This window comes from Carya illinoinensis, chromosome 13 (assembly GCF_018687715.1).
Source record: "Carya illinoinensis cultivar Pawnee chromosome 13, C.illinoinensisPawnee_v1, whole genome shotgun sequence".
Classification (NCBI taxonomy): Eukaryota; Viridiplantae; Streptophyta; class Magnoliopsida; order Fagales; family Juglandaceae; genus Carya; species Carya illinoinensis.
In genome coordinates this window covers 6,135,735-6,279,913 of record NC_056764.1, presented here as the reverse complement: position 1 = coordinate 6,279,913, position 144,179 = coordinate 6,135,735, and the positions used below count along the sequence as shown (strand labels likewise).

Below are 144,179 nucleotides of genomic sequence, written 5' to 3'. Positions count from 1 at the left end.
TTATTTCAATATGCTTAGTTCTAAAATGTTGTATTGGGTTCTTTGAAAGATTTATAGCACTTGTATTATCACATTTGATTGGAATGTGATTATACATGAGTTTAAAATCTTCAAGTTGTTGCTTCATGTAGAGAACTTGAGCACAACAACTACCCGCAGCAACATATTCTGCCTCAGCAGTAGATAGTGCAACAGAATTTTATTTTTTACTAAACCAGGAAACTAATGCATGACCTAAGAAATGGCATGCTCTACTAGTGCTTTTTCGATCTATTTTACAGCCAGCATAATCTGCATCTGTGTAGCTGATTAGATCGAAAGATGTGTGCTTAGGGTACCATAACCCTAGGTTAATTGTACCACTAAGATATCTAAGAATGCGCTTAACTGCAATTAAATGTGATTCTTTTGGAGATGATTGAAAACGTGCACATAAGCACACACTAAACATAATATCTGGTCTACTGGCTGTTAAATATAATAAGCTACCAATCATACCTCGATATATCTTCGAGTCAACTGGCTTACCGGATTCATCTTTATCAAGTTTAGTTGATGGGCTCATTGGTGTTCCAATTTCCTTAGCATTTTCCATCCCAAACTTCTTCAGTAATTCCTTAATATATTTTGATTGATTGATGAATGTCCCACTTTTTGCTTGCTTAATTTGCAATCCGAGAAAGAATGTAAGTTCACCCATCATGCTCATCTCAAATTCTTCCTGCATAGTCTTAGCAAAAACTTGACACGTATTTTCATTAGTAGCACCGAATATTATATCATCAACATAAATCTGAATCAAAAGAATATCATCATTTTCATATTTAATGAAAAGAGTTGTGTCGATTTTTCCTCTTGAAAAACCTTTTTCAATCAAGAAACCACTGAGTCTCTCGTACCAAGCTCTAGGAGCTTGTTTAAGTCCATACAGTGCTTTTGTGAGTTTGAAAACATGATTTGGGGAAATATGATTTTCAAAACCTGGAGGTTGCTCAACATATACCTCTTCATTTATAAAACCATTTAAGAAAGCACTTTTAACATCCATTTGAAAAAGTTTGAAATCTTTATAACAAGCATATGCAAGTAGCATTCGAATAGCTTCTAATCTTGCGACAGGTGCATATGTCTCATCATAATCGATTCCTTCTTCTTGATTAAAACCTTGGGCTACAAGTCGAGCCTTATTTCTAGTAATGACTCCAGACTCATCTTTCTTGTTTCTAAAAACTCATTTTGTTCCAATAATAGTATAATTTTTGGGTCTAGGAACAAGTGTCCAAACATCATTTCTTTCAAATTGATTCAACTCTTCTTGCATAGCTAGAATCCAAGATTCATCAAGAAGTGAGTCATCAATATTTTTGGGTTCAATTTGAGATAGAAAAGCAGTATGATTACAAATATTTCTAAGAGATGATCGAGTACTTACACCTTGTGAAGGTTCTCCCAAAATTTGTTCCACTGGATGATCTTTCACAAATTTCCACTGTTTGGTTGCATCTTGTATTAAATTTTGATGATCTTTCCTGATGGCTCCATGTTGAACTTCCTCTATTGCTTTCTCTTTGTTGAGATTGAGACTTTCTGTGTTATTTATACCTTCTGTTTCTTCATCAATAGATTTCTTGGAGAGTGGAGAATTAGATTCATCAAATACTACATGCATAGATTCTTGTACAGTCAAAGTCTTTTTGTTGAATACTCTATAAGCTTTACTATTAGTAGAATATCCGAGAAAAATACCTTCATCAGATTTTGCATCAAACTTGCCTAAATTATCTCTGTCATTCAAAATAAAACATTTGCATCCAAATACATGAAAGTAACCAATGTTGGGCTTTTTCTCATTCCAAAGCTCATAGGGGGTTTTATCTAATTTAGACCTTAACATAACTCTATTTATAACATAACATGCAGTACTTACCGCTTCGGCCCAAAAATAACTAGGCAAGTTGTTCTCATTGAGCATTGTTCTTGCCATCTCTTGAAAAGATCTATTTTTCCTCTCTACTACCCCATTTTGTTGAGGAGTTCGAGGAGCAGAAAAATTATGAATAAAACCGTTTTCATCACAAAATGTTTCAATATTTTTATTAACAAACTCTTTTCCCCTATCACTTCGGATACTTGAAATAGTATAGCCATTTTCATTTTGAATTCTCTTGCATAACTTGGTAAAGGCATTATGTGCCTCATCTTTATGAGCAAGAAAGATGACCCAAGTATATCTAGAGAAATCATCAACAATAACAAATGCATAATATTTTCCTCCTAGACTTGCAACTCTATTTGGTCCAAAAAGATCCATGTGTATCAGTTGCAATGGTCTAGTAGTGGAAATATGTTTCTTAGTTTTAAAAGAAGTTTTTGTTTGTTTACCAAATTGACATGCATCACAAATTTTGTCTTTAAGAAAATATGTTTTTGGTAAACCTCTCACAAGATCATTTTTTGAAAGTTTGGAAATAAGTTCCATGTTGGCATGACCTAATCTTCTATGCCATAACCAACTAGTTTCATTTTGAGCTGACAAGCAAATAGCATCTTGTGAGGTAATTTCTTCAAAATCAATTGTATAAACATTATTGTTTCTAAAAGCAATAAAACAAATATTACAATCATGATCATTCAAAATAATGCATTTATCCATTTTAAAAGTAACTGTAAATCCTTAACACATAATTGACTTATGCTCAAAAGATTATGTTTTAAACCTTCAACAAGTAGAACATCTTCAATTATGAGAGAAGATTCATTACCAATTTTACCTATTCCCACGATCTTCCCTTTCGAGTTGTCTCCAAATGTCACGTGTCCTTCTTCTTTAGATCTAAGATCAAAGAACTTAGTCTTGTCTCCCGTCATGTGTCTTGAACATCCACTATCTAAAAACCACTTATTTTTGCTTGTGGATGACTTCATGCATACCTATAAAAACAATTAAAATGATTTTTCTTGGTACCCAAGTTCTTTGGGTCCTTTATTTATTAGTATTAGAAGAAACAAGATTTTTAGGTACCCATATGGCCCTAATAGTCATTGTATGATTTCTTCTAATAGGACAAGTATGATAATTATGACCATTTCTATTACAAAAATTACAAATAGCATGTGACATATATGAAAAACTTGAATGATTATAATAATATCATTTTTTGACAAAATTATTTTTATGAAAAGAATTTTGAATATTAGTCTTTGAGGTAGAATGATTATCAAAGAAATTTTTATAAGGTTTGTATTTTTGTTTTGGCATATATCCCAAACCTGTCTTGTCAAAAACACATCTTTGACTACCAAGAAGTTTTTCAAAATTTCTTTTTCCATTCGTAAAGTTTTCAACAATATTTTCTAAATCGGTTTTCTTCTTATTCAATTCAAGATTTTCATCTTTCAAAATGATACTTTCTTTTCTTAAAATTTCAATTTCGTTTGTTAAAGAAGAATTTTTCTTTTTCAAAGCAGTATACTTGATACCCAATTTTTCAAATTCCTCATAAATCTCTTCTAAAACATTTTGCAATTCTTCATATGAAGGATTTTCAATATTATCAAGATTTGTTACCTCAATGTCATCTTTAGCCATAAGACAAAGATTTGCTGATTCTTCATTGCTTGCTTCACTATCTGAACTACTTGAATCATCATCCCATGTAGCTTTCATTGCTTTCTTACCCTTGTTTCGATCTTTCTTTAGCAGAGGACAATCTGGCTTGATATGACCAGGTGTATTGCATTTATAACAAATTAAAGTGTCGTTTTTACCTGAATCTTTCTTGGAAAACTTTTTGAAAGATTTCCTCGGAGGAGTTCTATTTTTCTTCAAGAACCTCTGAATTCTTCTTGTTATCATCGCAACTTCTTCATCTTTATCGTTATTTTCCTCATCTTCATCACTTTCACTTTCATGAGGAACAACTTTAAGTGCTAAGCTCTTCTTTGGCTTTCCTTCTTCTTCTCCTCTTTTCAATGTATACTCATGGGTGATAAGTGACCCGATGAGTTCATTGACTTCGAGCTTCTTGAGATCTCTAGCTTCAAGAATTGCTGTAACTTTTGATTCCCAACGTTTTGGTAAAGAGTTGAGAATTTTTCTTACTATCTCCACCTTGGAATAAACTTTGCCAAGAGCTGTCAAGCTGTTTATGATGTTAGTAAAACGAGTGTGCATACTAGAAATAGATTCATCATCATTCATCTTAAACATTTCATATTCATGAGTAAGAATATAAATTTTTGATTCCTTGACTTGCGAAGTTCCTTCATAAGTTACTTCCAAGTTATCCCAAATTTCCTTTGCCGTAGCGCAATTCATTATTCTATTAAACTCATTTCCATTAAGAGCATTATATAATAAATTCATAGCAGTTAAATTTAAAGTATAAAGTCTATCGTCTTCACGATCAAACTCTTCTTCTTCCTTTTTGACCTTTACTCCACCAACCACTTTTGTTGGAATATAAGGTCCATTTACAATACATTTCCATATTTCTCTACCTTGAGCTTGAAGAAATATTCTCATTCTAACTTTCCAGAATGAGTAATTATCTCCACAAAAGAGTGGAGGCCGACTACTAGATTGACCTTCACCAAATGAAGCTGCAATGTTAGCCATAAGATCTTAACTCAAAAGATAGTTAATCTTATAATAGAGCTCTTAGCTCTGATACCAATTGTTGCCCAGATGACTAACACAAGAGGGGGGGTGAATTAAGTTGTATTAAAAAAAATAACAATTATAAATCAAATATATAATATAAAATATAAACAAAATATGAAATAACAATAAATATAAAGAGTAAGGGTAAGAGAGAAGCAAACTCAGTATGTTAACGAGGTTCGGCCCCACTGCCTACGTCCTCGCCTCAAGCTACCCCTTGAGGATTCCCAAATTCACTATTCAACCTCCTTCAGGTGGAGATAGAAACCTATTACACCTTTGAACAATACCGCTACAAAGGATCCGTGTAGAACACCCTCTACACTTGCAATCACCTTACACGTGGTGATTCAACTATTCCCCGTGTAGAATACTTTCTACACACACAAGGGTTATACACACCCTTTTTCTGATACAAAAGCTGATAGTGGGTAAGTTATCAGAAAACACTCCTCAACGAGTGAAATAAGAACAATACAGCGCAAACTATATCTCTCAAAATGAATAAGGATTAAGGCTCAATGTTTAAAGAAGAGAGAATGAAAGCTTTGAATGAATGTTGTATGCTCTTGGTGTTGTCAATGTGAAACTCTCAAATGATCTATTTATAGGCATATGAGACTTCATATTCAAATTTAAAAAGATTCACATGTCAAAGACAACATCATTCACTTTTTCAAAAAATTCAAATAAAAGGTTATTCTTTTTCAATTGTCAAAGACAACATCATTCACTTTTTCAAAGAATTCAAATAAAAGGTTCTTCTTTTTCAATTGTCAAAGATAACATCATTCACTTTTTCAAAAAAATCAAACCTAATCTTTTACTTTTGGCATATGACAAAATGAGCACACTTTCATTTTCAAAAAATTCAAACATAATCTTTTACTTTTTGTATAAGTCTAAAAAAGCATCAATCACTTTTGAAAAAATTCAAATAAAACATGCACATGTGAAAGATGATAATCAATCATCTTTAATATTTTCAAAGTTCAACCCTTTAATCAAGGCATGCACATGCAAAAGATGACAATCAATCATCTTTAATATTTTCAAAGTTCAACCCTTTAATCAAGGCATGCACATGCAAAAGATGACAATCAATCATCTTTCAAAATTTTCAAATTTAATTTTCAAAAATATTCATGCACATGTGGAAAATGTATTTTAATGCTTTATGATAAAATATTAATTTTGAGCATTAATCCTAATTTCGAATTTTGAAGAGATTTACAACATTACTCTATAATTTTAATGTGAACTTGTTCCCTTCTTGCTCATGCTTGTTTCCTTGATGTGCTTGACTCCATTGTGTAAACAACTTGAGCTTGAGACTTCTTTATTCTTTGAATTCATTTGTTATCATCAAAATCCATGTGTAAATATATAATTACACAAAACTTGAAATCTTGGGTTCAACAATGGGAGGTCAAGTAGTGGGGGATCTGCAAAAAGTAATTCGTAACTGTAATGGGTGGAAGTTGAGCTTTGTTCATAGGGAATGTAATCAAGTGGCACATAGTCTTGCTAAGATATGATTAAATATAGAAGAGGAAAATGTGTGGATGGAATGTGTCCCACCTGAATGTTATCAGAAAATTATAGATGAAAAATACTGTAAACATACTAATTATCAATGATATGAATACAAACAGATGTTTATTTAATAAAAAAAAATTGGTGTTTATATAAATAACCTCATTTAGATATAAAGAAATTATAAAAAAAGTAAATTCATAATATGATGTGATTTTATATAATTTGTTATATCTATTTTATGATAAAAAATAATTTAAAAAATTTAGCATATCACATTAAATCACAATATTATTCTTTAAATTTATTTTTATATAAGTTCTTTATAGTTTAAGTCTTTACTTATTAGTATAATTGGGCTTAGTTAAATGAGGCCGAGCATCCTAAGCCCAATTATAAGCACGTCATGATCGTGCTAACAAAAATACTTATGTTTTCTTTTGTTTATGTGTTAAGAAATCATTTTAATCACAAAAATATTATATAAAAGTAAACTCATTAATTGATATAATTTAATATGATACGTTAGATTATAAAATTATTTTCATTACAAAATAAATCTAACAGATTTTATAAAACTATATGAATTTATAAATTTATTTTATATAATATCTTTATATCTATAACAGTTTTTTAAAATATTTAAATGATTTAATACATAAGAATTTTAAAAAAATTATAACCACGAAACGAGACCATACGAATTAGCCTTATAATTTAGTTGACCCAAAAAGTTGATTTGACCTTTGGGTTATTCCAAAATTTCGCAACTGTCAACCGAGTTAATCCAATCGTCGTCACCATTCAGCTCGGCTTAGGTTGGGCCACCTAGTTGTGAATTTTCTTTCATTTCATCACGTGCCTTGAATATTAGCTTATGTCTATCTCGAGCTTTCCTCTCTCCCACCTGTATTACCATCGCACTGTTTTTCTCTACTTTTTAATGAACCCTTTTAGTTTCGCCAATGCTGAAGCATTTTGTATTGCTGAATAAGAGAAATCATGCATATAAATTACCGATACTCTGACCCGTCTCTGTAGCCAATTAGCTAACCCTTTTTAAACCGTTTTCGCTGAAGCTTCTCCCGCGGGGTTAATATTCAAACTCTTCGGTGAGTGAAAGAGATGGCAACAATCTGCATCAGCAGCAAAAGCTTGAGCATTTCAAATGGCGACCTGGTCAGAAAGATACAAAGATGTCGTACTTCATAGGGTACGTACTTTCAAACCCATTTGTTTATTGCACAAGTTATCTCCGGGTTCATATCAACTGTCCATTAAATGCCGTATATGCTTCCATCATTCTGAAACGATTTTCAACTATATATATATATATTCAGTCTTCTTATTGTAAAGGTTTCTCCATTTTTCTCGCAGTTTGATTCGTTTGCTTCTCCTCAAGCTGTATGCAGGATTTTTTTAGCCTTTTTCTTTATTTTTGTTGCCTGGAGACTGGAGCTTTTTCATTGTTTCCCAGTGTTCGAAAAGCTAATATTTGTTTTCCTTCGTATATATTCCAGCTTCTTGGATACTTATTTCCTATTATAAGGTGGAGAACTCGCACACTACAACAATTCCAAAACTTGGATACTTTGAAGTCCGGCAGTCTTTTTAAGATGTATCAATCAACAGCCTGGACTTATGGAATATTTTTTATTTCATGGTTGTGTTGGTCTTCACTACTCGCCAGAGCACAGAATCTCATCACTCATCCGGAGGAAGGTGATTTTCCTTAGCTTCTTTTGGCAATGACGCTCTTGAGAAAATGCTTGTTTCAAGGGCTCTCACTGCACATCGAGGCGTGTTTTAGCTATGTTTTTTTTTTTTTTTAATAAGTAAAACGATTGTGTTGATAAGAATAGGCATCATATCCCAAGGACAAAAGATGGTATCCAAGAGGTTACACCTATCTAGGAAGAAGAAATGGAAACAAGAAAGTCATCAAAACCAAGGCCATTAAAATCTACAGCTATGGCCCAAAGAAATAAAGTTCTAACAACAAGTGATCTTAGCTATGTGAATCCTTTAACAAGTGATTTGTAGTAATTTCACATATCAAATACTCACTTCACTCTAGTGAGTGGTGAAGAGCGCTACATATAGTTGAGTTGTAAAGTGTGTATGCTCAAAATTGGGTCTGCTAACAATTTTGATTATATTTTTTAAATAAATCTGCTTTCTTTGCAATATTCAAGCTAATGATGGTTAAAACTTGTATTAATTTGCAGTGAAGGCATTGGAGGAAATCAAGAGAAGCTTGATAGATCCAAATAACAATCTGAGAAATTGGAATCGAGGAGATCCATGCACATCAAATTGGACAGGGATTGTGTGCTCCAATGGGACTTCAAATGATGGATTTCGACATGTTCTACAATTGTATGATTTTAGCCTTTTCCCATCTTTTATTTATATCAGGGAGGACCATTGATGCAAATAATTTTCATATTTATTTCACTTTACTCAATTGTTCTTTCTTTCTTTCTGTGGTCCCCTTGCATGATGAAATACATATTATTCCACTTACATATCTACGCATATTAGTTGGTGCCATGGAACAAACTTCCTTGGTTCTTTAGTTCATTGAATGTTACAGAAAATTGTGGCTATGTTCATTTTTTCTAATATTGGACACATGTTTCTCAATTTTGCTAGAAAATATCCCCAACATGTCTAATGAATCCGTACTTTATCCTTGTCATATCTCAGATTCATGTCAATTCCCATGTTAGGTAGGTGACTTGTGATATAGACGAATTCCATACAGGATGTTTACCAAGTGAAATTGGGCTTTACAAGTGATTGTAGGGAGTTTCAACTATAATTTTGACTTGTGTTTAGGACTACAATGCAGATATGGTTGGCGAATCCTTGATTTCGATAAATGGTAAGCTAACTTAGCACTGCATCAAGATGTGTGGCCTGATGGGGATGCCAAAGAGTTAAGTAGGAAGTCGGGTAATTGTGACATCCCATATTGTATTTAGTGCCACATTGGGTGTGAGAATTGTAAAGGCATTGCCGAGCATCGTGTTCAGTATAAGATATTCACTAGGTGGAACTAGCTTTTATAGGCGATTCCAAGGAGCTTTAATTATAACTTTGACTAATTCTTTGGAGTATGGTGTAGATGTGGTTAATGCATCCATATTATCCACAATTTTAGTGTTCTTTCCTTTTATTCAAAAAATACTTATGACTAGCATCAATAATGATTGGCCATTGACTCAATCATTATTCATGACTGGCATCATAATATTTATCAAAAAAAAGATTTGTACTAGTCAAAAGTTCAAATATAAGATTATCAGCTTCGACAAAACTTGGCATTATTAATAAATGGGCAGTTCTATTGAAAAACTTGTATTGATGCTTTAATAATTTTCCTTTGGACCTCTCTTTGCAGGCAACTTCTGAAAATGGAATTGTTAGGAAATTTATCGCCAAAGCTTGGCCGCTTATCAAACCTGACAATATTGTAAGGCGAAGCATCTCTGAAATATACTTTTTGTGCTTCACATATTTTTCTGGATAAAAGTTTATGGATACCTCTTTCAGTTGATATTCTGGGAAAAAAATTTCTCTACCCTGTGGTGGCTTTTGATTTATGTATCTTACTTTCTCTATCTGCTCTGTTAAAGGGACTTTATGTGGAACAACATAAGTGGGAGTATACCCAAGGAGATAGGCAATCTTGCGTCTTTGGAACTATTGTAAGTTGTTTGTTTTTTTATTTGTGAGAGGTTAGATACTCAATATCGTTATCACATGATTTCATGCTTATTCCATTAAAAAAAGCAGATAAGGTAGTAGTTAATGTATTCCAAAATTTTGATTTCTACTTAGTATTAGAGATAATCCGTGTGTGAACTAATTTACTTGATATGTTGGCATGATTCTGAATATCTGGTATTTTAATATTCCAAATTTATAATATGCAATACATTGGCTTTTTCTCTGATTCCATATTTAATACTCCTTGTGTCCAGGCTTCTGAATGGAAACCAATTAACAGGTCCATTACCTGAAGAGCTTGGTTATCTTCCAAAGTTGGACAGAATACAAATTGACGAGAACAACATATCAGGACCAATACCCATATCATTTGCAAATTTGAACAAAGCAAGGCATTTGTGAGGGTTTTCACATATTATCTCAAAATTGTACCGTAATGACTAATCCTACTTCACTTATTATTTTTTTTTTTTCCCTAAATTCTGTCCTGTTTTTCTTTTGTCCCATGTGAGCAGTCACATGAACAACAATTCAATTAGTGGGCAAATCCCGCCAGAGCTATACAAATTGCCAAGTCTTGTTCACTTGTAAGCCAGTGATTGGTCATATTTTCGTATTTAATGATGATTCATCTTTCTGTACAATTCATAAGATCAGTGACCATCTTCAGCTCTGCTAATGCAGGCTTCTTGATAATAACAATTTATCAGGGTATCTGCCACCAGAGCTTTCCCAAATGCCACTATTACGAATACTGTATGGTTCCTACTACCCTTCATATATTTATGTCAGATATGCTTCAAAATGGCAAGTTTTGAATTTTTTGTCCTTTTCTTTTGCTTCCCAACTTGAACAAGGTTATGATTTCTAAGCTTTCCTTCTCCGACAAGATAAGATTACTTAAATACTCTGGATATTACCTAAGTTCTCTGGTGTGAAGTTTCATTGTGTTTGTTTTGCAGTCAACTTGATAACAACAACTTCAGTGGGTCTACAATTCCAACTTCTTACGGCGATATGCCCTGGTTGTTTAAGTTGTAAGTGCATATCATTATTCTCTGTTTATAACTAGGTTTCAGAAGCAAAGGCAGAGCAAGGTGCTAGCCTTGAGTTGTGAGGCTGAAACTTTTTATTTATTTTTGCCAAATCATATTAGAAGCTCTTTTTCCCCTAAAGTAAAAAACTAAAATAAAGATGAAAACACTGGCTATGTATAAATAATTTAGAACAGCTAGAATGATATTTTGTTTGATAAATTAATTAGTCAAACGTCGATTGAAAAGGGATATAACTTATAAGTGGGAATGTTACTGAATGAAGATGTGGAGTTGCTCCAACCAAGTTGGCAAGAAGGCATTGCATCTTTTGAAATATCACTCACTGGTATACTGAACGTGTCAATATTTTCCTATGACTAATCTTATGCTGTTTGATATCTAACATGACTTTACGTAATCTACCTGAGTTGTAAAGAAGCTACACTATTTTCATCAGCTGTCACAAACCTTTCATGTTCTTAGAAGCTTTATATGCAAGTGGGAATCATGAAATTTGCGCATTTTCACCTGTCCATGTTGAGAAATTTTGATTTATGTCTTGGTTGGTTTACCAGGAGCCTTAGGAACTGCAACTTGCAAGGAGAAATGCCCGATATGAGCAGAGTACCAAAACTTCTTTATCTGTAAGTCACCGTGTTTTTTTTTTTTGTATTTTCAAGTCATTATAAGATGGTCATGGATGAGCTTCTCAAAAATACCAAATGCTTCATGCTGAATTCTCTTTACTTGTCAAATACAACTCTGCTAGTTACTTCTACTTTGTTTATACCATATTTATTTGAATTTCAGAGACCTCAGTTCAAACAAGCTAAATGGATCCATTCCGCCAGATAGGCTATCTGAGAATATTACAACTATGTAAGATTCTGCAACTTCCTAATAAGATGTAATATGCATGCTTTTTATGTTTGTTTTAATTTATTTTTCAGATGTCGCATAGTTTTACAGATTTTTCTTTCAGTTTTTAAAGATAATTTGTGCTAAGATTTCTCTTGACTTCTGAAATCTATTATTTAAACAATATACTCAGTGATTTATCCAACAACCATCTTACTGGAGAAATCCCCATCAACTTTACGGGCCTTCCTCGTCTCCAGGGACTGTGAGTAGTACTTGCTGTTTCATCCTTTTGTGTTCAATGTTATTGTAATTTACTTCATATTTATACAACCTTTTGTTTCCACTTACCTTAAGTTATATTTAGTCCATATACGTCAATGAATTCAAGGTGTTAATAGAATAAATGACATTAATTCTGGAATTGTTCCCCATGGCAGGTTAATTGCAAACAATTTATTAAGTGGCTCTATTCCATCCAGCATTTGGCAAAATAGGACTTTGAACAATACGGAAAAACTTACAGTGTAAGAGCTGAATGACAGTGTTACTATTACCTTGGTTGAAAGTGTCTTTGTTTGGGACTGCATATTCATTCTCTCAAGTGCCTTGTTCTTAAATAAAGTTGCTTCTTTGTTCTGATTTTCACATGTTCCCTTGTGACATTCAAAGTTGTAACCTATTGGATTTTCTAAGCTATCGATTATGCCTCGTCCATATTCCAGGGAGTTGCAGAACAATGAGCTTTCAAATATTACAGGCAGTACTGATCTACCTCCAAATGTCACTGTCTGGTTTGCTTCTAGACTTGCTTCCTAATTTAAATGTCCCAATTCATGGCATGTAGATCTTCATGTGTAATAAACGCCATGCTCATATTAGGGTGACTACTTGGTAAAAGAGTGTAGATATGCTCTTTTTTGTTTTAGTGTTTTCTGGGGGAATAGATATACTTTTATATGTATTGTTAGGTGGAATAGATATGGTAATTGAATAATGATCATGTGATATGTTTTGATTCTTGACTTCCAGGCTTCAAGGGAATCCCTTATGCTTGAACGCAAACCTAGTCCAGTTTTGTGGATCTAAAAGGGAGGATGAAAGTAAAAGTCAGAGTCCAACCAATAGCACTTTGCCTTGCTCTTGTCCACCCCCTTATGAAGATTCCCCCACATCTGATGGTTGTGTCTGTGTTGCCCCTCTGCTCATTGGATATCGGTTAAAAAGTCCTGGATTCTCAGATTTCTTTCCGTACAGATTTGAGTTTGAGGACTACTTGACATCTGGTCTCGAGTTAGTCCGTCATCAACTGTACATCGATTCGCTTGAATGGGAAGAAGGACCACGGCTGAAAATGTACTTGAAGCTCTTTCCGGAAAGTTTTACTTTCAATGATAGTGAGGTCCAGCGAATCGTGAACTTGTTTGAATCATGGAAAATACCTGATGCTAAACAAACCATCTTTGGACCTTATGAACTTCTGAACCTCACCCTGCCGGACGATTACAAAGATGGTTTGTCTCCAAACCCTTATCTGAAGTCGTTTTTGACATTTTTGTTGAATTTAGAATTGTTGCTTATTTTAGAAGTTGAAGAATGTTCTTGTGTATTTGGGTTAGGCCTATTTAATTTGTTTTAATAAAATTTATTTAACTTATAAAAAAGAAAAAGAAAAAAGAAGTTGAAGAATGTATTCTCCAGAACACTTAGTGAATTCCATCGAATTACTTTATACTTTAAAAAATATTTTTAGTATATGGCATTATTCACTGTTACTGGTCTTTGTTTGCATAGAATGCTTGCCTATTCTTGTCACTCTGAGTGACATGGGCTTCATCTTGCCAGTTCAATGCTTTCATCTTAGTTATATGGTTGCACTTCTGTAATCCAGCACATAAACAAAAAGCTGCAATGCTTCATCTTGTTTAAGATGATTTTTAGTTTGCATGGTCGATTAAGACATGGTCTAATATTAAAAAGAAAGGCATCTACAAATTCACACCATATATCACTTATGACTTGACCCCACTCAAAGACAAACTATGCCAGTCATATCTTATCACCTTTGATGTGTTCATATTTGAGGTGAATATTGAGGGATAGTTTGGAGTCAGTTTATGCTCATAGTATTCACTAATCGCACAGCAATTCCCACCCCTCAAAGGTCTTCTTTAAGCAAAGGCGCATTGGCTGGCATAGTATTGGGGGCCATTGCGGGTGCAGTAACATTGTCCGCAGTTGTTTTTCTTCTGATACTGAGAAGGCATGTGAGGAAAACCCGTGCAATTTCAAGAAAACGTCGTGGTGAGTATCTTTTCTTTTTCTTCTCTCTCTTTTTTTTTTTTTTTTTTTCCCTGATGTTCAGATTTTTTGGTAGATATGTAATATTTCTCACTGTTTCTGCAATTGTCTCTATTTTGCACCCAAATTGGGCCTGTTAATCAGGCCAGAGAGATGCTTGTCCAATCCTGTCCTGAGGTGGGAAGGCCTCAGCCTGGCCTGAAGTGCTCAATATGTTAGCTTTTCTCAGCTAACACTGTTGGGCAACTTTCCGCCAAGTTTGGACTGGGCTGCGATTAGAAACATCATTAAGAGAGGAGGTCTCCTGAAACATATCGTAAGACTTGGGTTCTAGATATCGTAAAACATATCTAGGTTCAAGAACAACCAGTTATTACCATGTTAACAATTTTGGTGACAAAGTTGTTGACTTATAAGATGCAATATGTGTGTGTATAACATTTCCGATAATTCATACATATACAATAAACCTATTTTGTCAAATTAATTCTACTAACTTGAGAGCGGCCTGACTTCAGCCTAAACTTAAAAGCATTCTAAAATCCCTGATAAGCTCAGTGCAGAGCTCAAAATAAAGCTTGGCCAAATGGGCTCGAGGCTGCTCAACCCCATGACAGCAGTCTAGGGGTGAGTTCGGTCCGGTCCGGTCCAGTCCGGGGAGGTTTTGTGGACCGGACTGGACCTATTCGGTCCAGGGTTTTCCCACCCTGGACCGGACCGAATTCCATCAGGACCGGTCCGGTCCGGTCGGTCCATTCGGTCCAAGGTTGACTTTTTTTTTTAATTTTTTTTTATTTTTTTATTTATCTATTGACATTTTTTTTAATATTTATGTAATTATATTGTAATATATTTAATATATATACATATAGTATTATATATATATATTAGTAATATGCTAATACTATTAGTCTATTAGTAATAATACTATAACTAATAAATATATGTAATAATAACTATACTATAACTAATAACTATATGTAATAATAGTAATAGTGATAACTATATATTTATGTAATATGCTAATATTTAATGACATTTTTTTTAATATTTATGTAATTATATTGTAATATATTTAATATATATACATATAGTATACTATTATATATATATTAGTAATATGCTAATACTATTAGTCTATTAGTAATAATACTATAACTAATAAATATATGTAATAATAACTATACTATAACTAATAACTATATGTAATAATAGTAATAGTGATAACTATATATTTATGTAATATGCTAATATTTAATGACATTTTTTTAAATATTTATGTAATTATATTGTAATATATTTAATATATATACATATAGTATACTATTATATATATATTAGTAATATGCTAATACTATTAGTCTATTAGTAATAATACTATAACTAATAAATATATGTAATAATAACTATACTATAACTAATAACTATATGTAATAATAGTAATAGTGATAATTATATATTTATGTAATATGCTAATATTTAATGACATTTTTTTTAATATTTATGTAATTATATTGTAATATATTTAATATATATACATATAGTATACTATTATATATATATTAGTAATATGCTAATACTATTAGTCTATTAGTAATAATACTATAACTAATAAATATATGTAATAATAACTATACTATAACTAATAACTATATGTAATAATAGTAATAGTGATAATTATATATGTAACTATATGTAATACTAATAACTAATACTATTACTATTAGTCTATTAGTACTAATAACTATACTAGTATTAATAACTATACTAGTACTAATACTATAACTAATAACTATATGTAATGATAGTAATACTATATGTAATACTATATTAAATAATAGTAATACTCTTATTAATAATACTCTATGTAGTTATAGTGATTTAATACTAACATATTATATATTAAGCTAACTATACTAATACTATTATAAATTTACAAATATATGATATATTATAATTTATTCTATAACTTTTATAATATGTTAATACATTAATATATATACTAGTATTATATATATATATATATATATATTTTTGATCGGTTATACTAGTACTATATATTATAGTTAATAGTTATACATTAAAGAATATAGTAATACATTGATACTAAATATATATAATTATAGACTTATAATGATTTAGTTATTATGAATTTATGATTAGTATAACTATATAATTGTATTAGTATTAGACTATTAGTAATTCAATTTGGCTATATTATATTAGTAATATTAGTTATGTTGAATCAATTAGTTAGTATAACTATATTCTACATCATTAGTATTAATATAAATATTAGTATTAGTTATAACTATATAGCCTATATTAGAATTGAGTTTTAGAGTAAATAATAGACTAATAGTATTAATACAACTATATAAGTATATTGTATAGCTATATATTAGTTTTAATTATAGTGATTAGTATAATTATATAATAGTAGACTATTAGTATAACTATATATTAGTATTAGTTATTGTTATGGTGATTTAGTATATTATAATTTATATATTATATTTATACTATAACTCTTATAATATATTAATATATACTAGTACTATATATTATAGTTATATATTAAATAATATAATAATACATTCATACTAAATATATATAGTTATATTTCTAGTGATTTAGTTATTAACTTATTATGATTAGTATAACTATATAAATTATAATAGTATTAGACCATTAATATAGCTATATATTAGTAATATTAGTTATGGTAAATCAGTGCTTTAGTATAACTATATAAGTATTAACTATAATGATTTTTATATATTCATTAAATATAAGTATAGTGATATTTAAATTATATTAATTAAAGTGATAAATATACTATATAGCTATACATAGTATTAATTATAGTGATTAGTATAACTATATAAATTATATAATAGTATATTAGTATTAATAGTAGACTATTAGTATAGATCACTATAGCTATTGTTGAAGTATTAGTTATAGTGATTTAATATAACTATATTAATATAACTATAGTCTATATTAGACTATTAATATTTTTTTATACCATATATAATTATATAATTAATTATATACAACTATTATATAAATAATATATATAAATAATATTTTTATTTTTTTATTTTTAATTCTATTCGGTCCGGTCCGGGGTGAAAAACTCTCGGACCGGGACTGGACCAAATATTTTCGGTCTCTTAAAAATGGGACCGGACCGGACCGGACCCAATTCGGTCCGGTCCGGTCCGGTCCAAACAGTACCGGTCCGGTCGGTTTTGCCGGTCCGGACCGGCCGATGCTCACCCCTAGACAGCACTATTTATTTTACTGTTTTACTTGTTAGTAATTGATATGTAACAAAAGCTGTCTTAATGCTTGATGTAAATTCATACGGTAATTAAGAGCTTGACCAATTGTTTCTTTCGTTAGCAAAAGTTGATGAGTGAAATTGTATGACCCATCCTTGTTGATTTGGGATGCGGATTTGTTTGGTTTTCCCGTCATCATTTGTTCATTGAATTATCAGAGAGATGTGATACCTGTTTCCCTCCTATTTTATTGAATTCTTGAATATGGGAATTAGGTTACACCACCTATATCAGAGCAGTGAATGAAGTCCAATCACAAAATGAAGAAAAAAAATACTATAGTATAGACGCATCTGATTGAGGCCCTTTGGCATGAATGAGTTCATTTTTTATATGTATGCTCATTGCATCTTGTCAAATCCTGAAAAGGGTTTTAAAGAGTCAGTGTTTATGAGCTTCAAACTCTGCATCCTGTTCTGCTTTAGCAGGAAATATCTCAGGATAGTATGTAGTCATATCAATGGGGTTTTTAATTTGCCTAAGAATTGGTTATTGGATTACATTCACTTGTTTTAAGGAACTGTAACATGCTCATAAGTTTTCTTCTGTACATTGTTATCACATCTGTATTTGCACTTGTACTGAAACTATCTGAATCTTGGAAATATGAATGGAAAATTACAACTGTATTCACAACTGTATCGATCATTTTTAAACAATGGGGACAGCATCTGTGCTTTCATTTTCAACGTTTGATCTTTATTTAATATGCAGCATCTAAGGCCTCCATGAAAATTGATGGTGTGAAGTTTTTCACTTATGGAGAATTGGCTACGGCTACAAACAATTTTAACAGCTCCACTCAGGCTGGCCAAGGAGGGTACGGAAAAGTTTATAAAGGAATTCTGGTTGATGGCTCAGTAGTGGCCATAAAACGTGCACAAGAGGGATCCTTGCAGGGTGAGAAGGAGTTCTTGACAGAGATAGAATTGTTGTCAAGGTTACATCATCGAAACCTTGTGTCTTTAGTTGGATATTGTGATGAAGAATGGGAACAGGTGCCTTTTCTCATCTCAACTGCAAATGATATCGAAAGAAAATCAATAAATTAGAGTATTTATTAATCTTGTTCCTGAATCAATGAGGAGATAGTTCTTTCCAACCAATGGCGGGTCTGGGGTGGCTGACCGAAAAAGGTCATTTATGTTTTTATATCTTTGAAAAAATTATAAAAATTATATTCCACATTTAAAATTTTCAAACAACCCTAAACTATCCAACAATATAAGAATCTTATCATCTTTTAGGAAACTTAAAGATATGTAGAATTTGGTTTTTATTAGAATGGTAATAGTACACCTACAACTCTTATACAACTCCTTTTACAATTAACCAATTCAATCGTACCAAAAAATAATTTTAATTTTACATAACTACCATCTATTTGAAATAGAGATGTTAGATAGTTATAAAGTTGTAAAAGAGTTGCAAGTTTATCATTTTTCTATTAGAATTCACAATATAGCCCCAAATCTGGTAAACTTTGATCTTTTCTTAAAAACTTCAGATTTTGACGCTAAAAATTTTAAAAGCCAAAAGTTATATATTAAAAAAACTCATAGTAATCTTTTTCTATTCTTATTTGGGTCTCCTTCAAACTTTTTGTTATTTTTAGTACTTTTTTATGCATGGCCTTTGGCCTTTTTCTACCTTCCTTCTAGTTAATGATAAATTATTAAGGGTTTTTTTTTTTTTTTTTTTTAATTAAAGAAGGAAAACTCTTATCTATTTTAATTACTATAAATGTACCTCATACATGTTTAATTGATAGATATATTGATAAATTTTTTATGCTCCAAAATATGTTTATAATATTATTGTATTATATATTAAGATATACATTACAAAAATATAAAAATATATTTTAAATATCTTAATAATAATTCAACCCCCTAGGGACATTACATGACTGGTGCAGCTTTTTTCATTGATAATATAGAAGCATATTCAAATTCCTCATGAAATAAGGCCTATTTGTTTTTAAAAAAGTGTAAAAAAAGTTGGATATCTCCACAATACCCTCAGGACAATAGAGTCATTCCTCTCTTTTTATAAGCTGTACTTTTCTCCCATAAAATTCTTTTGACTTTCATGACAAAAGGACTAGTTTTTCTTGCTCTCTGTTGCTGAAGTTGCATTGATTTTATTTTATTTTTAGCCTTTGGGAATGGCTTCATCTGAGTATTGTTGTGTATGCAGATGTTGGTCTATGAGTTTATGTCAAATGGTACTCTACGGGATAACCTTTCTGGTATGCCTTATAATCCTTAAGCTTACTTTTCTTGATTTTCACCATTGAGTGCTCTTCATTGCATATGAGTGCAAGTGAAAACTGCAATATAGGATTTGCAACGGCACACTTCCCCTCCACCTCTGTCTTTTTTGTCTTTTTCTTTAAGAGATAAACAGAACAGCCTTTTCTTTTCTCAGTCTTTGTTCCATACAAATGGTCTAATTGATTTTTTATGTGTGTAAAACAATACAGCCAAGGCTAAAGCTCCTCTGAATTTTGCTATGAGATTGAGAATTGCACTGGGTTCAGCTAAGGGCATCCTCTACCTGCATACAGATGCTAATCCTCCGATATTTCACCGAGATATCAAGGCTAGCAATATATTATTGGACTCTAAGTACAGGGCAAAAGTTGCTGATTTTGGACTTTCGCGACTTGCCCCAGTTGCAGATATTGAAGGGACCGTTCCTAATTATGTATCCACAGTTGTGAAGGGAACACCAGTAAGACTTGTATAGATGATATTCAGCAAATAGAATTTGATCTTTTGCATAAGTTGAAGTTATAGTTTTATACAACAATTTGTATCAATATCTCTGTTTTTAATTAGAAGGAAGTGGAGCCTAGACTAGATGAAAGGCTTAATGGTATGCCATAAGAGATGAAAGTAACTGGTGTCTATTTCTTTATCTTCTCATTCTTTGTTATAACTTTGCATGCAGGGCTACCTAGATCCAGAGTACTTCTTAACTCATAAGCTGACGGACAAAAGTGACGTTTATAGTCTTGGTGTTGTTTTTCTAGAACTCCTGACTGGGATGCAGCCAATCTCCCATGGCAAAAACATTGTTAGAGAGGTAAAAATGTAGTTCTGTAATTTATGTTATTCCTACAGCATAAAAAATAATGAAGCAGCTTTTACTTTCTGTCTGTCTGTCTGTCTCTCTCATTTTATATAGTTATAATTACTTGAGAGGGATATCTCCTTTACAAGTTTCAGTTTCAGCTTCAATAAGTCAGCAGACATGAATTTCTTAAACAATCGTTACCATCAGCCTTGAGTGAGACCTTTGTCCAACACATACTTCTTAATATCTTGCATACTAGATTTAAATATCTTGCATGTGGTCAGTATTTTATTATAGAACATAACATTTTAGATGCCCTGGCTGCAGTGTCTAATATAATAGTATGTTATATGTATATTTTTTACGGAAATAGTTTTCATCCTTTTCAGGTTAACGTTGCATATCAATCTGGTATGATCTTTTCAATCATTGATGAGCAGATGGGGTCTTATCCTTCTGAAAGCGTAGTGAAATTTTTTACCTTGGCCCTCAAGTGTTGCCAAGAAGATACAGATGCACGACCTTCAATGGCAGAGGTGGTTCGAGAACTTGAAAGCATTTGCAGTATGACGCCAGAGGCTGACTCCATAACAGCAGATCACATGTTCACAGATGTGGAAAAAGTTGTGACTCCACCACCATCATCATCATCCTCTACAGTGAAGTATCCTTATGTGTCATTAGATGTATCTGGAAGCAACCTTGAAAGTGAAGTCACGCCAACCATCAATCCTAGGTAGAAAGCATTTGGGAAAAAACTGGTTGTGAGGTTGTAATATCCTGGGAAATCTTTTCTCAATGATCCTGGTTGTTGTATTCCTTATAGTCTCTTACTCTCTTAATTCAATGTATTTAGACCAGTAGATAATATCATAATGTGGTGTATAATGACCACAAAAAACTAATGATAATAAATAAATAAAGCATGTGTTGAACATAAGGTTTCAAGTATTGTGTAATTATATATCTACACATGGATTTTGATGATAACAAATGAATTCAAAGAATGAAAGAGTCTCAAGCTCAAGTTGTCCACACAATGGAGTCAAGCACATCAAGGAACCAAGCATGAGCAAGAAGGGAACAAGTTCACATTAAAGTCATTGAGTAATATGTAAATCTCTTAAAAATTCGAAATTAGGATTAAGGCTCAAAAATTAATATTTTATCATAAAGCATTAAAATACATTTTCCACATGTGTATGAATATTTTGAAAATTTTGAAAGATGATTGATTGTCATCTTTCACATGTGCATACCTTGATTAAAGGGTTGAACTTTGAAAATATTAAAGATGATTAATTTTTATCTTTCACATGTGTATGTTTTATTTGAATATTTTCAAAAGTCATTGATGCTTTTTTAGACTTATACAAAAGGTAGATGATTTTGTTTGAAAAATTTGAAAAGTAAAGTGTGCTCCTTTTGTCATATACAAAAAGTAAAAGATTAGGTTTGAATTTTTGAAAAAGGAAAGTGTGCTTCTTTTGTCATATGCCAAAAGTAAAAGATTAGGTTTGAAGTTTTTGAAAAATGAATGATGTTGTCTTTGACAATTGAAAAGGAAGAACCTTTTATTTGAATTTTTTGAAAAATTGAATGATGTTGTCTTTGACATGTGAATCTTTTTAAATTTGAATATGAAATCTCATATGCATATAAATAGATCATTTGAGAGCTTCACATTTACAACATCCAGAGCATACAACATTCATTCAAAGTTTTCATTCTCTCTTCTCTAAGCATTGAGCCTTAGAGATATAGTTTGCGCTGTATTATTCTTATTTCACTCATTGAGGAGTGTTTTCTGATAACCTACCCACTATCAGCTTTTGTATCAGAAAAATGGTGTGTATAACTCTTGTGCGTGTAGAAAGTATTCTACACGGGGAATAGTTGAATCACCACGTGTAAGGTGATTGCAAGTGTAGAGGGTGTTCTACACGGATCCTTTGTAGCGGTGTTGTTCAAATGTGTAATAGGTTTCTATCTCTACCTGAAGGAGATTGAATAGTGAATTCGAGAATCCTCAAGGGGTAGCTTGAGGCGAGGACGTAGGCAGTGGAGCCGAACCTCGTTAACATATTGAGTTTGCTTCTCTCTTACCCTTACTCTTTATATTTATTGTTATTTCATATTTTGTTTATATTTTATATTATATATTTGATTATAATTGTTATTTTTTTTAATACAACTCAATTCACCCCCCCTCTTGTGTTAGTCATCTGGGTAACAGCATGTTTCTATATTAAGGTTATTCAGCGCCTGTTAATCCCTCCAGTGTTATTACCTAATCTCTTCTCTCTCTCTCTCTCTCTCTGTCTCAAAATTTTCTCTGTTTGGGCCATTACTCATTAATCACCTCAATTTTAAGACAATTGGGCTTTTCAAAAAATGTAGGCTCAGTTAAATGAAGCCTAGCATCCTAAACCCAATTTGTTGGGCTTTCCTCCAGTTAGGCCTAAATAAATCAAGAATTCATATAAGAAATCTTATTTTTTAATAACAGGCGAGAATATTTTTTCAAAGAATACAGTAACAGTAATTTTTTAGTTTTAGTCATGGGTGTGCAGGTGTTATGTAATTACTTAAAAAAATAAATAAATACAGAATCTATATGAAAATAATAGTGAACTCTTTTTTTCAAAGCGAGTTCACGATACTTACGCATTTTTCAACCGTATGTAGGGTTACTTTTTTCTCATTTACGCGCAAAACTCGTAAATGATGGGCAATTTACTTTTCATTTACGATGGTACGTAGCATTATGTTTTTTTTTTTTTTAAAGAAGATGACGGTACTCCAATTTTATTGAAAATCCTCACTTATGGCTCGAGAAAAATAATGGTTACAACCTTAGATACTTGGGGGTTGTACAAATAATCCTATAAAACCAAACCCAGGCATCGAAAAGAAAAAACCTAAATCTCCAAAGCACAATACAATATGCCCAAAAGGGGAAAACAATACCCAAATAGAAGAACTAAACAAAGAACCTGCAAAACAAAACAAAGACAGAGAAACTACATGCATATTAAGAAATGAGCAAAACAAAAACCAAATGCATCTTACCAGGAAAGGCACTACAAAATTCGTGGGATACCAATTTTATCCATGCGAAGGAGGCCTCTTAAGTTGCTTGGCAGACCATCATCACCTTGCCCAGCTCCGAACCAGTCCGCCTTGGCCATTGCTCCAGGTCATCTTTAGAGCACATATCCAGTAGTCCACAAGATTGAGTGCATAGATTAAACTCTTCCATTGTAGCAAACGGTCGGGGATGCCTACCTCTTCTTTCTAAATCATCTTTGATAATGTTGAAATCACCACAAAGAAGCCAAGGGAGATTATTATTGCCAGTAGATTCCAGATCCGCCCAAAGAGTTCTTCTTTCTATCTGATTGCACTTGGCATACACAATGGTCAGAATAAAAACTTGCCCATTCTCCTCTACTTTCACCGTCACAAATTGATTAGACCCAGCCAACCAATGAATAGAAACAGTTGAGTTCCACAACAGCTAGATTTTTCCTCCCATCGCTTCATTAGTAAGAAAGGACTCACAACTAAACCGGCTCAAAAAATTTGGAATTTTATCTTCCAACTAAAAAGGCTAAGCCAAAGCTAAAATATTGGGCTTGTATTTTTTAATAATTTTCCTTAATCGCAACTGAGATGTTCTCACTCCTCGAATATTCCAAAAAATAATAGGACTAATCATAGATTAAGTTTTGATGGGCGTATTACCGCCCTGGTATAACTTCTCTTTTGAAACTTGCCGATTGTCATGCTTGGAATTTCTGAATCTCTACTATAGTCCTTTTGCATGTGTTTTTAGCTTGTCTCTCTCAACTTCATTTTCGGAGTGAACTTCCTTAGGATTTAGGCTCAAGACCTTGTCCCCAGCGTCATCATGAATAGCATAATCAATATGCTCAATCACAACTTGCTCCACTTGATAGTGCAAATTAGGCCCCACTTGATCCACTTCCTCAACCGTGTATTCAGACACTAAAAGTGCATCAAGCACAGGGGCTGCTGGCTCAACACAAGTGCCTGCATTATTTTCTTCAGGTAATATTATGGACATAAGCCCAGCACTAGTATCACTTACACCCACGTCTTGCACCTTGCACCCACGGCTTACATTGTCAATAATGGATTCTACAAGCACTAAAGGCGCAACTCCTGCACTCACTTCATTCACTCCAGCTGGCCCATCACCTTGGTTTATTTCCCCTGCATCGAAAGAAGAAGTAGATGCCACCATCGTCTCCATTTGAACCTGCATGGGATTCCTTGAAACAACCACCAAAGCGTTTTTTTCCAATGTCTTACATTTTTGTTTTGTTTTGGTTTTTGCAAGATGGGTAGCGTAGTTGTCACTAGACGTTGGCCGACTTTTGAACTGTGTTCATTTGAAGAAGTCAAGAGAGACGATGCATTAAGAGAATTACTTACAAAACAATTATTGAGCTTTGGAGTCTGTGTTACAGTTTCTGCTCTCTGACCGTTATTATCTTAGCACTGTTTCTGTTTAGATTTTAATAGAAGCCTTATTCCACCGATGATCAAGCATTTATTGCTACTCTCACTTGTCAGAAGTAAATTACCCAACTCTTTTAAACTCTCATTTCTTGCCGAAGTTTCTCCCCAAGGTTTACTATCTAACTCGTCGGTGAGTGAAAGAGATGGCAACAATCTGCATTAGCAGCAAATGCTTGAGCATTTGTAATGGCGAGCCGGTCAGAATGATACCACCACACTTCATAATATACTCGATTTCAACCCCACTTATTTATTGCCCAAGTCCTTCTCGGGTTCATTCTCAACTGCACATTATATACAATACATGCTTCCATCATTCTGAAAGGTTATCAACGATATATTCAAGCTTCTTATAGTAAGGTTTCTCCGTTTTTCTCGAAATTTGGTTCCTTTGTTTCTCCTCAAGTCGTATGGTACAAGAATTTCGAGTGTTCTTCTTTGTTTTGTTGCCTATAGATGGGGGCTTTTTCATTGCCCTTCTTTTTGGTTATTCATTGTTTCCCAGTACTGTTAGAAAAGCTAATATTTATTTTGCTTATGACAAATTCAGCCGCTTTGAACTCAATCCAGCAAGTTCCAATACTTTTTCCAATTATAAGGTGGAGAACTTGCATACTAGAAAAATTCCCAAAGTTGGATACTTGGAGAAATTTGAGAGTCCGGCTGTCCTATTGGGATGTATCAATCAACAGCCTGGACTTATGGAATATTTTTTATTTCATGGTTGTGTTGGTCTTTGTAAAGTCAAAAGTTGACTAGGATTAGATGACTAAATGATAAGATTTATCTTATCATTGTATTTGTAATTTTTGGATGAATGTAAAATAATTATCGACTTTATCTCTAAATAATATTGAGTTTATCTAGAAGTCTTAGAGGTTGTTTAGATAAGTCATTTAGGTAAAAATTGAGTCCATGAGAATCTGCATTTATCCAGAATAGAAGATGAACAGAAATCAGTCACTGCAGAAGAGAGTTATTGCAAAATGTCAGCAATTTGTCAGGAGACGTCCTCGCGACAGATTCTATCCGTCAGCAGAATCCTACTTCAACTGGAACTCTTTCCAGATTGTTTATTTAAGAGATCCTATTGGTTAAGATCCAGAGAGATTCAGATCTACATATTTTCGAGAGCACTTTCCAGTGCATATTTTGGTGAGAAAATTCATTAGTGAATTTTTATATTTGTGATCTCTTTTTGAGCATAATTGTGCTTCAAGTGTGAGGGATCATCAATTGGATTTTAGCCACTGAAGTTCCAGGAGGGAAGTCAATAGTTTGAAAATCGCCAGAGGTTCTGGCCGCTACTGCAGTAGAAGAAAAATGGGTAATTTGTCTAGACAAGTAAGAGAGTCAAAATACAAAAATTTTGTAATTGAGAATTACTTGTAATTGATTTTCTAACAATAAGATTGACTTTCCTGAATTTGGCTATCCTGTAGGATTTTACGTTTAAAGAGTTTCCCTTTGTAATCAATCGTTGTGACTTGCATGTTTGATTATTTTTTTTAAGTATTTGATACATTTAATAATCATAGTATTGAGATCTAACCAATTTGTTCAAAGAAATTGGTAGACAATTTTGTGGTTTTACAGAAGTACATTGAAAATTTCAGTATTCACTTCTCACCAGAGCACAAAATTCCATCACTCATCCGGAAAGAAGGTGATTTTCCTTAGCTTCTTTTGGCAATGACAATATTCTTGAGAGAATGCTTGTTTAAAGGCTCTCACTGCACCTGGAGGCATGTTTTAGCTCTATGAATCCTACAACAAGTGATTTGTAGTAACTTCACATGATATCAAGTACTCACTTCCCTCTAGTGAGTGGTGAAGAGTACTGCCACATATAGTTGATTTGTAGAGTGTGTATGCTCAAACTTGGCTCTGCTAAAAATCTTGATGTAAATAAATTTCTAAATGAATATGCTTTCTTTGCAATATTCATGCTAATGATGGTTAACACTTGTATTAAATTGCAATGAAGGCATTGGAGGAAATCAAAGAAGAATTTGAGAAATTGGGATCGAGGAGATCCATGCATATCAAATTGGATAGGGATTGTGTGCTCCAATGGGACTTTAAATGATGGATATCTACATGTTCTAAAATGGTATGATTATAGACTTTAGGCTTGGTTTGGTTACTAAATACTAAACTATTTCATCTCATATTATCTAATTATTACAACTTTTTTAAATTCTTACATAAAATATAATAAACAACTCAACTATTTCAAATTTCAAAACAAAATATTAAAAAATTATATTATAATAATATTTTATTTAATTTTTTAAAAAATATCTCATCTCATCTCATTCGAAGTGTGTAACCAAACGAGGCCTAAGTGATGGAATAAATTTCCTTGGTTCTTCAGTTTAATGAATATTAAAGAAAGTGTGGCACTACAGCCACCTCTCTCAGCTCCAGCTGGGAGCTACCGTTAGTATAAAAGTTTGTTTTACTTTTTGTGTGTTTTTTACATGTATTTTTTAACACTTTTAACTATATATTTTTTAAATTCACAATATCATTAAAAAATACTTCCTTAATCACGGAGTAAAAAAAAATAAAAAAATAAAAGTTGGCAGTGGTATCTCCGAGCAAGAGCTGGGAGTTGTGTGTTTAGCATTTTCCTTAAGAAAATGGTGGCTAGGTTCATTTTTTCAATATTGGACAAGTGTTTCCCAATTATGCTAGAAAATATCACCAACAAGTTGATGAATCTGTACTTTATTCTTGTAGGAGTAATGCTAGATATAATTATTTTTATATATTTTTTATGCATTTTATTGATATGATTCGCTACATTAAATTTTTTAACACATAATTAATCATATCAATAAAATATATAAAAAAATATATAACTATAACTACACATAAAATTTTTATTCTTGTAATACCTCAAATATCTGAGACTGATGCTCAGACTCATGTTAGGAAGGTGAATTGTGAAGGCATAATGGGGGTGCCAAGTTCCACACAGGTCCAAGTGAAGTTGAGCTTTACAAGTGATAGAAGGGTGGCCCACGCGAATCGATTTCTATCCAATTAGCAAGTGGTATGGAAACACTCGGCTTGTTCATTCGCCTAGCACAATTCAGATATCCACCAAAAGAACTAGTTTAATTTTACAAAACTTCCTATCTCATCTCATTTTATCTAATCATTATAATTTTTTTAAATTTATATACAAAATAAAATAAAAAATTCAATTTTTTCAAATCTCAATACACAAATAATATTAAAGCAATATATTCTAATAATATTTTATTCAACTTTTAATTTTAATATCAACTTATTTCATCTCATATTTGAAAACAAATGAGGCTATTCCGAGTAGTTCTACCGCCACCACCCAATTGTCCCGATTGCAAATCCCCAACTGACGTGTTATGACTTTTTTTTTTTGTTAAAAAAAAGAACAAAAACAAAACAACACGACAAGCCAAACTTCAATATCTGAACAATTCTGCTATGACCTTTGCTATGTATAAGTCTACATACCACATATTTTTATTTTTAGTTTTTTTAAAGTTTTTTTTTTTGAGTTTTTTTCTTAAATTAATTGAATTCTTCTACTCATTATCCGTATATTAAATATTTGGTAAAAAAAAAAAATAATAATGTATGGGCTTATATTTAGAATTTTTCTTTTGCTACGGGTAGGAGACTTTGTGCAGGAAAGCTGCGCAGGGATGCCCCATTAGCATGAATTAAAAAAATAAAAAACTAAATAAAAGATGGAAAAAGCATACGGAATAAAGATGAAAAAGAAAACATGAGGGAAATTGCAGTTCTCCATTGCGACACTATAATCCATCATGTCTATTATTTTCTGACCCCCAACATTTCATAGAGAACCTCCACCTCGCCAATCATCTACATCGGTGTTATCTCTGGCATATCCAAATATGTGACCTGGTCACCAGCACCAATCTCCTTAAGCCGCTTGGTGAGATGGCCATGGACACCCTCGGCTGTGATAAAACCAAGCATTTATAACCCATCAATTACAAACTCCAGACTAAAAGAAAAAGACTCATGAGTCTGATCACCCTGTCTCACTCGAGACTAAAAGAAAAAGAACCCATGAAATATCTGGAGTTTGTGTACACAATAGCCCACATATAACCCTTCTAGAGCAACTCCAGACTTTAAAGAAAAATACTAAAAAAAAAAAAAAGACTCATGGGGGAGATGAAGGAGGGAGATGGAGCGGGTCGCAACATGGAGGAGATGGAGGAGGTGTTATGGTCCTAGCAATTCAAATCAAGAGAATTTGGCAATTTGAGGAGCTAGAAACTTCTAGAGATACAGTCAACAAATTTGGGATTCAAAAGCATGAATTCATTAATAATGAAATCAGACTTAAATATACATTACAATCTAGAAATAACTGAAAATAACTTCCCTATGTGCACAGATTAGTGCATGACTGGTAACTTCTCACTAACAGGTCACGACCCTTTAACACTAACAACCCATTGACTAATTCTAAGACCCAATTGAAAATAAAGACATGGAAATACGAAAGTGACCCCAACAAAATAAATAACTCCTTAACCTACGTAGCCCTTACAATCCCCTTGACTTAGGCGTGTAACATGGGCCCCTCCTTCAAAAGAACTCGCCCACGAGTTCTGGATATTTCCTCCGCAGCTCCTCTTCATCTACCCAAGTTGCATCTTCCCTGTTAGATCCTCTCCACTGAACTAAGAGATTCGCTCCCGCTTTGTTCCCCTTTTTCTTGAGCCTCCTTTCGATTACTTTCTTCGGTTCGGGTGCTAATGTGCCTTCCTCCATAACGGATGGCAGCTTAGGGTTAGGGTTTATCTAACCCCCGAGCTTCTTTTTAAGGCAGAAGATATGGAATACCGGATAGATCTTGGATTCTTTGGGTAGATCTAGTTTATACGCAACCTTCCCGACCCTCTGAGTGATCTAAAAGGGTCCGAAGTATCTCGGAGAAAGCTTCAAGCTTCTTCTCAAAGCAATCGTCATTTGCTGATAGGGTCTTAGCCTCAAATAGACCCAATCTCCTACATTGTATTCTCTTTCTGTCATCTTCTTATCTGCATATTTTTTCATCCTTGTTTGAACTTCCTGCAGGTTTTCTCGCACCAAAGTCAGAATGAAATCTCGGCTTCTCATCTCTTATTCGACTGCCTGCACTGCCGTTGAACCAGCTCATACAGAAGAAGCCGAGGTGGCACTTGACCATACACAACCTTGTTGAGAAGTGTTCCAAGGTATTATGTGACCATTCGGCTAAAGCTAGCCAACTAGCCCAATCCTTGGGTCTATTACTGGTAAGGCACCGAAGGTACCCTTCTAACCATTTGTTCATTGCTTTTGTTTGACCATCCGTCTGAGGATGGTATGCCGAACTCATCAGTAACTTTGTCCCACTTAAATGGAAAATTTCTTTCCAAAAGAGGCTTGTGAATATTACCTCTCTATCACTAACTATGCTCTGTGGAATACCATGTAACTTGAATATGTTATCCATAAATGCTTTTGCGACTATTGTTTCTGTGTATGGATGAGCTAGTGGTATGAAATGGCTATATTTGCCTGAACCTATCTACTACGACCATAATTATACTGTAACCTTTGGACAGAGGCAAGCCCTCTACAAAGTCCATACTGATATCGACCCATGCTTTGTTTAGTATGGGCAATGGCTATAGAGCCCCTGCTGGTTTAAGATTCTCTGTTTTGTTTCTTTGACATATCTTGCATTCTCTGATATATTTTCTGATGTCTTTTAGCATGCCATGCCAAAAGAATTCTTTTTTGATTCTGGAGTGTGTCTTATGTGATCTAGTGTGTCCTCCCATAGGGCTGTTGTAGAACTGTTGCATTACTTGTTATTGTTATGCCTTTAGGTTCCAAAGTGTAACCGCCCTTTATAAAATATAAGCCCTCCCTTGACTTAGTACTTGAGAGGGTCCAGTCCACCTTGATGGTAGTTGCTGAGTAACCTCTGCAACTGGGGGTCTTGGTTGTACACTTGATAGAGCCCTTCCCACTAGTTAACTAGAACCATGCTAACGGCTTTGGCTTCTCCATGAACAGTCAATTACATCTGTTGACTTGGGGACCTCTTCTTCATTAGATAACCTGGAGAGTGCATCTGTTGCCTTGTTTCCTTTCCCACCGCTATATTCCACACTGAAATCAAAGCCTAATAGCTTTGCAACCCACTTTTGTTGGAAGGGTGTTCCAACCCTTTGCTCCAATTTGGTGTGGTAGTCTTGGTATGGGATTTGGTCCAGGTAATCTAAGTGAAGGTTGTTTGGATGGGTTTGGATAAAAACTGTTTTGGGTTTGGATGTTTCGGTACTGATACTGTCTTCTTCCAACCTTTTCTTCTTGCAATTGAGCCAAACCAAACGCAATTAAGAGGGTACTTGGTTTAAACAGGGTAACAATAATTCTCAGTTCATCCTTTAAGCCACTTAAAAAAGTACTTATACGGAACTCTTCACTTACCCCATTTATTTTGTTTGATAGGAACTCAAAGGCAGTTTGATAATCTTCTACACTCCCGGTTTGTCTCAACTTGGTGAATGCCCTTACTGGATCCTCATATGCCGAAGGTCCAAATCTGATGCGAAGAGCCTTTAAGAAATCCTCCCAACTTGCTACCGGGCTGGATACCTCAACCAATAATACCAAGTCAGCACCTTCCCCTCCATGTGGAAAGATGCGATCTCCATCTTATGATCCTCCAGAGTTTTGTCAATATGTAAAAGAATTGTTGCGCCTTCAAGATCCATTCATTGGGATCTCCCCCATCAAAACGAGGGAAGTCCAACTGAAGGGCCCTTGCTTGAATTCCACCATGTCCATCAAACAAGGGGTTAACATTAACCTTTACATTATGTGAAGGTCCCTCACCCGAACTAAGCTTAGATGTAATCTGCACCATGCTATCATAGCTTGATGCCAAGTCGTTAAGTTGCTGTAATACTCCCTCTATAAGTCTTCCGTGCTTGACCTGCTCCTCCTTCAATGTGGCAGTCTCCCCGTGTAATGTATTTACTGCTTCAGATAGTTGCGATAAATGTGTACCCTCAGCCATGTCACAGCATGAAATGAGCAGATAATGAAATGCACCAGTTTAGGAAAATGAAAAATCTAGTTGCAAGTATAATTGTGCACTAATATGTGCACCAATTTAATATGATTGGTAAAAAAGTAAATTTTATTGAAAACAGTGCTAATTTAAATTTTAAATATAAAGGAATCAGTATTGGTATGCAGATTAGTACACAACTTTGCTTGTATATAACAAAACTCCTGAACGAAAAATCTTCTTACAAGCACACTTTGTGCACCAATTCTGAAACACCCCCACCAATGCTAAACACCCAAACCCTATACCGACGCCTGTCTATCCGAGCCACACTACAACCATGGCTTCTTTCTTGGCTAACGTTACCATTTCATGCTTATCTCCCAAAGGACCCAAACCCAACTATGAATCACCTAAACTCCCAAGAGCGTTCCACCCAAAATCCCCAATTTCCAAGTTCCAAAACCCCAAAATCCCAACTTCAAGGCCCTTCAAGATTCCAGTGGATGTCGGATATTCGGGTTCGAATTCTTCTTCTTCACCTAGTAAGTCCTCGATTTCAACTACTACTATTGCACTATCAACATCTATGGCCAGTGAGAAAATCCAAGAAATTCTTCGTAACGTTGAGTATGATAAGAAATTCGATTTTAAGATGGACATCGATTCGTATTCGATCCCTAAAGGGCTTTCGAAGGAGACGATCCGATTGATTTCTTCGCTCAATGAAGAACTTGATTGATGCTTGAGTTTAGATTGAATGCCTTTGAGAAATTCTTAAAAATGAGAGAGCCCAAATGGTTTGATAACTGATACTCACCTATTGATTTCCAAGATCTATTTTTTCCTTCTTGGAGCAGAGCTAATGTTGATGGAGGCCTCGGTGTGGGAGAGGGCGAAGTTTGGGAGTGGAAGCTTGAAGTAGATCTATTGTTAGGGAAATGGTGGAATACAAGAGCAAATCTATCTTTTCCTTCTTGAAGAAGAAGAATTTTTTTAATTTTAAGATGTGCGTAAGTTGAGATGGAGTATAGGGAGGATTTATCGGTGGGTGTAGCTTTTTCCAATCCGAATATGTTTTGGAAGTATGCTTAATGGAGAAAGAAAATGTCCGAAGTATGTTTAGTTGTAGAACTGTTACAAACACAAAGAAATTATACAAAATAAACTTATAAACTGATGTGACTTTATGAAATCTGTTAGATCTATTTTATAATAAAAGTAACTTTACAATTTAATATACCACATTAAACCACATCAGTTTATAGGTTTATTTTTGTGTAATCTCTTTATAGCTAAAGTATTTTCCTTTCAATCATGCCGTATCATATAAAATAATAATAATAATAATAATAATTAATATTACTATGAAAAGTATTATTTGATCTTCTCAAAAGAAACTGTATGCTATAGATATCACATCAATGTATCATATACGGGACATCATTGGCAAATTTATAGATTGGGGGCATAGCCGCATAGAATATATAACTGAAGGATACAAGCACATTATTAATACTTTTTTAGGCCTTTTTAATTATTGATATACATGTAACTTTTTTTAAATTCATCTTATTTTAAATGAGAGATATTTTAATAAAATAATTTATTAAAATATATATATTTTTTGTTTGTTTATGGAAATACACTCGATTTAAAATATAATTGTGGAAGAACTAAAACAACTTCCAATACAAACATCAAATAAGAATACAGCAAAATTGTCACTATCTTGATTTGCAGTTTTTTGGGAAATGAAATACTTTTAGCTATAAAAAATTCTACAAATTGGTGTACTTTAATGAAGTATATTAGATTATAAAACTATTTTTATTGTAAAATAACTCTAACATATCATATAAAATTATGTCAGTTTGAGTGTTTCTTTTTAAGAGATATATTTGTGACCGTAGTACTTCGCTTTTAGATATGAATTGAAAGTCAAATATTATTGATTGTCACATGAATGAAAATAATGATAATATGAGATAAGTATTATGGCTAGACTCTTTTTTGTTTTGTTTTAATTTCACTATTATATGATGGATAATTGTTGCTAGAATTTGGATAAAAAAAAAGGGAAGATTGCGATAACACACACTTAGAAAAAATTAGTTGTTGGAGGAAGTAATGCAAGTTTGAAGCATAGATGAAGTGGTTGGGGAATAGACAAAATGAGTTGATGGTATCAAGGGACGTTGCATGGCGGGTGGCGACATTTAATACAATCTATACTAGCAAGTTGCAAAAGAATACAAATTCAAAGAGAGAGAGAAGAAAACCCAAAGAAAAGAAGAAGGAGAAGCTAACTGCATAGGACAAAAGATAAATGGTCCCCACCAAATCTAAAATTCGAGATATGCCAAAGGAGGTGGCCATGTTGTTGGAAAAAGAAATGTTACTTCCCGAAATTATTACATGATTTTAATATTAAAACTGAAATATGGAAAATGAAATATTCTACGATTGAATTCTATGCTAATTAAAACTGATGTTTATATACATAATCTCATTTAGATATAAAGAAATTATAAAAAAATAAACTCATAATATGATATAATTTTATATGATCTGTTAGATATATTTTATGATAAAAAATAATTTTAAAATATAACATATTATATTAAATTACGTTATTTTTTAAATTTATTTTTATATAATTTATTTATAAGAAGTATTTGTCTTTCTCTTTATTTATTAGTATAACATTGCTTAGTTAAATGAGGCCGAGAATCCTAACTCAATTGATTGGATTTGAATGCAATTAAGGATTAAATAAGGAATGGTATACCAGGTCGGGGGGACTCGTGGTCGTGCCAACGCAACCTTTTTTGTTGTTTTGTTTTGTTTTTGCAAATGTGAAAGATCGGTCATTTTGATCCAAAAAGTTGATTTGACTTTTGGGCTCTTCCAAATTTTGGAAATGTCAACGGAGTTAATCCAATCAGCGTATTACAAAACTACTTTTGAACATTTGACCTTATCGCCTCCGTCGTCGTCACCATATCTGCTCGGCTTAGTTTGGGCCATCTAGTTGTGAATTTTCTTTCATTTCATCACCTTGAATATTAGCTTATGTCTTTCTCGCGCTTTCCTCTCTCCCACCTGTATTATCGTCGCACTGTTTTTCTCTACTTTTTAATGGAACCCTCTTAGTTTGGCCAATGCTCAAGCATTTTCTATTGCTGAATATGAGAAATCATGCATATAAATTACTGATACTCTGACCTGTCTCTGTAACCAATTAGCTAACCCTTTTTAAACTGTTTCTCCCGCGGGGTTAATATTCAAACTCTTCGGTGAGTGAAAGAGATGGCAACAATCTGCATCAGCAGCAAATGCTTGAGCATTTCAAATGGCGACCTGTTCAGAAAGATACCGTACTTCATACGGTACTTACTTTCAAACCCATTTGTTTATTGCCCAAGTTATCTCCGGGTTTATATTCAACTGTACCTTATATGCCGTATATGCTTCCATCATTCTGACACGATTTCAACTATATATATATATATATATATTCAATCTTCTTATTGTAAAGGTTTCTCCATTTTTCTCTCAGTTTGATTCGTTTGCTTCTCCTCAAGCTGTATGGGGCAGGATTTTTTGAGCCTTTTTTTTATTTTTATTTTTGTTGCCTAGAGACTGGAGCTTTTTCATTGCTGTTCTTTTGGTTTTTCATTGTTTCCCAGTGTTCGAAAAGCTAATATTTGTTTTCCTTCGTATATATTCAGCAGTTTTGAATTCAATCAAATAAGTGTTGATACTTATTAGTTATTTCCTATTATAAGGTGGAGAACTCGCATGCTACAACAATTCCCAAAGTTGGATACTAGGAGAAATTTGATAGTCCGGCAGTCTTTTTGAGATGTATCAATCAACAGCCTGGACTTATGGAATATTTTTTATTTCATGGTTGTGTTGCTCTTCACTACTCGCCGGAGCGCAGAATCCCATCACTCATCCGGAGGAAGGTGATTTTCCCTTAGCTTCTTTTGGCAATGACACTCTTGATAGAATGCTTGTTTAAAGGGCTCTCACTGCACATCGAGGCATGTTTTAGCTATGTTTTTTTTTTTTTTTTTCTATTTTTCCTTTCTTTTTTTTATAAGTAAACGATTGTATTGATAAGAATAGGCATATCCCAAGGACAAAAGATGGTATCCAAGAGGTAACACTTATCTAGGAAGAAGAAATGAAAACAAGAAAGTCATGAAAACCAAGCACATTAAAATCTACAGCTACGGCCCAAAGAAATAAGGTTCTAACAACTAGTGATCTTAGCCATGTGAATCCTTTAACAAGTGATTTGTAGTAACTTCACATATCAAATACTCACTTCCCTCTAGTGAGTGGCGAAGAGTGCTACATATAGTTGAGTTGTAAAGTGTCTATGCTCAAACTTGGCTCTGCTAACAATTTTGACGTATATTTTTGAAATAGGTCTGCTTTCTTTGCAATATTCAAGCTAATGATGGTTAACGCTTGTATCAATTTGCAGTGAAGGCATTGGAGGAAATCAAGAGAAGCTTGATAGATCCAAATAACAATCTGAGAAATTGGAATCGAGGAGATCCATGCACATCAAATTGGACAGGGATTGTATGCTCCAACGGGACTTCAAATGATGGATATCGACATGTTCTAAAATTGTATGATTTTAGCCTTTTCCCATCTTTTATTTATATCAGGGAGGACTATCAACGCAAATAATTTTCATATTTATTTCACTTTACTTAAGTGTTCTTTCTTTGTTTCTGTGGTCCCCTTGCATGATGAAACGCATATTATTCCACTTGCATATCTACACATAATAGTTGGTGCCATGGAACAAACTTCCTTGGTTCTTTAGTTCATTGAATGTTACGGAAAATTATCGATAAAAAAAGAACAATATTACAGAAAATTGTGGCTATGTTCTTTTTTTTTTTAATATTGGACACATGTTTCTCAAATTTCCTAGAAACTATCCCCAACATGTCTTAATGAATCTGTACTTTATCATTGTCATATCTCAGATTCATGTCAATTCCCATGTTAGGTAGGTGACTTGTGAAGGCATTATAGCCGAATTCGTCACAGTTTGTTTACCAAGTGAAATCGGGCTTTACAAGTGATGGTAGTGAGTTTCAACTATAATTTTGACTTGTGTTTAGGACTACCACGCAGATATGGTTGGCGAATCCCTTGATTGCGATAAATGGTAAGAGTTAACTTAGCATTGGATCGTGATGTGGGGCCTGATGGGGTTGCCAAAGATTTAAGTAGGAAATGGGGTAATTGTGACATCCCATATCGTATTTCGTGCCACTTTGGATGTGAGAATTGTAAAGGCATTGCATGAGCATCGTGTTCAGTATAAGATATTTACTATATGGAACTAGCTTTTGTAGGCGATTCTAAGGAGCTTTAATTATAACTTTGACTAATTCTTTGGAGTATGGTGTAGATCTGGTTTATGCATCCATAATATCGACAATTTTTGTGTTCTTTCCATTTATTCAAAAAATACTCATGACAAGCATCAATAATGATTGGCCATTGACTTAATCATTATTCACGACTAGCATCATTAAGATTTGCAATAGTCAAAAGTTCAAATATAAGATTATCAACTTCGACAAAACTTGGCATTATTAATAAATGGGCAGTTCTATTGAAAAACTTGTATTGATGCTTTAATAATCTTCATTTGTACCTCTCTTTGCAGGCAACTTCTGAAAATGGAATTGTTAGGAAATTTATCGTCAAAGCTTGGCCGCTTATCAAACCTGACAATATTGTAAGGCAAAGCACCTCTGAAATATACTTTTTGTGCTTTACATCTTTTTCTGGATAAACGTTTATGGATACCTCTTTCAGTTGATATTCTAGAAAAAAATATCTCTACCCTGTGGTGGTTTTTGATTTATGTATCTTACTTTCTCTATCTGCTCTGTTAAAGGAACTTTATGTGGAACAACATAAGTGGGAGTATACCCAAGGAGATAGGCAATCTTGCGTCTTTGGAACTCTTGTAAGTTGATTGTTTTTTTCTATGTGAGAGGTTAGATACTCAATATCGTTATCACATTATTTCATGCTTATTCCATTAAAAAAAGTCGATATGATACTAGTTAATGTATTCCAAAATTTTGATTTCTACATAGTATTAGAGATAATCCGTGTGTGAACTAATTTACTTGATATGTTGGCATGATTCTGAATATCTGGTATGTTAATATTCCAAATTTATAATATGCAATACATTGGCTTTTTCTCTGATTCCATATTTAATACTCCTTGTGTCCAGGCTTCTGAATGGGAACCAATTAACAGGTCCATTACCTGAAGAGCTGGGTTATCTTCCAAAGTTGGACAGAATACAAATTGACGAGAACAACATATCAGGACCAATACCCATCTCATTTGCAAATTTGAACAAAACAAGGCATTTGTGAGTGTTTTCACATATTGTCTCAAAATAGTACTGTAATGACTAACCCTACTTTTTTTTTTTTTTTTTTCTAAATTCTATCCTGTTTTTCTTTTGTCCCATGTGAGCAGTCACATGAACAACAATTCAATTAGTGGGCAAATCCCGCCAGATCTATACAAATTGCCAAGTCTTGTTCACTTGTAAGCCAATGATTGGTCATATTTTCATATTTAATGATGATTCATCTTTCTCTGTACAATTCATGAGATCAGTGACCATCTTCAACTCTGCTAATGCAGGCTTCTTGATAATAACAATTTATCAGGGTATCTGCCACCAGAGCTTTCCAAAATGCCACTATTACGAATACTGTATGGTTCCTACCATCCTTGATATATTTATGTCATATATGCTTCAAAATGGCAAGTTTACGGATTATGGTTCCTATTATCCTTGAGAGTCAATATGTTTATTTTTATCTCAAGTGTTATTACTTCCAAAATATATGAATTTGTTGTCCTTTTCTTTTGCTTCCCAATTTGAACAAGGTTATGATTTCTAAGGTTTCCTTCTCCGACAAGATAAGATTACTTAAATACTCTGGGTATTACATAAGTACTCTGGTGTAAAGTTTCATTATCTTTGTGTTTTGCAGTCAACTTGATAACAACAACTTCAATGGGGCTACAATTCCAGCTTCTTATAGCGATATGTCGCAGTTGCTTAAGTTGTAAGTGCATATCATTATCTTCTGTTTGTAACTAGATTTCAGAAGCAAAGGCAAAGAGGAAAAGGTTTCAGAAGCAAAGGTTTGTAACTAGTTCTTTATTTGTAACTAGGTGCTAGCCTTGAGGTGTGAAGCTGAAACTTTTTATTTATTTATTTTCCAAATCATAGGGGAGGCTCTTTTTCCCCTAAAATAAAGAACTAAAATAAAGAGGAAAACACTGGCTATGTATAAATAATTTAGTACAGCTAGAATGATATTTTGTTTGATAAATTAATTAGTCAAACGTCGATTGAAAATGGATATAAGTGGGAATGTTACTGAATAAAGATGTGGAGCTGCTTAAGCCAACTAAGTTGGCAAGAAGGCATTGCATCTTTTGAAACATCACTCACTAGTATACTGAATGTGTCAGTATTTTCCTATGACTAATCCTATGCTGTTCGATATCTAACATGGCTTTATGTAATCTACCTAAGTTGTAAAGAAGCTACACTATTTTCATCAGCTGTCACAAACCTTTCATGTTCTTAGAAGCTTTATATGCAAGAGGGAATCATGAAATTTGCACATTTTCACGTGTCTATGTTGATAAATTTTGATTTACATCTTGGTTGGGTTTAATAGGAGCCTTAGGAACTGCAACTTGCAAGGAGAAATGCCCGATATGAGCAGAGTACCAAAACTTCTTTATCTGTAAGTCACCGTGTTTTATTTTAATTTTTAAGTCATTATAAGATGGTCAAGGACGAGCTTCTCAAAAATACAAATGCTTCATGCTGAATTCTCTTTACTTGTCAAAGACAACTCTGCTAGCTACTTCTACTTTGTTTATACCATATTTGTTTGAATTTCAGAGACCTCAGTTCAAACAAGCTAAATGGATCCATTCCTCCAGATAGGCTTTCTGAGAATATTACAACCATGTAAGATTCTGCATCTTCCTAATAAGATGCAATATGCATGCTTTTTATGTTTGTTTAAATTTATTTTGCAGATGTCACATAGTTTTACAAATTTTTCTTTCAGTTTTTTAAGATAATTTGCACTAAGATTTCCCTTGAATTCTGAAATCTATTATTTAAACAATATACTCAGTGATTTATCCAACAACCGTCTTACTGGAGAAATCCCCATCAACTTTGCGGGCCTTCCTCGTCTCCAGAGACTGTGAGTAGTACTTGCTGTTTCATCCTTTTGTGTTCAATGTTATTGTCATTTACTTCATATTTATACAGACTTCATGTTTCCACTTACCTCAAGTTAGATATTCCAGTTACTAGTCCATATACCTCAATGAATTCAAGTTGTTAATAGAATAAATGACTTTAATTCTGGAATTGTTCCCCATGGCAGGTTAATTGCAAACAATTCATTAAGCGGCTCTGTTCCATCCAGCATTTGGCAAAATAGGACTTTGAACAAAATGGAAAACTTTACAGTGTAAGAGCTGAATGACAGTGTTACTAATACCTTGGTTGAAAGTGTCTTTGTTTGGAAGTGCATATTCATGCTTTCAAGTGCCTTGTTCCTAAATAAAGTTGCTTCTTTGTTTTGATTTTCGCATGCTCCCTTGTAACATTCAAAGTTGTAAACTGCTGAATTTTCTAAGCTATCAATTATGCCTCGTCCATATTCCAGGGAGTTGCAGAACAATGAGCTTTCAAATATTACAGGCAGTACTGATCTACCTCCAAATGTCACTGTCTGGTTTGCTTCTAGACTTGTTTCCTAATTTAAATGTCCCAATTCATGGCATGTAGATCTTCATTTGTAATAAAGTCCATTCTCATATTAGGGTGACTACTTGTAAAAGAGTGTAGATATGCTCTTTTTTGTTTGAGTGTTTTCAGGGGGAATAGATATATTTTTATAAGTATTGTTAGGTGGAACAGATATAGTCAATTTATATGATGATCATGTGATATGTTTTGATTCTTGACTTCCAGGCTTCAAGGGAATCCCTTATGCTCGAACGTAAACCTAGTCCAGTTTTGTGGATCTAAAAGTGAGGATGAAAGTAAAACTCAGAGTCCAACAAATAACACTTTGCTTTGCTCTTGTCCACCCCCTTTTGAAGATTCCCCCACATCTGATGGTTGTGCCTGTGCTGCCCCACTGCTCGTTGGATATCGGTTAAAAAGTCCTGGATTCTCTGATTTCCTTCCGTACATATCTGATTTCGAGGGCTACTTAACATCTGGTATTAATTTAGTCCTTCATCAACTGCATATTGATTCGTTTGAATGGGAGGAAGGACCACGGCTGAAAATGTACTTGAAGCTTTTTCCGGAAAATAATCTTTTCAATGATAGTGAGGTCCAGCGACTCGTGAACTTGTTTGAATCATGGGAAATACCTGATAGACCCATCTTTGGACCTTATGAACTTCTGAACCTCACTCTGGTGGACGTTTACAAAGATGGTTTGTCACGAACACTTATCTGAAGTCGTTTTTGACATCTTTGTTGAATTTATAATTGATACTTTTTTTAGAAGTTGAAGAATGTTCTTGTGTACTTGGGCTACGACTATTTAATTTGTTTTAATAAAATTTATTTAACTAATAAAAAAGAAAAATAAGAAAAGAAGTTGAAGAATGTATTCTCCAGAACATTTACTGAATTCCATCGAATTACTTTATAATTTAAAAAATCTTTTTAGCATATGGCATTATTCTCTGTTACTGGTCTTTGTGTGCATAGAATGCTTACCTATTCTCGTCACTCTGGGGGACATGGGCTTCATCTTGCCAGTTCAATGCTTTCATCTTAGTTATATGGTTGCACTTCTGTGATCCAGCACATAAACAAAAAGCTGCAATGCTTCATCTTGTTTAAGATGGTTTTTAGTTTGCATGGTCGATTAAGACATGGTCTAATATTAAACAGAAAGGCATCTACAAATTCACACCATATATCACTTATGACTTGACCCCACTCAAAGACAAACTATGCCACAGTCATATCTTATCACCTTTGATGTGTTCATATTTGAGGTGAATATTGATGGATAGTTTGGAGTCATTTTATGCTCATGGTATTCACTAATCCCACAGCCATTCCCACCCCTCAAAGTTCTTCTTTAAGTAAAGGCGCATTGGCTGGCATAGTATTGGGGGCCATTGCTGGTGCAGTAACATTGTCCGCAGTCGTTTTTGTTCTGCTACTGAGAAGGCATGTGAGGAACACCAGTGCAATTTCAAGAAAACGTCGTGGTGAGTATCTTCTTCTTCTTCTTCTTTTTTCCCCCTTCTTATGGTCAGATTTTTGGGTAAATATGTAATATTTCTCACTGTTTCTGCAATTGTCCCTATTTTGCACCCAAATTAGGCCTGTTAATCGGGCCAGAGAGATGCTTGTTCAAGCTTTATCCTTAGGTGGGAAGGCCTCAGCCTGGCCTGAAATACTCAATATCTTACCTTTTCTCAGCTAATGCTGTTGGGCAAGTTTCGCCAAGTTTGGACTGGGCTGTGATTAGAAACATCCTTAAGAGAGGAGGTCTACTGAAATGTGCCGGAAGACTATGTTTTATATTGACTGAGACCATCTCTAGGTTCAAGAACAACCAGTTATTACCATGTTAACAATTTTGGTGACAAAGTTGTTGACTTATAAGATGCAATATGTGTGTGTGTGTATAACATTTCCGATAATTCGTATGTATACAATAAACCTATTTGGTCTCAAGATAAATTAATTCTGCTAACTTGGGAGCGGCCTGACTTCGGCCTAAACTTAAAAAAGCATTCTAAAATCCCTGACAAATGGGCTCGAGGCTGCTCAACCCCATGATAGCTCATAGCACTATTTATTTTACTGTTTTACCTGTTAGTTATTGATATGTAACAAAAGCTGTCTTAATGCTTGATGTTAATTCATACAGTAATTAAGAGGTTGACCACTTGTTTCTTTCGTTAGCAAAAGTTGATGAGTGAAATTGAATGACCCATCCTTGTTGATTTGGGATGCGATTTTGTTTGATTTTCCAGTCATCCTTTGTTCATTGAATTATCAGAGAGATGTGATACGTGTTTCCCCTCCTATTTTATTGATTTTTTGAATATGGTAATTAGGTTACACCTCATATATCAGAGCAGTGAATAAGTCCAATCACAAAATGAAGAAAAAAAATACTATAGTAAAGACCCATCTGAATGAGGCCCTTGGGCATGAATGAGTTCATTTTTTACATTTATGGTCGTTGACTCTTGTCAAATCCTGAAAAGGGTCTTAGAGAGTCAGTGTTTATGAGCTTCTAACTCAGCAGCCTGTTCTGCTCTAGCAGGAAATATCTCAGGATAATATGTAGTCATACTAGGTTTTTACTTTGCCTAAGAATTGGTTATTGGATTACATTCACTTATTTTAAGGACCTGTAACATGCTCGTAAGTTTTCTTGTGTATATTGTTATCAAATCTGTATTTGTACTTGTACTCAAACTATCTGAATCTTGGAAATATGAATGGAAAATTAGATTCATAACTGTATCGATCATTTTTAAACAATGGGCACAGCATCTTTATATGCAGCACTTATTACCGTGCTTTCATTTTCAACAACGGACCTTTATTTGATATGCAGCATCTAAGGCCTTCTTGAAAATTGATGGGGTGAAGTCTTTCACTTATGGAGAATTGGCTACGGCTACAAACAATTTTAACAGCTCCACTCTGGCTGGCCAAGGAGGGTACGGAAAAGTTTATAAAGGAATTCTGGTTGATGGTTCAGTAGTGGCCATAAAACGTGCACAAGAGGGATCCTTGCAGGGTGAGAAGGAGTTCTTGACAGAGATAGAATTGTTGTCAAGGTTACATCATCGAAACCTTGTGTCTTTAGTTGGATATTGTGACGAAGAATGCGAACAGGTGCCTTTTCTTATCTTTCCTATCTCAACTGCGAATGATATCGAAAGAAAATCAATAATTTAGAGTATTTATTAATCTTGTTGCTGAATCAATGAGGAGATAATATCTTTGAAAAGTTTATAAAAATTATTTTCCACATTTAAAATTTTCAAACAACCCTGAACTATCCAAAAATATAAGAATCTTATTATCTTTTAGGAAACTTAAAGATATGTAGACTTTGGTTTTTATTAGAATGATAATGGTACACCTACAACTCCTTTCCAACTTATTTTACAATTAACCAATACAATCATACCAAAAATTAATTTCAATTTTACATAACTACCCTCTATCTAAAAAAAGAAAATTGATAGTTATAAAGTTGTAAAAGAGTTGCAAGTTTATCCTTTTTCTATTAGAATTCACAATATTGCCCCAAATCTTCGAGACTTTGATCTTTTCTTAAAAACTTCAGATTTTGGCTCTAAAAATTTTAAAAGCCAAAAGTTATATATTAAAAAAAACTCAAGAGTAATCTTTTTTCTATTCTTATTTGGGTCTCCTTCAAACTTTTTGTTATTTTTTATACTTTTTTATGCATGAATTTTTTCTACCTTCCTTCTAACATTTTTTCTTCTAGTTAATGATAGATTATTAAGTGTTTTTTTTTTTAATTTTTAATTTTATTTTATTTTATTTTAATTTTAATCTTAATTAAAGAAGGAAAACTCTTATCTATTTTAATTACTATAAATGTACCTCATACATGTTTAATCGATAGATATATTGATAATTTTTTTATCCTCTAAAATATTTTTATAATATTATTGTATTATATATTACGATATACATTACAAAAATATAAAAATATATTTTAAATATCTTAATAATAACTCACCCCCCTAGAGATAAATTTTTGGATCCACAACTGTTTCCAATTTAGGAAATTAATGGAGTAAAACTTAAAATTATGAAAGCAGACACAAACCACATACATAGTTGCTTTGAATGATAGCAAACAACAGAAGAAATTGAACTCGATCTAGGGACATTACATGACAGGTGCAGCTGTTTTCGTTGATAATATAGAATCATATTCAAATTCTTCATGAAATAAGGCCTATTTGTTTAAAAAAAAATGTAAAAAAAGTTGGATATCTCCACAATACACTCAGGAGAATAGAGTCCTTCCCATTCTTTTTATATGCTGTACTTTTCTTCCATAAAATTCTTTTGACTTCCATGACAAAAGGACTAGTTTTTCTTGCTCTCTGTTGCTGAAGTTGCACTGATTTTATTTTATTTTTAGCCTTTGGGAAAGGCTTCATCTGAGTATTGTTCTGTATGCAGATGTTGATCTATGAGTTTATGTCAAATGGTACCCTACGGGATAACCTTTCTGGTAAGCCTTATAATCCTTAAGTTTTACTTTTCTTGATTTTCACCATTGAGTGCTGTTCATTGCATATGAATGCAAGTGAAAACTGCAATATTGGATTTGCAACAGCACACTTCCCATCCACCTCTCGCTTTTTTGTCTTTTTCTTTAAGAGCTAAACAGAACAGCCTTATCTTTTCTCAGTTTTTGTGTCATACAAATGGGCTAATTGATTGTTTATGTGTGTAAAACAACACAGCCAAGGCTAAAGGTCCTCTGAATTTTGCCATGAGATTGAGAATTGCACTGGGTTCAGCTAAGGGCATCCTCTACCTGCATACAGATGCGAATCCTCCGATATTTCACCGAGATATCAAGGCTAGCAATATATTATTGGACTCTAAGTACACGGCAAAAGTTGCTGATTTTGGACTTTCGCGACTTGCCCCAGTTGCAGATATTGAAGGGACCGTTCCTAATTATGTATCCACAGTTGTGATGGGAACACCAGTAAGACTTCTATAGATGATATTCAGCAAAGAGAATTTGATCTTTTGCATAAGTTGAAGTTATATTTTTATACAACAATTTGTATAAATATCTCTGTTTTTAAAATGAAATAATTGGAGCCTAAACTAGATGAAAGGCTTAATGGTATGCCGTAAGAGATGAAAGTAACTGGTGTCTATTTCTTTATCTTCTCATTCTTCGTTATAACTTTGCATGCAGGGCTACCTAGATCCGGAGTACTTCTTAACTCATAAGCTGACAGACAAAAGTGATGTTTATAGTCTTGGTGTTGTTTTTCTAGAACTCCTGACTGGGATGCAGCCAATCTCACATGGCAAAAACATTGTTAGAGAGGTAAAATTGTTGTTCTGTAATTTATGTCATTCCTACAACATAAAAAATAATGAAGCAGCTTTTACTCTCTCTCTCATCTCTCTCTCTACATGTCATTTTATATGGTTATAATTACTTGAGAGGGATTTCTTTTTTGCAAGTTTCAGTTTTAGCTTTAATAAGTCAGCAGACATGAATTTCTTAAACAATCGTTACCATCAGCCTTGAGTGAGACCTTTGTCAAACACAATACTTCTTAATATCTTGCATGCTAGATTCAAATATCTTGCATGTGGTCAGTATTTTATTATAGAACAAAACATTTTAGATGCCCTAGCTGCAGTGTCTAATATAATAGTCGGTTATATGTATATTTTTCAAGGAAATAGTTTTCATCCTTTTCAGGTTAATGTTGCATATCAATCTGGTATGATCTTTTCGATCATTGATGAGCAGATGGGGTCTTATCCTTCTGAAAGTGTAGTGAAATTTTTTAACTTGGCCCTCAAGTGTTGCCAAGAAGAGACAGATGCAAGACCTTCAATGGTAGAGGTGGTTCGAGAACTTGAAAGCATATGCAGTATGATGCCCGAGGCTGATGCCATAACAGCAGATCACATGTTCACAGATGTGGAAAAAGTTGTGAGACCATCACCACCATCATCATCCTCTACAGTGAAGCATCCTTATGTGTCATTAGATGTATCTGGAAGCAACCTTGTTAGTGAAGTCATTCCAGTCATCAAGCCTAGGTAGAAAGCATTTGGGAAAAAACTGGTTGTGAGGTTGTAAACTTGATATCCTGGGAATTTGAACTGGGAAATTTTTTCTCAATGATCCTGGGTTGTTATATTCCTTATAGTCTCTTACTCTCTTAATTCAATGTATTTAGACCAGTAGATAATATCATAATGTGGTGTATAATGACCACAAAAAACTAATGATAATAAATAAATAAAGCATGTTTCTATATTAAGGTTATTCAGCACCCGTTAATCCCTTCAGTGTTATTACCTAATCTCTTCTCTCTCTCTCAAAATTTTCTTTGTTTGGGCCATTACTCATTAATCACCTTAATTTTAACCCTATTGGGCTTTTCAAAAAATGTAGGCCCAGTTAAATGAAGCCTAGCATCCTAAACCCAATTTGTTGGGCTTTCCTACAGTTAGGCCTAAATAAATCAAGAATTCATATAAGAAATCTCATTTTTTAATAACAGGCGAGAATATTTTTTCAAAGAATATAGTAACAGTAATTTTTTAGTTTTAGTCATAGATGTGTAGGTGTTGTGTAATTATTTTAAAAAATAAATAAATATAGAATCTACATGAAAATAATAGTGAATTCTTTTTTTCAAAATGAGTACACAGTGCTTACACATTTTACGACCGTATGTAGGGTTACTTTTTTCTCATTTACGTGCAAAACTCGTAAATGATGGGTAATTTACTTCTCATTTACGACGGTACATAGCATTATTATTATTTTTTTTTTAAAGAAGAAGACGATACTCCAATTTTATTGAAAATCCTTACTTATGGCTCAAGGAAAATAGTGGTTACAACCTTAGATACTTGGGGGTGTACAAATAATCCTATAAAACCAAACCCAAGCATCGAAAAGAAAGGCCCTAAACCTCCAAACCATAATACAATATGCCCAAAAGGGGAAAACAACACCCAAATAGAAGAACTAAACAAAGAACCTGCAAAACAAAACAGAGACAGAGAAACTACATGCATATTAAGAAATGAGCAAAACAAAAACCAAATGCATCTTACCAGGAAAGGCACTACAAAATTCGTACATAATGGATACCAATTTTATCCATGCAAAGGAGGCCTCTTAAGTTGCTTGGCAGACCATCATCACCTTGCCCAACTCCGAGCCAGTCCGCCTTGGCCATTGCTCCAAGTCATCTTTAGAGCACATATCCAGTAGTCCACAAGATTGAGTGCACAGATTAAACTCTTCCATTGCAGCAAACGGTCGGGGATGCCTGCCTCTTCTTTCTGAATCATCTTTGATAATGTTGAAATCACTATAAAGATGCCAAGGGAGATTATTATTGCCAGTAGATTCCAGATCCGCCCAAAGAGTTCTTCTTTCTATGTGATTGCACTTGGCATACACAATGGTCAGAATAAAAACTTGCCCATTCTCCTCTACTTTCACCGTCACAAATTGATTAGACCCAGCCAACCAATGAATAGAAACAACCGAGTTCCAAAATAGCTAGATTTTTCCTCCCATCGCTTCATTAGTAATAAAGGACTCACAACTAAACTGGTTCAAAAAATTTGGAATTTTATCTTCCAACAAAAAAGGCTAAGCCAAAGCTAAAATATTGGGCCTGTATTTTTTAATAATTTTCCTAAATCGCAACTGAGATGTTCTCACTCTCAGAATATTCCAAAAAATAATAGGACTAATCATAGATTAAGTTTGATAGGCGTATTACCACCCTGGTAGAACTCCTCTTTTGAAAATTGCCGACTATCATGCTTGGAATTTCTGAATCTCTACTATAGTCCTTTTGCATGTCTGTTTTTATCTTGTCTCTCTCAAGTTCATTTTCGGAGTGAACTTCCTTGGGATTTAGGCTCAAGACCTTGTCCCCAGCGTCATCATGAATAGCAGAATTGATATGCTCAATCACGGCTTGCTCCACTTGATAGTGCAAATTAGGCCCCACCTGTAACAGCCCGCTATAAATTCAATTGTGAAATTTCTATTAACTTTAAGAACCTCGTGAAAACCCCATAAGTTTTCACGAATCCATTAATCATATATGTTTTTGTCTAACTACATAGTTAGTGTTATTATTTACTATGGTATCAGAAATGTGTTTTTAATTATTGGAGATAGTTAGAAGTGTCAAAATGTATTATGGTTTGTGCCATTAGACTCGGAGGGCTATTTAAAGTCTTATGGCGCAATAACATTTTTTCATATTTTCGGACAAAACGTCTGTTCAAAACTGTAGATATTATTGGATAAAAAGAAATATCTTGAGGTAATTTTCGTGAATATTATTGGGTAAAAATATTTTGAGTTGAGTTTTATAGATATTATTAGATAAAATATTATGAGATAATCTTTTATAGATATTTTGGATAGGAGAAACCTACACTCAACTCTCAACTCCAGCCTCATCTCTTCCATATCTCATCCATAATTATCTCCAGCCACCTCTCCCCACGAAATTATCTAATTACACCTTCCAATAAAAGATTATCAAACACTCTCTCTCGGACAGCTTTTAGGAGGTCTTTTGCACGCCCATTTCGAAGCTGTTGTAAGTGTTTTATCATAAAGTCTCCTTCATATAAGTTGTTCCTTTTTGAGTCTAGTTTACATGGATATCTTATTTGCCCCATTTGAAGATCATTTGGTCAGTCAAATATTGTATAAACTATAGAAAGGTCATTCTGGGAGATAAACTAGAGAATATGTTATAGTTTGGAGTTTTTGACCAAGTTAATGGATAGATATTGGTCCGAAATTTTTATGGAGTATTGTTAACATGTATATGTGACTATTGGTTGAGGATTTTTGCATGATTAAAGGTTTTGATGAAAGATTTACTTAGATTTAGAAACTTAGAAACTGGAAGAAGAAAAACAGTTTCTGTTTTGAGAAAGTTTAACTCTTTGGTGGTCTAAACCTATTCTAATGACTTTGATAATTTTATTGGAAGATCCTAAGCATCTTATATACATGTTATATTATTATTTTGAAGATATTTGATGTTAGTTTCAAAGATATGAAATTTTATGCAAAGAGATATTCAGATAAGCCAAAGTGTGGATATTCTTGGCTAAATTTATATTTTGGTTAATTTCTAACCATGTGATCTTGAATTAGAAGCTTATATATGTTTTAGGATATCTTTTTAAACCAGGTGATGGTTTGGTTTGAAGATCATATATTTATAAGTCATAGATCAAGAGATTTATCAAAACTAGTTGAGGAAAAAGTTTCTGTTTTTGGACTAAGTGTAAAACCAAAAACTCCAAATGTTATTTTGTGATTTTGGTGACTTTAGTTTGATGATTTAAAGCATAGTTGATGTTAGGATGATATTATGAATATGTTAGAAGTAAGATTTGATTTTTGAAATTTTTGGAGATGTTTTGATTTAAGGTCAAAACTTGTGATTCAAGTGCTTGGATATTTTTTACAAAAAAGTTTGGTGTTGATTATTAGCTTTTTCTAAATGGATGTTTTAAGTATGGTTTTGAACTTAGGATTGGAAGATGTTTGTTGCAAAATTTTGATTTAAGTATGAGTTTTGAAGTTGGAAGGAATTGCAACAAAAATCAAGGGAAATGGCCTATGGATTTTTGGCCATAGTGTGTTTTCCATGGTTGTGATTAATTTTAAATTTTTCTAAATTGATATTTGAGTTGAGGATAAAATTTACATGAGGCATGTAAATTTTGGTGACTTTGGGAGTTAGTATGCAAAATCCTTAAGTTATGGGTAAAACGGTCATTTTCCTACATGTAGAAAGTAAAATGGAAATTTTACTCTTTAAGTTAGTATTTTTCCATATTTCAAATTATTAGTGATTTAGTGCTAACTTTTAGAATCACTAATTACAGTTCCTCGTGATCGCGCTTAAGGTTTTATAAGAAACGCGGAGATCGAGGTAAGTTAGCTTTTAACTTACTAGCAGTCTACTGTGTATGTGTGCTAAGTAAAAGAACTACAGTATATGTATATGTGTTATTATATATGTCATGTCATGCTAAGTTATCACGTAATTGTCTGTTATACAGAATTTATTCTGTCATCAGTTTTTATCTGTTACATAATATATTCTGTCATGTATTATTGTACGTTACAAGTACGTCATGCTAAGTATGCCATCTATTACATGTATGTCAAGTCATGTAATATTCATTGTTACAAGTATGTCGTGTTAAATATGTTGTTTATTATATGTTATGCCATGTTACGAAATGTTTCTCTCTCAAGTTGGTCATGTATTTCAAGTTATGTTCAAGTCAACTTTATGTAGAATACATGGGGCCACAACAACTGTGGAGTATGTATTTAACTGCATAGTGATATGTAGAATACATGGGGCCACAACAACTGTGGAGTATGTATTTTTAATGTTAAGTCAAGTTTATGTAGAATACATGGGGCCACAACAACTGTGGAGTATGTATTTACACGTAGAATACATGGGGCCACAACAACTGTGGAGTATGTATTTTTCATGTTAAGTCAAGTTTATGTAGAATACATGTGGCCACAACAACTGTGGAGTATGTATTTTTCATGTTAATTCAAGTTTCAGAGCAAGTTCATGCTAAGTCAAGTTTCAGATCAAGTTCATGTCAAGTCAAGTTCAGTTCATGTTTCAATTTAAGTTATGTCAATTATGCTATGTTGTACGCTAAGTTATTCTTCAATTACTTATGAATTTGATTATGCATTTATGTTTTTACTGTCATCCATGCATCATTAGTCTGTGTGGAAGTTTTTTGTTAACTTGCTGAGATTTGTAATCAAATCTCACTGTGGTAGTCCCAACTACCATTCCCCCCGAATGGTAGATCTTGTTACAGGACCTGAAGGAGGATCAGGAGCTGACCAACTAGACACAGTCGACTGAACGACGGTGCGTCGTTAATGTTAATATAGTAGTTAAATTACTACTTGTACGATGGAGTTGCATCTCCAGTACTTTTGGATCATAACTATTTTGGAATAGTGCTGTGATCTTAGTTATTCAATGGATCTTTATGTATGAAGTATGTTTTAAGTATTTGGGATATTTTCAGTTTGGTGCATAGTATTGCTAAAGAAAAAAATTATCCGCTGCGAATATTGCATAATGTTAGATGCATGTTAGGATTATTGCATCTTATATGTCATGAACGGGGGCAGGTAACCTTGTGTTGCATGTCTCGACGCTTCAAATGTCCGTCCAATCCCAAACGGAATTTGGGGGCGTCACACCACCTGATCCACTTCCTCGACCGTGTATTCAGGCACTGTAAGTGCATCAGGCACAGGGACTGCTGGCTCAACACAAGTGCTTGCATTATTTTCTTCAGCTAATATTATGGACATAAGCCCAGCACTAGTATCACCTACACCCACGTCTTGCACCTTGCACCCACGGCTTACATTGTCAATAATGCGTTCTACAAGCACTAAAGGCGCAACTCCTGCACTCACTTCATTCACTCCAGCTGGCCTATCACTTGGTTTATTTCCCCTGCATCGAAAGAACAAGTAGATGCTACCATCGTCTCTGGTTGAACTTGCATGGGATTCCTTGAAACAACCACCAGTTCCTCTGAATGTTTTTCCGAATCACCTTCCTTGGAGTCGTGCAACTCTACCATATCACCAACAGATTTCACAGCCTTCTTCTCAACCAATAGAGGTTCCAGAGCCGCATCTCCCTTCTCAACCAATTCACCCTCTTCTTCCAGTGTACCTGAAGCAATCCTCACTCTTCTATTAACCCAAACCTTCCCTCCCTTCAATTGCTTTTTTTGGGCATCCTTTCCAAATCTACAGGTTTTTGTATTATGACCTTGAAGTTTGCATGAGATACAATATGCAGGAAGGGTTTCGTAAATTATCTCTTGCCTCCTACTCCGGTGCACCACTGGTTTACCAATCCAAAAATAGTTGATAGGTTCTTTAGATGAATCAATCTCTGGCACACACGAGCACCATCAATTCTAGTTGCACACTTCATAGGGTTGTCTCTTCAAATAAATCTACCAATGGGTGCTGTGAGAAGCTTTAAAACCAACGAGTGAAAGAAGTTGGGGGAAGGAACATCCAAACCGGAACACACGGGGTTTCAAACTTTTCGTCAAAGTCTGGCATCCAGGCAAACGGTTGATATGGCACACAGTTCACCTCGCATGACTCTCGAGATAAAGCCTTGTTGAAGTCTGATTCATTCGTCAACCGGATGAAAACATGTTGTGGACTTTGCATAGTCAAAACCATAGGAACACTGGAAAGACCCCATCGACAACAGATAAAGGCTTGAATGAAATCTAACGAAGGCCCCTGTTGAACAAACTTTAATACTATAGAAAACCAGAAAAGTTATGCCGTTTTTTCCATCTCTTCTGCAGAGAACAAGAAACATAGATCACCATCTATGATTTTTGGCTAGCGAAAAGGAACCTCTATCTCTGGAAGTAGTTGTGGCACTGCAGAAACCAAATCAGCAAATGACCTGTAATGGCTTGCCGTGATCGGCCGGCCGCCATGTAGTAAGGTAGTAGCAAGGAAAAATACAAAACCCTAGCAGAGCCTTTTTTTAATTATGGAAACTTTTTTTCCAATGTCTTACATTTTTATTTTGTTTTGGGTTTTGAAAGATGGGTAGCGTAGTTGGCACGAGATGTTGGTTGAATTTTGAGCTGTGTCCATTTGAAGAAGTCAAGAGAGACGATGCATTAAGAGAATTACTTACAAAACCAATCATTGAGCTTTGGAGTCTGTGTTACAGTTTCCTCTCTCTGACCGTTATTATCTTAGCAATGTTTCTGTTTAGATTTTAATAGAAGCCTTATTTCACCGATGATCAAGCATTTATTGCTACTCTCACTTGTCGGAAGTAAATTACCCAACTCTTTTAAACTCTCATTTCTTGTCGAAGTTTCTCCCTGAGGTTTACCATCTAACTCGTCAGTGAGTGAAAGAGATGGCAAAAATCTGCATTAGCAGAAAATGCTTGAGCATTTGTAATGGCGAGCCTGTCAGAATGATACCACCGCACTTCATAATGTACTCGATTTCAACCCCACTTATTTATTGCCCAAGTCCTCCTTGGGTTCATTCTCAACTGCACATTATAGACCATACATGCTTCCATCATTATGAAAGGTTATCAACGATATATTCAAGCTTCTTATAGTAAGGTTTCTCCGTTTTTCTCGGAATTTGGTTCCTTTGTTTCTCCTCAAGTCGTATGGTACAAGAATTTCGAGTCTTCTTCTTTATTTTGTTGCCTACAGATGGGGGCTTTTTCATTGCCCTTCTTTTTGGTTATTCATTGTTTCCTAGAACTGTTAGAAAAGCTAATATTTATTTTATTTCTGACAAATTCAGCCGCTTTGAACTCAATCCAGCAAGTTCCGATACTTTTTCCAATTATAAGGTGGAGAACTTGCATACTAGAAAAATTCCCAAAGTTGGATACTTGGAGAAATTTGAGAGTCCGGCTGTCTTATTAGGATGTATCAATCAACAGCATGGACTTATGGAATATTTTTTATTTCATGGTTGTGTTGGTCTTTGTAAAGTCAAAAGTTGATTAGATGACTAAATGATAAGGTTTATCTTATCATTATATTTGTAATTTTTGGATGAATATAAAATAATTATCGACTTTATCTCTAAATAATATTGAGTTTATCAAGAAGTTTTAGAGGTTATTTAGACAAGTCATTTAAGTAAAAATTGAGTCCATGAGAATCTGCATTTATCCAGAATAGAAGATGAACAGAAATCAGTCGCTGCAGAAGAGAGTTATTGCAAAATATCAGCAATTCGTCAGGAGATGTCCTCGTGACAGATTCTATCCATCAGTAGAATCCTACTTCAACTGGAACTCTTTCCAGATTGTTTATTTAAGAGATCCTATTGGTTAAGATCCGGATAGATTCAAATCTACATATTTTTTAGAGCATTTTTCAGTGCATATTTTGGTGAGAAAATTTATTAGTGAATTTTTATATTTGTGATCTCTTTTTGAGTGTGATTGTGCTTCAAGTGTGAGGGATCATCGATTAAATTTTAGCCACTGGAGTTCCAGGAGGGAAGTTAATAGTTTGAAGATCGCCAGAGGTTTTGGCCGCTACTGTAGTAGAAGATAAATGGGTCATTTGTCTAGACAAGTAAGAGAGTCAAATTACAAAGATTTTATAATTGAGAATTACTTGTAATTGATTTTCTAACAATAAGATTGACTTTCTTAGGTTTGGCTATCCTGTAGGGTTTTACTTTTAAAGAGTTTTCCTTTGTAATCAATCGTTGCGACTTGCAAATTTGATTATTTTTTTTAAGTATTTGATACGTTTAATAATTATATTATTGAGATCTAACCAATTTGTTCAAAGAAATTGATAGACAATTTTGTAGTTTTACATAAGTACATTGAAAATTTCAGTATTCACTTCTCACCAGAGCACAGAATCCCATCACTCATCCGAAAGAAGGTGATTTTCCTTAGCTTCTTTTGGCAATGACAGTATTCTTGAGAGAATGCTTGTTTAAAGGCCTCTCACTGCACCTGGAGACATGTTTTAGCTCTATGAATCCTACAACAAGTGACTTATAGTAACTTCACATGATATCAAGTACTCATTTCCCTCTAGTGAGTGGTGAAGAGTACTGCCACATATAGTTGATTTGTAGAGTGTGTATGCTCAAACTTGGCTCTGCTAAAAATCTTGATGTAAATAATTTTCTAAATGAATTTGCTTTCTTTGCAATATTCATGCTAATGCTGGTTAACACTTGTATTAAATTGCAGTGAAGGCACTGGAGGAAATCAAAGAAGAATTTGAGAAATAGGGATCGAGGAGATCCATGCATATCAAATTGGATAGGGATTGTGTGCTCCAATGGGACTTTAAATGATGGATATCTACATGTTCTAAAATGGTATGATTTTAGACTTTAGGCTTGGTTTGGTTACTAAATACTAAACTATCTCATCTCATATTATCTAATCATTACAACCTTTTAAATTCTTACATAAAATATAATAAACAACTTTAACTGTTCCAAATTTCAAAACAAAATATTAAAAAATTATATTATAATAATATTTTATTTAACTTTTAAAAAAATATCTCATCTCATCTCATTCAAAGTGTGTAACCAAACGAGGTTTAAATGATGGAATAAATTTCCTTGGTTCTTCAGTTCAATGAATATTAAAGAAATGGTGACACTACAGCCACCGCTCCCAATAGGAGCTACCGTTAGAATAAAAGTGTGCTTTACTTTTTTTTTGTGTTTTTTACATATATTTTTTAATACTTTTAAATATATATTTTTTAAAATTCACAATATCATTAAAAAACATTTCCTTAATTATGGAGTAAAAAAAATAAAAAAATAAAAGTTGGCAGTGGTATCTCCATGCTAGAGCTGGGAGTTGTGTGTTTAGCATTTTCCTTAAGAAAATGGTGGCTAGGTTCGTTTTTTCAATATTAGACACGTGTTTCCCAATTTTGCTAGAAAATATCACCAACACGTCTTCATGAATTTGTACTTTATTCTTGTAAGATTAATGCTATATATAATTACTTTTACATATTTTTTTATACATTTTATTGATATAATTGACTACATTAAATTTTTTAATACATAACTAATTATAGCAATAAAATATATAAAAAAGTACATAAATATAACTACAGATAAAATTTTTATTCTTGTAATACCTCAAATGCCTGAGACTAATTCTCAGACTCATGTTAGGTAGGTGAATTGTGAAGGTATAATGGGGGTGCCAAGTTCCACGCAGTTTGTTTACCAAGTGAAGTTGGGCTTTACAAGTGATAGAAGGGTGGCCCATGCAAATCGATTTCTATCCAATGAGCAAGTGGTATAGCAACACTCGGCTTATTCATTCGCCTAGCACAATTTTCAATAACAGATATCCACCAAAAGAATTAGTTTAATTTTATAAAACTTTTTATCTCATCTTATTTTATCTAATTATTATAATTTTTTTAAATTTATATACAAAATAAAATAAAAAATTCAACCTTTTCAAATCTCAATACAAAAATAATATTAAAGCAATATATTCTAATAATATTTTATTCAACTTTTAACTTTAATATCAACTTATTTGATCTCATATCTGAAAAAAAAAACGAGGTTATTTCGAGTAGTTCTACCGCCACCACCCAATTGTCTCGATTGCAAATCCCAAACTGACATGTCATGACTTCCTTTTTTTTTTTTTTTAAAGAACAAAAACAAAACAACATGACAAACCAAACTTCAATATTTGAACAATTCTGCTACGATCTTTGCTATATATAAGTCTACATACCACATATTTTAATTTTTAATTTTTTTAAAGTTTTTTTTGAGTTTATTTTTTTAAAATTAATTAAATTTTTCTACTCATTATACATATATTAAACATTTGGTAAAAACAATATGATGTATGGGCTTATATTTAAAATTTTTCTTTTGCTATAAGCAAGAGACTTTGTGCAGGAGAGCTGTGCAGGGATGCCCCATCAGCATGAATTAAAAAATAAAAAAACTAAATAAAAGATGGAAAAAGCATATGGAATAAAGAAGAGACATGACTCGTGGTAGAATACCTCGGAATCCTAAGGGAGATAACAATCAAGAGGATCAGAATTTTCCGATGGATAAAGGATTAGTTGAGGTGATAAGTTTGCTGACCAACGTCTTTAGACATCCATAACTACGGCAAGTGCACATACCCATTAGAGTATATGCTGTCACTCAGAGAGACGTAGATGCTGGCGCCCCAGGAACTGCAGGAGCTGGCATCGTCACTGGTATTTTACTAGGACCTATGTGTGGTTAAACATAGTTAAGGTTAATTTGATTGCAATTGATGGTTGTATTGCATTATTGTTATTTTGGAGTAGGTCAAGTCATTGGGGTTGGTAAATTGTACACTGTTTGACTCAAACGAGTCCCTGTTTCTAGTAATTGTGGTAGTACTTGAGAATTCAGCTTGGAAGCTGAATTGTTACCCTAGTGGTAAGAGAAACAATTCTCATTAAAAATATTATTGTTCATACCAATGTAGATATAGAATACCTTTTAGTAATATGAGAAATGATATTTAGGGTTGATGAATGGTATTCCATATATTTGGAGAATTGTTTTGATTATGAGAATACGATGGAAATTGTGTTTGGAAGAGTAATTTGATTAGGAGAAGCTTTAGCCATAGTAAGATTCATTTATGATAATAGTTTTACCACGCCGCCAGTAAATGATTTCTGGTAAAGCACTATCTTTATAGATACATAGATTAATCTTCTTTTGGAGACTATTATATGGGGAGTAAAATCTTAGTCTTGAGGATTTATGTGAACATTAGGAACAAATCATTTATAATTAGAATAATTGATAACTCATAATGGATAGAAGAGTTATGACAATCATAAGAGAGAAAGTTTCAAGTTTAAGTTATTAACTGGTCAGTTATCGAAGTACCACCTAGGAAGAGAACTGATTGTTACGATTATAAAGAAGTAAATTAGTTCTAGACCAGTAAAACTCCTTGAGGTTTTTATTAGTTTGAATATTACCGAGAGTTTAGATCATGTCACATATATAAAAATCATTGAAAGATATAAAATGTCTAAAACTTCTAATCTGAATACATCCAGAAATATGTACTCTATTAAGTTTAAAAAAAAAATTGTCCCAAGAAAACTCAGAGGAAAGGCATTGTACCCAACAGAGATCTCAAACCAAAGCCACGGCCTCCAGTGTCAGCTCAAGTGTATGCAGTCACTATCCTGGAGAGACAGACACTGATACTCCCAGAGTAAATGTCATTCCTGGTATATTTCTAAGACCATTATATTGTTAAGCTTAATTAAGATTGATTGGATACGCATGATTAACTGTATATTTATATGGATCATTAGATCATGATATACATTGAGACTCCAGAAGAGCTCATGAAAACTGCACATATTTGAAATATAAATATGAAAGTATTTCATATTCATATTACGATTTTGTAAGAAATGTGCATTATTAAAGGAGAAATAAAATGGAGTATATAGAACATCTACCAGAAGATAGAAACACAAATATAAATATTTGTGAAGAATTATTTTATTATCACAAAGCAAATTTACAGAAATTTGAGGCTCTTTGCCTCAATCTTTAAACGCTCTTACTCTTCAAAAATCTGCATGCCTTTCCTATCTAAAAGAGTAGCCACTCAAAAAGAAGAGTTAAACAAAGATTTTAAATCTCTGTTCTCTCGCTTTAATGCTTCTATCTTCATGTTGGACTCCATAAGAAGCCGCTGAAGGATAAAAATATTCTTGTGGAGTTTGTCAACCCCACCAGTCCTAGATTGTAGTCGCTGAGAATATGTGACAAGGGTTTATGAGTATCGGGTACCGAGACTCACAAGCTCGTAGATAATTTCATTATCTGACTTATTAGTCAGATCATTATTGGATTGCATTATAGCACCTACGGAAGAAGCAGAAAAAATAGGTGAACGAGGTGCAGAATACCTCATATATTGGTAATGAGAAAATTGCTGAGCCATTGCAAAGTGAGAAAGCAGAAAGAGATTGCAGAGTAAGAATGCAGACTAATTTCAGAAAAGTGAAGAAAATGAGATGCGAAAGAAAATGAACTGAATAATTCTTTTATAGAGAAAATTATGACGAATCATCTCTCGTGAAGGATTTCTCTACAAGAGACAAGAGCAATGTAGTATCATAGCTGCGGCGCCTGATAACTACAGAAGAGCAAGTAGTGTCATAGTTATGCGGCGCCTGACAGCTACAGAAAACCTATAAAAATCATGTGGATCAGAATTGTCTGGTCTAAAACAGAGGGCCACCGATTTTGTTAAGAGAGAGAGAGAGAGAGAGAGAGAGAGAGAGAGAGAGGTTAACGGCTTAATTTTTGATGAATGTTCTACTAACTATGGTATTTACAAGAACATTTAAAGTATATCGCCTATGTTTTTCTAAAGAAAAGTTTCAGAAGATTATTTACTTGAAATTTTAGGTTTGGAGAGTATGTCGTTACAACTTGGCCAACCTTGTACAAAGAAGTATAATATAATTGTTGATTAAAGTAAGAGAATTAAGGAATGACATAATCTCAAAGGCAAATATATACGGGATAGACAGCAGGTTGGTAAGCAACACCTCCTCATTAAATTGCTATTTTTTATTTATTTCGATTTTGAGGACGAAATCTTTTTTTTAGGAGGGAAGATTGTAACAGCCCGCTAGAAATTCAATTGTAGAATTTCTATTGACTTTAGGAACCTCGTGAAAATTCTATAAGTTTTTACGAATCCATTAATCATATAGGTTTTAGTCTAACTACATAGTTAGTGTTATTATTTACTATGATATCAGAAACGTGTTTTAGATTATTGGAGATAGTTAGAAGTGTCAAAATGTATTATGGTTTGTGTCATTAGATTCGGAGGGTCATTTAAGGTCTTATGGCGCAATAACACTTTTTCATATTTTCGGACGAAACGTCGGTTCAAAATTGTGGATATTATTGGATAAAAATATCTTAAGTTAATTTTGTAGATATTATTGGATAAAAATATCTTAAGTTAATTTTGTAGATATTATTCGATAAAAATATATTAAGCTAATTTCGTGGATATTATTGGGTAAAAAATATTTTGAGATAATTTTTGTAGATATTATCGGGTAAGAGAGTCCTACACTTAACTCTCACTCTAGGTAAGAGAGACCTACACTCGACTCTCACACCAGTCTCATCTCATCCATATCTCATCCATAAGTATCTCCAGCCACCTCCCCCTCCCTACGAAATTATCTTCATTTACACTTTCCATTAAAAGAATATCAATCACTCTCTTTCGGACAGATTTTAGGAGTTCTTTTGCACACCCTTTTCAAAGCTTTTGTAAGTGTTTTATCATAAAGTATCTTTCATATAAGTTGTTCTTTTTTTAGTCTAGTTTACGTGGATATCTTATTTGTCCCATTTGAAAATCATTTGGTCAGTCAAATATTATGGAAACTATAAAAAGGTCATTCTGAAAGATAAACTGGAGAATATGTTATAGTTTGGAATTTTTGACCAAGCTAATGGATAGATATTGGTCCAAAATTTTTATGGAGCATTATTAACATGTGTATATGATTATTGGTTGAGGATTTTTGCATGATTAAAGGTTTTGATGAAAGATTTTCTTAAATTTAGAAACTTAGAAGCTGGAAGAGAAAAAACAGTTTTTGTTTTAAGAAAATTTAACTCTTTGGTGGTCTAAAAACTATTCCAATGACTTTGATAATTTTATTGAGGATCCTAAACATCTTATATACATGTTATATTATTATTTTGAAGATATTTGATGTTAGTTTCAAAGATATAAAATTTTCTGCAAAGAGATATTCGGATAGGCCAAAGTGTGGATGTTGTTGGCTCAATTTATGTTTTGGTTAATGTTTAACCATCTGATCTTGAATTAAAAACTTATATATGTTTTAGGATATCTTTTTAAACCATGTGATGGTTTGGTTTGAAGATCACATCTTTATAAGTCATAGATCAAAAGGTTAATCAAAACAAGTTAGAAACAAAAATCAATGGAAATAGCATATGAGAATTTCGGCCATATGGAGTTTTAATAGTTGTAATTAATTTTAAATTTTTCTAAATTGATATTTGAGTTGAGGATAAAATTTACATGAGGCATGTAAATTTTGGTGACTTTTGGAATTAGTATGCAAAATCCTTAAGTTATGAGTAAAACGGTCATTTTCCTACATGTAGAGAGTAAAATGAAAATTTTATTCTCTAAGTTAGTATTTTACATATTTTAAATTATTAGTGATTTAGTGCTAACTTTTAGAATCACTAATTACAGTTCCTCGTGATCGCGCTTGAGGTTTTATAAGAAACACGGAGATCGAAGTAAGTTAGCTTTTAACTTACTAGCAATCTACTGTGTATGTGTGTTAAGTAAAAGAACTACAGTGTATGTATGTGTGTTATCATATATGTCATGCTATGCCAAGTCATCACGTAATTGTCTGTTATACAGAATTTATTCTGTCATCAGTTTTTATCTATTACATAATATATTCTGTCATGTATTGCTGTACATTACAAGTACATCATGCTAAGTATGTCATCTATTACATGTATGTCAAGTCTTGTGATATTCACTGTTGCAAGTATGTCATGTTAAATATGTTGTCTATTATATGTTATGCCGTGTTATGAAATGTTTCTATCTCAAGTTGGTCATGTATTTCAAGTTATGTTCAAGTCACGTTATGTTACGTCAGTGCTTCAGTCTTTTTGTATTTCAGTTACGTTTCATCTTGAGTTACATTCAGTTTCGTGGAGTCCACAACAACTGTGGCACACGAAATATGGGATCATAGCAATTGTGATGCATACACTACGTAAGACACAGCAATTGTGACACATAGAATACATGGGGCTACAACAACTGTGGAATATGTATTTAACTGCATTGTGACGCGTAGAATACATAGGGCCACAACAACTGTGGAGTATGTATTTAACTGCATTGTGACGTGTAGAATATATGAGGCCACAACAACTGTGGAGTATGTATTTAACTGCATTGTGATGTGTAGAATACATGGGGCCACAACAACTGTGGAGTATGTATTTACACGTAGAATACATGGGGCCACAACAACTGTAGAGTATGCATTTTTCATGTTAAGTCAAGTTTTAGAACAAGTTTGTGTTAAGACAAGTTTCAGATCAAGTTCATGTCAAGTCAAGTTCAGTTCACGTTTTAATTTAAGTTATGTCAATTATGTTATGTTGTACGTCAAGTTATGCTTTAATTACTTATGAATTTGATTATACATTCATACTTTTACTGTCATCCATGCATCATTAGCCTGTGTGGAAGTTGTTGTTAACTTAACTAAGATTTGTAATCAAATCTCACTGTGGTAGTCTCAACTACCATTACTCTCGAATGGTTGATCTTGTTACAGGACCTGAAGGAGGATCAGGAGCTGACCAACTAGGCACAGTTGACTAAGCGACGGTACGACATCAATGTTAATATAGTAGTCAACGTAAATTACTACTTGTACGATGGAGTTACATCTCTAGTACTTTTTGGATCATAACCATTTTGGACTAGTGTTGTGATCTTAGTTGTTCGATGGATTTTTATGTATGAAGTATGTTTTAAGCATTTGAGATATTTTCAATTTGGTGCATAGTATTGCTAAAGAAAAAATTTATCCGCTGCGAATATTGCATATTGTTAGATACATGTTAAGAACATTGCATCTTATATGTCATGAACGGGGGCAACTAACATTGTGTTGCATGTCTCGACGCTTCAAATGTCCGTTTGATCCCAAACGGAATTTGGGGGCGTCACAGTTTATCTGATCCCCTAGCTTCTTTTTAAGGCAGGATATATGGATTACCGGATAGATCTTGGATTCTTTGGGTAGATCTAGTTTATAAGCAACCTTTTTGACCCTCTGAATGATCTAAAAGGGTTCGAAGTATCTCGGAGAAAGCTTCAAGCTTCTTCTCACAGCAACTATCATTGGCCGATAGGGACTTAACCTCAAATAGACCCAATCTCCTACACTGTATTATCGTTCTGTCCTCTTCTTATCTACATAATGTTTCATCCTTGTTTGAACTTCCTGTAGGTTTTCTCTCACCAAAGTCAGAATGAAATCTCGGCTTCTCATCTCTTCTTCGACTGCTTGCATTGCCGTTGAACCAAGCTCATACAGAAGAAGCTGAGGTGGCACTAGACGATACACAACCTTGTTGAGAAGTGTTCTGAGGTATTATATGACCATTCGGCTAAAGCTAGCCAACTAGCCCAATCCTTGGGTCTATCACTGGTAAAGCACCGAAGGTACCCCTCTAACCATTTGTTCATTGCTTTTGTTTGACCATCCATCTGAGGATTGTATGCCGAACTCATCAGTCACTTTGTCCCACTTAAATGAAAAATTTCTTTCCAAAACTGGCTTGTGAATATTGCATCTCTATCACTAACTATGCTCTGTGGAATACCATGTAACTTGAATATGTTATCCATAAATGCTTTTGCGACTATTTCTGTTGTGTATGGATGAGCCAGTGGTATGAAATGGCTATATTTGCCTGAACCTGTCTACTACGACCATAATTATACTGTAACCTTTGGATTGAGGCAAGTCCTCTACAAAGTCCATACTGATATCACCCATGCTTTGTTTAGTATGGGCAATGGCTGTAGAGACCCTCTTTCCGCATGCCATGCCAAAATAATTCTTTTTTGATTCTGGAGTGTGTCTTATGTGATCCAGTATGTCCTCCCATAGGGCTGTTGTAGAATTGTTGCCCTACTTGTTATTGTTATGCCTTTAGGGTTCCCAAGTGTAACTGCCATTTATAAAATATAAGCCCTCCCCAGATTTAGTAGTACTTAAGAGGGTCTAGTCCACCTTGATGGTAGTTGCTGAGTAACCTCTGCAACTGGGGGTCTTGGTTGTACACTTGATGGAGCCCTTCCCACTAGTTAACTATAACCATGCTAACGGCTTTGGCTTCTTCATGAACAATCAATTACATTTGTTGACTTGGGACCTCTTCTTCATTAGATAACCTGGAGAGTGCATCTGCTGCCTTGTTTCCTTTCCTACTGCGATATTCTACACTAAAATCAAAGCCTAATAGCTATACAACCCATTTTCGTTGGAAGGGTGTTCCAAACCTTTGCTCTAATTTGGTGGAGCTGATAGTCTTGGTATGGGATTTGGTCCAAGTAATCTAAGTGAAGGTTGCTTGTATGAGTTTGGATAAAAATTATCTTGGGTTTGGGTGTTTCGGTACTGATACCGTCTTCTTCCAACCTCTTCTTCTTGCAATTGAGCCAAACCAAATGCAACTGAGAGGGTACTTGGTTTAAACAGGGTAACAATAATTCTCAGTTCATCCTTTAAGCCACTTAAAAAACTACTTATACGAAACTCTTTACTTACCCCATTTATTTTGTTTGACAAGAACTCAAAGGCAGTTTGATAATCTTCTACACTCCCGGTTTGTCTCAACTTGGTGAATGTTCCTATCCAATCCTCATATGTCGAAGGTCTAAATCTAATGCGAAAAGCCTTCAAGAAATCCTCCCAACTTGCTACCGGGGTGGATTCCTCAACCAGTAATACCAAGTCAGCACCTTCCCCTCAATGTGGAAAGATGCGATCTCCATCTTATGATCCTCCAGAATTTGACAATATGTAAAAAAATTGTTGCACCTTCAAGATCCATTCATTGGGATCTCCCCCATCAAAACGAGGGAAGTCCAACTAGAGGGTCCTTGCCTGAATTCCACCATGTCCATCAAACAAGGGGGTTAACATTAACCTTCACATTATGTGAAGGTCCCTTACCCGAACTAAGCTTAGATCTAATCTGCACCAAGTTATCATAGCTGGATGTAGGGGTGCTACCCTCACCATACGGTGCGGGATAGACCCCCCCGGCCCCCGCATGGGGTGGATGGGGAAAATCTCCCCCATCCCCCGCCCCCGGTGTGCGAGGGCGGGGTACCCCGTCCCACTTGATGGGGTACGGGGTGGGGGGGGCAATCCGTCTGCCCCCTCACCCTCCTTCTGGGCCATTTTCGGCCCAGAAAATGGAAGCAATTTCTGGGCCATTTTGGGCCCAGAAACCTCAGCAATGGGCCAAAATGGCTCACAAGTATGTATTGAAAGGCCCAAAAAAAGCTTGTAGGCCATTTTCATTTTTCAGCCCATAAAATTATAAGTAAAAAGGAAAAAAAAAATTAAAAACCAAAATAAAAAAAAAATGTTATGAATGGTAATTGATTTTATGGCTAATAAAAGTTACCAGTCTAAGAGTCTAATATGTAATAAACTAATAATAATAACTAAGTTATTACAAAATTGAAAGGCTAAACAATTACAAACATAAAAGTGTCCAAGGGACATTGTATCAACATTACAAATTATTGAATACAAAATTTGAACAAATAATTAAAAATTGAATATTTTAAAGAGGCTTGTCAGCTATGGCTTGTCTTTGAGTCAAGAGGTGTGACTAGGGGTGTCAAATCGTGTTAATGGGTCGTGTTCGTGTCGTGTCAAAGCATACATATTATACAATATAGGTAAACCCTAACCCGACCTGTTAAGCTTATCGTGTCAAGATCTTAAACCCTAACATGACCCATTAACCTAACAGGTCGTGTCGTGTCAACCCGTTTTGACCCATTAGTGAATAATACGAAATAAGTTAACACAATACAATATGACTCGTTTCAAAATGTTTATGTAACTGGATTGAATAGATCCGAAATTAACACGTTTGACTTGATTAAATTTAGTATAATTTTATATAAATGTTAAAATTATAATATCTATAAAAATTATAAACTAATTACAAGTCTAAAATTACAATCCAAATAATAAAAATATCAAAATTAAAATTATAACAATTTTACTTTTAAGTATAAGGGTATAATTATAATTTTAACTTTCTTAACGTGTCATATCGAGTTATAACGGGTCAAAACGGGTTAACCCGTTATCAATTCGTTAAGCAATCGTGTCTTAACGGGTCAACCCATTTTGACCCGAACCCATTAAGACTAAATCCTAACTCGCTATTATCGTGTCGTATTCATGTTGGGTTAACGGATCGTATAACATATTGCCACCCTTAGGTGTGACAGTTGGGGCGGCCTGGGCTTGCGCACATTTTTATGTTGCAGAGGTACTAGACGTCTCATGTGTTACTACAAAAATTAATATTAAAATTAATAACGATGAAATGGAAATGAATATAAATAAATTAAAATAATAAAATAGAAAATAATTACCAGGTGGTCCAAATCCAGACTGATCACCACCCTCATCGGTCTCCTTAAAATCTAAAATATCTGGAACATGAATATCATTTCCTATCGTTCAACTCTGTGTGCATATCAATGTTTCTACAGTTGTAGGAGACAATGAACTACGGAAAGGATCCAATATATGATCTCTGGTACTAAAGGCTGACTCTGAGGCAATGGTGCTAATAGGGATGACCAAAATACAGCGGGCAATCTTAGAAATGATGGGATATTTCTTTGAGGCATTCTTTCACCATCCTAATATATCAAAATGATCATCATCATCTTGGACCATATCCGCTGACAAATAATTGTCGAACTCAGAAACGACCTCTGTAGATTGATGGACTAGTGTGAGATTCTGTGCGAGGGTCTTAGTCCACGGCATTGTGCGCTTCTTTGTAGGAGGCCCCATCATGGTGTCTGTAGAAGGCGTTGGAGTCGGTGTACGTGTTTTCGATGTAGTACCACCCTTAATTGCCATAAACTCGTCATACAATTTTTTCAGGGTATCTCGGGCCAATTCACCAATAATTTTAGTCCATACCTGATCGTGAACAAGTCCCAACCCATATAACAAGCCTGAAACTTTCAGACGGGGATCAAGAATAATAGCCACATATAAGAAAATATTCATTCTAGTCAAATCTCCTCAATACTTGTCATATTTTAGCATCATGGTCACTGCCATCCCCCTCATCCTTTCATTAGAACCCCTACGCATATCTTCTAATTCTTCTTTTACCCTACATATTTGTTGACAAAACCTATAGGATGTAGGGTACAAAGAACTAGATATATTCAATGTGACATCATAAAATAATCTAAGAAAATCAACAAAAGTAGAAACTACCACCAAATCGTCATCATTAGGCTTTCGTGATCCTCCGTGCTCATCAAAGTATTTGACATATTGGATGTCTTCATCACCCAATAATTGAAAGGCTGTCTTATATTCTTGGGCCGCCTTCAACATCAAGAAGGTTGAATTCCATCTGGTAGGAACATCAGTACAAAGACCCTTCTTCGATGTTATGCCCGCAACCTTTGCAGCAATTTTGAATTTCTCTAATCTATAAAGAGAAGACCTCACCCATTTCACAACCATTCTAAATCGTGCAACCGAGTCATCAACATCTTTCAACCCCCCAGTCACAATTAAATTCAAAATATGTGTAGCACATCTAACATGCAAGTATTCACCACCCAAGAATGTCTTATTTGCATCTTTAAGATAATTCTTTAGATATCCCAATGCGACATCATTAGACGACGCATTATCAACTGAAACAGATAAAACATTTTTCAACCCCCACTCCTTTATTGCGGCCTCCAAGGCCTTTCCAATCGTCTCACCCTTATGATCAGTTATTTGACAAAATTTAATAATTTTTCTTGTACAGAACCCAATCAGCATCAACAAAATGCACAGTCAACGACATGGAATTCATATTTTGGATTGAAGTCCAAGTATCGGTAGTGAGGCAAACTACCAAACCTGCCAATTGGCCCCTCAAAACATCTTTATCACGGAGGTACATCTTCTTTATATCCTTTGCCATGGTGTGACGAGAAGGAAGTACAAATCTCGGTTCCAACTCTTGGACAAATTCTTAGAACCCTTTACCCTCCACAAACTGAAAAGGCAGCTCGTCCATGACAATCATACGAGTTAACTTCCTTCTACACTTATCGGGGTTGTACTTCGTATACCTCTTCAATGTTGGCCCCTCCGCCCCACTACTCCCATCCGCCATTTTAAAATCTAGTCTAGATTGATCCTTCTCTACTAAAGATTTTAAAATTGGACTCTTCTTGCATTGTTCCTCTAGATGGACCTTCAACTGGGATGTATCATGTTTTCTATAGTGACATCCATACATTTTTCACAGTGAGTACATTTACCTTGTGGGTTATTGGGGTCACCACCCTCTAGTTTGGTAAAGTGTTGCCAAACTATGGATACATGTTTCTTGCCCTGTGTGGGCTTCGAAGCAGGGCAAGGTGTACTCGTTATAGGGGTAGGAGTAGAGTTAGTTTCTAGGGTAGGGGTGTTGGCTGGGGAAGGCGAGCTATCACTGAAATTCGAAAACATTCCTGGTTCTCCAACAAAAATAAATAAAAATAAAATTCAAAGTGCAATCCAATACAATCAGGGCAAACTGCATACAAAACCAAATATATTAAAAAAATAATTGGGTTTCGGATTGGAACCCCGGATTGGGATTCCAATCCGAAACCCGCTCGGATTGGGGTTCCAATCCGAAACCCGACAATCAAATTAGGCCCCTCATTGATTGAAACCCCTAATATTATTTTTCATGATTACACAAATGAATATTCACTCACTCACTTTATTATGATCTTGACAGACACCAAACGTCTCAATTCATGCATGTATTATTTTTAATTAATAACCTATACAAATTAGTGATTTTCTCTTGATTATGATCTTTAATTCTTACCACTCTTTTGTCATAAATAAATAACCCGTCAATTTTTGTTATTTTATTTTAACGTAATGTCATGATTCAAACTCAAATACTTATTCTAATATTTTGTGAAATCAACATTTCCGACACTCACATACATAAATATAAAGATTTTTATTTTAACTCTTTACAGCATGAGAAGGACCCTCAAATATAATTTTAAACATATTAATGTGTCATGCATCAATAAATGAATATGATTTTCTTACATGATCAACGTTACCAACCCAATAGTTGTCGCCTAAATATGTATGATATTTTATAAATATATGTTGAAAGTGACAAATTTTGTTCTAACAAAATATCAACTGTATAATTATTTAACGTTAATATTTTATATATATTTAAAAAATTTTAAAGCTAGAGTAGGTTATAGAATTGATTAAAAATTCTAAAAAAGGTGCTCACCTTTGATGCAAGCTAAGTTAACACCCCAGGAAGAAGAAAGGAAGATGCTTGAATAGGATGTGCCTCGGACAAGTTGTCCCTAAGAATTAAACACCTATAATTAATGTGTATATATATATACCACTAGCTGTACGATTTTTTTTTTTTTTTATGGTTTCCTTCCAAAAGACAATTGTACTTGCCTTCTTAACTAAAATGATAATTTATTATTATCTTGAGGTATACAGCTAGCACACCTTAATAAAAAAATATATATCATGAATGATATATTTTATTATTTTTAATTACACTTAATTAATGATGTAGTACGTATATACATTTTAAATGATTTGATTTGCAAATCACTTAATAGCAATGACTTAGGACAGATTTAAAAGACACATCTCAACTCAAAATTCTCATTTTAATTTAAAATTTTTATCTTATCATTATAATTTTTTTAAATTTTCACATAAAATATAATAAATAATTTAACTTTTTACAAATTTCAAAACAATAATAATACTAAAAAATAATATTTTAAACTTTTATCTCATGAACTCAAAATTCTTATCTTATTTACCAAATCTGCCCTTAAACTATTCCACGTAAAACATATGATGAGTAGTTAATAACCTATTGAATCAATTAGTGCAATGGATTAGTTGATCAAACAATCCAGATCTACTAATTCTTTCCAACAAAATTGCCAACTTTAGACTGTTTAAAAGAAAGCTAATTGCCAATAGTACTTCAAAAAAATAAAAATAAAAAATAAAAAGAGCTCAAAACAACTCACAATAGAGATTACATTTCATATCCAGCATATATCACAACAAACCTTCAACTGACTTTGACAACTAATATGAATCTATAACCCTATCTAGTTTAAATATATTAATCCCGTCAAATGCAATGGAAATATTGAATTTAATTGTTACATTTCTTATTATTCTCAATTTTTTAATAGTTTACAAACTAGTTTCCAAACCCCATAAAAAAATTGGGGTTCCAATCCGAAACCCTAACCCCTAAATCAATTTAGGGGTTAGGGTTTCAATCAAATTTACAAAAAAAAAAATAATAATAATCTAATGAATCCAAAAAAATACCAATCCGAAACAATCACACAATCACACGAATCCACAACACACAATTCACAAATCCCATCCTCCATCTCCGATTCAACCCCATCCTACCTCCAATCTCCGATCAAAACTCAAAATAAAAAATAAAAAATCAACGGAGAAAATTTACCGTGCGGCGTACGTCCGGTGTCGTGCGTCGTACGAGAGAGAAGGAGGATGGAATACGTGCGGCGGATGGACTGGTTGCCGGTGGGAGGAGGGAACACTGAACACGGGGACGTTGCAAACGGGGAAGGCCGAAGGGGGACTCGGGACTCGAGAGGGGAGGGGAGGGGAATCAGGGGATCTGGGGGGGGGGGGGGGTTTGGGTTAGGGTTAACCCATTAATGAAACGGCACCGTTTTGTGGTGGACAAAACGGTGCCATTTCAGTTAGTGGGTTAATAATAAAACCCCTGAAATGAAACGGCGCCGTTTCGTCCACCACAAAACGGCGCCGTTTCATTTAAGTATCTGGTTATATAATATATAATATATAATATATTATATATTATATATATATAACCGGTGCGGGGCGGGGGAAAAACGGACCGGGGGGAGTCCGTTTCCGTCCCCCACCTCCGCTGGGGGTGGCCATATGGGCCAGGGGGCCTCGCCCCGGCCCTAACGGTGCGGGGCGCCCCACCCTGCCCTATGCGGGGGCGGGGCGAACGGGGCGGGTCAGCCGGTTCTGGGGCCCCGCTGCCCACCCCTAGCTTGATGCCAAGTTGTTAAGTTGCTGTAATACTCCCTCTATAAGTCTTTCGTGCTTGACCTGCTCTCCATTCAATGTGGCAGTCTCCCGTGTAATGTATTTACTGCTTCAGATAGTTGTAATAAATGTGTACCCTCAGCCATGTCGCAGGAACCCTGGCTTTGATATCAACTTGTTATGGTCCTAGCAATTCAAATCAAGAGAATCTGGCAACTCGAGGAGACAAAAACCTCCAGAGATACAGTCGGCAAATTTGGGATTCAAAAGCATGAATTCATTCATAATGGAATCTGACTTAAATAGAAATTACAATCTAGAAATAATTGAAAATAACTTCCCTACGTGCACAGATTAGTGCATGACTGGTAAGTTGCCACTAACAGGTCAAGATCCTTTAACACTAACAGCTCATTGACTAATTCTGAGACCCAACTGAAAATAAAGACATGGAAATACGAAAATGACCCCAACAAAATAAATAATTCCTTAACCTATGTAGCCCTTACAATCCCCTTGACTTAGGCGTATAACAGGAGGAAGATGGCGGGGGTTAGGTTTCATTCAGATGGAGGAGGGAGAGGGAGGAAACTGGGAAGGGGAGCACGATATGGGTTTCTGAATCTTTCAGTGTCTCACAGCATGAAACGAGCAGATGATGAAATGCACTAGTTTAGGAAATCTTTTAAATGCACTGTATTATTTTTCTCATAGACTCCTGCCATTAGTTCGTGCGGAGTGTATACCAAGTATCCTGCATCCAAAGTTTTCCATATTTGAAACAGAAAAATCTTCTTACAAGCACACTTTGTGCACCGATTCTGAAACACCCCCACCAATGCTAAACACCCAAACCCTATACCGACGCTATCTATCCGAACCAGACTACAACCATGGCTTCTTTCTTGGCTAACGTTACCATTTCATGCTTATCTCCCAAAGGACCCAAACCCAACTATGAATCACCTAAACTCCCAAGAGCGTTCCACCCAAAATCCCCAATTTTCAAGTTCCAAAACCCCAAAATCCCAACTTCAAGGCCCTTCAAGATTCCAGTGGATGTTGGATATTTGGGTCTGAATTCTTCTACTTCACCTAGTAAGTCCTCGATTTCAACTACTACCATTGCACTATCAACATCTACGACCAGTGAGAAAATCCAGGAAATTCTTTGTAACGTTGAGTATGATAAGAAATTCAATTTCAAGATGGTCATCGATTTGTATTTGATCCCTAAAGGGCTTTCAAAGGAGATGATCCGATTGATTTCTTTGCTCAACGAAAAACTTGATTGATGCTTGAGTTTAGATTGAATGCCTTTGAGAAACTCTTAAAAATGAGAGAGCCCAAATGGTTTGATAACTGATACTCACCTATTGATTTCCAAGATCTATTTTTTCCTTCTTGGAGCAGAGCTAATGTTGATGGAGGCCTCGGTTTGGGAGAGGGTGGAGTTCGGGAGTGGAAGCTTGAAGTAGATCTGTTGTTTGGGAAATGGTGGAATGCAAGAGCAGATCTATCTTTTCCTTCTTGGAGAAGAAGAATTTTTTTAATTTTAAAACGTGCGTAAGTCGAGATGGAGTATAGGGAGGATTTATGAGTGGGTGTAGCTTTTTCCAATCCGAATATGTTTTGGAAGTATGCTTAATGGAGAAAGAAAATGCCCCAAGTATGTTTAGTCGTAGAACTGTTATAAATATAAAAAAATTATATAAAATAAATTTATAAATTGATGTGAATTTATGAAATTTGTTAGATCTATTTTATAATAAAAATAATTTTATAATTTAATATACTACATCAAACTACATCAATTTATAAATTTATTTTTATATAATTTCTTTATAATTAAAATATTTTCTTTTCAATCACGCCGTATTATATAAAATAATAATAATAATAATAATAATTAATATTACTATGAAAAGTATTATTTGATCTTCTCAAAAGAAACTGTATGCTATAGATATCACATCAATGTATCATATACGGGACATCATTGGCAAATTTATAGATTGGGGGCATAGAATATATAACTGAAGGATACAAGCACATTATTAATACTTTTTTAGGCCTTTTTAATTATTGATATACATGTAACTTTTTTTAAATTCATCTTATTTTAAATAAGAGATATTTTAATAAAATAATTTATTAATATATATATATATATTGTTTATGGAAATACACTCGACTTAAAATATAATTGTGTAAGAACTAAAACAACTTCCAATACAAACATCAAATTAGAATATAGCTAAATTGTCACTATCTTGATTGGCAGTTTGTTGGGAAATGAAAATACTTTTAGCTATAAAAAGACTCTAGAAACTGGTGTATCTTGATAAAGTATATTAAATTATAAAATTATTTTTATTGTAAAATAGTTTTAATATCTTCTATATATAAAAAGTGTGTATGAAACGGAAAATCTTGTTTTAACGGTTTTTCTTGTTTTTCCGTTAAAGTTAACACCGTTTGTTTTAACGGTTTGACACATAAAATGAAGACATAAATGTTGAGAGAGATAGCATTCAATATTGTTATATGATTTATTAATCTCAATAATTATAATACTTAATAGTTTATATAATAATAAGTAATTAAATATTAGTTATTATATTTTTCTCTTTCTCCTTAACATATACACGTATTAGGTGCATAAGATGTGAATCCTTAAATATAATATACATATATTATACGTTTCATTAACTCAGATTATTGAGTATTTCAAATTTAAAAATCTCATATAATATATAATACAAGTGTGTTTAATCAAGTGTTTTTTTTTCCATGGTAGTAGGACGTAGCTTCCGCTAAGTCATATTCTATACGTAGGCTTGCTTTGATAGGCACGTGACAAAGGCCGTGATTCTTGAGCTAATCAAGAAAGAGTAAATTCGGTCAACAATTTCAAAATATATTTTATGATTTATATATATGCTATATATAGAAAATATTATACCACAAATTTTATAAAAAGATTATGTTTTAACTTTGTGTTGTCCCTGATTGACTCAACCAACAGCAAAATAAGAATTTCAATGTTGTCTCTATTGATTGTCTACAAGATGACATAAATTGATGAATTATAATACAAACATCAAACGACACATATTTTAAACTACCGTTTGTGTTAAACTTTTATTAAATTTTTCGCATACATCTTTGCTAAAATTATAGATGTTATAAACATGTATTGGATTATATGATATTTTAAACTAATTTTTTTATTTTCTCCAATATGCCTTAAATTATTAAGTGACATCAATAATTTTTATAAAATATATATTATTTTTTACAAATAATCATTTCATAAAATTAGATAAACATGCTTTGCACGTTACTCCCACCTAGTATTATATAAAATTGTGTCAATTTGAGTTTTTTTTTTAGAGATATATTTATGACTGTAGTACTTCTCTTTTAAATATGAATTGAAAGTCAAATATTATTAATTGTCACTTGAATACAATCTATACTTTCAAGTCGCAAAAGAATACAAATACAAAGAGAGAGAGAAGAAAACCCAAAGAAAAAAAGAAGAAGAAGAAGCTAAATGTATAGGAGAGAAGATGAATGGTCCCCACCAAATCTAAAATTCTATATATGCCAAAGGAGGTGGGCATGTTGTTGGAAAAAGAAATGTTACATCCCGAAATTATTACATGATTTTAAAATATGGATATATGATCTTACAATATGGAAAATGAAATATTATATGATTAAATTCTATGCTAATTAACACTGGTGTACATAATCTCATTTAGATATAAAGAATTATAGAAAAGTAAATTCATAATATGACATGATTTTATATAATATGTTAGATATAAAAAATAATTTTAAAATATAACATATTACATTAAATTACGTTATTTTTTAAATTTATTTTTATATAATTAATTTATAACAAGTATTTGTCTTTCTCTTTACTTATTAGTATAACATTGCTTAGTTAAATGAGGCTGAGAATCCTAACTCAATTGATTGGGTTTGAATGCAATTAAGGATTAAATAAGGAATGGTATACCAGGTCGTGGACTCGTGGTCGCAACCTTTTTTGAAAGGTCGGTAATTTTGACCGAAAAAGTTGATTGACTTTTGGGCTCTTCCAAATTTTGGAAAATGTCAACGGAGTTAATCCAATCAGCGAATTACAATTTTGAACATTTGACCTTATCGCCTCCGTCGTCGTCACCATATCTGCTCGGCTTAGTTTGGGCCAACCTAGTTGTGAATTTTCTTTCATCTCATCACCTTGAGTATTAGCTTATGTCTATCTCGAGCTTTCCTCTCTTCCACCTGTATTACCATCGCACTGTTTTTCTCTACTTTTTAATGAACCCTTTTAGTTTGGTCAATGCTCAAGCATTTTGTATTGCTGAATAAGAGAAATCATGCATATAAATTACTGATACTCTGACCCGTCTCTGTAGCCAATTAGCTAACCCTTTTTAAACCGTTTTCGCTGGAGATTCTCCCGCGGGGTTAATATTCAAATTCTTCGGTGAGTGAAAGAAATGGCAACAATCTGCATCAGCAGCAAAAGCTTGAGCATTTCAAATGGCGACCTGTTCAGAAAGATACCGTACTTCATACGGTACTTAACCATTTGTTTATTGCACAAGTTATCTCCGGGTTCATATTCAACTGTACATTATATGCCGTATATGCTTCCATCATTCTGATACGATTTCAACTATATATATATATGCATACAATCTTCTTATTGTAAAGGTTTCTCCATTTTCCTCGCAGTTTGATTCGTTTGCTTCTCCTCAAGCTGTATGGGGCAGGATTTTTTGAGCCTTTTTCTTTATTTTTTTTTTGTCTAGAGACTGGAGCTTTTTCATTGCTGTTCTTTTTGGGTTTTCATTGTTTCCCAGTGTTCGAAAAGCTAATATTTGTTTTCCTTCGTATATAATCAGCTGTTTTGCATTCAATCAAATAAGTATTGATACTTATTTCCTATTATAAGGTGGAGAACTCGCATGCTACAACAATTCCCAAAGTTGGATGCTAGGAGAAATTTGAAAGTCCGGCAGTCTTTTTGAGATGTATCAATCAACAGCCTGGACTTATGGAATATGTTTTATTTCATGGTTGTGTTGCTCTTCACTACTCGCCGGAGCACAGAATTCCATCACTCATCCGGAGGAAGGTGATTTTTCCTTAGCTTCTTTTGGCATGAAACTCTTGAGAGAATGCTTGTTTAAGGGGCTCTCACTTCACATCGAGGCGTGTTTTAGTTATGTTATTTTTTTTTTATTTTTTATTTTTTTTTATAAGTAAACGATTATATTGATAAGAATAGGCATATCCCAAGGACAAAAGATGGTATCCAAGAGGTAACACCTATCTAGGAAGAAGAAATGGAAACAAGAAAGTCATGAAAACCAAGCACATTAAAATCTACAGCTATGGCTCAAAGAAATAAAGTTCTAACAACAAGTGATCTTAGCCATGTGAATCCTTTAACAAGTGATTTGTAGTAATTTCACATATCAAATACTCACTTCCCTCTAGTGAGTGGCGAAGAGTGCTACATATGGTTGAGTTGTAAAGTGTGTATGTTCAAACTTGGCTCTGCTAACAATTTTGATTTATATTTTTGAAATAAGTCTTCTTTCTTTGCAATATTCAAGCTAATGATGGTTAACACTTGTATTAATTTGCAGTGAAGGCATTGGAGGAAATCAAGAGAAGCTTGATAGATCCAAATAACAATCTGAGAAATTGGAATCGAGGAGATCCTTGCACATCAAATTGGACAGGGATTGTGTGCTCCAATGGGACTTCAAATGATGGATATCGATATGTTCTAAAATTGTATGATTTTAGCCTTTTCCCATCTTTTATTGATATCAGGGAGGACTATTAATGCAAATAATTTTCATATTTATTTCACTTTACTTAATTGTTCTTTCTTTGTTTCTGTGGTCCCCTTGCATGATGAAACGCATATTATTCCACTTGCATATCTACGCATATTAGTTGGTGCCATGGAACAAACTTTCTTGGTTCTTTAGTTCATTGAATGTTACAGAAAATTATCAATAAAAATAGAAGAATATTACAGAAAATTGTGGCTATGTTCATTTTATTTATTTTTTTAATATAGGACACATGTTTCTCAATTTTGCTAGAAACTATCCCTTACATGTCTGAATGAATCCGTACTTTATCCTTGTCATTTCTCAGATTCATGTCAATTCCCATGTTAGGTAGGTGACTTGTGAAGGCGTTATAGCCGAATTCCACACAGGTTGTTTACTAAGTGATCGGGTTTTACAAGTGATTGCAGGGAGTTTTAACAATAATTTTGACTTGTGTTTAGGACTACAACGCAGATATGGTTGGCGAATCCCTTGATTGCGATAAATGGTAGAGCTAACTTAGCACTGGATCATGATGTGGGGCCTGATGGGGTTGCCAAAGATTTAAGTAGGAAGTGGGGTAATTGTGACATCCCATATTGTATTTAGTGCCACATTGGGTGTGAGAATTGTAAAGGCATTGCATGAGCATCGTGTTCAGTATAAGATATTTACTAGATGGAACTAGTTTTTATAGGTGATTCCAAGGAGCTTTAATTATAACTTTGACTAATTCTTTGGAGTATGGTGTAGATGTGGTTAATGCATTCATATTATCCACAATTTTAGTGTTCTTTCCTTTTATTCAAAAAATACTTATGACAAGCATCAATAATGATTGGCCATTGACTCAATCATTATTCTTGACTAGCATCATTAAGATTTGTACTAGCCAAAAGTTCAACTATAAGATTATCAACTTCGACAAAACTTGGCATTATTAATAAATGGGCAGTTCTATTGAAAAATTTGTATTGATGCTTTAATAATTTTTATTTGGACCTCTCTTTGCAGACAACTTCTGAAAATGGAATTGTCAGGAAATTTATCGTCAAAGCTTGGCCGCTTATCAAACCTGACAATATTGTAAGGCGAAGCATCTCTGAAATATACTTTTTGTGCTTCACATCTTTTTCTGGAAAAACGTTTATGGATACCTCTTTCAGTTGATATTCTAGAAAAAAACTTCTCTACCCTGTAGTGGTTTTTGATTTATGTATCTTACTTTCTCTATGTGCTCTGTTAAAGGAACTTTATGTGGAACAACATAAGTGGGAGTATACCCAAGGAGATAGGCAATCTTGCGTCTTTGGAACTCTTGTAAGTTGATTGTTTTTCTCTATGTGAGAGGTTGGATACTCAATATCATTATCACATGATTTCATGCTTATTCCATTAAAAAAGGCAGACAAGATACGAGTTAATGTATTCCAAAATTTTGATTTCTACACAGTATTAGAGATAATCCGTGTGTGAACTAATTTACCTGATATGTTGGCATGATTCTGAATATCTGGTATTTTAATATTCCAAATTTTTAAAATGCAATACATTGGCTTTTTCTCTGATTCCATATTTATTACTCCTTGTGTCCAGGCTTCTGAATGGAAACCAATTAACAGGTCCACTTCCTGAAGAGCTTGGTTATCTTCCAAAGTTGGACAGAATACAAATTGACGAGAACAACATATCAGGACCAATACCCATCTCATTTGCAAATTTGAACAAAACAAGGCATTTGTGAGTGTTTTCACATATTGTCTCAAAATAGTACTGTATTGACTAATCCTACTTCACCCTTTTTTTTTTCCCTCTAAATTCTGTCCTGTTTTTCTTTTGTCCCATGTGAGCAGTCACATGAACAACAATTCAATCAGTGGGCAAATCCCGCCAGAGCTATACAAATTGCCAAGTCTTCTTCACTTGTAAGCCATTGATTGGTCATATTTAATGTTGATTCATCTTTCTGTGTACAATTCATGAGATCAGTGACCAACTTCAGCTCTGCAAATGCAGGCTTCTTGATAATAACAATTTATCAGGGTATCTGCCACCAGAGCTTTCCAAAATGCCACTATTACGAATACTGTATGGTTCCTACCATCCTTGATATATTTATGTCAGATATGCTTCAAAATGGCAAATTTACAGATTATGGTTCCCATTATCCTTGAGTGTCAATATGTTTATTTTAATCTCAAGTGTTATTACTTCCAAAATATATGAATTTGTTGTTCTTTTCTTTTGCTTCCCAACTTGAACAAGGTTATGATTTCTAAGTTTTCCTTCTCCGACAAGATAAGATTACTTAAATACTCTGGGTATTACGTAAGTACTCTGGTGTAAAGTTTCATTATCTTTGTGTTTTGCAGTCAACTTGATAACAACAACTTCAATGGGGCTACAATTCCAGCTTCTTATGGCGATATGTCCCAGTTGGTTAAGTTGTAAGTGCATATCATTATCTTCTATTTGTAACTAGGTTTCAAAAGCAACGGCAGAGCAAGGTACAAGCCTTGAGGTCTCAGGCTGAAACTTTTTATTTATTTATTTGCCAATCATAGAAGAAGCTCTTTTTCCCCTAAAATAAAAAAACTAAAATAAAGGGGAAAACACTGGCTATGTATAAATAAATTAGTACAGCTAGAATGGTATTTTGTTTGATAAATTAATTCGTCAAACGTCAATTGAAAAGGGATATAAGTGGGAATGTTACTGAGTAAAGATGTGGAGTTGCTTAAGCCAACTAAGTTGGCAAGAAGGCATTGCATCTTTTGAAACATCACTGACTGGTATACTGAACGTGTCAGTATTTTCCTATGACTAATCCTATGCTGTTTGATATCTAACATGACTTTATGTAATCTACCTGAGTTGTAAAGAAGCTACACTATTTTCATTAGCTGTCACAAACCTTTCATGTTCTTAGAAGCTTTATATGCACGATGGGAATCATGAAATTTGCACATTTTCACCTGTCCATGTTGAGAAATTTTGATTTACATCTTGGTTGGGTTTAATAGGAGCCTTAGGAACTGCAACTTGCAAGGAGAGATGCCCGATATGAGCAGAGTACCAGAACTTCTTTATCTGTAAGTCACTGTGTTTTATTTTAATTTTTAAGTCATTATAATATGGTCAAGGACGAGCTTCTCAAAAATACAAATGCTTCATGCTGAATTCTCTTTACTTGTCAAAGACAAATCTGCTAGCTACTTGTACTTTGTTTATACCATATTTGTTTGAATTCAGAGACCTCAGTTCAAACAAGCTAAACGGATCCATTCCTCCAGATAGGCTTTCTGAGAATATTACAACTATGTAAGATTCTGCATCTTCCTAATAAGATGCAATATGCATGCTTTTTATGTTTGTTTAAATTTATTTTTCAGATGGCCCATAGTTTTACAAATTTTTCTCTCAGTTTTTTAAGATAATTTGCACTAAGATTTCCCTTGACTTCTGAAATCTATTATTTAAACAATATACTCAGTGATTTATCCAACAACCATCTTACTGGAGAAATCCCCATCAACTTTACGGGCCTTCCTCATCTCCAGAGACTGTGAGTAGTACTTGCTGTTTCATCCTTTTTTGTTCGATGTTATTGTAATTTACTTCATATTTATACAACCTTTTGTTTCCACTTACCTCAAGTTAGATATTCCAGTTACTAGTCCATATACGTCAATGAATTCAAGGTGTTAATAGAATAAATGACTTTAATTCTGGAATTGTTCCCCTTGGCAGGTTAATTGCAAACAATTCATTAGGTGGCTCTATTCCATCCAGCATTTGGCAAAACAGGACTTTGAACAAAATGGAAAACTTTACAGTGTAAGAGCTGAATGACAGTGTTACTAATACCTTGGTTGAAAGTGTCTTTGTTTGGAAGTGCATATTCATGCTCTCAAGTGCCTTGTTCTTAAATAAATTTGCTTCTTTGTTCTTATTTCCACATGCTCCCTTGTGACATTCAAAGTTGTAACCTACTGGATTTTCTAAACTATTGATTATGCCTCGTCCATATTCCAGGGAGTTGCAGCACAATGAGCTTTCAAATATTACAGGCAGTACTGATCTACCTCCAAATGTCACTGTCTGGTTTGCTTCTATACTTGCTTCCTAATGTCAATGTCCCAATTTATTTCATGTAGATCTTCATGTGTGATAAAACCCATCTCCATACTGTGGTGTCTACTTGGAAAAAGAGTGTGCTGTTTTTTGTTTTAGTGTTTTGAGTTGGAATAGATATTTTTTATTAGTATTGTATGTGGCAAAGACACATTTATATAATGATCATGTGATACATTTTGATTCTTGACTTCTAGGCTTCAAGGGAATCCCTTATGCTCGAACCCAAATCTAGTCCAGTTTTGTGGATCTGAAAGCGAGGATGAAAGTAAAAGTCAAGGTCCAACAAATAACAAATCGCTCTGCTCTTGTCCACCCTCTTATGAAGATTCCCCTACATCTGATGGTTGTGCCTGTGCTGCACCTCTGCTTGTTGGGTATCGGTTAAAAAGTCCTGGATTCTCAGATTTCCTTCCGTACAAATCTGATTTCGAGGGCTACTTAACATCTGGTATTGATTTAGTCCTTCATCAACTGCATATCGATTCATTTGAATGGGAGGAAGGACCACGGCTGAAAATGTACTTGAAGCTTTTTCCGGAAAATAATCTTTTCAATGATAGTGAGGTCCAGCGACTCGTGAACTTGTTTGAATCATGGGACATACCTGATAAACCCATCTTTGGACCTTATGAACTTCTGAACCTTACTCTGCTGGATGTTTACAAAGATGGTTTGTCTCGAAACCCTTGTCTGAAGTCGTTTTGACATCTTTCTTGAATTTAGAATTGATGCTTATTTTAGAAGTTGAAGAATGTTCTTGTGTACTTGGGCTATGTCTATTTAATTTGTTTTAATAAAATTTATTTAACTTATAAAAAAGAAAAATAAAAAAAGAAGTTGAAGAATGTATTCTCCAGAACACTTACTGAATTCCATCGAATTACTTTATACTTTAAAAAATCGTTTTAGCATATGGCATTATTCTCTGTTACTGGTCTTTGTGTGCATAGAATGCTTGCCTATTCTTGTCACTCTGAGTGACATGGGCTTCATCTTGCCAGTTTAATGCTTTCATCTTAGTTATATGGTTGCACTTCTGTGATCCAGCACATAAACAAAAAGCTGCAATGCTTCATCTTGTTTAAGATGATTTTTAGTTTGCATGGTCGATTAAGGCATGGTCTAATATTAAACAGAAAGGCATCTACAAATTCACACCATATATCACTTATGACTTGATTCCACTCAAAGACAAACCATGCCACAGTCAGATCTTATTACCTTTGATGTGTTCATATTTGAGGTGAAAATTGAGGGATAGTTTGGAGTCAGTTTATGCTCATAGTATTCACTAATCCCACAGCAATTCCCACCCCTCAACGGTCTTCTTTAAGCAAAGGCGCATTGGCTGGCATAGTACTGGGGGCCATTGCAGGTGCAGTAACATTGTCCACTGTTGTTTTTCTTCTGATACTGAGAAGGCATGTGAGGAAAATCAATGCAATTACAAGAAAACGTCGTGGTGAGTATCTTCTTCTCTCCTTTTTTTTTTTTTTTTTTTTTTTTTTCCCCCTGATGTTCAGATTTTTAGGTAGATATGTAATATTTCTCACTGTTTCTGCAATTGTCTCTATTTTGCACCCAAAATAGGCCTGTTAATCAGGCCCGAGAGATGCTTGTCCAAGCTTATCCCGAGGTGGGAAGGCCTCAGCCTGGCCTGAAATGCTCAATATCTTACCTTTTCTCAGCTAATGCTATTGGGCAAGTTTCCGCCAAGTTTGGACTGGGCTGTGATTAGAAACATCATTAAGAGAGGAGGTCTACTGAAACATATCATAAGACTTGGGTTTTATATTGGCTGGGACCATCTCTAGGTTCAGGAACAACCAGTTATTACCATGTTAACAATTTTGGTGACAAAGTTGTTGACTTATATGATGCAATATCTGTGTGTCTGTGTGTATAATATTTCCAATACTTCATACATATACAATAAACCTATTTGGTCTCAGGATAAATTAATTCTGCTAACTCGGGAGCGGCCTGACTTTGGCCTAAACATGAAAGCATTTTAAAATCCCTAACAAGCTTAGTGCAGAACTCAAAATAAAGTTTGGCCAAATATTTTTGGCCCTACAAATGGGCTATAGGCTGCTCGACCCCATGATAGGTCATGGCACTATTTATTTTACTGTTTTACTTGTTAGTTATTGATATGTAACAAACGCTGTCTTAATGCTTGATGTTAATTCATGCAGTAATTAAGAGCTTGACAATTGTTTCTTGCTTGAGCAAAAGTTGATGAGTGAAATTGTATGACCCATCCTTGTTGATTTGGGATGCGATTTTATTTGATTTTCCAGTCATCATTTGTTCATTGAATTATCAGAGAGATGTGATACGTGTTTCCCCTCCTATTTTATTGATTTTTTGAATATGGGAATTAGGTTACACCTCATATATCAGAGCAGTGAATGAAGTCCAATCACAAAATGAAGAAAAAAAATACTATAGTATAGACGCATCTGAATGAGGCCCTTTGGCATGAATGAGTCATTTTTTATATGTATGCTCATTGAATCTTGTCAAATCCTGAAAAGGGTTTTAAAGAGTCAGTGTTTATGAGCTTCAAACTCTGCATCCTGTTCTGCTCTAGCAGGAAATATCTCAGGATAGTATGTAGTCATATCAATGGGGTTTTTACTTTGCCTAAGAATTGGTCATTGGATTACATTCACTTGTTTTAAGGAACTGTAACATGCTCGTAAGTTTTCTTCTGTACATTGTTATCACATCTGTATTTGCACTTGTACTGAAACTATCTGAATCTTGGAAATATGAATGGAAAGTTAGATTTAGATTCTTAACTGTATCGATCATTTTTAAACAATGGGCACAGCATCTTTATATGCAGCGCCTATCACCGTGCTTTCATTTTCAACGTTTGATCTTTATTTAATATGCAGCATCTAAGGCCTCCATGAAAATTGATGGCGTGAAGTTTTTCTCTTATGGAGAATTGGCTACAGCTACAAACAATTTTAACAGCTCCACTCAGGCTGGCCAAGGAGGGTACGGAAAAGTTTATAAAGGAATTCTGGTTGATGGCTCAGTAGTGGCCATAAAACGTGCACAAGAGGGATCCTTGCAGGGTGAGAAGGAGTTCTTGACAGAGATAGAATTGTTGTCAAGGTTACATCATCGAAACCTTGTGTCTTTAGTTGGATACTGTGACGAAGAATGCGAACAGGTGCCTTTTCTTATCTCAACTGCGAATGATATTGAAAGAAAATCAATAAATTAGAGTATTTATTAATCTTGTTGCTGAATCAATGAGGAGATAATATCTTTGAAAAGTTTATAAAAATTATTTTCCACATTTAAAATTTTCAAACAACCCTGAACTATCCAAAAATATAAGAATCTTATTATCTTTTAGGAAACTTAAAACATATGTAGAATTTGGTTTTTATTAGATGATAATGGTACACCTACAACTCATTTACAACTCATTTTACAATTAACCAATGCAATCATACCAAAAAATAATTTCAATTTTACATAACTACCCTCTATCTAAAAAAAGAAAATTGATAGTTATAAAGTCGTAAAACAGTTGCAAGTTTATCATTTTTCTATTAGAATTCACAATATTGCTCCAAATCTTTTTTTATGCCTGAATTTTTTCTACCTTCTAACATTTTTCCTTCTAGTTAATGATAGATTATTAATTTTTTAAAAAAAATTTTAATTAAAGAAGGAAAACTCTTATCTATTTTAATTAGTATAAATGTACCTTATACATGTTTAATTGATAGATATATTGATAATTTTTTTATGCTCCAAAATATGTTTATAATATTATTGTATTATATATTACGATATACATTACAAAAATATAAAAATATATTTTAAATATCTTAATAATAATTTACCCCCCAAGAGATAAATTTCTGGATCCACAACTGCTTCCAATTTAGGAAGTTAATGGAGTAAAACTTAAAATTATGAAAGCTTTACAAGTTAAAAATGAAAGACGCAAACCACACACGTAGTTGCTTTGAATGATAGCAAACAACAGAAGAAATTAACTCGATCTAGGGACATTACATGACAGGTGCAGCTTTTTTCGTTGATAATATAGAAGCATATTCAAATTCTTCATGAAATAAGGCCTATTTGTTTTTAAAAAAGTGTAAAAAAAGTTGGATATCTCCACAATAGACTCAGGAGAATAGAGTCCTTCCCTTTCTTTTTATATGCTGTACTTTTCTCCCATAAAATTCTTTTGACTTTCATGACAAAAGGACTAGTTTTTCTTGATCTCTGTTGCTGAAATTGCATTGATTTTATTTTATTTTTAGCCTTTGGGAAAGGCTTCATCTGAGTATTGTTGTGTATGCAGATGTTGGTCTATGAGTTTATGTCAAATGGTACTCTACGGGATAACCTTTCTGGTAAGCCTTATAATCCTTAAGTTGAACTTTTCTTGATTTTCACCATTGAGTGCTGTTCATTGCATATGAATGCAAGTGAAAACTGCAATGTAGGATTTGCAACAGCACACTTCCCCTCCACCTCTCTCTTTTTTGTCTTTTTCTTTAAGAGCTAAACAGAACAGCCTTATCTTCTCTCAGTTTTTGTTCCATACAAATGGGCTAATTGATTATTTATGTGTGTCAAACAACACAGCCAATGCTAAAGATCCTCTGAATTTTGCTATGAGATTGAGAATTGCCCTAGGATCAGCGAAGGGCATCCTCTACCTGCATACAGATGCTAATCCTCCGATATTTCACCGAGATATCAAGGCTAGCAATATATTATTGGACTCTAAGTACACGGCAAAAGTTGCTGATTTTGGACTTTCGCGACTTGCCCCAGTTGCAGATATTGAAGGGATCGTTCCTACTTATGTATCCACAGTTGTGATGGGAACACCAGTAAGACTTGTATAGATGATATTCAGCAAAGAGAATTTGATTTTTTGCATAAGTTGAAGTTATATTTTTATAAAACAATTTGTATCAATATCTCTGTTTTTAAAATGAAAGAATTGGAGCCTAAACTAGATGAAAGGCTTAATGGTATGCCGTAAGAGATGAAAGTAACTGGTGTCTATTTCTTTATCTTCTCATTCTTTGTTATAACTTTGCATGCAGGGCTACCTAGATCCAGAGTACTTCTTAACTCATAAGCTGACGGACAAAAGTGATGTTTATAGTCTTGGTGTTGTTTTTCTAGAACTCCTGACTGGGATGCAGCCAATCTCACATGGCAAAAACATTGTTAGAGAGGTAAAATTGTAGTTCTGTAATTTATGTCATTCCTACAGCATAAAAAATAATGAAGCAGCTTTTACTCTCTCTCTCTCTCTCTCTCTCTCTCTCTACACGTCATTTTATATAATTATAACTACTTGAGAGGGATTTCTTTTTTGCTAGTTTCAGTTTTAGCTTCATTAAGTCAGCAGACATGAATTTCTTAAACAATCGTTACCATCAGCCTTGAGTGAGACCTTTGTCAAACACAATAGTTTTTAATATCTTGCATACTAGATTCAAATATCTTGCATATGGTCAGTATTTTATTATTGAACGAAACATTTTAGATGCCCTGGCTGCAGTATCTAATATAATAGTAAGATATATGTATATTTTTTAAGGAAATAGTTTTCATCCTTTTCAGGTTAATATTGCATATCAATCTGGTATGATCTTTTCGATCATTGATGGGCAGATGGGGTCTTATCCTTCTGAAGGTGTAGTGAAATTTTTAACCTTGGCCCTCAAGTGTTGCCAACAAGAGACAGATGCAAGACCTTCAATGGCAGAGGTGGTTCGAGAACTTGAAAGCATATGCAGTATGATGCCGGAGGCTGACGCCATAACAGCAGATCACATGTTCATAGATGTGGAAAAAGTTGTGACTCCACCATCATCATCATCCTCTACAGTGAAGTATCCTTATGTGTCATTAGATGTATCTGGAAGCAACCTTGTTAGTGAAGTCACGCCAGTCATCAAGCCTAGGTAGAAAGCATTTGGGAAAAAACTGGTTGTAATATCTTGGGAATTTGAACTGGGCAATTTTTTCTCAATGATCTTGTTTTGTTATATTCTTTATAGTCTCTTACTCTATTATTACAATGTATTTAGACCAGTAGATAATATCATAATGTGGTGTATAGTGCCCACAAAAAACTAATGGTAATAAGTAAATAAAGCATGTTTCCATGCTAAGGTTATTCTGCTCCTGTTAATCCCTTTAATGTATTACCTAATCTCTTCTCTGTCTCTCTCTCTCTCTCTCTCTCACACTTAAAATTCTCTTTGTTTGGGCCAGTACTCATTAATCACCTCAATTTTAAGCCTATTGAGTTTTTCAAAAATTGTAGGCTTAGTTAAATGAGGCCTAGCATCCTAAACCCAATTCGTTGGGCTTTCTTACAGTTAGGTTACCCGATCGTACTAACCCAATCTATTTTTTTTTTTTTTTTTCCCCAAGAAATCTGTTTATAAGTTTTTTTAGACATAGCAATATCATGATTTGGAAGTCTCGCACGTTAATTAAAAAATATATTATTATTTTTATTTATTTATATAATAAGGGCTAGTTTGGGTGGTGAAGTATTCTCTCAAGTATGCTCTGGAGTATTACGAGATAATACTTTATTATTATTAATTATTTTATCATTATGTTTTATTTATTTTTTATTATTATTTTATACTATTCAATACTTTTTCACATAATATCTAAGAAATCTCATTTTTTTAATAACAGGCAAGAATATCTTTTAAAAAAATATTGAAAAAGCATTTTTCTTTTCATGAAAAATAATAGTTTTAATAATGAATATATAAGTACTGTATAATTATCCTAAAAAATAGATAAATATTGAATCCACTTAAAACAAAATTAATATGTTAATAAAGGACCCCTTTTTTTCAAAGCCACTGCAACTGCTTACTGTACGTAAATATCTTTAATGTTTTTGTTTCTTGGCAGGCGGGTAGTGTAGCTGGCCCAAGATGTTGGCTGACTTCTGAACCCTGTCGATTTGAAGAAGTCAAAGAGAGACAATGCAATGACAGAATTTTCGTTCGGTTATATGGTTGAGATGTTTTAAATAATAATAAATAAAATTTTATTATAATAAAATTTTTTAATATTAATTTTATATTAAAATTTTAAAAAATTAAATTATTTATTATATATTATATAAAAATTTAAAAAAAATTTTAATAATTAAATGAGACCAAATTATTTAGCTTTGATTAACCCAGACAATGATTGAGCTTAGGAGTCTTTGTTACGGTTTCCTCCCTCCGACCGTTAATATCATCGCACTGTTTCTATTTAGAATATAATGGAAGCCTTATTCCACCGATGATCAAGCATTTATTGCTACTCTCACCTGTCAGAAGTAAATTACCCAACTCTTTTAAACTCTCTCATTTCTCGCCGAAGTTTCTCCCCGGGATTTACCATTCAACTCGCCGGTGAGTGAAAGAGATGGCAACAATCTGCATCAGCAGATGCAGATTGTTGCCGGTCAGAAAGATACCACCGCACTTCATAATGTACTCGATTCCAACCCCACTTATTTATTGCCCAAGCCCTCCTCGGGTTCATTCTCAACTGCACATTATATACCATACATGCTTCCATCATTCTGATAGGGTTATCAACTATATATTCAAGCTTCTTATGGTAAGGTTAATTCTCCCTTTTTCTCGGAATTTGGTTCCTCTGTTTCTCCTCGAGTTGTATGGTACAAGAATTTTGATCGTTCTTCTTTTTTTTGTTGCCTAGAGATTGAGGCTTTTTCATTGCCCTTCTTTTTGCTTATTCATTGTTTCCCAGTGTTACAAAAGCTCATATTTATTTTGCTTCTGAAAAATTCAGCTGCTTTGAACTCAATCCAGCAAGTTCTGATACTTTTTCCAATTATAAGGTAGAGAACTCGCATACTAGAACAATTCCCAAAGTTGGATACTAGGAGAAATTCGAGAGTCCGGCAGTCTTATTGGGATGTATCAATCAACAGCCTGGACTTATGGAATATTTTTTATTTCATGGTTGTGTTGGTCTTCACTTCTCACCGGAGCACAGAATTCCATCACTCATCCGGACGAAGGTGATTTTCCTTAGCTTCTTTTGGCAATGACACTCTTGAGAGAATGCTTGTTTAAAGGCCTCCCACTGCACCTGGAGGCGTGTTTTAGCTCTATGAATCCTACAACAAGTGATTTGTAGTAACTTCCCATATCAAGTACTCACTTCCCTTTAGGGGTGTAACCGATCCAGTCCGGTTTTGGACAAAATTTATGACCAAACTGGTATGTACCGGTTTTAAATTTTCAAGAACTGATTACACATCAGTTATCCCTCTAAACCGGTACATCCGGTTTTACCGGTTCCGGTCCGGTTCGATCCGGTTTTTCGGTTTTAATATATTAAGTATATTAGTATTACTAATGTATTTATCAAAAGAAATATATTGAGACTTTATTAGGTAATAAAATGTATTTAATATATATTTTATATTTAAAACATATGATCAAATAAATATTCATGTTTAAGGTTAAAATGTTATTTTATAAATTATAATATATTATTTCATACATAATTATATGTATTATATATAAAATATATTATATATAATATTAAAAATTAAAAATATATATATATATATAATATGTGAACCGGTCCGGTCCGGTGTTAGAAAACGTAAAACCGATTCCGGACCGAACCAACCGGTCCGGGTCGGTTTTCCGGTTTATTTTTACACCCCTACTTCCCTCTAGTGAGTGGTGAAGAGTGCTACATATAGTTGATTTGTAGTGTGCGTATGCTCAAACATGGCTCTGCTAAAAATCTTGATGTAAATTTTCAAAATGAATCTGCTTTCTTTGCAATATTCATGCGAATGATGGTTAACACTTGTATTAATTTGCAGTGAAGGCATTGGGGGAAATCAGGAGAAGTTTGATAGATCTAAATAAGAATTTGAGAAATTGGGATCGAGGAGATCCATGCACATCAAATTGGACGGGGATTGTGTGCTCCAATGGGACTTTAAATGGTGGATATCTACATGTTCTAAAATTGTATGATTTTAGCCTTTTCCTATATTTTATTTATATCAGGCAGGACAATCAATGCAAATAATTGTCTTATTTATTTCACTTTAAATAATTGTTCTTTCTTTGTTTCTGTGGTCCCCTTGCATGCTGAGATGTTTATTATTCCACTTTCATATCTACTCATATTAGTTGGTGCCATGGAACAAATTTCCTTGGTTCTTCAGTTAATTGAATATTAAAGAAAATGGTGGCTATGTTCGTTTTTTCAATATTGGACACGTGTTTCCCAATTTTGCTAGAAAATGTCACCAACACATCTTGACGAATCTGTACTTAATCCTTGTAATACCTCAGACTTATGTTCAGACCCATGCTAGGTAGGTGAATTGTGAAGGCATTACGGGGGTGCCAAGTTCCACACAGGTTGTTTACCAAGTGAAGTTGGGCTATACAAGTGATAGAAGGGAGTTTCAACTATAATTTTGACTTGTGTATTAGGAGTACAACACAGATATGGTTAATAAATCCCTTGGTTGGATAAATGGTAGAGCTAACTTAGCAATGGATTGTGATATGGGGCCTGACAAAGATGTCAAAGATTTAAGTAGGAAGTGGGGAAGTTGTGACATCCATATTGTATTTAGTCCCTCATTGGGTGTGAGAATTGTAAAGACATTGCATGAGCATCATGTCCAGTAGAAGATATTTACCAGATGGAACTAGGTTTTATGGTGTAAATGTGGTTAATGCATCCTTACTATTTATAATTTTAGAGATATTTCCATTTGTCCAAAAAATTAATAACTAATACTTTACTATATTATTTATTGGCCATTGACTCAATCATTATTCATGACTAGAATCATATAGATTTGTAATCATCAAAAGTTCATGTATAAGAATATCAACCTTTGACAAAACTTGGCGATATTAATACATGGGCAATTCTACTGAAAAACTTGTATTGATGCTTTAATAATTTTCATTTGGACTTCTCTTTGCAGGCAACTTCTGAAAATGGAATTGTTAGGAAGTTTATCGCCAAAGCTTGGCCGCTTATCAAACCTGACAATATTGTAAGGCGAAGCATCTCTGAAAGACTTTTGCGCTTCACATCTTTTTGTGAATAGAAGTTTTTGGATACCTCTTTCAGTTGATATTCTGGAAAACTTTTTTCTCGACACCGTGGTGGCTTTTGATTTATGTATCCTACTAATATATTTCTCTCTATCTACTCTGTTAAAGGGATTTTATGTGGAACAACATAAGTGGGAGTATACCCAAGGAGATAGGCAATATAGCTAGTTTGGAACTCTTGTAAGTTGATCATCTTTTTCTATGGGAGAGGTTAGATAACCAATATTGTAAACACATTTTCTTGCTTATACTAGTTTATGCATTAAAAATTTCTGATTTCCACATAGTATTAGAGATATTCCTTGTGTGCAAACTAATTTACTTGATATGTTGGCACAATTCTGAATAACTGGTATTTGAATATTGCAGAGATATGCAGTATATTGGCTTTTACTCTGATTCCATATTTAATACTCCATGTGTCCAGGCTTCTAAATGGAAACCAATTAACAGGTCCATTACCCGAAGAGCTTGGTCATCTTCCAAACTTGGACAGAATACAAATTGACCAGAACAACATATCAGGACCAATACCCATCTCATTTGCAAATTTGAACAAAACAAAGCATTTGTGAGTGTTTTCACATTTTGTCTCAAAATAGTACTGTAATGACTAACCCTACTTCCCTTTTTTTTGTCCCATGTGAGCAGTCACATGAACAACAATTCACTTAGTGGGCAAATCCCACCCGAGCTGTACAGATTACCAAGTCTTGTTCACTTGTAAGTCAGTGATTGGTCATATTTTCATATTTCATGATGATACATCTTTCTGTACAATCCATGAGATCAGTGACCATCTTCTCCCTGCTAATGCAGGCTTCTTGATAACAACAATTTATCAGGGTATCTGCCACCAGAGTTCTTCAAAATGCCACAATTAAGGATACTGTATGGTTCCTACTATCCTTGATATATTTATATCTATCACATATACTTAAAATGGCAAGTTTACGGATTATAGTTCCTACTATCATTTATGCCAATATGTTTACGTTAATCACAAGCGTTATTACATCCAAAATATATGAATTTGTTGTCCTTTTCTTTTGCTTCTCAACTTGAACAAGGGTATGATTTCTAAACTTTCCTTTTCCTTCAAAATAATATTATGTAAGTACTCTTGTGTAAAGTTTCGTAATGCGTTCAATATCTTTGCTTTGCAGTCAACTTGATAACAACAACTTCAATGGGACTACAATTCCAGCTTCTTATAGCAAAATGTCCAAGTTGCTTAAGTTGTAAGTGCATATTATTATCCTCTGTTTCTAAGTCGGTTTCAGAAGTAAAGGCAGATCAAGGTGCTAGCCTTGAGGTGTGAGGCTAAAACTTTTTATTTATGTTTTTTGCCAAATCATAGAAGAATTTTCCCTAAAGTAAAATAGTAAACCAAAGAGAGGAAGTACTGTAAAAGTATAAATACTTTAATACAGGTAGTGAAAAGTAAATTAGTCAAACATCGACAGAAAAGGAATTTGAATGGGAATGTTAGTGAACAAAGATGTCGGGTTGCTTAAGCCAACTAAGGTGGCAGGAAGCATTGTATCTTCTGAAACTTTACTCATGGTTACACTGAACCAGTCAGTTTTTTTCTTTTTCTGATTCATGGTTACACCATTTTCATCGACTGTCACAAAGCTTTTTTGTTCTTAGTTGCTTTATATGCAAGTTGGAAATCAAAGAAGTAAGCACATTCACCTGTCCATGTTGTGAAATTATGATTTATGTCTTGATTTGCTTTGCTAGGAGCCTTAGGAACTGCAACTTGCAAGGAGAAATGCCTGAGTTGAGCAGAGTACCAAATCTTCTTTATCTGTAAGTGGCGGTATTTTATTTTTATGTTTATGTCATTAAATAATGGTTTAGGATGAGCTTCTGACAAATAGTAGTTGTTCAGGCCGAATAAAACTTTCTTTACCTTGTAAAAGACAACCTGTTCACTACTTCTACGTATATTATACTTACTTGAATTTCAGAGACCTCAGTTCAAATCAACTAAATGGATCCATTCCTCAAGATAGGTTTTCCGAGAAGATTACAACTATGTAAGATTGTCCATCTTTCTAATGAGATGTAATGTGCATCCTTTTTAAGTTTGTTTGAATTTGTTTTTCAGTTGTCACAAAATTTTTACAGAATTTTCTTTTAGTTTTTTAAGATAATTTACGCTAAGATTGCCCTTGACTTCTAAAATCTATTATATGAACAATGTACCCAGTGATTTATCCAACAACTTTCTTACTGGAGAAATTCCCATCAACTTTTCGGGCCTTCCTCGTCTCCAGAGGCTGTGAGTAGTCTCCCACTTACTCTTTAATCCTTTTGTGTTCAATGTTATCATCATTTACTTCATATTTACGGAAATTTTTGTTTCCACTTATCTCGACCATTAGATTTTCCAGTTACTAGTTAATTTCAGTCAATGAATTCAAAGTGTTCATAAAATAAATGACATTTTTCCGTAATTTGTTCCCCATGGCAGGCTAATTGCGAACAATTTATTGAGTGGCTCTATTCCATCCATCATTTGGCAAAATAGGACTTTGGAGAAAATGGAAAGGCTTATAGTGTAAGAGCTGAACGGCAATGTTACTGTTTCCCTTGGTTGAAAGTGTATTTTTACGGCAGTTTATGGGGCATTCGCGCCCTCAAGTACCTTGTTCTTTTATTGATAGAAGATAAAGTTACTTCTTTGTCCTGATTTTTGCATGCTCTTTTATCACATTTTAAGTTGTAACCTCCTGGGCTGACTTCGATAAGTTTCAAAGGATCTGATACTAGATTTTCTATGCTATTGCTCACGGCTCTTCCATATTCCAGGGAGTTGCAGAACAACAAGCTTTCAGATATTACAGGCATTACCAATCTACCTTCAGATGTCACTGTCTGGTTTGCTTCTATTCTTGCTTCCTAATGTCAATGTCCCAATTTATTTAATGTAGATCTTCATGTGTGATAAAACCCATCTTCATACTGGGGTGTCTACTTGGTAAAAGTGTGTGCTCTTTTTTGTTTTAGTGTTTTGAGGTGGAATAGATATTTTTTATTAGTATTGTAATGTGGAAAAGACACATTGATATAATGATCATGTGATACATTTTGATTCTTGACTTCCAGGCTTCAAGGGAATCCCCTATGCTCGAGCCCAAACCTAGTCCAATTTTGTGGATCTGAAAGTGAGGACAAAAGTAAAAGTCAGGGTCCAACAAATAACAATTTTCTTTGCTCTTGTCCACCCTCTTATGAAGATTCCCCTACATCTGATGGTTGTGCCTGTGCTGCCCCTCTGCTTGTTGGATATCGGTTAAAAAGTCCTGGATTCTCAGATTTCCGTCCATACAGATTTGAGTTTGAGGACTACTTGACATCTGGACTTGAGTTAGTCCGTCATCAACTGTACATTGATTCGTTTGAATGGGAAGAAGGACCACGACTGAAAATGTACTTGAAGCTTTTTCCAGTAGATAATCTTTTCAATGACAGTGAGGTTCTGCGAATCATGAACATGTTTACATCATGGGAAATCCCTAATAGACACATCATTGGACCTTATGAACTTCTGAACTTCACTTTATTGGACGTTTATAGAGATGGTTTGTCTCAGAACCCTTATCTGAAGCAGTTTGTGATCTTTATTGAAGTTAGAACTGATATTTTAGAAGTTGAAGAATGAATTCTCTGGAGCAATTCCTTTATACTTAAAAAAAATATTTTTGGCATGTGGAATTATTCTCTTTTACTGGTGTTTGATGCTTGCATATTCTTGTCACTCTGCTTCATCTTTAAGTGGAGATGGCCTTTCCTTTTGCTGCCAAATCTTGTTGAAGATGGGCTTGATCTTCACAGTTCAGGGCTTTCATCTTATATATGCTCCCTTAAGAAGTACAACAATTACAGTTGCACTTCTGTGATCCAGTACATAAGTGAAAAGCTGCAATGCTTCATCTAGTTCAAGATGATTTTAATTTGCTGGGAAATTACAAAATGTTCTATATTGACCAGAAAGGCAGTCACAAATTCACACTGGCGATGTTACAGATTGTCACTCCACTACTGGCTTTTGCCATATGTCACTTATGACTTGTCCCCACTCATGGACAAAATATGCCTTTTTCATATCTTATCACCTTTGATTTGTTCATATATGAGATGAAAGTTGGTGGATACTTTGGATTCTGTTTATGCTCATGGTATTCACTAATCTCACAGCAATTCCCACCCCTCCAAAGTCTTCTTTAAGCAAAGGCGCATTGGCTGGCATAGTATTGGGGGCCATTGCAGGTGGAGTAACATTTTCCACAATTGTTTTTCTTCTGGTGCTGAGAAGGCGTACGAGGAACATCAGGGAAATTTCAAGAAAACGTCATGGTGAGTATCTTTTGTTTATGGTGTTTGGATTTTTAGGTAGATATGTAATGATTTCTCACTGTTTCTGTGATTATCTCTATTTTGCATCCAAATTAGGCCTGTTAATCTGGCCAGAGAGATGCTTGTCCAAGCTTATCCTGAGGTAGGAATGCCTAAGCCTGGCCTGAAATGCTCAATACCTTACCTTTCTCAGCTAATGCTGTTGGGCAAGTCTCAGCCAAGTTTGGACTGCGCCATGACTAGAAACATCATTAGGAGAGGAGTGAGTCTACTGAAACATATACAGTAAGGCTTGGGTTTCATATTGGCTCAGACCAGCTCTATGTTCAAGCCTAGACTAAGATGCATTCTACATTCTATGTTAATATTGTTTTGTCTAAGTAGGTGAATATGCATTCCGAGAAGATGAGAAATTGGTCAGCTTTTAGACAAGGTCCCTTGCCAATGCATGAGTTCATTTTTGACATGCATGCTCGTATCTTGTCAAACCCTATAAAGGGTTTTGAAGAATCCATGTTTATCAGCTTCAAACCCACCATCCTTATTCTGCTTCTAGCAGGAAATATCTTGTGATAGTATGTGGTCATGTTGATGGGGTTTTTGGTTTGCCTAAGAATTTGTTATTGGATTACATTCACTTGTTTTAAGGACCTGTAACATGCTTATAAATTTTCTTGTCTTCATTGTTATCACATCTTTATTTAGACTTGTATCTGAATCCTTGAAATATAAATGGAAAGTTAGATTCATAGCTGTATCGATCATTTTAAACAGTGGGCACAGCATTTTTATAAGCAGCGTCTATCACTATTCTTTCATTTTCAACGTTGGACCTTTATTTGATATGCAGCATCTAAGGCCTTCATGAAAATTGATGGTGTGAAGGCTTTTACTTATGGAGAATTGGCTAAGGCTACAAACAATTTTCACAGCTCCACTCAGGCTGGCCAAGGAGGGTATGGAAAGGTTTATAAAGGAGTGCTGGTTGATGGTTCAGTTGTGGCCATAAAACGTGCACAAGAGGGATCCTTGCAGGGTGAGAAGGAGTTCTTGACAGAGATAGAATTTTTGTCAAGGTTACATCATCGGAACCTTGTGTCTTTAATTGGATACTGTGATGAAGAACGTGAACAGGTGCCTTTTCATATCTCCACTGAAAATAATATTGAAAGAAAATCAATAAAATGGATTATCCATCAATCTTATTACTGGATCGACAAGGAGATAAATCCTTCCAACTTAGGAAGTTGATGGAATAAAAACTAAAAATTTGAAAGCTGAAAGAGCAGAAAAGCCAAAGACGCAAACCACATACATAGTTACTTTGTATGATAGCAAATGACAGAAGAAATTAAACTCAATCTAGGGGCATTAAATGCGAGATGCAACTTTATTCATTAATAATACAGAAACATTTTCAGAATTCTTCATAAATAAGGCCTATTGGTTTCTAAAAAATGCTACAAAAAAAAGTTGGATATCTCCACAATGCACTTAGGAGAATAGAATCCTTCCTTTTCTTTTTCATGAGCTGGACTTTTCTTCCACAAAATTTTGACTTTCGTGACAAAGGACTTGTTTTTCTTGCTTTCAGTTGCTGAATTTGCATTGATTTTTTTTTTTGGGGGGGGAAAGCATCACGTGAGTATTGTTGTGCATGCAGATGTTGGTCTATGAGTTTATGTCAAATGGTACTCTAAGAGATAAACTTTCTGGTATGGCTTATAATCCTTTAAGTTTTGCTTTCTCGATTTCATTGTAGTTTTTTCTGAGTGTTCTTCATAGCATATGATTGCAAGTGAAATCTGTAATATTGGATTTGCAACTTCACATTTCCACTCTCTACCTCTCTCTCTATGGGCTAATTGATTGTTTATGTGTATAACAACACAGCCAAGTCTAAAGATCCTTTGAATTTTGCTATGAGATTGAGAATTGCCCTAGGATCAGCTAAGGGCATCCTCTACCTGCATAAAGATGCTAATCCACCGATATTTCACCGAGATATCAAGGCCAGCAATATATTATTGGACTCTAAGTACACAGCAAAAGTTGCTGATTTTGGACTTTCACGACTTGCCCCAGTTCCAGATATTGAAGCGGCCATTCCTGCTTATGTATTTACAGCTGTGATGGGAACACCAGTAAGACTCTTATATATGATATTTAGCAAAGAGAATTTTATCTTTTGCATGAGTTAAGTTATAAGTTTATAAAAAAGATTTGTATCAATATCTCTATTCTTAAAACGAAAGAAGTGGAGAACTAGATGAAATAGGCTTAATAGTATGCCGTAGGAGATGAAAGTAACTGGTGTCGATTTCTTTTTTTCCTCATTCTTTGATGTAACTTTGCAGGGCTATGTAGATCCAGAGTACTTCTTAACTAATAAGCTGACAGACAAGAGTGACGTTTATAGTCTTGGTGTTGTTTTTCTAGAACTCCTGACAGGGATGCAGGCAATCTCACATGGCAAAAACATCGTAAGAGAGGTAAAATTTTTGCTCCATAATTCATGTTATTCCTACAGCATAAAAAATAACGAAGCAGCTTTTACTCTTTTTCTATCTCTCTATCCATATCATTTTATATGGTTGTAAATACTTGAGAGAGATATCCTGCTTTGCAAGTTTCAGTTTCAGCTTCAATAAGATGGCAGATATGAATTTTTAAATAATCTTCACCACCAGCCTTGAGTGAGACCTCTGCCAAGCAGTGTACTTACTAATATCTTAGATTTTAGATTCAAATGAAACAGTGTCCCATTAGCTGAGCCAAAATCAGAATTCCTTGCATGTGGTCAGTATTTTATTATAGAATTTAAAATTTTAAATGGCCTGGCTGCAGTGCCTAATATATAATAGTCTGTTATAAATATATATATATATTTATATATCTAAAGGAAATATTTTTCATCCTTTTCAGGTTAATGATTCTTATCAATCTGCTATGATCTTTTCGCTCATTGATCGGCGAATGGGATTTTATCCTTCTGAAAGTGTGGTGAAATTTTTAACCTTGGCCCTCAAGTGTTGCCAAGAAGAGACAGATGCACGACCTTCAATGGCAGAGGTGGTTCGAGAACTTGAAAGCATATGCAGTGTGACGCCCGAGGCTGATGCCATAACAGCAGATCACTTGTTCACAGATGTGGAAAAAGTTGAGACTCCACTGCCGTCATCATCCTCTACAGTGAAGTATCCTTATGTGTCACCAGATGTGTCTGGAAGTAACCTTGTTAGTGAAGTCATTCCAATTGACAAGCCTAGGTAGAAAGCATTTGGGAAAAAATTGGTTGAGGTTTCTAGTATCCTGTTAATTTGATCGGGTAAGTTTTTCTCTATGATTATATGGTCTCTCTCACTCTCGTTACAGTTTGTTTAGAAAAGGTTATAGTTAAAGCAGTAGATACTAGATAGTATCATAAAGTTGCTGTAAGACCAAATCTAATAGAATTGTTTTGCCGTTTCCAGACTTGTAACCGAAAGCATTAGCCATATATGCATTTTACTCCTAGCATTAGAATTTCTTGAAATCAATTATAAAACTCAGTTCTACCTAATAAATATCGCATGTGGGGCTTAGTGCATAAATACCTTCACAATCTACTCGCTCAATGTATGACTTAGCACATGTACAGTCCCAATCAAAGCCTCTGAACTTCAGAGAGAGAGATAGGGTCCACACATTAGGTTATTCAGCTCCTGTTAATCCATTGAGTGCCAAACTATTGAATATTTGGTAATGATCAATCTCCAATAATAAAGCAACAACATTTAGTTGGCCAAGATAAAAATGACCTTCATTTTATTATTAGGCAGTGGTTGAGGGTTGTAATTGGCTAGGAATTGAGAATTCTATTGGTTTCTTTTTTAATTTTCCAGCCGGCTGTGCCGGGGGGGGGGGGGGGGGGGGGGGGGGGTGCGCACTCACACTTAACTAACAAATTGATGTGTGTTGGTGCATAATGCTTGTGATGTATGCATAAATTCCGGGCAGATGGAGTTTTGGGGAAGAAGTAGAAACAAAACTAAGACACGGACTGAGGTGGGTGTCTTGATTCACAATCTTACAGCTGGTTCTTCCACATATTTGTTCCATTAGAATTACCTCATTCTAGTGTTTCTTTCTTTTCCTTGAGATAAATTCAGCTGCTAGCATTAATTGTCCAGCAATGAGGATGTATTGGAAAAATAGGTAATATGTAGTCATTGTTGAGCAAGAAGTAGTAATTTGGAGCTTACAAATAGATGCTGTTTCTAAAGATTCTGGGTTTTTTAGCACAAATTCCAAGCAAGCTTTTAGGTTAAAAACTTAAAATCACACACTTCCTCCAACAATAATGGTGAACATATGCATACAAGGAGATAAGATAAAAATGAATATCCTCCTTTCTCTATATAAAGCACATGAGATATGATTTCAGAATCAAGTCATCACTCATAATGGCTCCCTTCCCCACTTGTTGCATGCAAACAAAACCCAGTGTTTGATTGTCTATGGTTTCAATATCTCTGATGGCAACATTTATTAATTTTATTTCTTAATTTTTTTTTTTAATATGGTCATAATGATGGTGTTGAATTTCTTTCCCTCGGTAGTTGTCAATCATAAACTAATGTTTCAGAGTTGCGTGGCCGGCTTATAGACATGAGAATTCTTTGCACTGCTTATGCTAAAGATGGAAAGTGTAATCAATGTGCTTCATCCAAGGGTAGATAATTGGAGCTACTAGTTTTTTTTTCCAAAAAAATAATTATTAGAATTCATAAATCAAGCTTACTTATCCAGATTAAACTTGACAAAAGCGACTTCTCATTCTAGATCAAATGCCTAGGCCAATCAACCAGCATTCCCCCCTCGTATATGTATTTCTACCTTATAAATTTTTTTTATTAAATAGAAAAAGAGAAAAGAAATGAGCTCTGGCCGGGGAGCAGAGACAGACAAAGTTCAATGAACTATTGTAAAGAAACAATGACTCGAATATTGTGGGTCAACGCGCAAATTACACCTGTCATAATGGCCAACGGCCTGTGATCTGATGGCACAACAACATATCTCTATATTTCTCTAAATAATAATAAAAAATATTTTGTTTAAAAAAACTTTATGAAATCTTGATTAGCCGGAGCACCTTACCTTTATTGTTAAATTCACGAAGGATTTAGCAATTGATCGCAAAAATGAAAGCTCATTTGAATGCTTAAAATCATGTTAGGCCTTAGTATTACATTAACCAAGCAGAGACACAGAGTCATATTACTTTAAATTAGAACAATGCGGACCAAAAACAAGAGTAGGCAAAGCTCCTTCAATAAGCTTAAGATTGGGATAAACTTTGGATAGAAAACATAGAAGAAGAAAAAGGTGATGCTATCCTATAAATTTCACAACTTTGGATAGGAAAAAATGGACACAGGCAAAACCGAACATTTCTGCTCTATATGATCATGGCCAGAGGGGATCAAACATTTAAGATTATATCAACATTTAAATGCAACCTAATTCTAGACGTTATAACGTTCTACCATGAACAAACAAATCCTAAATTGTTTGTGTTTAAAAAGTGTTTGTGTTTGAGTGATGTTTGAGAAGGAAATTATGAGAAGTTTTGAGATGAGATGAGATGAGATAAGATAAGATGAAATCATCTCATTTTCCAAATAAATCCTAAATTTACAAATTGATGTAGCTTGAAACCATGTTAAATTGTAAAGATACTTTTATTATAAATTAGATTAAACGTACCATATGAAATCATGTTAATCTGTGAATTTACTTTTATGGATCTCTTTGTAGTTGTAGAATTTTTCTTTGCTTAATAACATCAAGACAATGGATCATACAAGCAAAACGATACACGATAATTTTCCCAACATTTTATACCATTCTATTTTAAAGTAAGAGGTATTTTATAAAATAATTTATAAAAAATAATATCATTTTATAGAAATACCCGCAATTTAAAACATAGTTGTAAAAAAGATTGTACATATAACATTAACAAGCGTTGGTTAACATGTTAATGAAATGAGCAATGATAAAAACACAGTTATTTTGTGCAACTATTTTATAACTTATTTTTAAAAGAGTAATTACTTTACCACAACTCTATTAAAATTAATAGAACCATAATAACGGTCATGGACCCTCTAAATAAAATGTCTTGACCAATAAGAGTGTGTTAATAGAATTACCCAATAAAGAGTTGTAATCTCTAATATCATTTCTATTTTTTTTTTTTTTTTTGTTTTAAGAACAAACTAGTTCTATAAATCATTTAATGACACATAAAAGTTTATGAATATCATTTTTCCTTTTTAATTTTTTTTTAATTTTTTTAATTTTTTTATAACCCAAATAATTCTTAAAAATCACGTCTCACGCTGTATCAAGTCATATTAAATGATTAAACTCTAGAATAATTGTATTGGGTACCAAATATTAGTGGATTATTCAAGAACTCCAATGGTAAAAATTACCGTTGAGATTGGATATCGTTTTGTTTGTTAAATAGGTCATGATTTCGACATTATATATATATATATATATATATACTAGGAAACACAACGTCCTTTGGACGTTTGCCTAGTGGGGATTATAAATTTGGGTGTTAATCAAAGAAAATGATGAAAATAAAAAATTATATAACCTTTGACATTATGTTAATAAAATAAATATTAATAAAAAGAAATCTAAGAAATTTTGTTGGACCAAAAAATCATAAGTGTTAAATGCTGTGGAGATATGCAATAGAAATTTAAAGTATTCTGGTTAGACAACTTGTTATATCATTTTGTAGAGTATGACAAGTACTACTACAATATTGGTATATAAATTTTTATAGATATCCATTTGAGTTTTTTTTTTTAAACACGTAAAATTTTTTTTAAAAAACTCAACACTGGAAATATATATAATGGCACAAACCATAATACATTTTGACACTTCTAACTATCTCCAATAATCAAAAATACACTTCTGATACAATAGTAAATAATAACACTAACTATGTAGTTAGACTAAAACCTATACGATTAATGGATTCGTGAAAACTTATGGAGTTTTTACGAGGTTCTTAAAGGTAATAAAAATTTTACAATTGAATTTCTAGCGGGCTGTTACAATCTCCCCTCCTAAAAAAAAGATTTCGTCCTCGAAATCGAAGTAAGTAAGAAATAAGTAAGAAATCGAAGTAAGTAAGAAATAACAAATTAAGGAATAGGTGTTGCTTACCAACCTGTTGTCTATTCCGTATATATCTACCTTTGAGATTATGTCATTTTTTTAACTCTCTTACTTTAACTAACAATTATATTATACTTCTTTCCACAAGGTTGGCCAAGTTGTATCGACATACTCTCCAAACCTAAATTTCAAGTAAATAATCTTCCAAAACTCTTTCTTAGAAAAACATAGGCAGTATTCTTTAAGTGTTATTGTAATACCATAGTTAGTAGAGAATTCATCAAAATTAAGCCGTTAACCTCTCTCTCTCTCTCTCTCTCTCTCTCTCTCTCTCTCTCTTTAACAAAAGCGGTGGCCCTCTGTTTTAGACCAAACAACTTTGATTCGTAGGATTTTTACAGGTCTTCTGTAGCTGTCAGGCGCCGCATAGCTATGACACTACATTGCTCTTCTGTAGGTGTCAGGCGCCGCAGCTATGATACTACATTGTTCTTCTGTAGCTGTCAGGCGCCGCAGCTATGATACTACATCGCTCTTGTCTCTTGTAGAGAAATGCTTCACGAGAGATGATTCGTCATAATTTTCTCTATAAAAGAATTATTCAGTTCATCTTCTTTTACATCTCATCTTCTCCACTTTTCTGAAATCAGTCTGCATTCTTATTCTGCAATCTCTTTCTGCTTTCTCATTTTGCAATGGCTCAGCAATCTTCTCATTACCAATATATGAGGTATTCTGCACCTCGTTCACCAGTTGTTTCTGCTTCTTCCGTAGGTGCTATAATGCAATCCAATAATGATCTGACTAATAAGTCAGATAATGAAATTATCTACGAGCTTGTGAATCTCGGCACCCGATACTCATCAACCATTGTCGCATATTCTGAGCGACTACAATCCAGGACTGGTGGGGTTGACAAACTCCACGAGAATATTTCTATCCTTCAGCGGCTTCTTCTGGAGTCCAACATGAAAATAGAAGCACTAAAGTGAGATAATAGAGATTTAAAATCTTTGCTTAAATCTTCTTTTCGAGTGGCTACTCCTTTAGATAGGAAAGGCATGCAGATTTTTGAAGAGCAAGAGCGTTTAAAGATTGAGGCAAAAAGCCTCAAATTTTTGTAATTTTGCTTCGAGATAAAAAAATAATATTTAACAAATATTTATATTTGTGTTTTTATCTTCTGGTAGATGTTTTATGTGCTCCATTTTTTTTCTTTCAGGGATTTTCATATATATGACATGATCTAATGACTCATATAAATATGCATTTAATCATGCATATCCAAACTCTCGGTTAGACCATTGGAAAAGTTAAATATAGGTTAGAAAATAACCACACAAAGCACATTGTGAGTAAACAATTCTAAACTTCTAAATATTCAGAACAATATAATACCAAAACCAAACGTAACTACCATATTGAAATTAATAACCCAACAATAAAATCCAACAAATTCATGGGTCATTACACGTCCAATTCCACAAATTCCTTTACATACAAGTTAGTATCCTATTTATGTATATAATTATAACAGAGTTTAAAAGTAAAGAAGCAAACTTAAAGTTTATATACAAGATAGTGTCCCATTTAAGTATATAATTATACATATATGAACTATACATACATGTCACTGTTCTATTTAAAGGTATAATAATAAAAGTGATAAGTTTAACAAAAAGATATTTAGAGTATCTATAGCGTAGCTTAATTTATAGATTCGACATAGAGAACATTGAGCTTGTTCTGTCGTAATTGTCCATATTGATTCATCTCTGCGCGCAAGTGTATAATCCATTCTTTTTCTAAAATTGCACTTGCAATGTTTGCTAAATATGGTAGGCGTTCCTGTAATAATGAAAAAATATAGAACATAATGTAATATATTTTTTTGAATAAATTTATAAAGAGATTTATTACCTCGCCTGTGTGCTCTAATAGATAAACTGCTGTAAAATTCAGAATTTCTTCTGCCACCAATCCAAAGGCAACAACTGCTATGTATCCTGTGTCATCTTCTATTTCCAAATATACTCGAGAACTATAATTAATGAGAATATCATTATTGCATAATTTTTATAATTATTATTTTATATTTATTATGTAGAAAATGATAATTTAAAGTATTGAAATAAATTTTTTACCGTGGATGTCCGATGCTCATATTTTTGCAATTGTAACACGAGAACTTTTCATTATAATCATATCTAGTCGCTTTATTGCAGTTGACACAGGACATATAGTAGAACGGCTGATGCAAATCGAGTAATAAAAATTTTGCTTTAATTGTGAATGTTGATTTCTGCATTAAAAATGAAAAAATAAATTTCTAATATGAATGTAGCAATAAAGTGAATTTAAATAAAAAGAAATAATTTAGTCTTAAAAAAGAAAGTTATACCGTCATTGCCTGTGTAGAATCTAAAATTTCAGCAATTTCAGAAATTTTTGTTATTGTCTACATGGCATTGCTTGAACTCGATCCTGTTGATGTATTGAAACCCTTGGCAATGATTTATTCTAGTAATGCATCATTTTGGGTTGCCCTAAAAAATTATATTAATAATTAAAGCAATGTATGTAGTAAAAAAAAGTTACATTAATAATCAAAACGATGGTTGTAATAAAAAAACAATAATATGTGTTAAAATTATACGATATTATTTTATAATGAATGAAACAATAAATAATTTAGATTTTATAAAATTAATTATTGAAATAATTTTTTAAAAAAGACAATTTACCATGTACGTAACGAAACCGCAGCTGGTAAAAGAGGATCGATGGTAAACACGCTTGTCACTTGTGATGATAAAGATAGACCTGTATTATAAATATGTGTTAGCAAATATATAAATACATGATAAATAATTAACAAAAGTATTATTTTGAATGAAAAGTACCTTCATAAGAACCAACTTTAATTCGCATTCCAAGAATTATGGGTTTTGTTGCAATGATGTTTGAAATTTGTTGACATTCGTCATGAACAAATCGAGCCCACATTGTTAAAATTAAAGGCTTCAGGCTATACAAATTAGAAATAGAATTAAGTTTGTAATAATAAAAATATTATAATGCGTTAAATAAAAAATGCTATAAATGTAATTAGAGATATATTTAAACCTCTTATCAATAAGTTGTATATCTTGAACTGTTGCCTTTCCATTAACAGTGCTGACTTCTCTGGGTGGCATCATTTGGATTGCAATAGCTAGAATCTTTATTTCACCAAAATATTTTTTGTTAGTTCATAATGAAACAAAAGCATATAAATATATCTAATAATTATTTATATAGTTATTACCTATTTCAGAATCTGTATCCTTATAAGCATCAAGCTCATTAAAAGGGATGATATTATACTCTGGAGCCTTTAGCACAGGTTCGTCATCTTCAACATTTTCAATAATTGTCCTCGAATTGATGATCCATTGATATTCATGCGATTCGATTTTGTGTCTTGGATCTATTGCTTTGACATATGCATTGCCTATATAATAAGATTGAAAAACCTGCAATGTATCATCACGCAGATCGATATCTTTACCAAATATGACTGCTTGTAAACGATTTCCCTATAAAAAAAAAATTGAAGAATTAATCAATTGGATTTAAAGAAATAAATATTTATATATCAATAGTAAATACAATACAATAAATACAATAAGAAAATATGTTTATAGATTGAAATGTATAAAATATAATAAATACAAAATGATTCATACCTGAGGATCTATCAATGTGAGATTCTGATATTTTGTTATTGAGTTTCGTGCAATCCTTTTTGGAGATTTTTCTGCAACGAGCATTTTTACTTTCCAGTTTTTGGTAACTGGAATAATGTCTTTGATTGATGCATAAAGGGTTCGCATATTTGCTGTTTTTACAAATTAGAAGATAGAGAAGTATTATTATATATATATTATAAATTGTATAATATAATTAAAAAAAACAATAGAATGTATAAATGATAACAATATTTGAAAAACATTAACTGAGCAGACTAAAGAATATATTAAATATGACTATTTATATAGCATTATAATGAGTTTGTTATTTTCAAAAAATCTTTATACACAATATTTTTTGTACAATTTTTTTCATAGTTGACACGATTTCGAAAGTGTACTTCCAAGTGCAGAAGCGTCAAGTTGTATCAAGGATAAGTCCAGGATCGTATTCCACAGGGACAATGGGTTATCAGAGCATTTATAAAATCTTTGGGTAACAGTTGTCACTATTTTGAGAGATGAAAATAAAAATGTGATTTTTTTTGGTAACAATTATGAGTGATGAAAATAAAATTCAAAACAACGCAACAAGATAATCGAAATTGAAATTGAAAAAAACAATATTAACGAACACTTGGGTTGGGTTTGAGACTCTCTTTATTTCGGATTCTAGATAATTTTCTCGATTAACAATCCAGTCAAGGCATTGATAAACGGAAGATAAAAAGATTAAGCTCAAGTTTTTGTTGCAATATTTTCCTAAGGGATTTTCTATTTTACTAGCCGAACACACATTAACAAACAAACGAGAGAAGCCTTGATAATTTCAAGCTTTTGTTGTGCCTTACGTCAACAACAAAACAAGAGCAAGAGCTTCAATCTCTTTTTTTTTTTTGAATCCAAAACAAATCACGTCCCATTCAAGCTTTTGTTGTGCCTTACGTCAACAACAAAACAAGAGCAAGAACCGTAATCTATTTTCTATTTAAATCCGACTAGTAATATAGTGAAATCAACAATCAATCACAAAATATTGCATCGATCTAGAATCCAAAAATAAATTAAATCTCATTCCACAACCCAAGGAAAATGCGTAAAAGTTGAATTAAACTTGTGAGAAACAATAAAACAAACACTTGGGATGCAATTTTCGCCCATTTCTAATTTGAAATTGGTTTTGCCTCTAAGTTCATCTTCTCTCAACCATTTTCTCATTTCAAGAGATTATGATCGATTAAATAAACAATAAGCACACTTTTTCAATATAATCAAGGTGCTTGACAGATTTTATATCAAGTGTAAAAGTGCAAGAAAGCTATCAAAATCTTGTTACAAGTTCAAGCATCAATCGTGCCTTCACGTCTACGACTGATCAAGTTCAAGAACATAGAATTTTAATCCTTCCCAATTGTAAAATGAAATATAATCTATCAAGTTAATCATTTAAAATTCCATAATCTTGAAGAAAATCCAACCCCAAACAGTTATGAGCTACTCATTGAATCCCAAGCCAAACATATTTATTTCAAATACTATAGAAATATCGTTCCGAATAAAATTAAAATCAAATACAATTAAACCACACAATAACATAAAACGAAAGAAAATAAAATAAAATTCAAACACTCTAAGCTTAAACACTCTAAACTTAAACACTCTAAGAAAATAAAATTCAAAACCAAACACTCTAAGCTTAAACAAATAAAAGAAAACAAATGAAATAAAAATAAAAAAAACCTAAACTAAACTACTCTACAAAATGAAAGAAAATAAAAACAAACTTCAAACTCTTAAAACTAGCTACTCGATTCCCCCAACTCTCTCCTAAACTCCTCAACCGGTCTCAATTTATAGCAAAAGATTCAATGGCCGAATGACTCCACTTGCCTCTTGAAAATCATTTAATTGGTTGTTTAATCTTGCACCCACCGGTTCCACTCTTCCACCAATTTTATTCCACTAACCGGTCCCTCTCTCTTTGTCATCTCTATCCTTTTTCTACTTCAGAACTTGCCTCTTTCTATAGCAGAAAAATCAATGTGTCGTCCCTCTCCACTTGCCTCTTGAAGAATCAATCAATTGGTTGTTTAATCTTGCACCCACCGGTTCCACTCTTCAATCATGCATTGAGTAATTAATCCTAGCCAACTACTCCACTTGCTGCCTTTGATCCTTTCTTTCCTTTAAACCATTCGGCACTTTCTTTCTCTACCAAACCAACCCCACACATCACTTCTATATTCATGCATTCACTTTCAGCGACTCCACTCTCTCTTCATCTTAGGATAATTAACTAATAAAGGCTAAACACAACAGCCCCACATCAATTGTTCTCCTCCATCACGGATGATCTCTTCAATCACCTCTCAACCGATTGCTGCCTCTCTTTCCAGCACAACTCACCAGCTCCAATATCACCACTCTCTTCCGTCCATCGTGCTTGTGTGCTGCTTCCAATTTCTTTAATGAGGGGCCCATGTTTCTTCTTTCACTTTCAGCTCATTTTCCATCTTCTCGGCTGGCTGCTCTTTCCTTTAATGAATTCAGCTAGCTGCCCCACACATCACTCCTCCTTCGGCTCTTCAATGTCTTTCAGCTAATATCCTTTCCGTGTGAGTGGCTGTGTTGCAATGATGTGTTTGTTTGGGTCCCATGCATGGTTGCTGTCCGAATGCTTTCTGCAGCTTGGTGTGATCCGAATGAGTTGAGTGATGATTGCTTCTGTCGTGTGTAGCTGAATGTGTGCTGTCCGAAGCTTGTGTGAGCTGCATGTGGTTTGTGTTGAGTGCTTCGTGTGAGCTGCTTGCATGTGAGCTGGTGTGTAGTTGCCGAGTGAGTTTCTGCAGGTTATGTTCCTGCTGCACATGTGTGAGTGTTCCTGCATGGTCCGAATGATCTTCTTTTGCTGTCCATGTGTTTTTCCTCTGCTGCATGTGTTTTCCTGCTGCTTTATTCCTGCATGTCCGAATGCTTGTGTTTCTGCTGTCCACGTGATTTTGCTGCACTTGTGCATGTGTTTTTTTTTTCTTTGCACGGAAAGGGCCAAGTCACATTTGCCAAGTTGCCATAAAGAGAAAGTCTCCTCAGAACCTGTAGACAAAAACAAAACAAAAAACTAACTAACCCTAACAATTCTCTCTTTGAATTTTATTTAAACTGAAAATAAGAAAGAAAGAAATAACACTCAAAAATAAATTATCAAAAACAGACTATATATATGTGAGGAAATATTGTCCAATTACATCATAGTTGTAAAATTAAGCATAAACATGATATTAATCTATTAAAAATCACAACTCGTATTTATGCTTATTAACTATTTTTCCATCTAAAACCAATAATAATGTCATGAAGAATTTAAAATATATTGGTTTTAAATAGCTAAAACATGCAATATTTCGGCTCAATCAATAGTTATCAATTGTAGTTGGTCTTATAAGAATTTTTACTGAATTGGCAGTTTTGGCTCTTGATAATGCTACATATAATTGTCCATGAGAAAATACTGGTTCAGGTAAATATATTCCGACAGAATTTAATGTTTGTCCTTGTGATTTATTTATTGTCATTGCAAAACTTAATTTGATGGGAAATTGTGTGCGTTTAAATGGAAAACCATTATTTTCATTTATATCTGGTAAGAATGGAATTCTGGGTATAAAAACTCTTTTCCCTTTGTGATGACCAACTGAAATTTTTGCATCAATAACATTACGATTAAAATTACAACAAATCAATCGTGTGCCATTGCATAAACCTTCTGAAGGATTTATATTTCTAAGCAACATGATGGGACAATTCCTTTTAAGCAATAATTCATGTGGTGGCAATCCACTTGGTGTTAAAGTGTTTAAAAAATCTTCGATTACACCTTGTTCAGATGTATCAATTGTTTCATCGAAACTATAATATCGCACCATATCACCTGGAAATTTTTCAATGATTATAGCATTTATTTCATCAACTGAGTGATTTTTTGGTGTTAATATAGCTCGATTTGTCATTTCAATTAAATTGTTTGAATAATTTGATATGTCTTCAAAAATAGCTTCTAATAAACAATTTAAAGAGTCAGCATCATTGTTATATTGAATAAGCATTTCTGTTGGAATTTTGATCATATCTTTAACAGTAATTGGTTCATTACCATTACCAACTTCAATTAAATAACGACAAAAATAGGATCCAATCTAGATCTCATATTTTCTATTAATTTAATTTTGGTTAAAGAAGACCATAAATAAGAGCGGGCTAAGCTTGCATCAATTTGTTGTTCTTTTGTACTTTTTTGAATTACAGGTAATACTTGACGAAAATCTCCGCCAAAAACAATAACTTTTCCACCGAAAGGAAGGTTTGTATCATTTATATCTTGTAACATCTTATCCACTGCCTCTATAGAATATTTTCCACACATAGGTGCTTCGTCCCATATAATTAATTTTGCAAGACGCAATAATTTAGCAAGATTTCCTTGTTTGCTAACATTGCATGTGCTATTTTTTTCTATATTTAATGAAATTTTAAAGCGTGCATGTGCTGTTCGGCCTCCAGGTAAAATTGATGCAGCAACACTAGATGATGCAGTTGCAAGTGCTATCATATGTTTTGATCTAATTTCAGCAAGAAGTGTTTTGTATAGAAATGTTTTTTCAGTGCCAGCAGGACCATCAATGAAAAATGCAGCAGATTTGTTGAGAAGTAAAGTTTCGAGAATTAATTCATATGCGTGTTTTTGTTCAGAATTTAAATGATTTGATGCAAGCAGATCTTCTTGTGGAATTGTAACAGTTAATTCATCATCAATTTCTTGATGTCTAAATTCTTCATCGTCAGAGAATATATCAATTGGAGCAAGATGATACATATTTATGTTCTTTCCTATTGATTCAAGCGTAAAAGAGATGTTTTGTAGTACCATTTTTTTAATATTTTTTGCTGTTGTATTTGTTGAATAAAAATCTTCAGACATTTCTTTTTCAAATCGTTCCCAAAGTTCTTTTGGATTTGTAGGATTACAATATACTAAAATTGTTGCAAAAAGACGTCTTAAACTATTTGGCATTCGGTATAAACAAGCTTCTTCTAAACATTCTTCTAAACTACTATCTTTGTTCAATAGACCATGTAAATTAGCTGCTTCACGAAATGTGGGCACAACAATACCATTAATTGTTTTTAAATCTTCAAATGATTTTGGCCCTCTAATGTGGTTCAGTAATATTCGCAAGTAATATCTTTCACCTTCAATTGGATTTACACTAACAATTCGCCCTATAACATTTCCTTTCTTTCTTGGAGTCCAAATTTTATATTGTTGATTCCAAACGAATTTTTCAAGAAATTCTTTGTACAATAAATTGTGTGCATTTTGATCAATTTGATTTGTTAAAAAGAATTCAGTTAACATTGATTTTGTTGACAAATCTGAATTTAAAATGCTTTTTAAATTTTCATGTGCACGAAAAGCTACTAAATGTTGATTTTCAAGGTGCAGATGTAAACTATAAACTGATGGATACATTTCGTTAAGTGCAAAACCATATATTCTCCATGTAACTTCGGGTGGTGTAATCCATCTACCTGATTGAAATTGTTCAATTTCATCAATTTGTTGATTATTTTCGTCATTGATTAAATTGAAAACGATACGATCATGTCCTTTGTAAATATATTTATACAAATATTTGACAGCTTTAATTGTAGAATAAATTTCAACATTTATATGACAATTAAATTTTGAAAGAAGATATGGATTATATGGTACAACCCATCATTTATCTAAATTTTGTCCTCTAACTTTCACAATTGTTCCGTCATTAGAACGTTTGTATAATGGAAAACAATAAATTCCAACAGTTGTTTTAGATGTAAATTTTTTGGGATATTGATTTTTGCAAATTCCATTTTTTTTCATACATATATTAGTTGGATTCAATATTCCGCAAGGACCATGCATCATATGTTTAACAACACTTTTATATAAGTGTACATTTTTTGTTTTATCAGGTATTTCTGCTGAAACAATTTTATCGAAAGATTCAGGTGCATAAATTCGCCAATCTTTTTGTAGTATTATTAAAAAATGAACATGTGGTAAGCCTATTTTTTTATGTTCAATTGTGTAAACATATGCTGCAACTTTACCAAAAATTTCTCGTTTAAATAATTCAGTTTTTAAATCTTCTAATTTTGCTTTAAATATTCGTGCAATTAAATCAGGACGATTTTGAACTTCTTCATGTGGTTTTAATTCATCTAAAATTTCTTTCCAACTTGGATTACATGTCATAGTTAAGAAAATATCAGGTTTGCCAAAACATTGAACTAATGACATTGCTTCCATATATCTCTTGCGCATATCTCTTGGACCTCCAATAAAAGATGAAGGTAAGATAATTCATCTTCCAATTTTGGAGGCATTAGTTTCTCCAATTGAAATACTATCAACAATACCTTGATATATATCTGATATAATTTCTTGTTGTTTCGAACGAAAATAATTTAATCTTGATGTTTCAATTTTAATATACATGTCAACAACAAATTGTTGTAATAAACGACCAGATAATAATAAAATTGATTTGTTATGTTGTCTTATTTGTAATTTGAAACAATAATATTCACGGCATGAAATTGTTGGTTGTTTCTTCTTCTTCTTCAAAACTACAAAAATTATGGAAGAAAATTTAGAAATATAAACATATAAAAGTTTAAGATAACAAAATTAGAAGAATTAAAATTAGAGTTAAATATAGTTTGCCCCCTCGGACTATCATTTAATTCACAATCATGTACACCGGACCTGCTTTCATTGGACTTGCGAGATGTATGGAAAAAATTTGAAAACAATGTGAAAAGAGAAATTTTCGTGGGGATAAAAAAAATAGGAAAGCAGATCAACCAACCCCTTTTGTTTTCGAGGGAAATGCAAACGACAATGTTGTTGATGAAGTGAAGGGTAATTTTGTCTTTGCATTAAAGGAAATACACGTGAAAAGCACACAAATGACATTTTCGTTCGATTTAATGCTTGTTGTAGATGGAAGAGGGCGATTGGGACGTTTTGAAAATAAGAGGGGATATTTTGATGCAATCAATAATTTTAGGGGTACATTGTAAATTAAGTAATAGTTGGAGGGGATAAAATCTAACCCTTAAAATTATTATTACCTTCTTCTTCAGTTCGAAATAATTCCTCTGGATTACTTGATTTATGTAAATCATTTAATGTTGATGTTTGATTGTTTAGCAATATTGTTCCTTTTTTTATTTTTTCGATTCCTTCATGCCAACCAGAATCACCAAGAGGAAATAATAATGGATATTGAAGTGGATCGTAATGTGATGACCCGCTTTTGAGTGTATTTTCACTGAATGGTTGTTTTTAATTTAATTAATATATTGGTTTATTTATTTTAAATTATTGTGTTTTAAATTAGTTTTTTTTTTATTTATTGGATGTTGTGTTTAATTTATTTAGTTTTACGATTTTAATCTAGTTTTCGGCGGATCTGTTTTGGTTTCCGGAGTGAGGACTGGACCTCATTTATTTCCTACATCTTTTCTTTTCTCTTTTCCCTTTTCTCTTTTTCTCTTTTCTCTCTTTTTCTTTTTCTTTCTTTTTTTCCTCCCTTTTTCTTTCCGTGCGTCGACCCCTCCCCGTGCGTTTTTCTCTCATTTATCCATCCCGTCGCTGCCCCTTTGACCGGCCGGTTCTCCGCCGTCCGGCCACCGTTTGATGCACCGTCACCACCATTCTCTTCCCCTTCCACCATAGATCATCCCCACCAATTTTCAGAGCCATCGGACCAGCCGTTTGCTTTCGAGAGCCGCCGGAAGTGGCTGCACCTGCTCTGTTTTTGCCCCTGTCGCCGGAACTGTTTTCTGCCCAGACCGCCGCCGTCCGGCCACCATTTGGCTCGCCGCCGGTCTCGTTCGAACCCCCTCCCTCCGGCGCACCTTCCCACCAAATATCTCCCCCATCAGGCCGGCCGTTTGGCCGGAAGAGCCATTTCTTTCCCCACGGATTTTACTCCGATCCGCCGCCGTCTCTCCACCTCCGGCCACCATTTCTTCACCACTTCATCACCGACTCCTTGCCGTCCTAACCCACCTATTTCCGGCCTCCAACGACCACCGGAACAGCTCCTACGAGCTTGCTTTCCGATTTGAGTTTTCCGGCCTATTTCCGGCGTTTTCGCCGCCACCCACGGCCAACCACCACTTCCAATAGCTTCACAATCATTCCTAAACCATTCTCTATCAATCCTAAGCCCTGGTTTGTCTCCGTTCAAAAATGGGTAATTTATTACCCACGGACACAGTGTAAATTACACTATTACGTTGCTTTTCCTCCGCCGTTTGCAACGCCGCGAGCTTTCTAAAAATACCGTATAGCGCTGTAAGTATTTTCCAAACCCTATTTTCAGATTTAAATATATATTGCTCATTCAATTATTTTACTGTTGTTGGTTGTTGATTCCGGACTGAGTCCGAGGAGTTTCGGGGGTCGGATGGATGGAGGACGGAGTTACTTGTTTTATTGATTTATATTGTTGGATTATTTTATTATGCATTGATATGGCATTTCATGGTGCATGCACGTGTGTTTTTGTTCATGTGTGAAAAGCCTGTGTATTGGCGTGAGTGGTTTTACGGGTGCGTGTGTATCACGAGCCCAAGCCGGGATGGGTTATTATCTCGGTGGAGCTCCTCTGGTCACTCGGGAGCGGAATAAACTGAGTGATGTCCCCTGAGTTGTCGAGAGAGATGACGGGAGCGGGGCTAGGGGATGCTTGGCTACGAACGCGCCGGGCGCGGAACCGGGCATCGCCCTACTCACCGACTCCGTGGCCCTTCGCTAGCGAGGGCTAGAGGATGCTTGGCTACGCACGCGCGGGGCGCGGAACTGGGCATCGCTTGTTAGGTGTCACATGCGTGGTGGTACTCTGCGGTGTGACACTGGAGCCAGGGTGTGCGGATGACCCCTAGGGGAGGTCATGGTGCATACGGTTAAAATTGGATAATGGTTTATGAGGCCAAATGGGACTTTTGGCGTGGGCCAGATGGACTTCTGGCGAGATATTGGGCCGGATGGACTTCCGGCGAGATATTGGGCCAAATGGACTTTTGGCGTGTTTTTCGGAAAGGATATGTTTTTGGGCCAAATGGGTTTTTGGCGTGTGTGGAAAATCAGGTTTTATGGGCTTTGTGCATTGGGCATGTTTCATGCATTTTGTTTGAGTCCTATGTGTTTTTATCTGGTAGTGTTTGGGTTTTACTTACCTGCGGAACCATTTTTGGTTCCGTAGCTTTTGGTGCAGGTTTGGAGAATGAGGAGGAGGAGGCTGAGCCCGAGGATGCGGCTCCGTCGGGTTGCTGATGTTATGCTTTCTTTTATGGTTTTAAAACTGTATTTGTGTTTTGTAATATTTTATTTAAGTATGTTTTAAACAGCTTGTATTATGTTAAGAAAAATTCTGGTACTTAGTTATGACTTTCGTTATCCGCTGCGTGTTTCTTGTGCACATTTGTTGCCTTTGCACACACTTGGCACCCGTCGATGGGATGGTGACCCGGGTTGTCACCATCCGGACGTCTCGATTTCCCCGTGTTCGGGCGTGGGGATTTGGGGGCGTCACACGTAACAACCAAAATAATATTGAACAATATGATTTTGACCTGTATGACTAAAAACGATAATATTTCGATTTGTTTCTTCTGCATAATTATCAGATTCAGTCCAAATAGCTGCAACTTGCGATATTGATGGGGTATTATAAACACGTTGATCTAATTCAACGTCTGATCTTATGTGAATTACATGATTTTCGAGATTTGGAATGTTACTCAAGTTTTGAAAGAAATGACTATATGGATTAATTCTGAGTATATCCATCAATTGACTAATAATGGAAGGATCTAATCTTTCTGCATCATTAACACAATTTTCTAATTTATGTTCAGTATCATAGAAGTATAGTTGCAAGTACGAAGGATATCCATCTTCGGGAATTAAATCATTAATGTAATGATAGATTTGTCCTTGAACTCTAAATGTGTAAATTCCTCTATTTCTTCTACATAAATTTATATCAAACTTAACTCCAAATGATGTGAAGGCAAATTTATTATTATATGTATGCACGTATGTACGAAAATCTTCAGATTTGTTTGAATTAGAAGTAAATAACTGATATAGTTCATTAGGAATTTGACTAAACGCTAACGATATTGTTCCATCTGCACAACAAAAACTGTTTGGTTCATGATAAAATTTTTTTGCTCCACAATATTTACATGACAGTACTAATGGTAAATAACTTGGTTTAAGAATTATAGTGTGTAATATTTGTCTAAAACAAGGAGATCTTCTTTGTCGTTTTCCTATATTAAAAAAATAAAAAATAATATTATTAAAGATAAGATATTAAATATTAATGTAAAAATTAACGAAAAAATGTGTTAGCTTGTACATTACCTAAATTGGAATTTGACGTTCTTTGAAAATTCAATTCATCTTCATTTAGATAATTAACCTATAAAAGCATTTTTTAATATTTATTGAATAGAATGAGAAAGGAATTGAAGGAAATATTTCTTTTAGTAAGAAATTGTTATGAATAAACCTGATTGGTCAATATTGAAGTTGACGTATTGTTATCGATGTTAATTTCAGAAAAGTTGATATTCGAAGACGATCCAATTTCTCTTATACAAATCCCTTCATTGTTGTTTGAAGAAAGAGATAGGACATTCTGAGACTGCCTTTGCCTTCGCATTTCATTATGTCGAAGATTTTTCAACTCAGCATATCTCTCTCTTCTTTTTTGACGGATTTCTTCTTCTTTTTTGTTTGATTGGATACTATACCAATTTTTTCTTCGTGGATTGTTTTCACTCCCTTCTGGATTTATTCATAAAAGAAGTTAGATAAAAAAAAAAAAAGGTGTTAATAATGTTTAAATATATTTTTGCATTTAATAATATTGTCTTACCAATCGGCATAAAGTTATGAAAAATTGTAAATTCTATGTCGATTTTGGTGCGTAATCTAAAAAAAATTGAACATAAAAAAATGAAAAAAGTAAATATTAACATAACAATAATATTATATCATCAATTTATCCTAATTATAAGCGCACTTATATAAACATAAAAGAATTGAATAATATTTTTTCAAATGAGATAGAAAAGAACGTACCAGAAAGTGGAGCACAAACAGAAGAATAAAGTAGACACAGCAAATTGATACCAACCAGATTGATGAAGAGCCAAACAAAAGCAAAAGCAACAAATCTGACAAAAAAAACATACATAAAAAAAAATTATTCTTATGATAAATAAAAAAGATGATATAAATAATTTCACTATTTACTGAAAAAAAAAACTTACAAGCAAAGAATTAATGTATTGAATGGAATTTATTATCAAACATATTTTTAATAAAATATATAAAACAAAAAAAATAAAAACAAATAAAAGGCTATAAAAAAACCACAAATAAATGGAAATGCTATTTTGTTTTATTTTTTTATTATAATGTTTGTGTTAATAAGTTAATGTTTATCAAATTTTTAAAAGTTTTCAAACAAATCTTGAAAATGACAAGACTAAATACTATATTTATGTATAAAATCTCAATAACCATAACTTTGAAGCGATCAGTAAGCAAAATGATGTTTTACTATTAATTCCTAACAAACAGTTAATTATAAGAATTCATCAACTTTCTTATCATTATTGTTAGTTCATATAAATCTCTTGTTAATTCGCCTGGATCATTACTTTGTTACTTGATTTAAAAAAATGTTTATAATTTTTCGTTTACAGATAATTTATAAAAAGTTTCTATTTTATTTATTCAAAAAAATAATATTTATAGTCGTGAATGTATAAATACTTTGCTACTTCTCAAAAAAAAAAAAAAAATACAAGCTTTATATAAAAAATTAATTTCTTTAATAATAAATCTGATTTTCTTTTTAAAACAACTAATACTTATATATTTTATAACTATATTGTAACACTAATTTTTTTTAATATATAATACTCAATCGATCTTAGTGTATGGATCGAAATTCTGTGTCTGTGAATCACGGCACCATCATATTAATTTGGTACCAATAATTAAATAAAATATCAAACCCCAAGGCATATTGCCATATTTTTTGCAACATAATTGATCTTCCAAAATGACCTACTTTAAACCCAAATCCTTATTGTATTTAACAGCATGTAGTGCAGCAAGAATATCAGCTAGTAATAAATCAGGATATAAATCATATATAGTTCCTTCTCAAAATGCCTACCATAGATCGCTCCCAATCATGAATTATAATTAAGAACTAATAAAGAATGAAAAGAACTAATTTGGTAATGTAATATAATTAATGGCATATAATTAAACATATATATAAGCCCAATTATTTATTAAGTTCCACCTTCCATTATATATATATGTCATCTCCAAACATACCGATTTATATACATGCTGCATATATTTTTAGAAGCCTGTCAATCGTTAAGTAATTAACTTATAATATTTATATATACTTTAAAATACAATACATGATCAATTATTAGTTGATATGATTCGAGATGAAAAATTTTAAAAAAAAAACAGCATTTATTAATTTCTTAGTTTCGTTTGGAAAAGTAGTTATGGATGGATAACTTTTTGACAATTCGTACATGGACATGACTCGCTTCCAATACAAGTTAGGTGGCTTTGATCATGACTACCTTGTGGAATTGGTTTTCATTGGTGTTGTGACGTTAATGCTGTGGGGTCTATGAGAAAAAAATATATTATCATGTGTTTATAGACTTACATTATCATGTTTTATCACATAATTTATTTACGTATATGAATTGCACATGAAATTATAATAATAATTTAAAATATTAAAAGAGCATTGTTACAAACTACCACCACTATCTATTGCAGGGGAGAAAAAGGGTGTGGAAAAACAAAAAGGGATGGGCCTGGAGACTATATTAATATTTAATCATAACCATTTGAAAATGCATTATTAGTATAATGGTTTAGGTGGTTCACTTTGACGTAAGGGCGATTTAGGTGGATTGAATTTTAGAGTCTTGGAATCAATGGCTTTTAATATTCAAATATTATTCCAGAAGGAGGCCATGCCAACAACCTTTGGCGGTACTGGCCTGTGGTGATCGACAATTGACAAAGATGTGTCAAAAAAACCTACATATATAATATGTTACTTGATGAAAATTATTCTAATGATAAACAAAAAAGATGATATAAATAATTTCACTATTTATAATTAAGAACTAATAAAGAATGAAAAGAACTTAAAAAAAAAACAGCATTTCTCAATTTCTTAGTTTCGTTTGGAAAAGTAGTCATGGATGGATAACTTTTTGACAATTGGTACATGGAAATGATTCGCTTCCAATACAACTTAGGTGGGTTTGATCATGACTACTTTGTGGAATTGCTTTTCATGAGAGAAAAAGGGTGTGGGAAAATAAAAAGGGATGGAGCCTGAAGATTATATTAATATTTAATCGTAACGATTTGAAAATGTATTATTAGTATAATGGTTTAGGTGGTTCACTTTGGACGATTTAGGTGGTTTGAATTTTAGAGCTTTAGAATCAATAGATTTTAATATTCAAATATTATTCCAGATGGACCGGAAACTAAAAAACCATAGCAACACAAATCGCAAAAAAAAAAAAAAAAATATTCTACAATTTTGAAATGCAAGTTAAAAAAAACGTGAATCGAATATACATGAAACGCAAGAAAATTTTTTTCTACATGTGTAACAACAAACGCAACATTTAAACAAAAAATGTGCAAGAAACAAAAATTGGAAGAGACGAAAGAACAAACAGATATCTGAACATCTGTGAATAAATGCAAAAAAATAAACCAAGAACAGCTCTCTTCAAACTGAAACCCTAAAAAAACAGATTGCAAAAATAAAAAAATGCTACAAATCTAAAATGCAAGGAAAAAAAAAACGTTAATCGAATATACATGAAATGCAAGAACAAAAAATTTCTACATGGGTGTAACAACAAGTACAACTTAAAAAAAAAAAAAGATTGTACAAGAAAAATACCGAAGGGGCGAGAGGAACCAACAGATCTCTTAAGATATTTTTAGATCTGTAAATAAACGCAAGAAAATCAACTAAAGATGTGTTTAGACCTGTGACAACAAACGAAACAAAAAAATAAACCTCAATCGCAACAACAAACAAAACAAGAAAGAAATAAAAACCACACCACAAACCAACAACTAAATAAATCCCAGCACAAATAGATGAAAGAAACAAAAACTTGCAAGAATATATGTTAAACGAAATTAAATTTTAAATATAAAAAAATCAGTATTAATACGTAAATTAATACATAACTTTGTTTATATATAGCAAAACTCTTTATAGATTAGGAGTAATCCATTTTGCAAGATTATGCGCGCACTAATTCTGAAACGGTGAATTTTCTGCACCGTGCATTCTTCAAAATGGTATTACTCGGTCATGGCTGCTTATGGTGCGAAATGCGAATTGTCTTCTTTTTGGGTACTGCAAAAATTTGGACTATAAAAAGAGTAGAGATGGGCAGCGTGGGACCCATTGTTTGACTGCAAAATGTTACAGGCTACAGCTGGCCAACTCATATAAAAGACAACTAAATGTACATTCTCTTCAGTAAATTAATAATCTAATTTTAGAAAGAGAACAAATCATTATTAGTGTTGTTGAAGCAGTATAGATCCACGTGATTATTAGATGGCGTTTAAGGTGCATTAAAAAGTAATAAGTTTTTTATTGAATCAAATAAAACAAAATGATGATATTAAAGATACAAAAATAGACCTGCCACCAAACCTATAACTCTCTTTTCACCTACTCAAGATTATTGGATCAACTTTTCTAAAGACTTGAAGGATGAGATATTTGTGAAGTAAAATCATGATGAATATGAGCAATAGAGCTGGTAATTTACTGCCCCCACAATTTTTCTCAATCAATTAATAAAAACAAAGTACTTTTTGCTTTGACTAAGAAATATAAAACAAAATTTTCACCTACACCTTTCATCAGTTCCGATCGTCATTATTATCTAGAGAATTCTAAAATGATAATTCTTACATGGAGGTGTGGATAAACATTTAGAAGTGGATTGAGGGTGATCGGCTTAAGTTCATCAATGCACGTCATTTCTGTAAATTTAATGATAATGTTTATAAAAAAATTTCATTATTTAACTATTAGCATATACTTCATTTAAATTGTTTCAATTCATATATGAATTTTGTATAAAATTATATTAAGAATTAAAAATATAAATAAATAAAATTTAAAATGTTGTAAATTTTTTTTTAATTTATAAATTAATAATGACTTAAAATTTAATAATAATGTTTATAAAAGATTTTTGTTATCTAGATATTAGTACACAGTTCATTTAAATGTTTTTGCTTAATATATGAGTTATAAATAAAATTTTGTTGAGAATCTAAAATGTAAAAAAAAATTAAAATGTTTTAAAATTCTATTTCTTTTGTTTTAGTGTGACCCTTTTCTGGGAGTTGTTACAAGACAGTCAATAAATGTTAGTTTTGTGAATAATTTAATATTATTTGTTGGGAGTTTGATATTCAAACTATTTTGATATGTGTATATATTATATGGCACACATACAGACGCATTGTGAAGGAAATGACTAAACTAATCCCTGTTGAGTGTAACAGCGGAAGGAGGGTGAGCTGATGATATGAGTGAGGATGGGTTCAGTAATTCCTCGCTCCTGCCACCTAACATTTCATCGTTTATTGTGTATTTTATGTCAATCCATGTTTTTTATAGGCTGTCAATCACTACCACCGGTCCTCCACCCACCTCACTTTTTCCCTTGTATAATAACTCTTCTTTGTCACCTACCATATTCCTTTCAATCAATAGGAAAAGTTGGATGATTGTTTTAGCACGGTAAGCAAAACAAAGCAAAGCAAATTTTTTTTAAACAATTATATGAAAATTTATTATTACACTTTATAAAGATTTCAAAAAATTGTAATCATTTACTATTTTTTTTGTTTTAGTGTGATCCGTTTCTGAGAGTTGTTACAAGACAATCAATAAATGTTAGTTTCGTGAATAATTTAATATTATTTGTTGGGAGTTTGAAATTCAAACTATTTTGATATGTGTATATATTATATGGCACACATACAGATGCATTGTGAAGGAAATGGTTAAACTAATCCCTGTTGAGTGTAACAGCGGAAGGAGGGTGAGCTGATGATGTGAGTGAGGATGGGTTCAGTAATTCCTCGCTCCTGCCACCTAACATTTTATCGGTTATTGTGTATTTTATGTCAATCCATGTTTTTTATAGGCTGTCAATCATTACCACCGGCCCTCCACCCACCTCACTTTTTCCCTTGTATAATAACTCTTCTTTGTCACCTATCATATTCCTTTCAATCAATATGAAAAGTTGGATGATTGTTTTAGCACGGTAAGCAAAACAAAGCAAAGCAAACTTTCTTGGCTTTCTCAACTCAGACTCTCATCCCTCTCTTCCTATTGTCGCCCCATAGCACCTGCCACAACCCTTCTCCATTTTTCTTTTTCCCCTCTTCTCTTTTAGTCACCGTGGGTTCTTTCTCACCATGGCCACACCCACAACAGAATCATCATCGGTTTACTCACCATGGGTTCTCCCCCAACCCACGGCCACACCGTGGGTTCTAGCGGACAATCGTCCCCCTCCCTCTTTCTCTCAATGGGATTAAAGTGGATTTCTAATTTTTTTTTTGTAGTTGTTGCAGCAACTGATCGTTGCGATCTGCTATGCTGCAAGCACGTCAAGGCCAAACAGTGTTGCCATGTGCTTGGGTTGCATCGTGATTGGACCACCTAGGGCTATTGACCCCCACATGCAGCGAGGACACCGACACTAAACAATGTAAGCGTCTAGTTGGGATGCATCGCAGTTGGGGTTTCTGTTGTTTGTTGGGTATGTGTTTGTTTTCTCTGTTGTTTGCCTTTAGGTTCTATTTCTTTTGTTGGGTTGTCACCCAGTGGCCCCCTTGCCGCCACCATGTCAAGGTCACACGGCATCACCGTATGGTTGGGTGCATCGTGGTTAGACAGCACGGCAATCAATTTTGGATGCTTTCCTGACAGGACTGGCAGTTGGTGGGTGAGAGTCGCTGGAGTTGGTGGATTCAGTATCTATTTATATATATAATAACCGTATATATATAATATATTATATATTATATAATATTTTATCTAAAATAGTAACGGAGTGGGTGTGCACGGCAATTAATTTTGGATTCTTTCCCGACAGGAGTTGGAGTTGGTGGGTGAGAGTCGGTGGAGTGGGTGAGATGATAATATATATTATATAATATTTTATCTAAATTAGTAACGGAGTGGGTGTGCACGGCAATTAATTTTGGATTCTTTCCCGATAGAGTGGGAGTTGGTGGGTGAGAGTCGCTGGAGGTAAGATGATAATATATATTATATAATATTTTATCTAAAATAGTAACGGAGTGGGTGAGATGATAATAATATATATTATATAATATATATTATATAATATTATATAATATTTTATCTAAAATAGTAATGTAGTGAGTGTGCCCGTGCATGACTGCGAGCTGCCGTCGATGGCAGATTTGAGGGACAAATGAGAGGAAAGAGATGTAAAAAGAGAGACCATCTGTGCCAGGGAAAAGAAAGGGACTACAGGCCTCGGGCTTGGGGAGGAGGAAGCACTTGGTGGTGGAAGAGACCAGATAAGACCAGATGGGCGTAGGATTATTTTTGAAATTTTATTTTCGAAGGAGTTTTTTTTTTTTTTTTTTTGTTGAAAGGGAGTTTTTTTTTTTTTTGACTTTCTCGGTTGCATTTGTTGTTTGGGTGGGTTTATTTCACCATCTCGTGTGTATTAAGGAACTCTATTTGGGTATTTTTTTTTTTTCTGATGGCATATTATTGGGTTTCTCGGTTGGATCTGTTGTTTGGTGGAGGAACTTTTTTTTCTTATGGTTATTTTTCGGTTGGATCTATTGTTTATTGGCTCTGAAGGTGAGGAACAACTGGGCTTTCTTTTTTTACTCTTAACTGTATTTTTTTTTTTGTGTTCTTAGAACATACGAAGAAATCAGAAAAAATCACGACATATGCATATGCAAATCATCTAATTACACACTGTAACAACATTCATACAATACAATTCATCATTGCAATACTGAGAGAAACAACAAGAATATACCTAGAATTGCTGAGATTCACGATTAACTTCGTCCAGGATATTTTTTTTAAAAGGTTAGAATACGGAGAATAGATAGTTGAAGATACGGAATGAAAGAAATATTGACATTTAAATTTCAATCCGATTGTATTTTATCAGATAAAGTGATAAGCTTTAACTGTAAAAAGACATTAAAATAAAGTCGGCGAATCAAAACGACACCAAAGACAACAAACTGGACAATAAAATTAAGTGGCAAAACTGGAAATAAAACAGGAAAAGCTAAATAAGTTGGTGGGAATGGAGAAAGACCAAAAGAACAATCGGTAGAATAAAAGTAGAATGCAAATAACCGTAATTGACAAATAAAACTAAGGACAAAATTGGAAATAAAAATGTTGGATGAAAATACTGTTCTTAAGCGATTCGCACTTTATATATTAGTATAGATATAGATAAAAGGGTTGGGAGTTGGAATTTGATTCTCCTATTTGAAGACAAGAACTTAAGATATTTGGTTCAAAAATGACCTTAGCATGACTTCGCTCTCGTTTAGATGTTAAATTGAGTTAAGTTTTTTATAAATATTAATGAGTTGAGATGATAAAATAAGTTTTGAAGAGTTCATTTAAGATGAATTTAGATATATTTAAATGTTAGGATGAGTTAGATGTATTTTTGAAAAGTTAAAAAAAATTATTAATTTTGCATGTAAAGATCTGAGTTAAAAAATATTATATGTTCCACATGTAAAAAATTTTTGAATTAAAATAAATTTAATAATTTAAGAGTTAATATTTAAATATTAAAATTAATTTAAAATTAGATTAAACTGAATTACGCTGAATTTAAGTTCCTAATGGGACTTCGACAGTTGATATCATATAAATGAGCTGTCACGGTAAAAAACCGAAGTCGGTTGGGTCCGACAACAGACCCAGAAGTTGGACGCCACAAATTATGCGAAGAAGTGGGTGTTTTCTTATCTCTTTTATCCACCATACAACTCGGAATGCATAGCCATGCAAACGGCCGCCTTTATCCGGTTCCCATTTCGTTTCAGGCCGACCTTCTGTGTCCTATTCTCAGTATTCTTCTGTGGATTTGAAACTCGAGCTCAGAAACACGAAAAATGGCAGCTGCAGCCTGCTTGAATTATGGTACACCAGCCTCACTCAAGCTGCATCAGAAGCAGCTCAAAACGGGAAACAACTGCATGTTTGACATAACGATGGTGGGAAAAAGAAGCTTGATGATGATGGGGGTGAGAGGGAGACATTGTAAGGCAAACAAAAGGGTAGGGACGGTGAGGTGCAGTGGGATAGGAATAGGGGACTTTATAGGAGGGGATTTGGTGAAATTTGATCTGGGTCAATGGCTGTCGGATGTGGAAGAGCACAAAGCCCTCGCCATTTACACCCCGCATGAGGGAGGCTACGAGGGTCGATACTTTACACGACTCCGATACCAGGGATACTATTTCCTCGACCTCACTGCTAGAGGCCTTGGAGACCCTGAGACCACCCTCACCAAGATTCACCCTGTTTGCCCTGTGAGTTGTTAACTAAGTGCCCCCATACTCCCAGCACCATGGTTCTGCATATGTGCTTGAAAGTTGATACTTAGTTCAACTTTTGCTTTGTTGAAATGCAGGCACATTTAGGAAAACAGCCCATTGCGAGGTGGTATTTCCCACCGGAGGTTGATTACAGGCTCGATGCACTGCCTCCAGATGCCAAAGGACTTGTGGTGTGGATAATTGAAGCCAAGGTAAAAAAATGTTCAAACCACTCCTCTTGATCTACTAACGCATATGATTTATTAAAGAAAACTCGATAAAGCCTACTATCATTTCTTACAGTTTTTTCTATACCTTTGCACAGGTTCTTTCCAAGTCGGAATTGCAGTTTCTCGCTCTGCTTCCCTCGCTGCGGCCCAAAGTCAGGGTCATTGCTGAATGCGGTAACTGGTAAGATTATCCAAAAGTCACTCTGTTTTTGCATGTCCAGAAGTGCCTTTTCTGTCTGTTCTTTTTTTGTTCTCTCCTTCCTACTGCACTTACAGCCCAATCTATGCACAGGAGAAAGTTTATGTGGAAGCCACTCAAAGAGATTGCGGGACTAACTGAGATTAAGGAAGTATGACAACACAAAGACCTACACAGAGAATGTCGGCATATTCTGTGTCCGGCTTTGCTCTGATCGTCCTCTCAGCTTAAGGCATCTATAATGCACGGCATGTGGGACAAAAGGTCAAGAAGATTTTAATGGAGGACAGGAAACAATCCAGAGCCCTTGCAAATCATTAACCAAGCAAGTACTATGTTCTTCTTGAACTGATGTAGTATAAAGTAAAGAATATATTTCAATCCAAGATGAATCAACTAGTAGTTTCACCCTCATGACACATTTTGACCATGCAATCAAAACCCCAATTATGTGATGATGAACAGATTCAACTCATGAAATATAATATGCGGGAATAGGATAGATGAACACGTACAAATTATGTATGAACACGTCCATGCCTAAGACCCCCAATTGGAAGGGAAGTCATGAAAAGTCGCCTCACCAACCAGATTTTAAAGGCAACACTAGAGCTTTAAACACGCCTAAAGATCTCTCTTGAGATACACTACAATCTATACAGCCGCCTATTTTCTCAAGTTAGTTTGAGAATGTACATGGGTGTCTTGATTCACAATCTTACAGTTGGTTTTTCCACATATTTGTTCCATTAGAATTTCATTTTTGGTGTGTTCCTGACTCTAGTTGTTGCTGAACCTCATTCTAGTGTTTCTTTTCCTTGACATAAATTCAGCTACTAGCATTCGTTGTCCAGCAATGAAGATGTATTGGAAAAATAGGTAATATGTAGTCATTGTTGAACAAGAAGTAGTAATTTGGAGCTTACAAATAAATACTGTTTCTAAAGATTCTGGGTTTTTTAGCACAATTTCCAAGCAAGTTTTTAGGTTAAAAACTTAAAATCACACACTTCCTCCAACAATAATGGTGAACATATGCATACAAGGAGATAAAGATAAAAATGAATATCCTCCTTTCTGTATATAAAGTACACGAGATATTGTTTCAGAATCAAGTCATCACTCATAAGGGCTCCCTTCCCCACTTGTTGCTTGCAAACAAAATCCAGTGTTTGATTGTCTATGGTTTCAATATCTCTTATGGCAACTTTTATTAATTTATTTTCGTAATTTTTTTTTTTTAATATGGTCATAATGATAGTGTTGAATTTCTTTCCTTCAGTAGTTGTCATCATAAATTAACGTTTCAGAGTTGCGTGGCCGGCTTATAGGCATGAGAATTCTTTGCACTGCTTACGCTAAAGATGAGAAGTGTAATCACTGTGCTTCATCCAAGGGTGGATAATTGGAACTACTATTTTTTTTTTTTTTTCCAAAAAAATAAGAGTTCTGTAGTCACTTTTTTTTACGTACTCTTTATATACTCCACTGATATGATGAGTCAAAATAATTATTTTATATTAAAAAAAGTGATGCAGCCAATCATGTTAACAGAATACATAAAAAATACGTAAAAATAACTGTACATAAAATTTTTAAAAAAATAATTATAAAAATCAGGCTTTCTTGTCCTGATTAAACTTGACAAAAGCGATTTCTCATTCTGGATCCAATGCCTAGGCCATTCCCCCCTCATATATGAATTTAAAATTTATTATTCAGAATATGACATTTTATCTAATCCTGAACATTGAATTAATTAAGGATTTGATAGTTTCCCCTGAAAAATGAAAAAAATATATCATGAATGGACCCACTTAAGTGCTTGAACCATATTATAAAAGGTCTTTGCTTTCCATTGACTAAGCAAATATATTTTGAGCCAATTAATCAATATAAAAGATGGAATTCAAGCAAATATGAGTGTTTTTATAACTACTTTCAGGTAGTGAGCCTCCAATATTTCTACCTTATATTCTTTTTAATAAATAGAAAGAGAAATAAGAAATAAGCTTGGGTCAGGGAGTAGAGAAAGGCAAAATTAAATGAACTATGGGAAAGAAATAAGGAATAGAATACTAGTAAGGAACATTGAGATGGAACATAGGACCTGTGGCCTAATGACACAACACCCACATCTTCAAAATGGAAATATGAGTTAGACCCTCCCTCCTCCAGTATATCAAAAAAAATATATATTTAAAGCTGCCATAATGAGCTCAACATTGAGTTGGAACATATGAGAAAAATAAAATAAAATAAGACTAGTGATGAACAACTTGGAAGCCCACATTCTTGGCAAAGGCCGAAGGGATCCCTTTTGTCTTGGTCTAGATCCGATTAGGGCTGAGCACCGACACAACCGGAGTCGGTATCTGGGTCGTCCGACTCCGGCTCCGAAGGGTATATGCTCCGCTCCGGCTCCGGCTCCGACTTGTCGGAGCGGAGTCGGTGAGAAATCCTCAAAAAACAAACCCAAATGACGGATTCGGTGCAGGGGGAGGGGAGGGAATCAAAACCAAAAAATGAAAAAACAAATCAAAACCAAAACCAAATCCATAACAGAAAAGAGAAATCAAAGAGTGAGAGAGAGTGATTCGGCGCAGGGGGAGGGGAGGGAATCGGGGGGGGAAGAGGGGGGGGGGCCGGGAAACCTAATAATAAGGTTTTGAGATGAGAGGTGAGAGAGATCGGGATTCAGGCATAGGGGGAGCCGGGGAGGGGAGGGAATCGGGGGGGAGAGAGAATCTGAGATGAGAGGTGAGAGAGGCAGAGAGGGATTCGCATTCGGCGCAAGGGGACTCGAAGGGGAGGGAATCGGGGGGGAAGAAGAGAAGGGGGGCAAAAAGACCTAATAGAAAACACTGAAACGGCGCCGTTTGGGGCTATTTTCACCCCAAACGGCGTCGTTTCAGTGACAGAAATCTGAAAAAAAATAAAGGGTTGCGTGAAACGGCAGTTTCCAATAACGGCGCTGTTTAAGACTTTCTACTTCTAAATTCTACTTCTAAACAATAAAAATAAATTAATAAATAATAAGTGAGTAAAAATATATTTTAAGTTAGTAAAAATAAAATTAAGTAACAATTTAATGTGTATTATTTAATTAACTCACTAAAAAAATCACTAGTTAATTATTACTTTATTAATTATTACTAACTTAGAGAGTTATATATTAGAAATTTGACAAATTTTTTTTATTGTTGTTATATCCAAGGGAATATATTTAATAATTATGTAATTATATTGTGATATTAATTTAATATATATTAACTAATAGTATACTATTATATATTATATAAATATAGTTAATTAGTAAGTTAATATATAACTATATATATTATAGTATATAAGTACTCCTCCAATATATTATATAAGTATAGTTAATTACTAAGTTAATATATAACTATATATATTATATTATATAAGTATAACTATATATATTATATAAGTATAATTAATTAGTAAGTTAATATATAACTATATATATATTATATTATATAAGTATAACTATATATATTATATAAGTATAGTTAATTACTATACATAGTATAGTAACTATATACTATACAAGCCCTTAATATATATAGTATATATATAACTATATATTATATATTGACTTATAGTAAACTAGTAATGTAAAATATAAAATAAGCTATAGTAACTTATATAGTAACTTATAGTAAATTAGTAATGTAAATTAACTATATAAGGTATAGTAACTTATATAGTAACTTATAGTAAATTAGTAATGCAAATTAACTATATAAGGTATGGTAACTTATATAGTAACTATATTAACTTATAGTAACTTATAGTAAATTAGTAATGTAAATTAACTATATAAGGTATAGTAATTAGTAACTTATAGTGTAACTAATAACTATATTAACTTATAGTAACTTACTAACTTATAGTAAATTAGTAATGTAAATTAACTTATAGTAACTATATTAACTTATATTATTCATTATAATGTTTATAGATTATTATTTATTAGATGTTAATATATTGATAACAAATATTTTTATAAAATATGCACAATATCGGAGTCGGAGTTGGAGTAGAAGTCGGAGTCGGAGTCGGATTGGAAGTCGGAGTCGGAGTCGGATTGTAAGTCGGAGTTGGAGTCGGAGTCGGTGTGTCGGAGTCGGATCGGATCGGAGTCGGGACACCTCTACCTCCGACTCCGACTTCCAGGGTGAAAAAAACTCCGACTCCGACTCCGACTTGTCGGAATCGGAACGGAGTCGGAATCGGAGTCGGATTTTTGAATTTCTACTCAGCCCTAGATCCGATGCTTCGGCCAACTTCTTGTAGTGATTAAGATATTCTATATTTAAGCACTTTTTATAATAGGAAAAGTCATAAATAAAGCATGGTCCCACAATATTAAATGTCGTCCGTGTGGATAATATAGACCCAACATTCAATGGAGTGGGTCCACGTATTATATCTATATTTATCTACATAATAAAAAAAAAATATTTTGATAAAAAACTATATGAAATCATAATATGCTATTAGGAGTACCTTACCTTTATTGTTGAATTCATGAAGGATTTAGCTATTGATCCAAAAAATGAAAGCTTATTTGAATACTTAAAATCATGGTAGGCCTTAGAATTACATTAAACAAGCAGAGACACAGAGTGATATTACATTAAATTAGAACAATGATAGCCAAAAACAAGAGTAGGCAAAGCTCATTCAATTAGCTTAAGATTGAGATAATTATATGAAGATGTGAGAATGGAATCCCTTGAACTCATAACGAATTTGAAAACTCAAAAAAAAAAAAAATCAAAATCAATCAAATGAAAAGTCTAAACCCTACTACAAAGTCGTCAGAAATAGTCTCATATTCGCCCCAAATAAATATTTCCGGCTAAAAAATAGTTGCCCGAAAGGCGCCACAAATTTTGAGTCAAGAAAGATTTTTCTTTGCTATTATAGTAACTGATAGAAATATTTTACTATTTACGGCGACATTTGGTCGCCGCAAAAGTATCAAAATTCGCCACAAATACACCGCTATTCATATTTTTTTTTTTGTACTTTTTTTTTGCTTTTTAAAAAAAAATTATATTGGTTTTTATCCACTCATATCAAATGAGCTTCTTTTCCTTCTACGTAACAAATAAGATGTATCTTTTTCTCACAAGCATTCAAGAATTAATTGAAATTTTATAGATTTCATTTCCAGAAAGTAAAATTTTTCTTAGCCAACAATAAATTTCTCAGCAAAACAAACTCTGAACTCCTCATATAAAATCTATATGCACTTTATTTTTGAAATTTATAAAATCTATAAACGATTAGCACTACTGTTAAAGTTTGCTAATGTCGTTAAGAAAAGCAAAATGCCCAAAAGAACTCACCAAACTATTTCTTTCAATTGTATCTAAAATACATAATGCCTCCTATTTATGGAAGGTGTTGATTTTACTTCCTTTGGATTTGCAGAACCAAGACTATTTGATAAATCCGAGCCACTATTGTCACCATTTTCCCTTTTGCTAGACTACAGGCTGGCAAAGATCCTTTTTGACTTGAGCAGCCTTTTCATGAGTTTATTTAACGAATTCATTCTCATCCCGAAGTGAGAAACGAACCACATGTATAAGAAAATCCTGGCAAATCCAGCAGCTACACGATAATAAGCATTCCATGACCATGACCACAAGCTACAGATAAGAAACATCAATCAAATAAGAGCCAGTAGAGATTCCTTTAAAATATTGATAGACCAATAATCAAATCATGCTTAAAAGATTATAAAAAATATCTAAATAAAACCAGAGTAGTATCAACCTGGAAGAAACAAGTATACAACAAAATACTATAGCAACAAATTATTGTTTACATCTCAAGTAGCAGCACCCAACTTACTCAAGCTAAAGAAGCCCTTCACTTCATTTGGAACATTGCAGGGATAAAAAATGAGTGCTGAAAATATTTCTCTTAGATGATCATACACCAATGAGGGGTTGAAACTTGAAGAATGAACATTGACAAAGTGAAATGCCTTGAGAATTTAATTGCATTTATGTAATCAAAAACAAAAGCAGGGGTGATATATGTAGCTCAAAAGAAAAGAAAACTATAAGGCATGTCAATAGAGAGAATAATAAGTTCATTACAGTACAAGTAAACCTATACTTCAGTGAATTCCAGACAACGATACCAAGTGGAACATGAAATTAAGGTTGATATATGAAAAAGATATATGCAAACAATAATTTCTAAGTTCATACTCCTGCTAGTAATGGCATGTTTTCAAAGATCAATATATTTAGCAAGTCATACCTCTTCTGATAAGTTTTATAAACAACGGGGGGGAAAAAAAAGACAAAGAAATACACGAGGGCATGCATCAAATATCCACAGAGAGAGAAAGAGGAGAGCAAGAAAACCCTGGAAATAAAGACGGCGATACAACCAAACTTAAATCCAACGTGTTTACTCTTCAAATATTTCCTTAACAACGGCTCCAGCACAGCCCCAGATATCTATATGTAATCTATCCAGCCACCCCTACTAGTTCTATGACTCTATTTTTAGCATTGAAACAGCTAATAAATGCATGCTTAATAAGTTAATTAGGGATATGTCTCAATATATATACAGTTAGCCTTGTTTCAATCTACATCAAACATGTGTAAGTAATTAAACTAATATTTTCTGGTACATCAATCTTTGGGATGCATCGAAGTTTTCTAAAAGAAACAAAAAAGAAAAAGAAAATGTAGATATGGCATGTGAGAAAGCAGATTGATAATGAAAGTAGAAAAGGGATAGAGAGAGAAATAAAAGGGGTGCCATTTTATTATCAGTACCCAAAGCTTGAATTTAAGCTGTTACCAATTAGAAAAACATCAGATTTACTTATGTTTTATGTGATTAGACTGACAAATATTGCGTGAGTTGTCTTTCTTAAATCCACACCGGTCTCCATTTAAAGGAAAAAATGTCCATTGTCCGAACTTAAGGCCTCCCCATTTAAATGCATGCATGATGTACACTATATATAATTGGATCTTAATGTTTATTTATTCCTACAGCTTTCTCAGGTTCAGATTAATGATCGTCTTTATCAATGTGTATATCCTCGGAGTCCAGCTACGGCTCTTGGATCAACTGCAGCGTTGGCTCTTATAATAGCTAAAATAATTATAAATGTTTCAACTGGGTGTACCTATTGCAAAAGAAATAGTATTCCTTCTAACTCTGCCTCCACTGCACTACTGATTTTCTCTGTTTTTTCCTGGTAAGTTTCACACACTAACTGATTCTAAAATTCTTATTCCAGTTTGGTAATTTCAATCTTTTCCTTTTGAGTCTCAAGTATCCGAGTTTGTAAGTTTTCTTCAGAAAGGACCAGGTTTTTGACAGGATCGAATTAATTAATGGAGATAACCATTAACTTGTTCCATTGTACAAATAACTTCGTGATATTTTAACACCAATTCAGCATTTCATATAACGGAAAAACAGTGGCCAAATCATTTACAGTACTCACAAATAGCTGCAACCAAAGATGCATTGCACACAGACATACAGACATGCACACGTGTGGCCTGTTGTGCCTAAAGCCGCCCAGAAATCATACCCACAATAGATAGAGACAATGTTTAAGTGGTTCGGCAACTTACCTACGTCCACTGAAGCGGAAATTCAATATTTTCTGTATGTTTGTACAAAATTACAAACACTCATCAACAATCTCTCTATCTCTCAAATGGCACTCTGTTCTGGGTTTCCCTAGAACCCAAATTTCGCCCCAAGCCTCTGCCTCGATCTCTCATCGCAGTGAGGATGATTTAATCTTCACAAATCGTCTCATTTTATAGGAGAAACCATGGGGGACAAATAGCCACACTTCTTGACCAAGTGAGCCTCCAATGGTGAGTGGGTGGGTGAGTGGTTGGTGGATGTAAATCCACAACCAATTCACACTTGGGTTGATTTCAACAATCACCCCCTCCACCCAAGTGTGTCATACCAGGCTGCTTGCAAACTGATTCATTCTTCAAATGATTGCATTCCTTCATTGGAATGCTTGTCAGCCATGAGAGATCCGCTATCAAATGCATCTGCAGGTACGTCTTCAAATGGATGTCCAAATGCCTCTCCAAATGCATCTTCAAATGTATTCGCATCGTCTACATCCACGGAGCTTGCAAGGGATTTTCTTCAAAGGAGATTTACAAGTGCCTAACTGCACAATCTCAACTCTCTAGGATTCTTTCTTTTACTCGAGTCCATGAGTCTGCACTCATGTACACCTTGAGCAAACTGAGTTTCGCTCTAGCCATATCCGAGCGAACAATCTGCCTGGTGTCTTTACAGCTTTCAAACCAGGCTCCATAATCCTACAATCACACCAATCTCCAACTTGGAGACTGGTTCTTAACATGCCGAGCTTTATGTCCAGCATGATCCCTTATCATTTACACAATTTTACAGCTCATGTCTTCAACTTAGAAGACTAACTAAAGTGATGCATAACTTTAGTTCATCACGTACAATGCCCTCAATCAACACATCTATATAGGGCAACACATCTCCCACTGCACTGGGAATCAATGGTCTCGCACGGACCTTGACACATATCAGAGAACCTGTTGCTGAGGTCTCCATCTCTGATCTGGGTGATTGACCCTTCATCTTGCTGCTATCTTCAGTCGCATGTGCCCATCTTGTGTGCAGTCTTTGACTTGCACAATCTCCATTCTTGCAAGATTTTTCTTCATACCGTAGTTCACTACCTTCATTCGGCAGGATACAATTTAAGGTAGTAACCACCATGGAGGTCTGATCGTCTTGGTAGTTATGTGATCACCAACTGTAGGTGTAGATATCCCTGGAACATCTGACGTTTTGTTCCCATCTTTCACACCTGTACATCATGTCGTGGTCTAGGGAGATTTCTTTAGATGAGAAAAAGTAAAACTGAGTTCCTTTTACTTTCTCATATAATTCACACGACAATTACCACGAGCCAAGACCAATTAATCCTTCGTGACCTTCCACGCTTTTGACCACAACGCCAAATGCTATTGGGCAACAATAGCAACAATCTCCACCTTGCAACTTTGACTGGTCCCACAGCCAAGCTCCACCTCAATGAAGATCTTCATAGCTCCCGCTATCATGCTTCACCATAAAAGCATATCTACTCAGAATAAACCAATTCCAAGCATTTCACTTCGGCCCATGTCGAAAATAACCTTGCTGAAAACTATGGTGTAACTTCCACGTTTGGCTCTCCTGGAAGTTCATCAGCCATCGACACAAATTTCCACCACACACCCTGCATTAATGCCAAACCAATGCCTGTGTGCAAACTTGTGGACCTGCTAACATTAACACATCCTCTATCATGACAACTCTGGGAATTAGCAGAATGCCATGAGGATATACATCTCTTTTTTTATGAAGAGAGACACAACATTAGCAGGTCCACTTGCCGAAACTGCTCCTTGTACTAGCAGTTTCACTAGTCGCTAGTATCACTGCTGACTTCAGGGATTGATTTACCCTTCAACGCCTTGTGTAAACCAATTTCTCCACCTCAAATCTGACAAGATTTGAAGCCTTACTTCCTGACATTGTTTTAATGAATTTACCATAGAAATGAATAGTACCTCACTAAGTCAGTTCCCAGGAAAGATTGGAGGGTCACAATGGACACACTTAAAATTTCCAATCTCCTATACAGAACCTCCTTAGACTGTACGTATCCATACTACCACACCAAAGCTTCATCTGCACTTTGTTATTTGCAACTGGCTTTTCAAAGAAAGCCAAAATGAGATCCGATGCGGTTCTCCTCTTAATAATAATATGCTCCATGAATTGTATGACTGCCAAAACCTGCTGATATAACAAGTTAATCAGCATCGTCCAATGATCTGAAATTTGCTCCATCAAATTTCACGATCCCAACTGGCTTAAATCAAGCCCAAACGAACTGAGTCTATCTCGACTCCAACTGGCTACGATCAAGCCCACAACAAATGAGTCCGTCACGACTCCAACTGGCTACGATCAAGCCCACAGCAAATGAGTCTGTCATGACTCCAACTGGCTACGATCAAGCCCACAGCAAATGAGTTTGTCATGACTCCAACTGGCTACAATCAAGTCCACAACTGATCTGCAACTATGAACAGTTCAGATCGAAAGTACCGATGGTGAATCTCAACATTCCCACCGTACCGATGAGTCTGGAATGATCCAAATAGTTTGTCAGCACTATTTGATCATTGCAATGGAACTCCAAATAGCATAGATCTAGCCCAAAATGATCTGCAACACATGGACGGTTTAGATCGAATGTACTGATGGCGAATCACAATATTCCCACCGTACGGATGAGTCCGGAATGATCCAAATAGTTTGTTAGCGCTATTTGATCATCACAATTGAACTCCAACCGGCGTAGATCTAGCCCAAAATGATCTGCAACACCTCGACAGTTCAGATCGACTGTACCGATGGTGAATCTCAACATTTCCACCATACGGATGAGTCTCAAATGATCCAAATATTTTGACATCACCATTTGATCATCGCAATTAGACTCCAACTGGCGTAGATCTAGCCCAAAATGATCTGCAACACATCGACAGTTCAGATCGAATGTACCGATGGCGAATCTCAACATTCTCACCATACGGATGAGTCCAGAATAATCCAAATAGTTAGAAACCACTATTTGATCGTTGAAATCGGACTCCGAATGGCTTAGATCTAGCCCAAAATCGATCTGCAGCTTTTGGACGGTTCAGATCAGCTACAGTAACGCGTGGGAGCGCGTGCCTGAGCGTGGGGGCGCGTGGGAGATTGTATCCCACGCGTCTTCTTCCTCCAGACGCGAGTGGGGCGCGTGGGTGCGTGTTTCCCACTCGTCTTCTTCCTCTGGTGCGACTGTGGCGCGTGCATCGCACTCTCCGACTTCTAGGGGCGCGTACGGGCTCCTCCGACATCCTTTTTCGACGCCGTTTGCGGCTACGGATCCGTATTGATGAGAGGAACATTGTGGTGTGATCAAAAGTTGATTTTGATCAACTGTAATTTTCTAGGTTGCACGAACCGAAGCTCTGATACCAATTGTTGTGCCTAAAGCCGCCCAGAAATCACACCCACAATAGATAGAGACAATATTTAAGTGGTTCGGCAACTTACCTACGTCCACTGAAGCGGAAATTCAATATTTTCTGTATGTTTGTACAAAATTACAAACACTCATCAACAATTTCTCTATCTCTCAAATGGCACTCTGTTCTGGGTTTTCCCAGAACCCAAATTTTCTCCAAGCCTCTGCCTCGATCTCTCACCGTAGTGAGGATGATTTAATCTTCACAAATCATCTCCTTTTATAGGAGAAACCATGGGGGACAAATAGCCACACTTCTTGACCAAGTGAGCCTCCAATGGTGAGTGGGTGGGTGAGTGGTTGGTGGATGGGGTTGGTGGCTGTAAATCCACAACCAATTCACACTTGGGCAATTCACACTTGGGTTAATTTCAACATGGCCTGTAACAAGCAGGACCATTCTTCTATTGAAAAGCAGCAAGGGTCTGAAAATGAATTTGGTCTTGTTTGATTTTTTTTGCTAAAAAAGTTCTCATGTTCAGCAATATTTGTGCCTACATGTCTTTATCTATTAATCTTAGATTCATTAGTTTAATAAAATTAAAGATGATAGGGTGATTGATATGTACTAGATTACACAAAGCAATTCACCAATTTCAATAACTTGTTGAAATGCATCTGTTTTGGATAGTAGAGGTTGCAATGTCAGCTGTTCCAAGTCCCCATAAGCTCAATTTCTTGGACAGCTTAATTTCAAGGGATCCCAATCCTGATTATACTGTGTTTGTTGGATTATATACATGAGTAGTGAACATCCATGACTTGGATTATATGAGAAAATAAACATTTTTTTAATAATAATGCACATGTTTAATTGGCTTTTTGAACACAATTCTAACTTTAGATTAGGCAAACGACTAGGAAAAACTCAGCATCTTTCGAGCATGGTTCCTTCCCCTAAAGAACGCTTTGGAGGAAAAATGAATCGTCAAATTTGGACTGAATTGAAATAATTGCAAGCACAATTTCACAGTAAGCAAGTTCAAAATTAAATTACATCAAACTTGTTCTGTTCAATTCCAATAAGGAATGCAGCCTCGGCCAGTGCTGCTAAAAGAGTTCCTTTGCCAGCATCTTTCCCAGTTACAACATACTCACTTACAAAAGCCTGATGCATATCAATGGAAACCCTTTAAGCATTTGATCAAATGCATATATTATGTAATACAAGGAAGCCATCACACCTTTGGACCGTCACGTGATGCAAGATCGAACCGATGAGCCATCGAAAACATGTCCTTGGCAGATGTATTAACCTAACCAAAACACTAGAGTAAGACGATTTTGTGCCTCGTTGCCCAACTAAGGACAAAAGGCATTCATATCATAAGACATAAAAAGATCATTGAAATGGCTCCATTCACATATCAATACAAGAAATGAAGATGAGAATTTTACATGATAATTATACAAATCTGCAGGGTGATCCAACTTTTGAGAAAACTTGTCACAATCTGGATAAGCCTTCTTTATGGCATAATGGAACTTGAGGTAATTTCCTGGTCAATGAAGAATAAAGGAATAAAGAAAAGAAAACAAAGAGTAAAGTCATAAATCAGATGCATCACTCAGAATCTGTATCGTAGTGACAATTTTTTTTTTCTTTTGAATCCTTTGGTTTTTAAATTTTTTTTGGAAGGAATAATGGTTATTGAAACAACTAAATTATAGCACACATGTAGTCAGTCAAAATAAGCAAGCAGTACAATTCACAATCCACTTGGAAACCATAGTTAAAAGTGTTTTTCTGGAAGAACTCAGCTTTTGGTGCACATAAGTACAAAGGAAAAATAAATACATCCATCTAGCATTTCAAGAATTTAAAAACATGTAAGCATGCCTATAAGCAAAATGTGGAGTGTACAAATAAATTTGGAGGCTGACAAAGGATTTGATCAATAAAAGTTCATGCAAAATTAACATTCAGTTCACAACCAGAGAAGAAATGGAAATTTACATTTATAGAGGGAATAAAAGAAAAATGTACCCCACCTCAATTCCATTCAATATATTATTGAAGTCTAACAGAGGATGATCAACTTTAGTTGTTCTAAGGTAACTTTTGATTTCAATATATTTGAGAAAACCTTTATTTGATTTTGCTTAAGGATCTCTCTTTCTACAATTTTAAGTAAGGCATAGGTAACAAAGAAACTTTTCTGGCCACTGCCACTAAATCAGCACCCCTCAAGTCAAACTGGTGCTTGTTGTTGATACTCTTGCCCCAATTAAATTATGAAACAAGTGAAACAGAGTCTTAAAAAAAAAAAAAAAAAAAGAGCACAAATTATTGTCTTCACTCCATCACCATGACATTTCCTAAGAAATAAAATGCAAAAAATTTGGGTCTCACCTCTTAACATTATCTTAATGGTCAAATGATGTAATATTATCATCATATAAAGATACAAAGCAATGTATACTACTAGATTCAATAGTTAAAAAACATAGTGCTTGAACTAAAATTCCAGCCTTAAGGCCTGGAGTTTCAATTTTCCATCCACACTTCAACGCAATTAATTACACAGTTGTGAAGTATGGTTTCCAAGGAAAATGAGAAAATTGAAAAAGGAAAACCGAGTAAATGATAAAAATAAAATAAAAAATAAAAAATAGAAGGAAAATCGGACTACTAAAAAACAAAGAAGAAGAATAAACATCTAAGAAAAAAACTACACAAATCGAATATGAGATAAATACAAACAGAAAGTTGTAAGCTCACATATAGAGAGAGAAAGAGAGAGTAACCTTGGCGACACCAAAGAGAGATAAACCATTTCTCTCTGAATGTCTCGAATTTGAGAGAGAGAGAGAGAGAGAGAGAGAGAGAGAGAGAGAGAGCATGATTGATAAAGTTAGAGAAACTGACCGGTGTTGACGAGAAGACGATGTCGGTGGCAACGATCGAAAATCCCGGTGAGAATGTTAAATCCAGAGAGAGAGAGAGAGAGGAAAGTGACCGAAAATTAGGCGCGGGGGTGAAGAAGGGGATTTAAAAGACTTATTATAGTAACTAGAAGTTGCTGTAATAAGTCAAGTTCAAGCGGCAAGCGAAATTGTGGCAAACTTTTGTTGCTGTAATAAGTCAAGTTCAAGCGGCAAGCGAAATTGTGGCAAACTTTTGTTGCTGTAATAATTTATTAAAATGACCTGGAAATAGGAAACAGAGGTATTTTTGGCAAGCCTATTTCCGGCAACCAAAACTCGTGGGAAAAAGTATTTAATTCCGGCTACATTTTCAGATAGCCATAAGATTTCGACTGAAATAAAAATATGAGTTATTTCCGGCAACATTAATGTCGCCAAAAATAAAAATAGCACAATCTGTTTTTTTTTTTTTGTAGTGCCCGTTGAAGAACTCATTTCAAGAACCTAAATTATAAGAAATCTAAAACCGTTGAAGAACCTATCTCAAGAACCTAGATTATAGGAAATAATGTCATAAAGGTTGTGATTTGCATTTCATAAGTGCAGAAGTTCATTCAAGAATAAGAGGAGATAAACTCAACTCACAATGAAAAATATTCATCAAATTTCATAAAACTTCTCCAAAGGTGTGGCTACAGTAATTTAAATAAGCAATCCCAAAATAAATCCTAGGCCAAAAATACAAGCCTTTTCCAAAATACCCCTGGCCGAAATCAAAGGCTTTCCTAAACCAAATTCTAGCTGAAATTACATACTTTCCCAAACTGTCGTTGGATGGACGCCCCCTCTATTGTTTACATTAAAAACTTTTCCTTAAAACCTTAGCTAATAAAATATAGGACATATGTGCGCAAAGTATCCTCAAATCCAATTATTCTAAACTAATTCCTATGACTAATAAAATAAGCCATTTAAATGAATTAAATAAGTACAAAACCTCAATCTCATAAACATAATAATAAACCCAAACAATCCCTAAATCATGTTGCACTCTTCTATAGCTTATATTGAATTGATCAAAACTGGTTCTCCTTCTTTCAAGCCTATCTTGAATATTAGAGTCTTGTTAGTTTCGTCCCAAGTAGATTGCACCCATCTTTGCATTGCTTTCTTGATTTCTTAACTCTTGACCTTGTAATTGGTTTATCTAGAACTTGCAAATGATCTTTAATACTTGATCCACCTTGGTGCCCACCATATAATCTTTGGATAGAAAACAAAGAAGAAACAAAAGGTGATGCTTTCCTATATATTTCACAACTTTGGATAGGAAAAAATGGAAAGAGACAAGACCAAAAATGCATTGCTGCTCTTGATGATCATGACCAGAGGGGACCAGCCAATCTTTCTTGTTAGGCACCTACTTTCGGGCTCGAACCACAGACTTGAATGAAGCCAACTCTCCCATGTAAAGCCAAAACCATCTCCATCACCTCTACCTCATATGCATGTATCTGTATCCAACTTCATGTTCTTTTATCTATGTAGCTTTTCATTGAAGTTTTTGATCCTTCCTCCACAAAGTTATTTCTATGGTTTTTAATTTAGAGTTGCTCCATTTTGTGAAGATGAGAATTCTGTGCTTGACAAGGTATCAAATGGTTGTGGATACACTACAACAAAACTACCCTTTACCAACTATTTTTTGTTCGATATAAAAGAAACTGACGCAAGTAGTCGTTTTTTACAACGACCCAAAAGTCGCTGCAGACACTTTATTCCCAAACCAACCGAGTTGTTTAAGATGTATGTTGCGTCGGAATATTGTTTTTCTTATGACGACTTTGTGCGTTGCTGATTAACACAAGCTTTGCCACGCAAGAGATTTTCGTCGGGTTATAGCATAAGAGCGCCAAGCAAGAAAAAGTGGTTATTTTCCCCAACTTTGGACGCGTGAGGACCCTTTGCACTTCCACCCCTTTCCCCAACAGACTCCGGCCGCTTTCATTGCATGCAAGCAAATCCGTTCCCAGTAACCTCGCACGGCGCCAACTCCGTCGTCCTTGCAACCGCCCCATTTTCCGAGTCCCAAACATTTGGCCTTCACTCGCGGCAACCCTAGTGGTCAGACGATCTTCTCTCCGATTGAAATCTGCACAATCGGTGCCCTCCATTTCCACCTTCCCGTACAAATTGAAGCTGCTCCCTCCATTTCGAGAAATTTCTAAGATTTTGGGCAGAATAGCTAATCAAACTGAGGCTCCAGGTAATCTATTGTTGCCTTTGCATTTTTCTTCCCCCCCTTAATGAGTTTGTTGCATAACGCCAGAGTTAGGGGATCCTTTTTTCTTGCTTGTACTTTGATCCCGATTTCCCAGAATTTTTAGTGCCGCTTGTTCCTCTGTTTTGCATTCATTGTTGTTGTTCTGTCTCTACTGTTTGAGCTACGAGAATCAGAGTGTATTAGATTATTTTTTGCCGTAATGCACCACATGATGCATGCAAAGTTGGCACGCAACTCTAATAAATAAACGAGTCCAAAAGGTTTTCTAGTTTCCCCTCTAGAAAGAGCTCAATATTCATCTCCGGCCTCTTTTGAGTTCTTTTCAGATCATCGATCTCCCTAGCTCTGTCCTAGCTAGCAACCATGACTTTGAGACATTCAT

The 144,179-nt window shown here is 34.1% G+C and overlaps 8 protein-coding genes and 1 long non-coding RNA gene across 27 annotated transcripts; 5 read left to right on the top strand and 4 right to left on the bottom strand.

The window, feature by feature from the left end:
- The first annotated feature begins 7,161 nt into the window (after window positions 1-7,161).
- LOC122292428 (probable LRR receptor-like serine/threonine-protein kinase At1g06840) lies at window positions 7,162-21,509 on the top strand. Of its 4 annotated transcripts, none has more exons than XM_043100776.1 (22): window positions 7,162-7,412; window positions 7,720-7,921; window positions 8,428-8,578; window positions 9,054-9,086; window positions 9,606-9,677; window positions 9,841-9,912; window positions 10,189-10,332; window positions 10,450-10,521; window positions 10,619-10,690; window positions 10,897-10,971; window positions 11,547-11,615; window positions 11,782-11,850; window positions 12,023-12,094; window positions 12,270-12,356; window positions 12,555-12,623; window positions 12,862-13,343; window positions 13,975-14,133; window positions 18,195-18,478; window positions 19,680-19,731; window positions 19,966-20,216; window positions 20,436-20,570; window positions 20,951-21,509. In XM_043100776.1, exons 1-22 carry the CDS (start codon window positions 7,368-7,370, stop codon window positions 21,299-21,301), a joined length of 3,018 nt encoding a protein of 1,005 aa, XP_042956710.1. In that variant the 5' UTR covers window positions 7,162-7,367; the 3' UTR covers window positions 21,302-21,509. The 4 variants fall into 4 exon arrangements, with proteins under 4 accessions (XP_042956710.1, XP_042956711.1, XP_042956712.1 ...); XM_043100778.1 differs by lacking the exon at window positions 7,162-7,412 and adding an exon at window positions 7,465-7,603; XM_043100779.1 differs by lacking the exon at window positions 7,162-7,412 and adding an exon at window positions 7,540-7,555.
- A 13,729-nt stretch (window positions 21,510-35,238) lies between these two features.
- On the top strand, window positions 35,239-47,381 carry LOC122292429 (probable LRR receptor-like serine/threonine-protein kinase At1g06840). 5 transcript variants are annotated; one of them, XM_043100781.1, is made up of 21 exons: window positions 35,239-35,585; window positions 35,985-36,167; window positions 36,695-36,845; window positions 37,904-37,975; window positions 38,138-38,209; window positions 38,486-38,629; window positions 38,740-38,811; window positions 38,911-38,982; window positions 39,267-39,341; window positions 39,966-40,034; window positions 40,196-40,264; window positions 40,437-40,508; window positions 40,695-40,781; window positions 40,980-41,048; window positions 41,288-41,763; window positions 42,397-42,555; window positions 43,923-44,206; window positions 45,539-45,590; window positions 45,826-46,076; window positions 46,296-46,430; window positions 46,815-47,381. In XM_043100781.1, the coding sequence occupies exons 2-21, from the start codon at window positions 36,062-36,064 to the stop codon at window positions 47,163-47,165; spliced, it is 2,838 nt and encodes a 945-aa protein (XP_042956715.1). In that variant the 5' UTR covers window positions 35,239-35,585; window positions 35,985-36,061; the 3' UTR covers window positions 47,166-47,381. The 5 variants fall into 5 exon arrangements, with proteins under 5 accessions (XP_042956715.1, XP_042956716.1, XP_042956714.1 ...); XM_043100782.1 differs by lacking the exon at window positions 35,239-35,585 and adding an exon at window positions 35,598-35,734; XM_043100780.1 differs by lacking the exon at window positions 35,239-35,585 and adding an exon at window positions 35,666-35,782.
- A 573-nt stretch (window positions 47,382-47,954) lies between these two features.
- On the bottom strand, window positions 47,955-54,032 carry LOC122292737. Its single transcript, XM_043101226.1, has 2 exons — window positions 52,389-54,032; window positions 47,955-49,104 (listed from the first exon to the last, which is right to left on the bottom strand). The coding sequence occupies exons 1-2, from the start codon at window positions 52,497-52,499 to the stop codon at window positions 48,838-48,840; spliced, it is 378 nt and encodes a 125-aa protein (XP_042957160.1). The 5' UTR covers window positions 52,500-54,032; the 3' UTR covers window positions 47,955-48,837.
- A 21,938-nt stretch (window positions 54,033-75,970) lies between these two features.
- LOC122291755 (probable LRR receptor-like serine/threonine-protein kinase At1g06840) lies at window positions 75,971-87,970 on the top strand. 5 transcript variants are annotated; one of them, XM_043099719.1, is made up of 21 exons: window positions 75,971-76,355; window positions 76,734-76,916; window positions 77,434-77,584; window positions 78,646-78,717; window positions 78,880-78,951; window positions 79,228-79,371; window positions 79,485-79,556; window positions 79,648-79,719; window positions 80,004-80,078; window positions 80,655-80,723; window positions 80,884-80,952; window positions 81,125-81,196; window positions 81,382-81,468; window positions 81,667-81,735; window positions 81,963-82,438; window positions 83,072-83,230; window positions 84,675-84,958; window positions 86,114-86,165; window positions 86,401-86,651; window positions 86,871-87,005; window positions 87,397-87,970. In XM_043099719.1, exons 2-21 carry the CDS (start codon window positions 76,811-76,813, stop codon window positions 87,742-87,744), a joined length of 2,835 nt encoding a protein of 944 aa, XP_042955653.1. In that variant the 5' UTR covers window positions 75,971-76,355; window positions 76,734-76,810; the 3' UTR covers window positions 87,745-87,970. The 5 variants fall into 5 exon arrangements, with proteins under 5 accessions (XP_042955653.1, XP_042955655.1, XP_042955656.1 ...); XM_043099721.1 differs by having other exon boundaries at window positions 76,684-76,916; XM_043099722.1 differs by lacking the exon at window positions 75,971-76,355 and adding an exon at window positions 76,425-76,540.
- A 1,071-nt stretch (window positions 87,971-89,041) lies between these two features.
- On the top strand, window positions 89,042-99,783 carry LOC122291753 (probable LRR receptor-like serine/threonine-protein kinase At1g06840). 8 transcript variants are annotated; one of them, XM_043099714.1, is made up of 21 exons: window positions 89,042-89,421; window positions 89,670-89,848; window positions 90,671-90,821; window positions 91,802-91,873; window positions 92,043-92,114; window positions 92,362-92,505; window positions 92,586-92,657; window positions 92,754-92,825; window positions 93,101-93,175; window positions 93,681-93,749; window positions 93,911-93,979; window positions 94,153-94,224; window positions 94,417-94,503; window positions 94,755-94,823; window positions 95,052-95,527; window positions 96,144-96,302; window positions 97,153-97,436; window positions 97,966-98,017; window positions 98,196-98,446; window positions 98,660-98,794; window positions 99,228-99,783. In XM_043099714.1, the coding sequence occupies exons 2-21, from the start codon at window positions 89,743-89,745 to the stop codon at window positions 99,573-99,575; spliced, it is 2,835 nt and encodes a 944-aa protein (XP_042955648.1). In that variant the 5' UTR covers window positions 89,042-89,421; window positions 89,670-89,742; the 3' UTR covers window positions 99,576-99,783. The 8 variants fall into 8 exon arrangements, with proteins under 8 accessions (XP_042955648.1, XP_042955644.1, XP_042955645.1 ...); XM_043099710.1 differs by having other exon boundaries at window positions 89,666-89,848; XM_043099711.1 differs by having other exon boundaries at window positions 89,617-89,848.
- A 5,417-nt stretch (window positions 99,784-105,200) lies between these two features.
- LOC122292246 (replication protein A 70 kDa DNA-binding subunit B-like) lies at window positions 105,201-107,368 on the bottom strand. Its single transcript, XM_043100483.1, has 7 exons — window positions 107,222-107,368; window positions 106,801-107,071; window positions 106,620-106,707; window positions 106,397-106,521; window positions 106,238-106,316; window positions 105,414-105,534; window positions 105,201-105,341 (listed from the first exon to the last, which is right to left on the bottom strand). The coding sequence occupies exons 1-7, from the start codon at window positions 107,366-107,368 to the stop codon at window positions 105,201-105,203; spliced, it is 972 nt and encodes a 323-aa protein (XP_042956417.1).
- Window positions 107,369-110,176: 2,808 nt separating this feature from the next.
- On the bottom strand, window positions 110,177-112,094 carry LOC122292242 (ATP-dependent DNA helicase PIF4-like). Its single transcript, XM_043100479.1, has 2 exons — window positions 111,534-112,094; window positions 110,177-110,317 (listed from the first exon to the last, which is right to left on the bottom strand). Exons 1-2 carry the CDS (start codon window positions 112,092-112,094, stop codon window positions 110,177-110,179), a joined length of 702 nt encoding a protein of 233 aa, XP_042956413.1.
- Window positions 112,095-126,450: 14,356 nt separating this feature from the next.
- Window positions 126,451-127,898, top strand: LOC122291313 (NAD(P)H-quinone oxidoreductase subunit N, chloroplastic-like). Its single transcript, XM_043098993.1, has 4 exons — window positions 126,451-127,046; window positions 127,148-127,264; window positions 127,378-127,463; window positions 127,575-127,898. Exons 1-4 carry the CDS (start codon window positions 126,627-126,629, stop codon window positions 127,636-127,638), a joined length of 687 nt encoding a protein of 228 aa, XP_042954927.1. The 5' UTR covers window positions 126,451-126,626; the 3' UTR covers window positions 127,639-127,898.
- Window positions 127,899-139,553: 11,655 nt separating this feature from the next.
- Window positions 139,554-140,164, bottom strand: LOC122291916. The gene is made up of 3 exons (XR_006236804.1): window positions 140,044-140,164; window positions 139,830-139,901; window positions 139,554-139,753 (listed from the first exon to the last, which is right to left on the bottom strand). It is a non-coding gene; the product is annotated as an uncharacterized LOC122291916 (long non-coding RNA).
- Between the last annotated feature and the right edge of the window lie 4,015 nt (window positions 140,165-144,179).

Bases quoted from the DNA above. Each gene is read 5' to 3' on its own strand.
- LOC122292428 (XM_043100776.1), top strand. From the start codon at position 7,368: ATGGCGACCTGGTCAGAAAGATACAAAGATGTCGTACTTCATAGG. The intron at 10,522-10,618 runs GTAAGCCAGTGA...CTGCTAATGCAG, and splicing joins TTGCCAAGTCTTGTTCACTT to GCTTCTTGATAATAACAATT. The intron at 19,732-19,965 runs GTATGCCTTATA...AAAACAATACAG, and splicing joins TCTACGGGATAACCTTTCTG to CCAAGGCTAAAGCTCCTCTG.
- LOC122292429 (XM_043100781.1), top strand. From the start codon at position 36,062: ATGTATCAATCAACAGCCTGGACTTATGGAATATTTTTTATTTCATGG. The intron at 41,049-41,287 runs GTTTGCTTCTAG...CTTGACTTCCAG, and splicing joins CCTCCAAATGTCACTGTCTG to GCTTCAAGGGAATCCCTTAT. The intron at 41,764-42,396 runs GTTTGTCACGAA...CTAATCCCACAG, and splicing joins GGTGGACGTTTACAAAGATG to CCATTCCCACCCCTCAAAGT.
- LOC122292737 (XM_043101226.1), bottom strand. From the start codon at position 52,499: ATGTCCATAATATTAGCTGAAGAAAATAATGCAAGCACTTGTGTTGAG. The intron at 49,105-52,388 runs GTGGTGTGACGC...GGGCTGTTACAG, and splicing joins CGGTCGAGGAAGTGGATCAG to GTGGGGCCTAATTTGCACTA.
- LOC122291755 (XM_043099719.1), top strand. From the start codon at position 76,811: ATGTATCAATCAACAGCCTGGACTTATGGAATATGTTTTATTTCATGG. The intron at 76,917-77,433 runs GTGATTTTTCCT...ATTAATTTGCAG, and splicing joins CATCACTCATCCGGAGGAAG to TGAAGGCATTGGAGGAAATC. The intron at 80,079-80,654 runs GTAAGTGCATAT...TGGGTTTAATAG, and splicing joins ATGTCCCAGTTGGTTAAGTT to GAGCCTTAGGAACTGCAACT.
- LOC122291753 (XM_043099714.1), top strand. From the start codon at position 89,743: ATGTATCAATCAACAGCCTGGACTTATGGAATATTTTTTATTTCATGG. The intron at 89,849-90,670 runs GTGATTTTCCTT...ATTAATTTGCAG, and splicing joins CATCACTCATCCGGACGAAG to TGAAGGCATTGGGGGAAATC. The intron at 98,795-99,227 runs GTAAAATTTTTG...CATCCTTTTCAG, and splicing joins GCAAAAACATCGTAAGAGAG to GTTAATGATTCTTATCAATC.
- LOC122292246 (XM_043100483.1), bottom strand. From the start codon at position 107,368: ATGCGAACCCTTTATGCATCAATCAAAGACATTATTCCAGTTACCAAA. The intron at 107,072-107,221 runs GTATGAATCATT...TTTTTTTTATAG, and splicing joins TCACATTGATAGATCCTCAG to GGAAATCGTTTACAAGCAGT. The intron at 106,522-106,619 runs GTTTAAATATAT...TAATTTGTATAG, and splicing joins ATACAACTTATTGATAAGAG to CCTGAAGCCTTTAATTTTAA.
- LOC122292242 (XM_043100479.1), bottom strand. From the start codon at position 112,094: ATGTATCATCTTGCTCCAATTGATATATTCTCTGACGATGAAGAATTT. The intron at 110,318-111,533 runs GTATTACCTGTA...TTTTGTCTACAG, and splicing joins TTGGCGGAGATTTTCGTCAA to GTTCTGAGGAGACTTTCTCT.
- LOC122291313 (XM_043098993.1), top strand. From the start codon at position 126,627: ATGGCAGCTGCAGCCTGCTTGAATTATGGTACACCAGCCTCACTCAAG. The intron at 127,047-127,147 runs GTGAGTTGTTAA...GTTGAAATGCAG, and splicing joins AGATTCACCCTGTTTGCCCT to GCACATTTAGGAAAACAGCC. The intron at 127,265-127,377 runs GTAAAAAAATGT...ACCTTTGCACAG, and splicing joins TGTGGATAATTGAAGCCAAG to GTTCTTTCCAAGTCGGAATT.